This window comes from Marmota flaviventris, chromosome 5 (assembly GCF_047511675.1).
Source record: "Marmota flaviventris isolate mMarFla1 chromosome 5, mMarFla1.hap1, whole genome shotgun sequence".
Classification (NCBI taxonomy): domain Eukaryota; kingdom Metazoa; phylum Chordata; class Mammalia; order Rodentia; family Sciuridae; genus Marmota; species Marmota flaviventris.
The window spans coordinates 86,909,048-87,040,008 of NC_092502.1; the positions used below are offsets into that span (position 1 = coordinate 86,909,048).

Consider the following 130,961-nt stretch of genomic DNA (forward strand, 5'->3'; position numbering starts at 1 on the left):
GGGTGGTGGTAGAACTTTAGGAAGTGGGACCTAGTGGAAGGAAGTTAGGTCTCTGGGGGTGTGCCCTTGAAGGAAGTATTGGAACCTTGGCCCTTCTCTCTTTTACTTCCTGCTTGACATAAGATGAACCTCTTCTATGAGCTCCTGCCATCATGTACTGCCTCACCACAGGCCCATACGGCCAAGAGACCGTGAACTGAAACCTTTGAAACCATGAGCCCAAACAAACGTGTCCTCCTTTAAGCTGTTTCTCTTAGATATATCTGTCAGTGAAAAAAAGCACAGACCCTGAGCAGCTACCCCCTACTCCAAGTTCTGAGACAAACTGCCTCAAGTTTCTGGAGTTCATTAGAATCTCATCCAAATCTAGCTGATCCTTGCATGAAAATCCAAACTTCATGTCTCTTCCTTTGCCCAACACAAGAAGTCCCGCTCCCCAATGTTTCCCATGCTCAGGGCCATCCCTGAATAGATGAGCTTCATATCTCACACTGCCCAACTTATCCAACTCACAGTTTAGTTTTTCCTGTACAAAGATGGTTTCTGCCATGGGATCTGCCCCTAAGATCCCATGATCACATGTGGCAGTAATTCTGACTTGCTCGGTGCTTTTTTCCTTGGAACTGGAGTTCTACTTGCTACTTTCTCCAGGATCTGAGATTATGATATGAATAATTGAGTCTTCTGAATATGAGTGGCCGACACACATGATTTCCACTTAGACACCTGATAATCTATCCCATTTCTGACTGTGTATCCCTAGAACTGTGCTTCTGACTATATAGTTTCTTTGATCTTTGCCTCAGTTTCCCCTCTTCCTCCTTTTGTGTGGCTCTGCAGGACTGTCCTCTACCCCTACCTCTCCAAGTCTCAAGTCACATCCTGGTTCCATCCTTTTCTACTCCAGCTACATTTTCTATTCCTGGAAACAACCCACAATGCCTTACAATGAAGAAAACCCAAACTATGGTTTTTATGTTGTATGAACAATAACAAAAAGAAGGCACCAAGCATTCGTTTTACCTCTTTTACTGTCTGTGAAGTGATACTCTTTTATTTCATGGTTCTCCCGACTAAGTACTGTTCGAAAGTGCCTAGAACACATCCTATAGGTTTTTGATATTTTTATAGCCATATGCATTATTTTCCTTTCTTCTAGATTTTTCCAATTTAGCTGTTGCATCTCCATGGCTAACCTGTTATGCACAGACTGAGAAAAATCAGGTGCTTAGTAAAGAATTGTAAGAGATATTTGTAAGATCTGCTGGTCTTCATTTGGTTTCCAGCTAAATGTTCCATCCATAAGCACAGTAAATGTTCACTCATCCTCTGAAGTTCTCAAAGATAGCAATGTGGGCGAAGCCATTTGTGAACTAAAACAATGTTAAAGCCATTAGGCAGGAAAGCCTAGTATCGGAAACTCCCAGCAGCAACACTGCTGGTTTGAGTATGCCTTGTTCATGTTTCTTTCTACCCAGCTCCATCACAAGTTCAGCATAGCATCAGGGATGGAGCCACAAGCCTCTCGAAGATGAGTGTGGCTTGCCAAAATGCCAATCAACCTGTTTACTTCAAGACCCCTGCATACCAAGAAGCAACCACCAACCAAGACTACCAAGACTCCTCCCACTGAAACCTTATCCCTGCTTTTGATATATTCCCCCTTAAATAATCAGAGCCTTTGTTCAGTTGTTCAATTCCAGCTCCCATCAGGACTGTAAGACCATCTGGCACTCCCTTTCTATCTAATTTCTGGCTCTGTCTGTATTTCTTACTAATTATTCCAGAACTTTTTTATTTCTCAGGCGGCTCATACCTCTTTAGCCAGAACCTACCCTGGTGGGGTGCTGGTCACCCCACAATGGCAAAGTTCATTAGTTCTTATGCTATACATAGAAAACTGCTGTAGAATAATAAAGAAATGATCCATAAGAACCAGAATGCTGCAAAAAGATTTTTTTAAAAAAGCACTAGATTTTGTTTCATAAAATCAAAAGAATGAGATTCTAGTTCTTGTCTTACTTCTGGCATGCCTTGGGAAAAATTTACCCTCTTTGGGTCTTTTTTCTCTTTTATAAAATAGGGAGAAGTCTATCACAAAGGTCACTTTGAAAGTAAAAACTTCTAGGATTATGAGAATCATATCACTAAAGAAAGCACTTTGGAGTAATAATTACAACAGTAGCTGCCCTACGTATAGCACTCATGCCCAGGGAATTCTGCCAAGTGTCCTTAACAGCAGACCTGTGAGCCTGGTACTTCATAGTTAAGGAAGGAGAATTAGGCAAGCAGCTTCAACCCCGACACCCCACCATCCATCTTGGAGCTTCTCCCTCAGGACTTCCTGGCCACATTCTCCAGAGTGAAGTTTTCCAAGATGCTTCAACTGAAAGTGATACTTGAGAGCCCTGTGGCTGACAAAATCACTCCCACAGCTCTCACAATTATAGGATTTCAGAGCCCACATCATTGCTCAATAAAATATTGAAGTTAGATCCTTTTGTTGACAAAAACAAATAGCATCAGCCCTTCAGGGAACATCTAGTCCCTTACAGTTAATTAAAATTAAAATAAATCATTTCTAGTTTGTTAATTTATGCTACATCACATGAATGTTTGCTAAGAAATTTCTGCCTCACTAAAATCAAATACAACTAAAATCAAATATCGATTTACAATGTGGGTGCATAAACATTGTAGAGACTGGAAAAATCCTTAAAAAGCAAATTTGTGTGTAGGTAGGTGTGTATATATTTTTCTAAAAAGTTTTAAATGCATCAATGTCTCTAGAGATGTTAATAATGGCTGATTTAGATATTACCTCTACTGAGGGAACCCTGGGTAAGACATTGTTTCTCCACTTTTTACCACCCAGTGAATTCCTGTATTTGAGAAAATTATCATGAGTGATGATTTCTACATATCTTTTGAATGTCTCTAGAATTTTTTTAAAAAAAGTAAAGTAGTTAAAGAAAAGAAGAAAAGCATAAGTTTTTACCAAGAGACACAGTCTGAAAGAGCTAAGTCTGATCTCCAGTTGGCTGTATTTGAAACTGTTTATTTTTTTTTGTTACCAAGTAACTTTCCTTAGTATTTGCAGCCGCTTGTTGAAGCTTAGAACTCCTTCCTCAGAACTAAGAATTATGGGATTTGTAGTTACCAGTTTTGTAGCTAGCAACTAGATCCAACTTTTCTAACTACATTAACAGATACACTTGTGTATTAATTTTTCATTTGCATCTGAAAGAAAGTACCACACATTTCAGAGGCTTAAACACACAGAATCATCTTATGTTCCTGTTGGTCAGACACATGACATGTGTATCACTGAGGTAGAATCAAGGCCTTTTGGTGAATCCTTTCTGTAGGTTATGGGTAGGTATCACGGGGTGGCCAGCATCCCACCAGGGTAGTTTCCTGCTCAGAAAGTTGTGAGCCACCTGAGAAAAAGAAAATCTGAAATATTTAGTGAAGAAATTAGAGACAGAGGCAGAAATTAGGTTCAAAGAGGAGCACCTGATAGTTTCTTCAGTCCATACAGGAGCTGGAACGGAGCGACTATAAAATGGCTATGGTCCCTTATTAAGGGAGAATACATCAAAGGCAAAGATACAGTTTCAGCAGGTGGAGTCTTGCTTCATGATGTCCTGCAGTCAACAGGTTGACTAGCATCTTGGCAAGCCACACTCATCTCTGAGAGGCTGTGTGGCTATGTGGCTCCAGCAGGTCACCCCATCTCGGGTGCTGAGTGGAACCTGCAGCAGAGCTAGGTAGGATGTCACATGTACTGGGCAGTTAAACCAGCAGGAGTGCCATTGGGAGTTCCCAAATACCAGATTTTCCTACCCAGTGGCTTCCATGCTCATTGGGTTCACACACATTTCACGGATGGCTCTGGACAGATAGGACCCACTTCCTTACTTTTCTCAGCTTCTAGACATGGTCTGCATTTCTTGGCTGGTGCCTACTTCCTCCCTACTTCCTGGTAAAGGTAAGAGGACTCTACTTTTAATGATTCTTATGATTATGTTTGTTGGGGTAAACACTGATCAGTGCCTGAGAAAGTTTGCCATGACTTAAGAAGGACTCTGAAGAATGTGATAATGAAGGAACTGTTGAGGGGAAGCTGGCCACTCCTTTATTGCCTACGTTCAGGTGAGAATCAAAGCAGTGGTTGTAAAGTAAAAGAATTTACTTGTAAAACATCTGAAGAAATCCATCTGCACAGTGGTTACATGACCTAGCCTGCACCCCTTCCCACTGCACGTAGGTGCAGTGTGGCCTTCCAGTGTATTCCAGTCTGTTGGCACCAAGGAGTGTGTAAGTAATAACATGTCCAAAACCTCCCATTGACTCCTCAGTTCTTTCCTTGGGACTGGAAAATAAAACAATATTCTTGGGCATTTGCAAACTTGGGGCTGAACAACATTGGACCCAACTGGAAGATTCTGGATAATCTCCCCTTTTGGAGGTCAGTGGATTAACCACTTTAATTCTATTTGCAAACTTAATTTTCCTTTGCCATTTCAGGTAACAAGTTCATGGGTTCCAGGATTAGGATGTGGACATCTTTGGGGTACCAGTGTTTTGTCTACCACACTGTAGTTCTAACCTCTGATTAGAAATAGAAATGGGGAAGGTGTGTGTGTAGCTCAGAGGTAGAGCACTTGCCTGGTACTCATGAAACTGTGGGGGTTCACTCTCCAGAAACACACACACACACGAAATGCAACTGAAGTTGTAGCTTAGTGATAGAGTGCATACTTAGCATGTGTGAGACCCCATGTTCAAGCCCCAACTCTGGAAAAAAAAAAGAAATGAATCCCAAATGTATCTATATAAAGTGGGGAAAAAAGACAAACTGTTTTTGCTTACTGTAAACATGTCTGTGCTCAATTGATTTTTGAACTTTTTGTCAGATAAATTTAGAGACATTAGATGATCTTCTATTGAGGGGACACACTTTTAATTTGAGGTATGGTACAGAGGTTTCCAACTATGTGTCCTTTTACACTTTGAAAAAATGAAATCAATTTAGTGGGTTGTAAGCATTTTAAAAACCAAGTAGAATAACTCTAGAGAATATTGAACATAGGGAGGGTAAACAATTTGGGAAAGATTTGTTACAGTGTGTGTGTGTATGTGTGTGCATACTGAATCTCAAGGTAAAATGCATGTTTAAAAATCAGGATTACACTAATTATTTTATCTTCACATTAGTCAACATTATTTCCTTATCTTTTTTCTTTCTTTCTTCTCTTTGCCCATTCTCTACTTCCATTCGTCCTTTGTCCCCCAACAGGTTACCATTAAATGTGTTTAATGTCCTATCATTATTCTTATGTGTGTGTTAGTAGAAAATGTGTCTTACTTTGTGGACATGTTTTATAATCTACACAAAGTTATGCAAATTAAAGATAATATCTATACACCTGCTCTATTCCATTTCTGCAGAGTAATCTGTGGTGCCATTTATTTGCCATTTAAACTTTGCCTTTCTCTGAGACAAGGATAAAAAAAAATGTTTGAAAGTCACTGATCTAGTGGGTACGTCCAGGATTCTTTGGAGAACTTGTGGAGCAACATAGGAAACTTTCTTTACTCAAAACTGTCTACATAATTTTCTTGTACCTAGCCATTTAGACTTGTGTACATCACCCTTTTCAAACTGCCCTATAGGAGGATGCAGTTGAATAGATATATGCCACAAGTAAGAGAGTCCTTTATACACTGATTCAAAAAGTTGTAGAATTTTTAAGCAGAAACTTTCTCCTACTGTGCCTTATATCATCTTAATAGACAAGCTTCTTCTTCTTCTTTTTAGGAATGGTTTGATTATAATGAATAGAGAATTCATTTTCATTAAGTGAAAAATGAAATTTATTGGAAGAATTTCAGGTATCTTAGAAAAGTCCAAGAGTGAGAAGTATACCCAAGCCTCAAAACCATCTCATCCCTACCAAATTGGCAGGTACAGGGGAATGCTCAATAAGCTTTGGTCCAATAAATAGATGAATGGGTGTATAGAAGAAGGAACAGAAAGACATCAAGAATCAAGGTAGATACTCTCACCAATTCTTTGCTTAGCCCCATAATCTTACAAAACTCTGCTTGCATGTGCCTGCTTTCTTTGTCTATTTCTGCACAGATGTGTGGCTGCTATACACTGGTGCTTTTTTTAGAATGAGCAACCATTCAGTTTGCCTGGGACTGAGGGATTCCTGGGACATAAGACTTTCAATGGTAATACTAGGAAAGTCTCAGGCAAACCCAAATTGTTTTGAAAACAAACCCTCTAGCATAATCTCAGAGGGCTCCTTACAAATTAGTGTACAAACTCAGCCCTAACAGCCCTTTTGAATTAATGCACTGAGTCCTTCTGTGGTCTTGAAGTTGGAAGAACCTGAGGGCATCAGCTCAAACTGTGGTTTGTTTTCCCTGCACTGGGTTTTCATCCTTGGTCCAATCAACTTTGGCTGAAACACAGTGAAGGAATGGGCAGGCATGTTACCCATCCACAATTCTATATGCCAAGTTCTCTTAAGAGAGGAGTGTTGAAGCATTTTTGGCTACTTGTAGTTTATAGACCTGACTGAGCACATCATGCAGGAGTTCCCAGCAAAAGTGGTCTGTCCAGGATCAGAAGGGTGAAGGGATGAGGAGAATGATGGGATTGTTGAGTTTTCAGAATGAGATTTTTTTTCTCTATTCCTTCTTCCACCTTCTTTTGTTTCCTCTCATTACTGATCTACCTTTCAACTGTATTTGAGGACAATGTACAACAAGATTTCATATTATTTTAATGTGGGAGTAGTGCATGTACACTTTGAAGGTACCCAAGACTGTTTTGGGGAAACCCTGAGTTGAAAATTATGTTCTTATCAATATTAAACTTTTTTTTTACTATATTGACATTTTCTCTGATAGTATAAAAGCAATGGTGGATAAAACTGTTAGTACCCTAGAATGAATTAAGACAGTAGTGACTAAACTATACTGGTAGTTATTTCATTCTTCAAAAGTGTGTGGTAGCAGTAGAAAAACAACAAATGGGTGTGGTTTGATTATAATGAATAGAAAATTCATTTTCATTAAGTGAAAAATGAAATTTATTGGAATTTTATATTAACATATTTAATATAAATAATATTTAATATAAAAATTTATATTAACTCTCCATACCATTTTCAGATTTTCTTGTAAATTAAAAATTATTTTTTAAAAATAGTTTATTTAAAGAGGACATAATATCATTTTAATTGAAGAATGTCTTTGATGACACAGCAAAAATTGTCAATCTCATCCAGTCTTAACCCTTGAGTACTGTTATGGTTTGGATATGAGGTGTCACTTCAAAGCTCCTATTAAAGTAAAACCACTCAGAGGTGTAATGATTAAATTATCATAGCCCTAACCTCATTAATGGGCTGAACCATTTGATGGATTAATATTTGAAAGGATTGTACTGGATGGTAACTGTAGGCAGGTGGGGCATGGGTGAGACAGACTATTATGGTGGAATGGTATAACAGAGGGAATTTACTCAACTCATGGCACCCAGAAAGAAAAGAGAGAGAGAAGGAGGAACTGGGAAAAGATATAATCTTCAAAGGCACCCCAATGACCCACCTCTTTCACCCTCTAAGTTGTTTTTGTGGGGTATTTTAGTCACAGCAATGAAAATCTAATAATCAAGTATAGATCTTTCCAATATTTTGCATGGTGAACTGGAAAGTACCCACAGGTATTTCTCTTCCTTCCTGAAACAGATGGTTATTTGAAGGCGCTGCGCCCCTCCCCTGATTCAGGCAACGGCAAGGCCCTACTGAGGTGGATGGCGCAAGGCGTCCATCCTCTGGAGGAGCACAGTATGTTTCTGGGAATGGGCTGATTTCTTGATAATGTATAATGAAATGAGTAGCTATTTGGAGGATCTTTATAACTTTGAGCCAAAGTTTTCCAAATTACCACCACATGATGTTTTCAAAATGATTCATAGGTGTGTTAGTCAGTTTTTCATCACTGTGACCAGAATACCTGATAAGAACAGCATAAAGGTGGAAAAGTTTATTTGGACTCATGATTTCACAGGTATTAGTCCACAATGATCTGGTTCCATTGCTTTGGTCTGAGCTTAGTTCTAGCCCCCTGGCTCTTGTCAGCCAAGAACCAGAAAGAGAGAGAAAAGAAGGAGCCAGGGGAATTCCCAAGGCCACACCCCCAATGACTTGCTTCCTTCAGCTACACCCCACCTTCCTACGGTTACCACCCAGTAGTCCATTCAAATTATTAATCCATCAAATTGGTTTGATGAGGATGAGGATACAGTTCTCCCAATTCAATAATTTCCTCAAAGCCCCACCTCTGAACCTTGCCACACTAGGGACTATGATTTCAACATATGAATTTTTAAAGGAACATTCCAGATCCAAACTATGAGTAAAATAATCCATTTAAGGCACAAGATACACTAATAATTTTTAAACTGACAGAGGACAGAAAATTCACTAATAGGGTTTCAGATTGCACATTGCAACTAGCCTTGCAAAAATGACCACTTGTAGAGTTCTTATGATGTAAGTGGAATATCAACAATTATCTGAAAAGGTTATTAAAATGCTTCTCCTTCATCCAATTACATATCTGTGGGATGCTGGGTTTTCTTTATATGCTTCATCCAAAAATACATATGATGACAGATTGAATGAAATAGCAGATCTGAAAATTCAGATCCCTTCTTTTAAGCCAGACATTGAAAGAGATTTGCAAAAATGTAAAACAATGGGGTTTTGTTTTTTGTGTTTTGGAAAACATAGTTATTTGTTACAAAATATAATTTATAGTTATTATGCCAACAGTTTCTCCTGCTATAAAATAAGTTACTAATTTAATATTTTAAAAATTCTTTGTTTTTATTTCAAATAGGGTTAACATTAGCTATAATCTTAATATATTTCTCTTTCTTTCCATATTGTCCTGGATATATCCTTCAATACAATGTCAAATAGATGAATAGATGTAGTAAAGGTGAAAATCATTGTCTTTTACCATTTTTAGGGGGGAAGTTTTCAGTCTTATACCAATAACTGAATTTTTCACAGGTACTCTTTATGAAGTTAAGGAAGCTCCCTTCTATTAGATTGTTGTGTGTTTCATTTTTACCATGAAAATGTGTTGGTTTTGTCAAACACTTTGTCAACATCTAGTGAGATGATGTGTCATTTTAATATATATATTTTTAATATTTTGACTTATTTATTTTTATGTGGTGCTGAGAATCGAACCTAGTGCCTCACATGTGCGAGGCAAGTGCTCTACCACTGAGCCACAACCCCAGCCCCAATGTTGTCATTTTTTATCTTTCATTATGTTGATATGATGTATTCCATTAAATGATTTTTATACGTAATTCAACCTTGAATGTGATTGATTCAGTTTACTAGTGTTCTGTTTGCATCTGTATTTATTAAGGATACTATCTGTAGTTTTCTTTTGTTGGGATTTATTTTTCTAGTCTAGGTGTCAGGGTTGTATTAGTCTCATAATATTTGTATCTCTAACCCACATAAATGAAATCTTACTGAGGTCCTCCATAATGGAAGAGGATAAAGAGATCCTGAGAACAAAAAGTTTGAGAACTGCTATTCTGATGTAATCACATTTTGTTTAACATTTTTATTGAGATAAATCCACACATGAATAAAATATATAATTCAATGGAAGAATTAGTGCTAATTTTTTAAACATTTGTTAAAATTAACAGGTGATGGGGGTGGGGCTCAGTGGAAGCATACTTGCCTGGCATGTGTGAGACACTGGGTTTGATTCTCAGCACCACATATAAATAAATAAATAAATAAATATCCATCAACAACTAATAAAAATATTTTTTAAAATCACAGATGGTTTCCTATCTGGTCATGAGCTTTTGGGTTTTCTTTGTGGAAAGTTTTTTGATCAATAACTCAATGTCTTTACTTGCTATAAGTTATTATAGGTGTATTCAGATGTTCAGTTTTAATTGATAGATTCCTAGGAATCCTTTTTTTTTTTTTCCTATCCATCTCATCTATTATTGGATCTTTTGGTACACAATTGTTCATAGTATTTCCTCACCATCTTTTTTATTCTCTTAGAAGAGTTGTAGTGTTCCTTTCATTCCTGATTTTAGTAAGTTAAGTCAACTCTGTTTTGTTTTTGTTTTTTTTTAAATTTTCTGGATTAGCCTTACTAATCCATTGGTGGGTTGTTTAGTTTCCATGGATTTCCCAAATTTCCTTCTGTTATTTATCTAGAATTCTATTCTAGTGGGATCAGAAAACATACTTTGTATGATCTCAATCCTAAATTTATTAGATTTGTTTTATGGCCTACTGTTTTAGTGAGCTTTCTTGTCACTGTGACCAAAAGACTTGACAATAACAGCATAGGGGAGGAAAAATTTATTGGGGCTCATGGTTTCAGAGTTCTCAGTCCATTGATGGCCAACTCTATAGCTCTGAGCTTGAGGTTAGGCAGAAGGGAGTGGAGGAGGAAAGTTCAGTTCAGGACATGGCACAAGGAAGCAAAGAAACCTGCATTCACCAGAGACAATATAAACCTCAAAGTTATGCCCCCAGTGACTTCCTTCTTCCAGTCACACCCTACAGTTAATGTCCAGTTAATCCATACCATTGAATTAATGCTCTGATTAGGTTGAGGCTCTCGTGATCCAATCATTTCACCTCTGAATTTTCTTGCATTATTTTACACATGAGCTTTTGGTGGACACCTAATATCTAAACCATAATACCTCATATATACTTTCTCCTGAATAATGTTCTATGTGCACTTGAGAAGAATTTATATTCTGCTATTGTTGAGTGGAGCATTCTATAGATATCTTTTAGGTCAGGTTGGTTTATACTATTTTCAAGTCCTCTATTATCATGCTAATCTGTTTAGTTTTTCCAATCACCATTAAAAGGTGTTTTGAGGGAGGGGGTATTCTTTTTTTTTTTTTTTTTTTTTATTGTTGGCTGTTCAAAACATTACATAGTTCTTGATATATCATATTTCACAATTTGATTCAAGTGGGTTATGAGCTCCCATTTTTACCCCATATACAGATTGCAGAATCACATCAGTTACACATCCATTGATTTACATATTGCCATACTAGTGTCTGTTGTATTCTGCTGTCTTTCCTATCCTCTACTATCCCCCCTCCCCTCCCCTCCCCTCCCCTCCCCTCTTCTCTCTCTGCCCCTTGAGGGAGGGGGTATTCTTAAATTTCTAGCTATTGTTATTGAATTGTCTATTTCTCTGTCAAGTATATTGGGTTTTGTTTCATAAATTAGTGGGCTCTGTTCTTAAATGTATATTATTTATAATTTGGGGTGAGTTGACCTTTTATAAAAAATGCTCTTTGTATCAGTAACAAAATTTGCCTTTAAGTTTATTTTATCGACAAAATACAGCACCTCTTCATGTTCAAAACACTAGAAAAACTAGGGATAACAACAGCATATCTCAACATCATAAAAGCTATCTATACTAAGCCCCAGGCCAACATCATTCTCAATGGAGAAAAATTAAAAATATTCCCTCTAAAAACTGAAACAAGAAAAGGATGCCCTCTTTAACCATTTCTATTTAATATAGTTCTTGAAACACTGGCTGGAGCAATTAGACAGATAAAAGAAATTGAACAAATACAGATATGTAAAGAAGAACTCAAATTAGCACTATTTGCCAATTATACAATTCTATACTTAGAAGACCCCAAAAAATTCCACCAGAAAACTTCTAGAACTAATAAATGAATTCAGCAAAGTCGCAGGTTATAAAATTAACACCCATAAATCAAAAGCATTTGTGCATATCAATGACAAATCCTCTGAAAGGAAAATGAGGAAAACTACCCCATTTATAATAGCCTCAAAAAAAAAAAAAAAAAAAAAAAAACCTTGGGAATCAACCTAACAAAAGAGGTGAAAGACCTCTACAATGAAAACTACAGAACACTAAAGAAAGAAATTAAAGAAGACCTTAGAAGATGGAAAAATCTACCTTGTTCTTGGAATAGGCAGAATTAATATTGTCAAAATGACTATACTACCAAAAGCACTATACAGATTTAATGCAATTCCAATCAAAATCCCAATGACGTTCCTCATTGAAATAGTAGAAGTAGTCATGAAATCCATCTGGAAAAATAAGAAACCCAGAATAGCTAAAGCAATCCTTAGCAAGAAAAGTAAATCAGGTGGCATCACTATACCAGACCTTAAACTATACTACAGAGCAATAGTAACAAAAACAGCATGGTATTAGCACCAAAATAGACTGGTAGACCAATGGAATAGAACCAGAGACTAACCCACATAATTACAGTTACCTTATATTATACAAAGGCCCCAAAAACGTACATTGGAGAAAAGATAGCTTCTTCAACAAATAGTGCTGGGAAAACTGGAAATGTACATGTAACAAAATAAAACTAAACCCCTATCTCTCACCATGCACAAAACTCAACTCAAAGTGGATCAAGGACCTAGGAATTAAACCAGAGACACTGTTTCTATTAGAAGAAAAAGTAGTCCCAAATCTCCATCAAGTCGGATTAGGCCCCAGCTTCCTTAATAAGGCTCCTGTAGCACAAGAATTAAAATCAAGAATTAATAAATGGGATGGATTCAAACTAAAAAGCTTCTTCTCAGCAAAAGAAACAATGAGTGAGATGAATAGAAAGCCTACAATTTAGAAACAAATTTTTACCTCACGCACATCAGATCAAGCACTAATCTCTAAGATATATGAAGAATTCAAAAATCTTAACACCAAAAAAAAAAAACAAATAACTCAATCAATAAATGGGACAAGGATCTGAACAGATACTTCTCAGGAGAAGATATACAATCAATCAACAAATATATGAAAAAATGTTCAACATCTATAGCAATTAGAGAAATGTAAATCAAAACTCCTCTAAGATTTCATCTCACTCCAGTCAGAATGGTAGCTATTATGAATACAAATGACAATAAATGTTGATGAGGATGTGGGGGAAAAGGTACACTCATACATTGCTGGTGGGACTGCAAATTGGTGCAACCAATATGGAAAGCAGTGTGGACATTCCTTGGAAAACTGGGAATGGAACCACCATTTGACCCAGTTATCCCACTCCTCAGTCTATACCCAAAAGGCTTAAAAAGAGAATACTATAGGGACACAGCCACGTCAATGTTTATAGAAGCACAATTCACAATAGCTAAATTGCGGAACCAACCTACATGCCCTTTAGTAGATGAATGGATAAAGAAAATGTGGTATATATACACAATGAAATGTTACTCAGCAATAAAAGAGAATAAAATCATGATTTTTCAGGTAAATGGATGGAGTTGGAGAATATAACGCTAAGTGAAGTTAATCAATCACAAAAAAACAAATGCTGAATGTTTTCTCTGATTTAAGGATGCTGATTCACATGTGGTTGCGGGGGGCATGGAAGGATTAGATAAACTCTAGATAGGACAAAGGGCAAAGGGGAGAGAGAAAAAGGGAAAGGGCATGGGGTAGGAAAAACGGTAGGATGAGATGGACATCATTACCCTAAGTACGTGTATGAAGAGATGAATGGTGTGACTCTACTTTGTGTACAACCGGAGATATGAAAAATTGTGCTCTATATGTGTAATATGAATTGTAATGCATTCTGCTGTCATATATAACAATTTTTTAAAAAAAAGATAGTTCTTACTTTTTTCCAGATTTCTTCTGCCTTTTTGTGAATGAGTAAATTTTCAGAGGTCCTTTATCTGCTATTTTTCACTGACAGCTCTCTGTAATTACACCCTGAACATTTTCTATAGTAAATCTGGAAGATGGTAATTTTTTAATTTGTTGTGGGTTTTTCCTTTTCCCTATATTATGAAAGCAGCACACGTTAGCTATAAAAAGTTCAAATAATATGAATCATTTAAAGACAAAACATGTGTGTTTCCTCAACACGCTGCCTCAATGATTCCACCCAATAAATTATTGATCACCTAGTACATACAGGTTGAGATGGGAAAGATATTGATTTGATACCTTGTATACATTCATTAGGTTCTGCCAGTATTTGCTCACCTGAGAAATTTCTCCTGGCAGATAGATGGGTGAACCAGATTATAACTACCACATTTATGGAAACAGTTCTATAAAACCCAGTGGTCAGAGATGAAGTTCAAATATAAGGCCTAGTGAATGAAATAAATAGGACCAAAGTTGAAACAGGAAGTGAATTTTATCACTTAGTGCAATTTTAGAAGTAGAGTCACATTTCCAGAAACAAGGATATTTTCCCATTCTTGTCTGCATTTTGTGTTGTATTCAGAATTGCTCTGGCCATGTGAGTAATATTGATTATTGAAAAGCAAAGATCTTTACTTATGATCTGTAATGACTGAAGAAGGAGCTGCATCATGTAAAACACGACATGGCTGAACTTCCTAAACATCTCTTTTAAGGGTTCTTTTTCTCCTCACTTCAGCATTTGCTTACATATCTGTCTCTATTTTTTCCCCACTTTCTTGGCAGTCTCCCCCACCACAATTTGTCTCTCTTGCTACTCTCCCACACCCACTCACTGATATACCCTTCTCCCAGTCACTGCTGACCTGCACGAAGCAAGTGAAGCACTTCAGCAATGTTTTTTGCTCTCCCAGAAGGGTTTGCAAAGGTGAAACATTAGTGTACAGGGAACATCCACAAACTTGGTATTCTAAGTCATGAAGAACCTCTTAAAACAACATAACCTGAACAATCCCTTGAGGAAACTGGAGCTACAAAGAAAAAAAAAAGGAAAGAAAAAATACACAAAGGACATTTGCCAAACTGTCCTTATCCCCCAAAGCCAGTGATTAATATTCTTAAATATCCATTCTTCTTATTAGGCTACTCTAGGCTGAATGCATCTTCCACAGTTTTCTGCCAATTATTTGCAAACCGGTCCACTAAGAAGTAAACGAAGCTGCAGTTCTCTTTGTACACTGGAGTAAATGCCACTTGGTCTCACTTTTTAAGGCAAATCAACAGTCTCTATTTCAGCCTTGATATGGGTTGAGCATGCTTATGAGCTATGTTGAGATCACCATTTCCAAGTAAGGGGTTTTTGGTCACTCCTGGTGAGCAGTGGGCAAGGACAAAGCCACCAGAGTCCCTCCCTTCCCACCCCAGTCCAGCTCAGCTGAAGCTGCATCCCAAACACATTCTGAAAGATGTGAGCAGATTGCTTTTAATTCAAAACAAGGACCTTGGAGAGGTCAATGATCAGGATTCCGGCTTTTATTACAAGCAAGGAAAAACTAGCACTCTTTCTGCCTCCCCACAAGGACCCTTGTCTCACTAATCCCAAGGAAGATTCCTTGCCTGCAGAGACCTATCCTGACACACACAGTGTGTTCAAGTTGTCATTAACACTATGCTTAATGTACACTACTCAGTTTCAAAATCTTCACTATGTTTTATGTTTTTGTAATAGCAACCCTCACATTCAGGTACCAAAATTTATACTAGCAACCTATTTCTGTTTAATAAATTACTCCAAAATTTGTTGATGTAAAGAGTAAACATTTATTATCTAATAGTTTCTGTGGATCAAGAAGCTAGGAGCACTTTTGTTGAGTATTTCTCCTCACAACCTCTCATGAGACTGCAGTCAAGGTGTCAGATGGACTGTAATCACCTCATATTTTAAGTAGGGTAGGATTCACTTCCAAGCTTATTCTCACAATCTTGGCATGCTTTTAAAGATCTGCTGCTAAGAAGAGTAATGTGGAGTGCCTTTTAACATGCCAGCTGCTGTGTGACATGCTGACTGGTTTCTCCCAAATTGAGCAGCCCAAGACAGCAAGACACAGTGCCAAGGACAAAGGTCACAGTGTCTTTATGATCTAATATCAGAAGTAACATCTCCTTACTTCTGACATTTTTTCTTTATTAGAAGCAAGTTAATATGTCTAGCCCATACTTAAAGGGTATGGAGGAGTACATAAAGGCTTGGATACCAGCACACAGGGGTCACAGGTTGTGGAAGCAAAAATGTATGGAGGAGTGGGGTGCAGAGCATCTTCACGGCTGCAATACCTCAAAATTTGTGTGCATATATGTATATATTTATATATAAAATGGTTTACAATTGTATATAATATTGAGTTAAACATTGTATATAATCCCAGTTTTACAAAAAGTTCTTTATACTTTGTGTGTTAAAGGGGAAACCACAGACCTTAAATTGATGGAACTTTATCTCAATGTGTCTTTTAAAATCTAGCATATCATTATCAGATATAGTTAAATTGACCTTTTTTTCTTACTTCTAGCTTTTGCTTTGTATATGTATGCACTTTAAAAAAGGGGTCCACTACTTAAAACATGATGATCTTGTTAAAATGGTTTTCTTGTTGAATTTCTAATATAGGAATTTCTATACGATTTGACTTGTGCTTTCTTGTTGCCATTTCTTTTTCTAATACATCTTCCCAATCTTATGTTTAAGCATGAGAGAGTTTTTTAAATTAAAATATTTTTATTTGTTCTAATTAGTTATGATAGTAGAATGCATTTTGACACATTATATATAAATGGAGTATAACTTTTCATTCTTCTGGTTGTACATGATGTAGAGTTACACAGGTCAAGTAATCATTTATGCATATAGGGTAATAATGTCTGATTCATTCTACTATCATTCCCTCTCCCTATCCTGCTCCCTATTCCCCCTCCCTTCCCTGCACTCACCTCTGTCTAATCCAGAGTATTTCTATTCTTCCCTAGCCCCACGCCCTTATTGTGAATTATCATTTGCATATGAGAGAAAACATAAAACTAACTTTCTTTAGTATCCTTTCACCATGAACATATTTCTCAGGATTCCTTCAATTTCATCCAAATTCTTCTGGTCTGGGGTTGCTTCCATGAGGGCTGTGTGGACTCTAGGCCATCTCAGTACAGGTAGGTATTTCTGGGGTTTTTGGTCACTCCTGGTGAGCAGTGGGCAAGGACAAAGCCACCAGAGTCCCTCCCTCCCCACCCCAGTCCAGCCCAGCTGAAGCTGCATCCCAAACACATTCTGAAAGATGTGAGCAGATTGCTTTTAATTCAAAACAAGGACCTTGGAGAGGTCAATGATCAGGATTTCGGCTTTGATTACAGAGACTGGAGGGCAGTAGTTGAAATAACTGAGATGAATGTCTATCATCTAGAAGCCAAGCTGACAAACAGTGCATTTCCTGTATGGCACATTTAATTGATTATGCTGTGGCGTTCACCCGTAGGCTTTTAACTACAGATGGCTACAGACTTTACTTTTACTGAATCGTATGTCAAGGCTTCCGGCTTTACAGATCTACCCTGAAACTTTCCTTATTCTTGCTTAGACACACACAGGGACTCAGACAAGAAAGCACTCTTACAACTCAGGTTGGAGCAAGTCAGGCTCATTTATTGCTAATTAGAATTTAGGGAAACCTCAAGTGAAATTGAAACAGGCAATTAACTTTCTACCTCTTGTCCTTTACTCGAAACACTCTTAGGAATGAATCTGTGTGGTTACTTAGCACAGGTCAAAAGCCCCTCTGGTTTCTAGTCAGCAACACAGGACATTATATGTAGCATGTAATCCTTATCTGCAGAGAGGCCTCCACTTCTCACATTCCACCCCATATCCAAATGAGCAGAGAGAGCCATTCCCACTGGCTGGAGAATGAGTGTTCCCCAAACCTATTCTACCCAGTTATGCTGTTATTGGGGTAGGCTGCCTCTGCTCCCTGTGAACCCAAATGCCCTCCACTACCACCTACCATGTAGGCAGTACTTTTAATACCCAGGTGGCATTTTCCTAGGGCCAACTGCTCACATTACAGCCAAGCCATGTGCACCCACCTACCAAGTGGCTTAGTGGGTAGGTAGATCACAATAGTTATTGGATAAATGATCCATGAAGGATATTTTACAAGTATACTCTGGCTTCTCCTTTCTGCCCACTCAATTTATGGATGTTTTCTCCCACCCAAAGTCAGGATGTGCCAATTTTCATGTTAGCATGGAAAAGCATAGGAAGAAAAATCTGCTTGCCAATCTAAAGAGGTAGATGAAATTTTTTTTTATGAGAACAATGTGTTAGTTTGATGTAAATAATTGATAAGCTGCTTGCAATTAAGGGTGAGACTTCGAGAAATATATCCAAATAGAAAAAGGCCACAAACTGGTCTTCTAAATTGTGGGGCTACCAGCAAACTGTAAGCCCTTAGTTTTGTTCTGATATACTTCACCATGAGCATTTGGATGTAGATGAACAGGGACAGAGAAATTTTAAGGTCAGGAGAATGTCTAAGTATAGGAGTGAAGAGTAAACAAGGCCTGGGTATGTTTGTGTGCATATGTGCAGGAGTGTGTGTATGTGTGTATGTGATGGGTAAGTAAAAAGATCCCTCATAAATGCCCAGGTACAGGGGAAGCTCTGGAGAAGAGAAATACTGAGTGGAGATGAAGCTCATGTGGCATGAGAGGGTTACTTCCCCCTCAGGATCCCCAATAGAGATAATGTCTTGGGGGAACCCATGCTGTTCAGTCATACTTTGGCTTTAGTCATTTTGTGGGAAAGATTCTTGAGAAGGTGCTAAGATCTGAACAAGGAAGAAAAGAGACTTTAGACCCATACACGACAGAGAAGCATCTTAAGACATTCAAAAAAAAATATCAAATAAGTGAAATTATTGATTTTAAAATTCTGTAATACTGTCTCTTTTCTCTTAACTGTGAACTTTGTTGAAGGTCCTGACCTTCTGGTAACAAAAGGGGATCTGTTGAAAGGACAGCAATATGCATCCATGATCTAGGAGTCTGTGGCCAAGGATCCAAAGTCCATCTCAGTCTGAGTGCAAACTACTTTAGGATGGTTCATTTTATTTTCTACCTGTAGTCAGTGAAGATAGTACTTCCATCTGACTCATCAAACATTTATCACTTGTCACTTCAGTAATGGAAACCACCCTCTCCCTCCCGTCTCCCCTTTGGTGGTGAGAGAGTCTATTTGAAACTCCTGACATTAGTACCTTCCACCTTAGACAGACGACTTCAGTGGAATATAATTCATTTAAATGTACCTCAAATGTACCTCTTTTAGCCCTAGACAGTTAGGATTGCAAGTTGGAGGCCAGCCTTTACAACTTTGGAAGACCCTGTCTCAAGATAAAATTAAAAAGGGCTGGGAAGGTAGCTTGATGGGAGCACAATTTGGTTGAGTGCTTTTTTAGCATGTGCAAGGCTCTGAGTTGTCCCTCTTAAAACACACACACACACACACACACACACAAGAGCAACTCTATTGAGATCATCACCATGTGTAAATGTTAAATGCTGGAGAGTTTAATTTAGCTATACATTCAACATTAAAGTAATGAAATATCTCTTTCAAATTCTAATTCTCTATTACAAGGAAACAGAATTTGTTAAGCAATTGCACATCAATTGTCTCAAAGGTGATGCGTACAAACGGTTTTTAACCTAAACACACATACAAATTTAACATACTATGTTATTATGTGGGATTTTAGGTAAGGTGTAATATTTGGTGCCGTTATTTCAAGAATGACAAAGCTAGAGCAGGTCATGTAAAAGGTTCCTTCCAGTACTAGTTATCAGAGATCCTAAACCATTTGGCCAATATCTCTGCACCACACCATCTAAGGCATAATTTACATACAATGTTTTCTAGCTAGAATTGAACTTGGGTATGCCTGATTCTTTTGCATATTTGAGGCAAATAAATTGAAAGAAGTAAAGAATATTTGAGCTACTGTGAAGTACCACATACCTAGCTCATGTTTTTTAACTGCAAAGTAGATATTATTACCCACACTAGATTAGTTAACAAAATCTAAATTTTATTTTGTACTTACTGACATTACCAAAATTCACCAACAGTTAGGATTTTATTTCAGTTATAAAACCAATATGCCTGCATGCTTGTTCTATTATACCACAATGGCACTCAAACAAAATCTTGGCAAATTTAAGGCTTAAGTGTATAAACAGCAGATTAGACTATTTATGTAATTTACTAAATGGAAATTTATATAACCTTATTCAATTTTTTAAAATCCATTTCTGTTTGTGACTCAAGGCATTAACATCCATATAACTCAGAAAGCAGCAGACAATTTGAACAATAGTAGTTGATATCTAGTATATCTGTGCCAGATACTGTGCTAGGAAAGTTACAGGTATTTTATTGAACACTAACAATCCTGCAGTATAGGATACTGTAGGTAGGCAGTATCCTAATTTTACAAGTGGATAAAACTAAGGTTAATAGGAATTAACAATTCTCTCTTAAGTGAAAAATAATTGAACCTGAAATCAGTTCCCATCCTGATTGATTCCAGTCTATGCTCCATAGCCTTTCAAGTGTTTTAATTTCTTGAAATCCTTACTTTTGTTTTCATGTGAAATATTTCAATAATTTTTCAGAAATTGAAAATTGCAGGGGCCTTTGAGACAAAGAAAATAAAGACATAAATAGCCACACTAAATCCATGGGGCATCCAGTGTGCAATCCTCCATGTAGCACCCCAGGATCTATTAAACAGGATTTACAGAGGAGAGCAACAGTATCAGAAAACACTGAAAGAAAGGACTTTCAATTTTCCAACTTTGGCTTATACATAATGGAAACTTAGTAAACCATATACTGACATCCCTCAATAGTATCTATTGTGCAGATATGACCTCTTGTATGTCTCCAAATTTCCTTTCAAATTCTTGACTTCTGGTGCTTCCAGTTCAAATTGACAACTCTGTTATATTACTGTATTATTACATCATGTTCTTTTATGAATGGGAAAACCAGATTGAGATCATTGTATGTATAAATAAAGGTCTTGAATATAATGAAGCTTAGTTAAGAACAGAATTACATTACTTAGTTTTTGTCACTATGAATGAAATACCTGACAAGAAAAATTTAGAGGAGGAAAAGTTTATTTTGAGTTCATGGTTTCAGAGGTTCAGTCCATGATCACCAACTTCATTGCTCTGGGCCTGTGGTAAGGTGAGGAAGAATATCATGTCAGAAGTAGGTTGTGGAGAACTGCTCAGCTTATGGCAGCCAGGAATCAAAGAGAGTGAGGGAGTAGGTACAAATATAATCCCTAAGGGCATTCCCCAAGTAACCTACTTTCTCAAACTATACCCTACTTATCTATAGTTACCACCTAGTATAGTAGTTCTTTCAAATTATTAACACATCAAATGGATTAATCCACTGATGAGGTTACAGCTCTAATAATTAAATCCTTTCAACTTTGAACATTGACACTTTGGATAACCCATGAATTTTTGGGAAGTACCTCATATCTAAACCATAATAGAAATCACAATAGTCCCCAAAGTGCATTTAGACTCAAATAGACTTTGACTAGTAGACTAGATGTCATCTATGAAGAAAAAGAAAAGTATATTAGCACAAGATATTGAAAACTTATCATAAATCATTAGCTGTAGAGGATAAGTGTAATTAATAACTTAGAAGTATGTGTTTGCTCTGATAATAAAACACATCTTTACAGCATATAAATCTACTGTTGAATTTGCACACATGTTTTAGTAAACACTGTTTGGGGAAGGAAGTCCTCATAATAAGAATTGAAAGAAAGCAAAAAGACACAGCCAAATGAAATTCTTCTGTACTATAAGTTCTAAAAATAGTTTAGAAAAATAGGAAAAGGTATATTACTCTCCATCCGAAGACTATTGGAGTAAAAATATTTTATACACTTATAATGGGTTTTAGTTCCATGGCTTATGGTTGATGTGAATAAAAATTTTAAGCAGAATTTTTTTATCAAAATCTTTGCAATTCCTGCGATTGGGATTGTGACTCAGTGGTAGAGCACTTGCCTAGCAAATGTGAGGCACTAGGTTTGATCCTCAGCACCACATAAAAATAAATACACATGGATGTATAACCAATGTGTTTCTGCAATCTGTATATGTGGAAAAATGACAATTCATACCCTATTTGAATCAGATGTATAATATGTCAAGATCATTGTATTGTCTTGAACAACTAATAAATTAAAAAAAAGAAAAAAATAAGTAAAATTGTGTCCATCTACAACTAAAAAATTTAAAAAAAAATTTTTGCAATTTCTAAGAGTGTGTTGCCTATATATAAGTAATAATCACGATAAGAAATTCAAAAAGGGCATAGAATCAAGCTTTTATACTCCAGAAATTGGGCTTTGGGTATGAGAATTAAGAGTCTTACTCAATTTGCCCTCAAATGACCAACTTTAAGTCCTCATAATTACTGGAAAGAACATTGGTTCCAGTCTCCTTTTTTGGAAGCTTGAGAAATTATCAATTCTCTCTCAAGATTACTCACGGGGATAAATCTTGTGGTCCTGAACATAACTGTGGCAGTGTCATTCCAAACAGGCTGCACATTCACACCTCAGTTACCTATAAGTCAAAGTGGGTCCCACCTTCAGACTAAGCTAGCAGTGTTCCTTGGATTCACCACCATAGTAAGTTACCTATCTCATACTGACCTAGGTATGTATATTACTGTAACCAATTACTCCTTGAGAAATCTGAGTGTTCAAGAATTTCTTCATTCCAAAAAGAAGTAACTGCTGGATAGAGCTCCTCTTACTGAGTCCCTTGTCCCATATATCCATTGAAAGTTTTAACACCCACTCCAGGAAACATTTCGCAATGTGTAGAGGAGGTGTTTTTTGGTTGTCACACAGGGGGAAGGGGAGGGGAGGAGTTCCTTTTGGCATCTAGTGACTTCTGGTTGCAACTGACAATAGAGGCTGAGGTTGCTGTTAAACATCCTATGATGCAAAGGACAGTGACCCATAGCAAAGAATTATCCAGCCCCAAATGTCAATAGTGTGGGTTTGAGAAACCTTGAGTTAAAATATAGTAAGAATACTTGGGTACTGGTTAGGTAGAAAGCAAATCAGGAAAGACAATGTATATAGAAGCTACCCTGGTAGAGTAGGGCATAATCTCCAGATTATGAAATCTTAGAAGAACTATTGCTTTATGGAGGTATCTTTCGTAATCTGAAGAGTCCACACAATATATGTATTTAAATATTTTTATTTTCATTTCCCAAAGGAAAAAAAATAAGCAACAGTGTTTGCAGTTACATGCCTTTCAATCAGTGCTGGTCATATGCAAAACAAGTTATGAGAAGTATAAAGAAAAATAAACCTTTTCCCTTTAGAGGTGAAGCAACACAATTTGCATATATAATATTATATATATATACACATATATATGTATATATATATATGTATATATATATATATACACACACTATTTTCAAAATCTTCCACAAAAGACATATTATAGTACAAATTTAGATTTTTCACCAACAAGCTCAGACTGAAGGAATTGAAGATCTCTATAGGTGTTTAAATACAAAAATGTAATACTATTACAATTTTCCAAGTAATTACTTTTCAAAGTATTTGAAAAAGCCTAATCTTCACAGCAACATGGAACACTTGGCTTTAATCAAGACAGCTGTAAGACTAAGGTTTGTCTCAATGTGAGTTTGCTGATTAATGAAAATGCTCCAATTATGCTGTAATTCTCATTTTATATACACATACACAAACAAGTATATTATTGTACTGGTGGTTTACACAGTCCAACTTCTGGAGCATTTCATTCAGCTAAGCCATGACCTTTTACTTCCTTTGAAGTACTTCAAATTAAAAACCGTTCAGAAATATCACTAATGACTACCATGACTAACTGCAAAAAGGTGCCCATTTCTCTTTTATTTATGATCAAAGTTAAGTGTGTCATGAATAAACTCTTATTTTTCCTACAGCAGCAGGTATAAGTAACAGCAATGTATAAGCTAATTTTTCAACACTAAAACCTGAGAGTTTGATATGGTAAATAATATGTCCTTCCAACTTTTCTAGGAATCCTATCACTCAATGTTTTTAAAATAATGATATGGCAAATCTTAAGCACGAAACAGCATCATTACAAAGGTGGAAACCAAACAAATAATTGTAATATGCTGCAGTGAGAAGGAGGTTTACACATGCATTTTCTGTGATGCAGACAAATGTGCAGTCATAACATGTGGCAAATGAAAACACAATGTGAAATATGATATAAGAAGGCTAAAAGCAAACATACAGGCCTGGGTGCATGAATTGCATAAAAAAAAAAAGAACAAAGCTAATGAGGCAACACTGGCTTAAATTTCTAAGCACAACTGAAGATAATCTAACAGTGCAGACACTGAAGACAAAAGAGAAAAAAAGAGCAGGGATGATCCAGCCTAAGGAGAACTGAGGAAAGAGATAAGCCACACAAAAGAGTTCTGGGTAGAAAAGGGCGAACTTGCCCTGCCACATGTGGATGTTGAAAGATGGGAAGGGCTTGTCCCCAAAACTTATTTTGGATTAGTTTTTGGGCCCATGTTGTCATTCACCAAAGCAATGGAAATTACTCAAAATATTCATTCCAACAGTCAAAAATAATTCCTACTGGGTTTGAAAGAATATGTTACTGATCTATAAAGGATTTATGTAGATAAATCAAAATTCCAGGCCTTAAAAGTAACCTACTCTTAGGGTCTTCAATTGGCTTACCTGCTTCAACAGCTTGCCAATTACTGAATGATGAATCAGCAGTGAAGATTAAACACACCTCTACTTAGTACTATTCTCTGCCTTTCTGGAATGTACAAAAGTACAGGTTCCTTTTCACCATTTCACTCAGTGTAAATCAACACAAGAAATGCTGGATCTGATAAGTTTTTGCTACTCAACCATATCCAAGTGTCCTTTCTCATTTTATTTGCTGCATGCATATTGGCATTAGTTACACCACCACACTGCTACACCTTCAAGCCATATGGCAAGGACTTAGTGAGCCTTTATTTTTGTTAGGTACATTCAGAGCCTTGCAAGCGACCAAGTATAAAAGGGAAATAATGGGGGGAAAGGAAACAAATTATATATGTGTGTGTGTGTGTGTGTGTATGTTTGTGTGTGTGTGTATTTATATCCTTAAAGGTATGTAGCTTTAAGAATAAAGACAAATAACCATAAAACAACTATACTAACTACCACTAAATGAGGAAATATGTGGGAAAGGTAGAAGTGCTCTGTTATCTTATGAAACTCAATTTTCATTAGGTTCTTACACAGCCATACAAAGGTCTAAATAAAAAAATAAAACAACACAGAAATGAAAACATATCTATTCTTAGTAAGACTATCCCTCTACCAAAACTTCCTCTAAAACAAACAACTGAGTAGACAGCACACAAGTATCCTACTCACTATAGCCTGTGCGGGCAGTAAGGGGAAGGGGAGAATGGGAGGCTGTCATACACTGATCCTCGATTTTCATTAGGCACCTGTGTATCTATCTATGCAAAGGACAAGGAGCCTGACTGATAACAGAAATACATATATATATTTTTAAAAAGTATATACCCCATCCCTTTTCCACAACCCACCCAAAAAACCCTCCCCATAAAAAAGCAAACCCAAGTTATAAAAGTATTGCCCCTCAGGCAACAAGGGAAAGGGAGCAGAGGAGAGTTATCATACATCTGGACCTCCATGTTTCATTATGAATCTACAAGTCCCAGTAAAGGTCTGGGTACAGTGTGAAATAACACACAGAATTCAGTAAATATTTATATATATTAAAAATATATGTACAACCAGACCCCCCCAACAAAGAAAACAAATATCTATTCTACCACTGCCCACCAGGCAATGAAGGATGGGGTATGTGGGATATTTTTCATAGAGTCAATCTCAATGTTCATTAAGTATCTAAATAGTCATGCAAAGGGTAAGATTCAAAAAGGTGAAAAAATATTTACATATTAAAAATATACACATTTAGCCTTTTTTCTTAATAAGCTCATTCCCCATTAAAAACCTCAAAACAAAACATACACACACACACACACACACACACACACACCAAAACAAGCCCTACAGTACTTAGATACTACTACCTGTACACACAGGTGATAAGGAAAGAGAAGGAAGATACATCATACCTCTGGGTCTGAGTCTCTCATTATATTTGATACCTACAAGTCCAAACAAAACACTAGATTGGAAGTGAAAAAAATTAAAACTAGCAGACTTTTATATACATTAAAATATACATCTATATCTATATATCTATATATAAACTCATAAAATTCCCAGCCCTGCCAAAACAAAAACAAACAAAAAACCCCAAACCAAAAACAAAACACAACTAAACAACTACTCTACTAGTCATTGCCCATATAGGCAATAAGGGAAGGGGAGAAGGGATAATTTTTCATAGAATGAACCTCAATTTTCTTTATGTACCTAAATATCCATAGAAAGGTCTAGGTACAAAATGCATAACATAAAAAAGGAGCAAAAACATTTATATACAGATATAAAAGTACATTCCCCATCCTTCTGGGGTGTGGAGTAAAAAAAAAAAAAAAATCTACAACTCTACAACTATTGCCCACAGAGGCAATAAGGAAAGGGGAAAAGAGGAAATTTTCATACATCCGGACCTCCATGTCTCATTAGATACCTATAAGTCCACACAAAGGACCTGGCACAAAATAAAAAAACACAATACAGTAACAAAAACCACAGACATGTTTTATAGTATATATCCTGTCCTTAGTCCCCATTCATCCCTAAAAACTTAAAATACTTTAGAATTATTGTCCACACAAATAAAAAGGAAAAAGGAGAAGAGGAGAGAATCTGTGGTGCACTAGGAACCTCACATGTCCAAGTTGAAGGACTGTGAGTCAGTAAAATACTGCAAAAAAGAAGTAAAAATAGGCACATACATTTAAAAAGTATATGCTTCTACAGAAGCCTTGCAACTAACTGCCTATACTACCAGGCATTGCCCACACAGATAATACAATGAAAGAGAAGAGCAGATTTGTCATAGAAAGATCCTCAACTTTCTTCACAAAGAACAAGATAGGAAATGAAAAAATAATAAAAAAGCAGCAAAAGCATTTATATACATGTTTAAAGTATATACTCTTACCTTAAAACCACTTTCACTCCTCTAGCATAAAAACCTTCAAAAAACTCAAAACTGTTTTAAAAAGTATTGCCCAAACAGGCAGTAAGGGAAAGGGAGAAGAGGAGATTGTTATACATCTGGAACTCCATGGTTCATTAGGTAGCTTCCGGTCTGGTTACCCAATGAATTAATACAAGATAACAGTAAGAACACATATATACACTAAGTGCACTTCCCCTTTCCCCTACCCTCCAAATACCTCACTCCACAACTACTCTAGCTGCTGCCCAACAGGCATAAGAGGTGGAGAGAAGAGGCAACTGATACACATCTGGACCTCCATGTTTCACTAGGTCTTTTCATGTCCTTGAGGAGGACACAGTACAAAATGAATTAGTAATACCTTGTAGTAGCAAGCACATTTATATACACTGAGTGCAAATCCCATTCACAGCAAACACAACAAACTACTCTATTAGCTACTGCCTAACAAGACAAAAAGGAAAAGGGAAAGCAAGAGATTTATTATATTCTAAAGCTCAATTTTTAAGCATATATGCAACCATGCAAAGACCTATAAAACAAAGCATAAAAAGTAGCATAATGTTTATATACACTTGAAAGAACAATAGTCCCTAAGACTAGATCCAAGCAACAGCCAATATGACCACTCTGCTATTATCCATGCAGGCAATAAGAGAGGTAAATGGGACAATTCCATACTTGTGGACCTCCACAGTTTATTGACGTGCCCATGAAAAAGAAAAATGAAGTGCAAAATGAAACAACACAAAATAGCAGCAAAAACATTTGTACTCATTTTTTTTGGGGGGGGGGGAGTTACTCGGGATTGAACCCAGAGGTGCTCTAACACTGAGCTAGACTCCCAGTTCTTTTTAATTTTTATTTTGAGACAGGGTTTCACTAAGTTACTCAGGATCACCTGAACTTGCAAGCCACCTGCCTTTGCCTCCTAAATTGCTGGGATTGCAAGCGTGTGCCACTGTACCTAGTTCATTTGTTCATACTTTTAAAAGAAGCTACTCTGCATTCCTTCCAGCACTACCATCTCCTTTCAGAAAAAGAAACCAAATACTTACTCTGCAGCTATTGTTACAAAGGTAATATGGGAAGGGGAGAGAGAGATTCATAGGACAGTATTTCATTTTTCATCAAGACAAAATATTTAAGATGAAAGATATAAAAACAGAAAAACACATATGTACATTTAAAAAGTATATATATCTTCCCAAACCATGTAAAAAAATCAATTATTCTACTAGCTATTGCCATGCAGGCAAATGGGAAAGGGAGATGAGGGGATTCATCATCCTTTTTTGGACCTCCACTTTTCACTTGGTACTTACTTGCCAATGAAGAGAACAAAGCACAAAATAAAAGAATGCAGAACTAAGCAAAAAATATACCTTAGTTTTAAAAAATACAAATGGGGGTTAGGGGGGGAAAAAGCTTTTTTTTTTTTTTTTTAAAAAAAGAGATAATTCCAATAAAAACAAAAGTAATAAAGGCAAAGGTGAGAAGAGCTCCATCATACCTATGACCCCAATTCTTAGGCCTATGTAACAAAATCCAGGTCTAATTTTGCCACTCAGTCCAGGAACTGCTGTCCATGGTGATGATACATCTGAGATGGATTGTACCTTCCCTGTCGCCCCATGAAACACAAGGGAGTCATGTAAATGCTCAGCAGCCTAATTTCAAATTTTGGTTCCAATGCTTTAGTTTGCATAGACTCTTAAAATCCTGTTCAGTAACAGGCTACCAGTATTCTAAACAACTTAGCACTTAATATGACTTCTTACTTCCCAATATTCAGAAAGGATTCTAATTGGTGCCCAAAAATACTGATGCAGCTTGATTTGCTCTCTATACCCAGGACTCTTCTGAGAGCATTTTTATTCCTACAGTAACAGTGGCTAAAGTCCCATAAAATTAAAACATATAGCAAAAAAAAAAAAGTTAAATAGAGCCTGATATAGTAATTTTGTGAACACTGAAACAAGAACAAATACAATTTCATTTAAAGAAACTTAAAAAAAAAAGATGGAGGAAGGCATAAGCTTATGATGGAAGCTGCCAGTACTTGCAGTATAATGTCTAATCCCTTCATAACAACAGAACAATCTGAACTCCTCCAATTTCTTTTTTCTGAACCTTTCAGGTCTCCAAGGTACATGTTTTCCTTCTACAATTCTAGATTTCCAATTCTGTCTTTCCTAATGATTTAGTAGCATGTGCCTTTTTATAGTATATTCAAGTAGATCGTCTCTCTTCAATGAACTGAATACTCATTTCAACAAGTACTCAATTATGTCAGATAGCTGTGTGCTTATGTGAAGGCATATTACGACTTCTGTGCTTCTGCGTTCCAAGAAATACAATGCATAACATAAAACTGGGGGGAAGGGATCAGAAAACTACCAATATAATTAATAACTATAAGTTATACCTCTCATTTAACCTTGTATTCCTGACTTAATTCCCATATAAATGGGTTAGCATAACATTAAAAATTATGGAATTCCATGGGAAAAATAGAGATGAGGACTACTAACATGACAAAAAAACTGAGGTGAGGGCTACAAATAAAATTGCAGATAGTATGGATCCAGTATCATGGGAATGAACATCTTTGGGTATAGGGAGAGTAATGGATCATGAGTTACCTCTTTTTCAGCCCATGTTTTGGTAAGGTTTTACTTACAACAACACGCTACCACCTGTACCCCACATACAGTCACAGAAAAAAATTATATCAATTAAATACAAGATTTGCCAAATGCAGAGTTAACATGTATTTTAGGAGCAATGTGAAGATGGGGAGATAAAACTGAAGAATCTTAACTGATTTCAAGAAGTAGCAAACTTTAAACTCTGTATCAAATTGGAACTTAGTAATATAAGATGGTAAAATGCCAGTAACAAAAAATTCCCTAAAAGATTAGTATTTTTTCCTTCACTCTGAAAGTACAAAAACATACTACCTTTAAATATCAAGTAAATTATCGTTCATTTACCAAAGCACAGGGGAATAAAGATCTACAATCATCTCAGTTTCAATAAGACATCTTCAGATGATTCTGTGATTCTCATAATATTTTCAAAAACAAATCAATGTTTAGAAAAGACTAAACTGAGAAAGACACACTAGGATTAAAGCAGGCTATCTTTTAGCTTGCCAGCCTTTTAAATTTTGTTATATAAAAATATTTTCATAAAATAAAATATAACTTTGTACACAACCCCACATTTCCTAACTTCATATCTGCTGAATAAAAAAAGGTGACCTTTCCCAATGTCTGTGTGGAGTGTTTTAAGTGCTCACAAACAAGTCATTCCCCTTTTTATGTACATATATGCTGTTTTCAAAGAAAATATAAAGTTCTCAAGAGTTATTATGAAGAAAACTTTTCTACTAAGAATCAAGGAAACATAACAATCTACTTATAAGTCTGCATAGCTCAAAAAGTTCAAGTACAGTATTTCTCCTTCAGGAGTAAAATGCCATATAATTTTGGATTTCTTTCTTTCATTCTGTCTTTCCTTGGCCATTCCATTTAATGTTAGTTTGGCCATAATAAAAGAAGAATATGATTTTTTTTTCAACCAAAGTATAGTACTGTTTTTAATAGTGGAAAAAATTCAAAGCCCACCATATTAAGCATGAATTTGATTTATTCCTATCCCACATTCTCTTTGTTTCTTTAAGGTACTATGGTGAACTTCAAATAAAATTTTTTAATTTCTCAAAGGCCCTATTTTAAAATATGCTTCTAATATGCCACTGTATCATATAAAATGAAAATCCACACATGGGTGTGATTTAGAGAGAAAGCATCTATGATCTGTGAGGTCAAAAGACAACTTAAGCAAATTGCATTCTTAGTACTAGAGATACAAGTCACAATGAAAAACACCAGTGCTAACAGATTGTTTGTCACAAACACAGAAATATTTATCTAAAACAAATATTTAACTGAAAAAAAGGCCTATCTAGGACAGGAGAGATGACAGTGTATAGATTTTGGGGATTATTGGCATTCATGAAAAAAATAATTATAATTAACTCTAACTCAGTTTGGAACATTTTCCTATGGTAACACTATATAGATGAAACAAAAAGTATTAAATATTTGGAAAATTTAACCTTTTGTCCTGGTTATTTATCTGTTCAATAACAACAAAAATTTTTAAAAAATTCTGTAGCACCCAGCTATTGTGCAGGAAAAAAAATATAATAGAGATATTATTTAAACTTTTTTCAGAAAATAAAGGATTACTCAAAACCCTAAAATCAAAAGTAGATCTGCACACAAATCAGTTCTCTGCAGCTGCATGTGTCACCATCTTCATTATCATACCCTTCAAGGCCAGCTCTGAGCCACCTTTCAATAGCATTTGAAAACAAGAAGCAACAAAGGGCTGCCAAACCAGCAGCATGCAAAGACGGTGGGTCTTACAGCAGACCTTTCCTTGTTTCACTGGCTCAATAACTTCCTGGACACTGAGAAATAGGATAGAATTCCAAAAATGATTTTTTCCCCATATATCTTCAAGGTAGAAAAATTACTTATTGTTTTTGTAGATGGTTGGCATACAGATGAATATAATTTTGTAATAAATAACTACATACTGCCTAAAGACATTTCAGAAAAGACAGTTGGGCCCTGAGCTAACTAGAACTTTTAACAGTGCAAACAACTCTGCCACAGTCTTGGCTTCACCTTGGCTTTGGCAGAAGCAACAGAGCCCAAATTCACAAGCTCTCTAAATGGGTGACAAAACGAGGTGCAGTTGTGCATGCTACAGCCACCAAGACAGATTTTTGAGATTCTTCTCCATCCATTGGATATTCAACTGAATGACTTCCAAGGCCTCCTGGACACAACGAAGCCGAAAGGTTGTCTCCGACTGATTTTCAAAGAATGCCTGGACCTGTAAGTTCCACATAGAAGAATTGTAAAGGAAAAGGACAAGCAATCTGACCATCCTTTAAAAATGAGCTTTAACTTATCAATGGCTCTGCTGATTCCTTGCAAGCAGTAGAAAGAAGTGCTTTAACATTGAAGGTATCTACATGGAGTTCTCAACCAAGCATGGTGATATCTGAAGTGGTTTTAAAAATGAATTTCCTTTACTCCCACAAGAATGAATTTTTCTAACTTAAAATATATATTAAAAAATGTTCAAGAAACAATGAGTGTTACCTAAAGTTTAAATTCACCTTTTGAATGGAATTTCTCAAAGTAATTTTATTACCACTGAAATTATTTGTATCAGAAAGAAAAGGGAATAGTGTTGAGGATGGATTCAGAATGCTTTCTCCTTGCCATACATCCAAACCTCTACAGGTAATCTCATTACAGCATCATTAACACTGATGAAGGGAGACACAGAAAAGGGATGAGAATTAGCATGAAAAGATACCATTTCACTTATACCAGGCAAACTAAGGGGAAAAGCTACATAGGCTCCCCATTAGCATTTTATACAACCAACCTCAAACAAATGTGCCTTCGTTGAAAACAGGTGAGTAGATCCAGCAACAATACTTTGTATGGTATAGGACCCAAGATGGAACCTGAAGAAACACAAACATAAGAGAGAAAAATGAGGCAGCTACACGTAAGCAAAGCACTGCTTCTGAGTGCAAAGGACTTGTTTTAATGCAACAGGCAAGGTGAAGCCTCTTGGGAACTGCACCTTAGGGTCAAGGATAGGCTACATATGCTTGCTGCCAGGGGGAAAGGAAGGTAGGCAGATTACGCCAGGAGAGTTTGGGATAGCCCTGTGAATTTTAATCCATTTGATCTTTTCAAAGATCATACACACACACACACACACACACACACACACAGAGAGAGAGAGAGAGAGAGAGAGAGAGAGAGAGAGAGAGAGAAATGTCAATGTTTTAAAAGAGAGAAAGAAGGAAAGAAACCTGCATGTGTTATCTGGCTAGGTGTGAGTTCTCATAATGCCTTGGCAATGGAGAGGAATTTTAAACACACCAAATAAATTGTTATTCTGAAACAGTCTGTGGCCATGCTGGTCTAAGTGATTGGTGTCATGCATGGCTGGCTTTGATTAGTACTTGAATGGAATACCCTGTTAAATGACTCTAGCTACAGAATTATGTTTATAAATGTGAATATTTCTGGGTGTTTTTTTTTTCTAAATAGAGTCTGAGAACACTAACAGTCATTCTCTGAGAAACTTACTTCTGTACAAGCTTATTCCAGTTCTCCTTGACAAAATCCCATGCCAATAAGTGTCCAGGAAAATGTCGGCCCACTGTTCTAATGATAAATGACAACTTTTGTGTTCGGATGATATCTCCATCAAGGCTACTTTTCATTAACCTGAAGAGCAAAACAGATTTAATCTCCAAAATAACCATTCATGAAGACATGGTGGCTCCACTGAAATTAGTATTGGTTTCCTAAGTAAAGGTGGATAGCAAATCAAGGGAAATAAATATTGGATTAGTCGAAGAGTGAAAGCTTGCCATTTTTAAAACATAAAGGATGAACTCAACATAGGCATTTACATATACTGTCACATAATAATTTTTGATATATGAAGGATATTTAGGGAATATATTCTGTTAGAATTTATTACAGTTCTTGAGACTGGTACTTCTTTCCAGCAAAAAACATTTTTTTATTTGAATAGGCAGATAAATACTTTAATTACTTTTAAAAATTGGGTTGTTTAAATGATTTGACAATGAAGGTACATTTCATTATATACTAATTAGTAGGTAGCATTTATTGATTTTGTGTACTAGATAATGCTGTAAGTCTTCCACACAACAGTGCTATGAAGTAGGCATTTATTATCCATCTCCATTATAGTTGAAGAAACTTAAGGTTATATAATTGCCCCATGATTTATAACTGACAAATACTGAAGCCTAGCATTTGGAATGTATGTGGTTCTTAGATAGTATACTATACGGTTTACTGAGAGTAAGGAAAACACACCCTCCCAAAAGAATGTGGCACTATTTTTTAGGGCAAAAAAACCTCAACGTCCAACAAGATGTGGCAGGTTAAATAAATTATAATACAGCCATACTTATGAATACCATGTATCCATAAAAACAAATAAAAGTAGGCTTTATGAACTCAATAATTGATTACTAATCAAAAAGAAAACATTGAATATAGGATAAATCTATGTTAAAAATGTGATTAAAGTTGGGCACGCTGGTGCATACTTATAATTCCAGTGACTTGTAAGACTAAGGCAGGATTGCAAGTTGAGGCCAGCCTCAGCAACTTAGCAAGATCAAAATAAAAAATCAAAAGGCTATGGATCTAGCTCAATGGTAAAGCACCCCTGGGTTCAATTCCCAGTACTTAAAAAATGTGGCTAAATATGCATGCATGTCTGAATGCATATGCAGGATGAGCATCATCAGAGTGCTTCTCTTGCAGAATTTTTCATATGACAAATGCTCAAGCTGTAGGCCACAACTGCTACTATTAACAGAGAGAATGGAAAATAAGAATTAATGTGAAGGGTCATGAGAAAGACTTCCATTTTAGTTCATCTTCTAGGTATGATTTGAACACCTTATAATGGGAGTTGCACATGTGGTGAACCAGGAAATAAAGTTTTCTCTATCTGCTTAGGTCAAAGGCTGGCCACTGCTCTAAATAAAATGCCTATTTGCAGTGTCTTGTATAGAAAGTGAGCACATGCTAAGGGCATCTCTGTGACACCATTAGGATTTATCTCAATGAAATTACATAAGAGAAGAAAGGAGACCCAGGAGCCTCCTTCTATCCTTCTTGTATGGCTTTCAGCTTCTGTGTCCCCATGCTCCAGATACCTTCTCACTTCTCTTGATTCGAGCTCCTCTACCCTGCCATTGTGTGTTCCTCCTATCAGGAGGCCTCCTTACAGCCCTTCTTTCACCCATGTGAAATTCCCATTCGCAAGTCTTCATCAGCTGGATGTTAAAAAGAAGTCTGACGAATAAATTAACATGAAGGTAGAACTTCTAAGTTTTTAAACATTACCTTTTTCTATTTTAATTTTTTTTGTTGTTGTTGTAGATGGACAGAATACTTTTATTTTATTCATTTATTTTTATGTGGCACTGCTGAGGATTGAACCCAGTGCCTCACATGTGCTAGGCAAGGGCTCTGCCACTGAGCTAAAGCCCCACCCTACATTATCTTTTTCTGAAGTGTCTGCATTTTTAAAATGACAGTTTGAACAGAGAAATGCCTTGGCCCAAAAGAATGAGGTACTAACTGTGTAGTTTAAAACATGCCAAAGGGAAGAGACATTTTTGAGGAGGGTAGAAGGTTGTGATCCTAACATTTCCAACCTCTGAATAAAGCATATTTTGCCTGTCTGTAAAGGTTCAATCACCAAGATGAAGCCCAGCACCTGCAGAATTTTGTCATACTGCCCAAGTCAGGTCTGGCTTATGACAAAAAGGAAGAGGGAGATCTCAAAGAAAATGAACTTCCATCTGAGGAGCAAAGTGTTTTTTTTATCTTTTGGTTTCTTTATATCAAATATTTCTTGACTAGCTTCATACCAGTGAAGTTTCCATACATCCTCTGAGCTGGCAAGAGCTTCAAGTATTTTGTTTTTCTCTGCTTCAGAGCCTATAGATTTGTACTTGCTTAAGAGGAATAACCAGCCTTCCTCAGTTTTTGCTCCAGCTTTGAACACAGTAGTCATGACATCAGTAGGCAGGCTGTAAGAGAGATGATCAAACATAAGAAAAATAAGAAAGCATTCTGAATACAAAGACAAGGACATGGTATTGAGTGGCAGTGATGTGTTGTGGGGCAGGGTAGGCAATAATCACAAAAGTCTTAACTATACAATTTAGAGTTAAGAAAAAGGATAATTCAGTGATTTCTGCTTTCCTATGAGTAGGACTCTGAAGAACACCAGTTCACAGTGCAATTTAATACAGTAATTATTCACCGAGCACTATTAAGAATCAGGCAGGCAACTGGAGAGAGGATGAGAAATAGTCCCTTGTCCTCCAGGAACTCATGGCTATCTCAAAGTGTACAGCAATAATAACATGTAGCAAGTTTCATGGTATAAATTCAGAAGTGGGTACAAAGGGCAGGATATAAGAAGAAGAGAGGATGAAACACAGTCTGGTTTCTTCAAGATCTCTGAAATGGGCAAAACTTGAAGAGTTATTCGAATCCTCTACTCCCAACTTCCTATCTGATACTTGAATCTTTTCTCCAAAATGCCCAAGAAAGAGCCTGGAGACAATCGATCATCACCCAAAGTGTTGCTACTAACTGCTCACTCTACCTGCCATGTTTTGTTTCTAAATTAAAGGAGACTTTTTTTGTCATCACACACCCATAAGAATGGCTGCTATCAAATGAAAAAAAATAGGGACTGGGACTGTAGTTTAGTGGTAGAATGTTTGCCTAGCATGTGTGAGGCTGTGGGTTCAATTTCTAGTACTGCAATAGCTTTCTTTTTTTAATCAGAAAATAACATTGGCAATGATATGGAAAAACTGGAACATTTATGTAATTTTGGTGGGAATGTAAAATGGTACAACATAGCAGTTCCTCAAAAAATATTAAAAATAGAATTTTTATGATCCAGCATTACTACTTCTGGATATATATCAAAATGAATTCAAAGCAAGGGCTCCAAGAGATTTGTGCCTATGTTCATGGCAGTATTACTCACAATGGTTAAAAAGGTGGAAGCAATCCAAAGGTTTATCCATGAATAAATGGATAAACAAATGCATTAGTGCATATAGTAAAATATTACTTGCCCTCAATAAAGGAAGGAATCTCTGACACATGGTACAACACATGTGAACCTTGAAGACATTATGCTAAATAAAAAAGGATAGATGCTGTATGGTTTCACTTATATCACATATCTGTTGTAGTCAAACTTACAGAAGCAGAAAGCAGAAAAGTGATTTCCAGGGGTTTTAGGGAGGAGGGGGTGGAGAATTGTTTAATGGGTATAAAGTTTCAGTTTTGTAAGAGGAGAAAAGTTCTGGAATTTGGAGCACTACAATGTGAGTATACCTAACACTATTCAACTGTACTCTAATGAAAGGTTAAGATGGTAAATGTTATGTGTATTTGACCCAAATTTTTAAAAATGTCTTGTCTGAGAACATAGGTGCATAGAGCTCTTCTACATTAACATGCAGTTTTATAACATTTACGACCCAGGTTAAGAAGATTTGTTTTCAGTGTATTATGTGAGGTAAAGGGAATTCACTTGAGTGGACATACACTTCACCTTTGAGTTCCATTGGATGCCATCCAATCATTAAAGAGCTTCATGGCTTCAGTGCTACAATTCTCCAGGCTATGGGTGCAAGCAAATTCTAGCAAGACTGATCGAAGCTCTCGCATAGATGGGGGGCCCTCATCAGTCCAAGTTTGTTGTTGAATTTGGTGTTGAAGCAATTTAAATACTCTGGTCTAGAGAGACAAAATGGATTATAAAGGAGTAATAATAATTAGAATAACCAGTAGAATCAGAACAATCACATCTTTCCCCAACATTTATTCAATTAGGGAGGAAAAAGGGCAGATATTTCTCATTAGATATCAAATGACATATGAATCCCATGTAAAGCTGGAATGAAATCCACTAAATAACAAAGCCTGTACATAAGGTTGCTACAAGGGGGGATTTTAGTGATAAACTCAGAAAGAAATAATGGCATCTGTGCAGTATCCTGTGTATACTCAGCTAGAAGTTACTTTCTTGCCAAAAATTATCACCTATAACTTGCTGATGAAAGGAACTTGAAATTTCCTGAACTAATGCTTTAGAATCATAAGCTCATAAAGCAAAGAGAGAAAAATGCACTTCTTTACTGATGACTAATGTTTAAATGTTTTTAAATTCAATATTAAAGGTATATTTAACATATGAACTAGTCTAATACTATAGCAAATTAATATAACCATACTAACAAGAAAATGAATGCTATATGGAAGAATAATTATTTATAGTATTCCCACAATTTTTTATGTAAAAAAATTTCACATCTATCAGAAGTGTGCAAGTATAATACAGTGAAAATCCATAAGCTGTTCATCTAGATTTACCAGTTTTTAACACTCTTTCATTTGTTTTATATGTGTGTAAAAACACATACATGCTTGTTTTTTTTCTGGTTTTAGCTGAACCATATGAGAATAAGTTACAGACATGATGTTTCATTTGTAAATACTATAGCATGCAACTCCCAGAAATAAGGATATTCTCCTATTTAACCAAAATGCCTTATCGCACTTAAGAAAACAGACAATTATTTAATAATATCTACTATACTATCCAGTCCATTGTTATAATCACACTTTGGAATAGGAAGTCACTGTAAAATATATATTTTTTATATTTAGGAGTCACCAAATTTTTCATCTCTCTCTACAATAAAAGCATAAAACTATCTAGAGTATTTTCATATTGTGAAGTATTTTTATGTTGGAAACTGTTGTGCATGGGGGCAGGGTGAAGACACAGGATTAAAAAACACTGCCTAGGACAGAAAAGGCCCAGTGGCCCAGGGCGGGACAGAGCTTCCAATCACTCCTGCAAGGTAGGCGGGCCTGCGACCCACTGGCAGAAGAGGAGCAGCCGCCTGCTGAGAGGCTGAGCCGCCCCCTCCCCCTGCACTGGCATAGTAGACGGAACTGGGACCAATCACAGAGCAGGCCCAGCGGCCTGCTGAGGGGCAGAGCCGCCCCCCACCCCCCTCGCCTGCCAGGTAGGGGAAGGGTGACCACCGACAGAAAAGGCCCAGTGGCCCGCGGCGGGACAGAGCTTCCAATCACTCCTGCAAGGTAGGCGGGCCTGCGACCCACTGGCAGAAGAGGAGCAGCCGCCTGCTGAGAGGCTGAGCCGCCCCCTCCCCCTGCGCCGGCATAGTAGAGGGAACTGGGACCAAACACAGAGCGGGCCCAGCGGCCTGCTGAGGGGCAGAGCCGCCCCCCACCCCCCTCGCCTGCCAGGTAGGGGAAGGGTGACCACAGACAGAAAAGGCCCAGTGGCCCGCGGCGGGACAGAGCTTCCAATCACTCCTGCAAGGTAGGCGGGGCTGCGACCCACCGGCAGAAGAGGAGCAGCCGCCTGCTGAGAGGCTGAGCCGCCCCCTCCCCCCCGCGCCTGCAAGGTAATCGGAACTGAGACCACCATCAGAACAGGTCAGACCTGCAACCGAGAGACAGAACAGGCCCAGTGGCCTGAGGAAGGGTAGAGCCGCCCCCCCCCCACGCCTGCAAAGTAGGCGGACCTGCGACCCACTGGCAGTACAGCCCCAGAGGCCTGCAGAGGGGCAGTGCCGCTGCCTGCGCCTGCAAAGTAGGCAGAACGGCGACCACCGACAGAACAAGCCTAGCGGCCCGCAGAGGGACAGAGCCGCCGCCCGCGCCTGCAAGGACGACGGACCTGCTACCGACTGGCAGAGCAGGCCCAGCGGCCTGCCAGCGTGGTAGGCACATTGCCCCAATTGGCGGAGGGGCAGAGCCGCCGCCCGTGCCTGCGAGGGAGACTTTGCAACTATACAAGACCAATATAAATATATAGGGGGAAAATTCAATAGCACAACAGTTTCACCAAGAAGAAAGGAACGCGAACAGTATGAAGAGACAAGGAAAGAAAGGACCACAAGCATTGCAGGTCAACTCAACTTTAGAAGAGGTAATAGATGCAGCTGATGGAATGTCAGATAAAGAATTCAGGATATACATGCTTCAGATGATCTGGAGTCTCAAGGAAGACATCAGACAGCAAAATCAGACAATGAAAGATCACTTCAACAATGAATTACATAAACAAATACAAGAAGCAAAAGATCAACTATACAGGGAAATAGAGGTTATAAAAAACAAACAAACAGAAATCCTAGAAATGCAGGAAGCAATAAGCCAACTTAAAAACTCAATTGAGAATACTACCAGCAGAGTAGAACACTTAGAAGACAGAACATCAGACAATGAAGATAAAGTATTTCAACTTGAAAAGAACATAGACAGCTCAGCAAGACTGTTAAGAAACCATGAGCAGAACATCCAAGAAATATGGGATAACATCAAGAGACCAAATTTAAGAGTCATTGGGATACAGGAAGGAACAGAGTTTCAAACCAAAGGAATGAGCAATCTATTCAATGAAATAATTCGAGAAAACTTCCCAGACTTGAAGAATGAGACAGAACCCCAAATCCTAGAAGCCTACAGGACGCCGAATGTGCAAAATCATAAGAGACCCACACCTAGACACATTATAATGAAGATGCCCAACATACAGAACAAGGAGAGAATTTTAAAAGCTACAAGAGAAAGGAAGCAGATCACATTTAGGGGTAAGCCAATCAGGATAACAGCTGATCTTTCAACACAGACTCTGAAAGCTAGAAGATCCTGGAATAACATATTTCAAACACTGAAAGAAAATGGGTTCCAACCAAGAATTGTGTTTCCAGCGAAATTAAGCTTCAGGATGGAAGATGAAATTAAAACCTTCCACGATAAACAAAAGTTAAAAGAATTTGCAGCTCTAAAACCATCTCTTCAAAACATCCTTGGCAAAACATTACAGGAAGAGGAAATGGAAAATAACAATGAAAACCAACAGTGGGAGGTAGGACACTAAAGGGGGGAAAATAATCAAAGTGGAAAACAAACCATGTTTAGTAACATAAATAAACAAATATGGCTGGAAGAACAACCCATATCTCAATAATAACCCTAAATGTTAATGGCTTAAACTCACCAATCAAGAGACACAGGCTAGTAGAATGGATCACAAAACAAGACCCAACAATATGCTGCCTACAGGAGACGCATTTGATAGGAAAAGACATACATAGGCTGAAGGTGAAAGGTTGGGAAAAATCATATCACTCATATGGACTTCGGAAACAAGCAGGAGTATCCATACTCATATCAAATAAAATAGATTTTAAGCCAAAGTTAATCAAAAGGGATAAAGAGGGACACTACATACTGCTCAAGGGAACCATACACCAACAAGACATAACAATCATAAATATATATGCCCCAAACAATGGTGCAGCTATGTTCATCAAACAAACTCTTCTCAAGTTCAAGAGTCTAATAGACCACCATACAATAATCATGGGAGACTTCAACACACCTCTCTCACCACTGGACAGATCTTCCAAACAAAAGTTGAATAAGGAAACTATAGAACTCAATAACACAATTAATAACCTAGATTTAATTGACATATATAGAATATACCACCCAACATCAAACAGTTACACTTTTTTCTCAGCAGCACATGGATCCTTCTCAAAAATAGATCATATATTATGTCACAGGGAAACTCTTAGACAATACAAAGGAGTAGAGATAATACCATGCATCCTATCTGATCATAATGGAATGGAACTGAAAATCAACGATAAAAGAAGGAAGGAAAAAGAATATATCACTTGGAGAATGAACAATAGGTTACTGAATGATCAATGGGTTATAGAAGACATCAAGGAGGAAATTAAAAAATTCTTAGAGATTAATGAAAACACAGACACAACATATCGGAATCTATGGGACACATTGAAAGCAGTTCTAAGAGGAAAATTCATTGCTTGGAGTTCATTCCTTAAAAAAAGAAAAAACCAACAAATAAATGATCTCATACTTCATCTCAAAATCCTAGAAAAAGAAGAGCAAAACAACAGCAAAAGAAGTAGAAGGCAAGAAATAATTAAAATCAGAGCTGAAATCAATGAAATCGAAACAAAAGAAACAATTGAAAAAATTGACAAAACTAAAAGTTGGTTCTTTGAAAAAATAAACAAAATCGACAGACCCTTAGCCATGCTAGCGAAGAGAAGAAGAGAGAGAACTCAAATCACTAACATACGGGATGAAAGAGGCAATATCACAACAGACACTTCAGAAATACAGAAGATAATCAAAAATTATTTTGAATCCTTATACTCCAATAAATTAGAAGATAGTGAAGGCATAGATAAATTTCTTAAGTCATATGATCTGCCCAGATTGAGTCAGGAGGATATAGACAACCTAAACAGACCAATATCAATTGAGGAAATAGAAGAAACCATCAAAAGACTACCAACTAAGAAAAGCCCAGGACCGGATGGGTATACAGCAGAGTTTTACAAAACCTTTAAAGAGGAACTAATACCAATACTTTTCAAGCTACTTCGGGAAATAGAAAAAGAGGGAGAACTTCCAAATTCATTCTACGAGGCCAACATCACCCTGATACCTAAACCAGACAAAGACACTTCAAAGAAAGAAAACTACAGACCAATATCTCTAATGAACCTAGATGCAAAAATCCTCAATAAAATTCTGGCCACTCGGATACAAAGGCACATCAAAAAAATTGTGCACCATGATCAAGTAGGATTCATCCCTGGGATGCAAGGCTGGTTCAATATAAGGAAATCAATAAATGTTATTCACCACATCAATAGACTTAAAAATAAGAACCATATGATCATCTCGATAGATGCGGAAAAAGCATTCGACAAAGTACAGCATCCCTTTATGTTCAAAACTCTAGAAAAACTAGGGATAACAGGAACATACCTCAATATTGTAAAAGCAATCTATGCTAAGCCTCAGGCTAGCATCATTCTGAATGGAGAAAAATTGAAGGCATTCCCTCTAAAATCTGGAACAAGACAGGGATGCCCTCTCTCACCACTTCTGTTCAACATAGTTCTCGAAACACTGGCCAGAGCAATTAGACAGACGAAAGAAATTAAAGGCATCAAAATAGGAAAAGAAGAACTTAAATTATCACTATTTGCAGATGACATGATTCTATACCTAGCAGACCCAAAAGGGTCTACAAAGAAACTATTAGAGCTAATAAATGAATTCAGCAAAGTGGCAGGATATAAAATCAACACGCATAAATCAAAGGCATTCCTGTATATCAGCGACAAATCCTCTGAAATGGAAATGAGGACAACCACTCCATTCACAATATCTTCAAAAAAAATAAAATACTTGGGAATCAACCTAACAAAAGAGGTGAAAGACTTATACAATGAAAACTACAGAACCCTAAAGAGAGAAATAGAAGAAGATCTTAGAAGATGGAAAAATATACCCTGTTCATGGATAGGCAGAACTAACATCATCAAAATGGCGATATTACCAAAAGTTCTCTATAGGTTTAATGCAATGCCAATCAAAATCCCAACGGCATTTCTTGTAGAAATAGAGAAAGCAATCATGAAATTCATATGGAAAAATAAAAGACCCAGAATAGCAAAAACAATGCTAAGCAGGAAGTGTGAATCAGGCGGTATAGCGATACCAGACTTCAAACTATATTACAGAGCAATAGTAACAAAAACAGCATGGTACTGGTACCAAAACAGGCGGGTGGACCAATGGTACAGAATAGAGGACACAGAAACCAATCCACAAAACTACAACTATCTTATATTTGATAAAGGGTCTAAAAGCATGCAATGGAGGAAGGATAGCATCTTCAACAAATGGTGCTGGGAAAACTGGAAATCCATATGCAACAAAATGAAACTGAATCCCTTTCTCTCGCCATGCACAAAAGTTAATTCAAAATGGATCAAGGAGCTTGATATCAAATCAGAGACGCGCCGTCTGATAGAAGAAAAAGTTGGCTACGATCTACAGTCGGTGGGGTCGGGCTCCAAATTCCTCAATAGGACACCCATAGCACAAAAGTTAATAACTAGAATCAACAAATGGGACTTATTCAAACTAAAAAGTTTTTTCTCAGCAAAAGAAACAATAAGAGAGGTAAATAGAGAGCCTACATCCTGGGAACAAATCTTTACTCCTCACACCTCAGATAGAGCCCTAACATCCAGAGTATACAAAGAGCTCAAAAAATTAGACAATAAGAGAACAAACAACCCAATCAACAAATGGGCCAAGGACCTGAACAGACACTTCTCAGAGGAGGACATACAGTCAATCAACAAGTACATGGAAAAATGCTCACCATCTCTAGCAGTCAGAGAAATGCAAATCAAAACCACCCTAAGATACCATCTCACTCCAGTTAGATTGGCAGCCATTATGAAGTCAAACAACAACAAGTGCTGGCGAGGATGTGGGGAAAAGGGTACACTTGTACATTGCTGGTGGGACTGCAAATTGGTGCAGCCAATTTGGAAAGCAGTATGGAGATTTCTTGGAAAGCTGGGAATGGAGCCACCATTTGACCCAGCTATTCCCCTTCTCGGTCTATTCCCTAAAGACCTAAAAAGAGCATGCTACAGGGACACTGCTACATCGATGTTCATAGCAGCACAATTCACAATAGCTAGACTGTGGAACCAACCTAGATGCCCTTCAATGGATGAATGGATAAAAAAAATGTGGCATTTATACACAATGGAGTATTACTCTGCATTAAAAAATGACAAAATCATAGAATTTACAGGGAAATGGATGGCATTAGAGCAGATTATGCTAAGTGAAGCTAGCCAATCCCTAAAAAACAAATGTCAAATGTCTTCTTTGATATAAGGAGAGTAGCTAAGAACAGAGTAGGGTCGAAGAGCATGAGAAGAAGATTAACATTAAACAGGGATGAGAGGTGGGAGGGAAAGGGAGAGAGAAGGGAAAATGCATGGAAATGGAAGGAGACCCTCAGAGGTATACAAAAGTACATACAAGAGGAAGTGAGGGGAAGGGGAAAAATAATACAAGGGGGACAAACGAATGTCAGTAAAGGGGGCAGAGAGAGAAGAGGGGAGGGGAGGGGAGGGGAGGGGAGGGGAGGGGGGATAGTAGAGGATAGGAAAGACAGCAGAATACAACAGACACTAGTATGGCAATATGTAAATCAATGGATGTGTAACTGATGTGATTCTGCAATCTGTATATGGGGTAAAAATGGGAGCTCATAACCCACTTGAATCAAATTGTGAAATATGATATATCAAGAACTATGTAATGTTTTGAACAGCCAACAATAAAAAAAAAAATAAATAAATAAATAAAAAAAATAAAAAACACTGCCTATGAAATACGCATTTATTAAATCCACTAGAAGAGAAAAATTCTAATATAAAAACGTTTACAAGATTTTTTTTTAAAGAGAAATTTTTTATGGCTATATAAAGAAGGATCAATGGAAAAAAACCTTACTGGTGCCCCTCTCCTTCAGGGATCTCAGGCAAGCAGATTCCCTTCACTGATGGTTTATCTTTTCCATCACCATCACTCTCATGTCTCAACTAATCAAGTGATGACCACATTATGACCACAGATGATCACATTCAAAAAAAATCTCTCAACCCAGAAATTTTAGTTCAAGTTCCTCACAAAGCATTATTTTATTCTTGTGTATCATTGTCAATACCCCAAATGAGTCTTATTTGGAGAGTTTTAAATTTGAGGCCATTTTTTTCAGCAGATCTTCTCTGAATAAGTCTCTTAATGGAGCTTAACAGGAGAATGGAAAAAAAGATTCTATGCAAGAAGGACTCAAAGTCTGTGATAATGTATCAACTTGCTTTGTTTGTTTAATAGCAATGAAATAGAAAACAGACACCTCATGGAATGTGTTAGTGCTAAAGCTTGGGAGTTATTGGGAGGACATGAAGTGGAAAAATATTTGCAATGCACACTGATAATGCAAGGAACATCAAAGCAAGACAGGATCCCCCTTGGACAATGCTGACTGCCTTGATATCAGCTGTCTACAACTGGCCTAACCTTTTCAAAAGAATCCTGAGAGCTCACTGTCCCAAGTGACTAAATAATAAAAGAAATTTAAAAGCTACTCAAACTGTCAAATAGAAACAAAGGAAGAATGTAAGGGAAAAAAAGTTATGTTTGAAATCCTACTTTAAAAAACTCAGTGGAGAAACATGGCAATGCTTATTGAGAGCTTATAATTACACAAAGGAGCTCAAGGAAAAAATGGCACTTCACATATTAGAAGCAAAGAAAACCTGACCCTTGAAGATGTTACACTACTGCAATTATGGGGTACAGTTTTATTAGTGTGTCTCTCTAGATTACATCATCAAGATGAATTCTTAAGAGTTTATTTTAATTATATTTCAAATTATAACTATTTTATTAAAAATAATTCTATTTTTAGAAAAATTCCATTATGAAATATGGACATTTATTAGCAATTCAGGTTATATTTTGAATTAATATTAATGAAGCAGGTACTTCAAATTACCTTTCCCTTTCAGAAATAAAGTGGAATCTGTTTTTCTATGGTTTATAAATTAATGTTTTGAAATTTTAGCTCATTAAAAAACAGAATCCAACCATATGATTTCATAAAGTAAAAATTGGAAGTGGGGAGAGGAAATAAGTTGTTGGGTTATATAAGAAACAAACAATGGATATGTAAAATAAAATACAACAACAATAACATAAAATGGTTTAAAAAATAAAAGACAGGGAAAGATGCTGGAACTTATGTTATATATTACATTTTGATTTATTGCCCTAATTTTACACTGATATGCCCAGAGAGTTCTTTCCTAGGTCAACTGAGTTTCTTAAAAGTGAAATGTCAGTTTTTATTGAAAAAGGTTTATCCCACCAATGCCTCATATGTAAGAGAATGACAGATTACTAAGTGATAAAACAGGAATATGGCTGGGATCAGACATTAACATCAGATGTGAACAATTTAACAAGATTCAAATGTGCCTCCACCACAACAGCACAGTATACATCACAATATGTGCCATATATCATGTATAGCCTACACAAAAATATCCTATATATATAATGCTTTGGTTAAAATGACAAAAATAATTAGACACTAATTTTAAACACTAATACTTTGAACTTTGGACTCAAGGAATTAGAAAGGTCTGCCATCTCAGTTCCTCACTACAGAGTTCATAGTTTGAGAGTTTTGATACTACCATAATGCCCTAAGATTAGAAAAAGAATTTCAAAAGATACAGGTTCTCTCTAATGATGAACTGAAGCCAACTTGGATTTTAGTTAACAACATGAAGACTTACAGCAGCAAAAGGGTCTGGGTTCCTAGAAACATATACTAAGCCTCCTGTCCTTGTCATCTGTCCATCAGTCCTTGGGATTCTACCCTGAAGTATGTTCATAATAAACACACACCTGCCCAGAAAATTGGAAATCATCCAGGATGAAGATACAGTAGAAAGAAGAGTTACTGAGTACCAATAGGAAAGAATTTCAAAGGTCCAGATCTGTGAATTGAGTTTAATATCTGTGTTCTCAGTATAGGGCAGCTTGAGGTAAATATAAGTGCTTCCTGAGATTAAGCCCTAAACAAATCTAATGGAGACAGTCAGGGAGAAAATGGCTTCTACCATGATGAAACGTAATTAGGTTTATGGCTTCAGAGTAGGCAGACATTCTTTATATTCAAAACTAATACTGTCCTTCAATAGTGGGGAAAAATGAATTAAATATATTAATCTTATTTGTTGCTACTTCCATTGAGTTAGTTTAACAGTGATCTCTCACACACATACATTCATGTTTGCTTTGAACCTGTGAATATAACTTTATTTGGAAATAGGGTCTTTGCAGATATCAAATTAAAACGAGGTCATACTGGGAAACAGTAGTTCTAATCAAATGGTGTTCTCAGAAGAAAAGGGAAATCTGGGACACAGAGACACAGGGAGAAGACCATGTTGACAGAGGCAGAGACTGGAGTGATTCATCTTACAAAGCCAAGGGATGCCAAAGATTGCTGGCAACCACCTAAAACTAAGAAAGAGACAAGAAACAGATTCTTCCTCAAAAGAAACAAGCCCTACCCTGCCCCCAAAAAACTTATTTTGGCTTTCTAGTTTCTAGAACTGTGAAAAAAATTATTTGTTGTTTTCAGACACTAAATTTATAATAATTTATTATGCAAACTAATATACTACCTCAGTTGGTACTGATATAATATGGCACTAATCACTTCCAAAGTAATTTCACAATTAAAAATACAGATATAAATGAAATATACTGGGAAAACCAGATAGGCACAATGAAGTAAAACTTGGTGTCTACTTCATACCATACACAAAAATCAATTCCAGAGCTATCCTAGTTTTAAATGTAAAAGGTTAAGTTCAGAAGTTAACACAATATCTTGGTGAAAGCAAAAAATTTTGTATGCTAAACTACATTAAAGTCTAAGAGTTTATAGTAATTATAAACATCATTAAGAGAGAAAAATAAGGTATTTCAAAATACACATAATCAACAAAAGATTCATATCTGCAATAGATAAAGAACTTTACAAATTAATAAGATAAAGACAGATAATTTAATAGGAAAATTAGCAAAAGAGTTGGGCAGTTTACAAAAGATAACATCCAACATTAAAATAGTAAATATATCAAAAGAAATTCATCTTCACTAGTCATCAGGAAAATGCAAATTAAAACCAAAATTGCAACACTGGTAAATAACCCCCAACTGCTTAAAAGAAAAATAATTTATTATGAATACTAACAATGGCAGATCTAGAATTTGTATACACTGCTGATGGGAATGTAAATTGGTACAACTATGAAAAAGTACTAATTGCTGTACTACAGTACAGCATTAACTATGCACATGTTATGAGTCAGTGATTCCATTTCCAGACACATACCCCATAGAAATGCATATAAATATTCTCCATAAACACAAGAACACTCATAGTAGTGCTACCTGTGACAGCTCCATACTACAAACAACTCCATGTCTATCAACATTAGCCAAACTGGTTAATAAATGGCCAGTCTCTTTATATCCCACCACAGTAATCCTGTGTTAGATTTTACATTTGCTTTAGAGATTAGCAAGTTATCTCCATATCTCTTGGAAATGCACATAAAATCTGTAAAAAATTCTATTACTAATATTATACGTATAAAAGATATATTATAAATTGATGATCTCATTTTCAAGAAAACAACTAGATGTGGGTCTGTTACTTTAAATCTTAAATGTATAGTCGAAAATGTTTCAAACTATTTTTAGGTAAAATTTCAATTTTAAAAAGGAAAAAAAATGATAGCAAGAAAGAAGCTTTAATTTTTCAAACAAAAGGTATCCTGAAGAAATATTTCTGGAACACAAAATATAGGAACACAACACAGACAGTAGGCTTTGGAGTGAAAGTAATCTGGGATTGAATCTTGGCTCTATAGTTTACTAGGTAAGTGCCTGGGGAAGTTACTTAGTCTCCTCATTTATTTAATGGGGACAGAAATACCTATTTTGATAATGTGTGAGGATTACATAAAGTAATCTCCATTAAGCACTCAGAATGTACAGAATATAATAAGTACTCAGATGCTTTTGTTTCTGGTGTGCTTTATTCATTTATTCATCCAACATTACTGAGTGTCACCTGGGCCAGGTCTCGATCTAGGCACTAGTTTTTATTATTATTATTATTATTATTTTTAATGAGGGCTGCTAGCTGAAAGCCTAATGGAACAGAAAGTGATAAAAATCTTAACCATTCACTAAAGAGTCCTCAGAAATAATCTTAAAATCTCATGCACTAAAAATAGGGTGCCTTCTTTGGGGTCAGATTAGAAATGTGGGAGAGGGTGCTTTTCAAGCTTCTTCTGGCGCAAATGCCTTGTATTCCCATCCCCTCACTGAGAATCACCCATAAATGAAAGGATCATCATACAAAATGTGGAGTAGCACAATAATGGAGATGGGAGGAGACAGAGCATGGGAGGAATGGGGGAATTTTAGATAGCGCAAAAGGGAGGGAGAGGAAGGAAGGAGGCAGAGGAGTAGGAAAGACAATGGAATGAAATGAGCATTATTACCCAAAGTACATGTATGCAGACATGAATGGTGTGACTTTGTATATAACCAGAAACATGAAAATTGTGCTCTATATGTGTACTATGAATTGAAATGCATTCTGCTGTCAGGTATAACAAATTAGAATAAATAAATTTTAAAAAATCAGAGCAAAACAAACAACAAATAGTAAACAGCTTGCAATACCGACTCCTTTAGTGCTTGCCAACAGTGTCATCAGCCACTGGATGGCAACCAGCAGGACTCCTAACCAGGATTTTCTCAGCACAAACATAATGGCCTGGCAACTAGCAAATTAATGGGATATCTACTTTGAAAAGGGGCCTATTTCAAAAATTCACTGTGTAAAAAATAACTAGGATTCAAATAGAGACATTTTCTTTTTATATGACCCCACACTGAGACGAGTGTCAAAAGTCTGCATTTGGATAATCAAACAAATGTACCTTACAACAAAACTTTTATTATCTCTTCATGGTAAGCAATTACATTTTGATTCAAAGTAAAAAATTCAAAATCAAGAAAGTGAAGAAAATGGAATTTAGTTGGTTGCTTTTTTAGTCCAATACTGGCTGAACAAACCCAAACCTGTAAATAACAACATTGAAGGCAGGCAATAAGGGAAATTGGCAGAAAGGCAGACTTACCACCAGTCTTGAGGCCAGATCCATTTGCCCCAGTTTCTCAAGAAGGTTATAGATAAGGCCAGTCTGGAACAGGGCTTCAGTGATGGGTGCAGTATAGCTCTCATTTCTAAGATAATCAATCAAATCAAAGGCCCTCTGAAGAGGCACCTTGCCTAGGCTAATGGATGAAAGAACAGGAAATGTAAATATACTGAAACACACAGAAAAATTCTATGAATGTTGGAGAGCTTTATGGCTAGATGGCTAGTCTCAAGGATCAGAAATTTAACCAGAGTAGCATCCTGTACAGTTAAAACTCAGTATTATTAACTTAATGTTCATGTGGCCAAAGGTTTAAAGATGCATTCTAAGACAAAGATATACAATATCTCATGTTTTATTCTACAAGTCACCTGTGAATTTCTTCTGATTCAGTAAAAGTATCCCAATGTCTTGGGTGAGAAAAGATGAACAACACTGATTTTATTTATTTACTAACTGTATTTAACAGAAGAAAGGGAATGGCACAGAGAGTATGTGAATCAGAAACAAAAACATTTTATTTGTTGTTTTGTGGAAATTTATCCACTGTGAATTTATGGTGAGCACATTTTAAACTTTAGCCACTTTATATAAAAATCATAGCAGTGATGGTTGAGATAATACAAGAAGGCCACTACATAAAAAATGAACCAAAATGAAGTTAAGAGTGGTCAAGTAGAATCCTATTGAATGTTCCTCATGCTTTTAGGCCAATTTATCAATCTAAACTGGTAATCTCTTCAAAGACTATCTTTATAATAGGCCACTGCCATTCTTGGCTATGGGATTGTATAATATATGAAGTGGTTGGAAGGCAAGCAGTCCACAGATAAGGAGACTCTCGCCATTAGAGGTGTCCATCAAGCCAACAGGTGGGCACTAAACATCACACTTAAATCCCACTGCTGATTAAAAAGAATTCTCTCTGTGAAACCAAAGGAAGTTTGAACTCTTACAGCAATTTATTCAGCAAAAATATGTATTCTGCTTGTTGGTATCTGCTCTTGAATTATTACTAAATTCTGTTGTATGTTTCTTAACTTTTCAATATGTTTTTTAGCTGATGTTCCAAAACCATTTTTCTTTTTCTTTTTTGGTGTTACTTGGGATTGAACACAAAGGCACTGTTACTGAACTACATCCCCAGACCCCACCCCACCCCCTGTTTTTTTTTTTTTTTTTTTTTTTGAGATAGGGTCTCACTAAGTTGCCAAAGCTATACTTGAAATAAACTTGAGATCAATCCTGCCTCAGCCTCCTGAGTCACTGGGTTTACAGGCGTATACCACCATGTCTGTTAGTAAACCATTTTTCTGAACTATTCTTTACCCTCAGTAATTCATCAAAACAAAAACTCAAAACAAGCATACTCTACCCTGCAAGTTCAAAGATGTTGTTGATGAGGTTGGCTCGGTCTTTGTCACTCAGAACATAAGGATTTATTTTCAACTGTTTGATTAGTGCTGCCCAGTCATCATCTGCATAATGTACAATATAATAGCCAGTCATGTTTGTATTGACTTTGACCCACTGTACTTGTTCTGTAAGATTGATGATATCTAAGACAGACCAAAAAAAGAGAGAGAGAGAGACAGTGAGAGAAACATTGAGAAGGAAATATAAGAAAAGAAAGTTAAATGGGCACTTTAATAGTTAATATAGCATATTTTTATTTTTAATCATTCTACTAAGAAAGTGAATGCCGGTCTTCTGGTGCAAGTATTTTCATGTTAACAAAGATTGCCACTCATTCACTTAAGGATTATTTATTCACTGGGCATTCCTGTTTCTAGGGTAGGCACTGGAGAGCAAATGGTGAACAGGCAGATATATCTTTGCTTTTATGATCTAATGTAGCCCAATAAGCACAATGTCACATAAGTGCCATCAATGGAGGAAGAAAATATGAAATTCAGTAAAAGCATGCAGAATGTTTCATCCTGTAGAAAAGTCTGGAGAGGTCTCTCAGAAGAAATGATGTCTAAGTTGTTATTCTTGTAAGTGATTTCAGATTATGTAGATGTTAGTCAAGTAACAAAGGTTCAGTAGGGACCCTATGTGTTCAAGGCCCAGAGAAAGTGTCCACAATGCCCCTGCAGTGAACTGGTCGTAGTTCATTACAGCTGGAGGAGAGAGGGAGAGAAAGGGAAAGTATGTGTACTGTGGGACAGCAAGGAAAAACAGAGAGATAAGTGCATGCACCACTCAGTCTTTTGTTAAGTTAGAGAGGAAGAACAACAAAGCCATTCAGAAAAGTCACATAATTCAAAGTTAGCGAAATAACATTAGGGAAGGCTTATAGTTTCATTAGGTACAAATAATAGAATAATAATAGAAAGCCATATGTGCTTTTTGGATCCCTACCATTTTTATAGCATACACACACACACACACACACACATATATATGCATATATATATATATACACACACATATCATACGTATATATGCATACATGCACATATACACACATATATACACACATACATGTCATATAATATATATATTACATACACACATATATATGTTGAGAGAATTGTTAAAAATTTCTAACCAATTTTTTCAACTGATATACAAATAATGAAAAGCTTAATTGATTACAAGATATATGTATGAATTTTAAAAAATCCTTAAAATTACTAAACAAGAATGTCCCTTAAAGTTGGCAACAAGGTTATGGTTTCAACATAATAGGGGTATGCTTTTAAGCATCTTGACATTTACTATTTATTAGCATATAAGCCCCATGGGTTTACTATTTTGTTCCCTGCTAATCTATCAATCCATAGAACAGTGTATCTAGCAGATGTTCAAAAACATCTTTGAAGTAATGAAAGAGTTAATAAAGATTATATCATGGCAAACAGTTTCCTATCATATGTAAATAAAGTTTGTAGATATTTGTGATACTATTTTTCCATTTTAAAGTAATCAACACTTTTGAGTTTTTTTTTTTTTTTTTAATTACAAGAGAAGAAAAGTAATCTAAATTCAGATAATGATAGCATTTTGGAGTGCATTGCCTGTCTAGCTTTTTCCCATGTATGCTTTAACTAACTACAATTTCATATAGTGGATTTATATGCATTTATATTTATGCTGCTTTTCACCTATCAGATCATCCCTCCATTTTCCATTGTTCTCATATGCACTGTTCAGAAGTGCATATGAAGATTCATAACATTCCACTTTAAGACCTACCACAGTTTAAACAATCTTCTATTTTGAAACATAGAGACTTTAAATTTTTTCATCATCTAATTTTTTAGTGAATTGTTTTTGTATATAAAAATGCTTGAGAATCCTTGTAAACTCAAGGATTATTTATTAGTATCTGAAGCTTTAGGGTTTGTCAACTTCAAAAGCATGAATTATTTAAGTTTATCAGATTCATTTAATATCTTTATTAATCCAACTCTATGAAAAAAGACATTCTGATCAAGTCTTAACAGGACATATCCGTTAATCTTTTTCTTTTTTTCATTAAAAAATTCCATACTCATTTCTGTTGTACTGCTGATATAGCAGCAGGTGGGAAAGATCAATTAGATTAAATCAGTTTATTTCTTTTCCAGGGCAGAATGCACTTCTAAGGAGTATTTGTAATGGCAACAGCAGCTGCTCCAAGTTGAAATCATTTTTAATAAACCTATGACTAATAAAATTAACTTTATCATGAGATAATCTAAAAAATATCAACATTCTCCAGATACCAAACAATCTCCTATAAAGCTTTTTCCAAGAGAAGACCTTAGGAGGAAGGGCTACAGAGCCCCAAATCTCCATTGCCCAAAAAAAGGGAGACAAAGATTGGCAATAGTTCTACTGGATGGACACAAAAATTATAAAATATTGAGTATCTTGGCTGATAAGCAACCTGCCCTGTTGTAAACCTAGCCAATTCCAGATGGTAGAGAGGAGAAACCCAGCTGGGAGTGTATTTGAAATTATTACTGTCATCAAGTTGACAGAACATAAACAATGCAGCCAATAGTATAGAGAGTTATCATTTAAAGCATCAACAAACTAGTCCCTTTTGGGTCTTCTGAATGATCTAGAATGGAGGACCTTAAAACCACAGGTATCAAAAGTAACAGCTCTGCATACAAGGAAGGGCAACTACATCCTGCAGTTCAAATATGGATGAGGCCATACTCATATGTTTTTAATTTATTATAATCATTAACAGATTAACAGTCCAAATTTCACAGTCCATTGAGTAGTAAAAAAGAGTAACTCAGATGGAAGAAACCCAGATGAAGTAATCTAACTGTGATTTTTAAAAAAGCCATTTTTTAAATGAACTATGAAAATCAACTACTGTTTTACAAAGAAACATTAAAGCACTGAAACAGTAAACATATTTTATTACAAATAGTTACAAAATTTCATATCTGATTTGCTTCTAGGGGCTAGCATAACACATGCAGTTGAACTACATCCCCTCTTGTTAATATATTCTTTAATACACCTTCCTTTCTTTTATTTTATTAGGAAAAGGGCAAGAGCAGAGAATGGCACATGATGAATATCTTCATTATATTCCTTTCTTTTTTTTTTTGGCAGCGGGGCGTGGGGTAGATTTACTGGGGATTGAACCCAGAGGTGCTTAACCACTGAGCCATATTCCCAGCCTTTTTTGTTTTATTTTGAGACAGGGTCTCACTAAACTGCTTAGGTCCTTGCTAAATTGATGAGGCAGGCTTTGTATGTGAGATACTCTTGCTTCAGCCTCCCAAGCTGTTGAGATTATAGGCGTGCGCCACCATGCCTAGTCATTATATTCCTTTTCTTCTCTTTTTCCAAGTGTCTTTCCATACGTCACATGTCTTTTAGTTTCACAAAAATATTTCTGGAACAATGATACACTTTCAGAAATGTGAATGTTTCCAGTTAGATTTAAAATAAATATCTCCTATAGTTAAAGAGGTTACATTTGAGTAAGATGTGGATAAAAGAAGGAAAGGAAGGGGGGAAAAAAAAGTGGAGAAAGAAACATTGGTTTAGTGTAATTTCTTTGACATGTAGCCTTGAAAAAATGGTCACATTTAGGTCTTCTTATGCACACAAATAACTGTCTAAAATTCATACATATGGGGAAAATTGACAAAGACATTGACCAAATATAAACTCCTATATATGACTGAACTAACTCACCAGCAACCTTGGAAATAGAATATCAGTTAATATACTATAGATTTAACAAATCAAAATAATAAGCTATAGTCAAGTCTTATAGCAGAGGCCTGAAGTCACCCTCTCTGAATAGGAAAAAAATGAAAATTCAATTAAAGTAAGTGTAATTCTCAGTATAGAAGTATAGAAATCAAGGAAATTCAACTGCCCTCAGCATCAAACATTTTTTGTAAGAAAAAAATTTTCAATGTGGGTTCTCAAAACCTGACTGGCAGAAATTAGAGCAGCAGCAGCAAGGGAAATAAGCAGTTGAGAAGAGGAAGTAATAGTCATATATGGGTCATATATAGGCCAAGTTCTGTCACTAGATTAAACCAACTATATTACATGGCATTTTGTATATTCCCCTTAAAGAATTTGAGATTATTTTCAAATAAAGGACAATAAAATATTTCATCATATTTTGAATATGTTTTCTATATTTTTATAGTTACTTCTGAAATTGAGTCATCTCATTACAGACCAACATTTATTCATTCGATAAATTTTTATTCGTCTACTGAGTGCTAAGTTTATAAGAGTGACTCATACAGCCATGATCCTTACCCTCAATGGGGGTAGATATCAAACATAGGAATAGACATTAAGTGAAACAGTACTTGTAGAACAAGTGGAGAAGTAAAGGATGTTATTAAAACACAAATAGGACATCTACCATGTCTTGGGGCAAGGGAGGTCCTCCCAGAGCAAGCAATGGCTGAGCTAAGATCTAAATAAAAGGAGATCCAGGAAGTAAGGAGGCAAGGTTACTTCTCAAGAAAAGTAAATAGCACATGCAAAGACCCAGAGATGAGAGGCAGTATGACGTGTTTTGAGTTTTTGAAAGAATTTTTGACCAGCAAAAGAAGAGAACAGCTGGGGTGGTGGCTCAGTGGTAGAGCGCCTGCCTAGCATGTATGAGGCACTGGGTTCAATTCTCAGCACTGCATATAAATAAATAAGAATAAAGAAGAGAACATCCAGTAAAGGCTAAGAAAGAGAAATCTAAAGCAGGAAACTGTGAGCTAATCTATGCAGTATGAATTTCAAAGAGTTAAACAAGCTCACATGTAAACTGACCTAAAATAAATAGACAAAAAGATTTTTCTTATTGACCAATTATTTCTAATACCATCAAAATTTTAATAAAATATCAGGAGGTTTGCTAAGTTTATCCTTATACGTTTATTTTAAATGTTGCAGCCATGTTTTGGCTGTGATGCTGGATAAAGGAAAAAAATTCATTTACTCTCTCTGTGGTCAGAGTGTCTTTCCAAGTATCACTTAAAGTTTATAGTTTTGTTTTACACCAGAGAAGGCAGCATTTTTTAAATCTTCTAGCCACACTAGATTAATCAAAATAGGGTGACATCACCAACTGTTCCTAGAGTTTAAACTGTTGTTGTTATTATAGTAACACTTCATTGCAGTTTTGTAATAAAACTGCAATAAAACTGGCACATTCATATATTTCAAGTGGCATTCAACTGTTATCCCACAGAAGAAGGACAATGTAGTCACATGTATTGAATTACAAGTGGTGACACAGTCTTCATTTTTGAGAAGAATTCCTAATAAGTTTATATAATGGAAAAAACTTAAAGAGCCAAAAATTTTATTGGGGAATTTATTTTAAAAAAAGGACAAATGATGAATCAGATGTTTAATAAGGGAAGGTTATGTCAATTATTGTATATATCTTTTTTAAGAAGGCATATGTACATAATGATTTCAACCAAGTGAAAAACTTATTTTAAAAATGACTAGAAATGCCAGGTGTGGTGGCACATGCCTGTAATCCCAGCAGCTTGGGAGGCTGAGGCAGGAGGATATGAGTTCAAAGTCAGCCTCAGCAAAAGGGAGGCACTAAGCAACTCAGTGAAACCCTATCTCTAAATACAAAATAGGGTGGGGATGTGGCCAATCCCCAGTACCAAAAAAAAAAGGAAAGAATCATGATAATAGTTATGATAGGATAACATTTGTTCTTCATTTCCTCAGTTTTTTGTGATACAGATACACTATGCTTAAAAGTTTACTTTTTGAAAAAGAACAGCAATGATAACAGCTTGCTTTTTTATAGTACATAATTCTTGCCAGGCAATATCATCATAACCCTATAAAGTAAGTATAATTACTATCTTTATTCTATAGTCAAGGGATTGAGATTTTAGAGAGGTTACATGATTCAATTAAAATCACACATGTAATAAATGATAGAGCCAAGTAGTGAACGAGACAATGTGGCTACAAAAAGCCATCTCCTTCATCCTAAGTACATTTGCATCCAAATTCAAAGAAGTTTTCCCTTTTTCATAAATTAAAAACATCATTACTGATTTCTACATAACCCTTATAGGATGGAAATTTTTAGGATACATGGTGTAGTTTATCACATTGGTTGTTAACAGATGGGCAGAAAACACATTTCAATTGCTTTTAATAGACTGCTTTGCTTGTAGGTCAACATGTACAAATTGAGCATTCCTTATCTGAAAAGCCTGGGACCAGAAATGTTTTATATTTGGAGTTTTGGCAGGGGTCGGTTGTTTGGTTTTTGAACTATTTGCCTAGATTTTACTGGGTGAGCATCCCTAATTCAGAAATCTGAAATGATTCAAAATCTGAAACATTTTGAATGTCATGTTAGATTAAAAGTTTTAAATTTTGGAACCTATATCACGTTCACATTTCATTATCTCCCTTCTCCTTGCTATGATAGTTTCCTGCTCCATTTTCTCCTTGCAAAAAAGGTATGTTACATCTGTAATACATATTATAATAATTATTTGCTCTAAATCTAGGTCATGAATCAGGCTTTATTATATTATATATATGAATCATCTAGGATTCTTGTTAAAATGCAATTGCTATATTCCATCCCTAGACAGTAGATAGTAGATAACACTTTAATAAACTACTCTGTTTCTATTACTTCTTATTTTGTAAATGTGAAATATTTATCCAGGAAATAAAAATAAAACATTTGCTATTTCTTGTCAAGACTGCCAGCAACATTCCCTGTGACTTTTTGTACCTTATTTCTTATAATTAAAGACCAATTCTGTGTGAACATAGAATCAATCTCATTTTAATCACATCTTGGATATATGATTCATAAAATAAATTGACAGGGTATATGCACTGGAAAGTGTAATGTCTGATTTGCTCTTTGGTCAGATTTTCTAAATTATGCTATTAGCAATTTCTTTTTTAGGAAGGTATTAGTTATATTCAAACCTGATTTCTTGTCCAGTAGTGATACTGATCGATATTTTGAATAATTTCTTCCATCAGTGACATAGGATATTGGAATATGCCACAGGTAACTGTAAAAAGAAGATATTGTAAGGTTATATCTCTTCCCAATATTTCACTTAGTTACACATGACTTCTTGGTTTGGGGATAGAAAGGAGAAATTTAAGCTATTCCCAGAGAAGGATAATCGTGTTAAGTTTCATTAGAATGTATGATCACAAAACATTTAAATATACTTCATTTGAGGGTACAAAAGACACAACACAGACACAAAGAGTATATACCTTGTATCTAAAGGCTGAATTTCAGGCTTCGTATTTAAAAAGAATCTCTCTTGCTGTATGAAAAGTTTTGTTCCTTTCCTTTTAACAGTCACTAAAGGAAACCCTTTCTGCAGGGTCCATGTTTTCATCATTTTCTTTACATCTAGTGTTTTGTTAGTAACCTACAAAAAAAAAAGAATAAGGTATTTTTACTTAAAGATAAAAAATTAGTTAAAATTTTTACAGTTTTATTTGTACCCTTGTCTCGTTCTCGAGCACATTCTATCAAGACAATATTTAATTTTAATGTAAAAAAGAAGAATTAACACTGCGTTGAGTTTACACATCTAATTTAGGTACACAAGAAAGTTCTAAAAGAAAAGAAACCTGGAACAGAACTGACTGAAAACTGAGGGTGTGAGAGAGGCACTGTGTCAAAAAGCAGCATGTGCTTTTAGTGCTTTTAATGAACTAACAGGTTTCATTAAGATAAAAAATTCCTAAATTCCTTAAAATTAAAATTCCTAAGAAAGTAGAAGTGCTCTTTTAGGTTACAATGCTAACATTTAGAAGATATGACTAATGATATGTATTCTAGAATGGAAAGAATTGCTGTTCAATTCTTGAATCAACTGAGGCTAAACTTTCTTCATTCTCCTATGCTCTGCTTCGTGTCAGCCAGGGAGCAGCAGCAGGAGCAGCAGTCGGTTCTCTTGACTAAGTCTCTTTAGAGAATACTGGTAAACTTTTTTGATGGTCACACATATAGTCTTTCCCAGAAAACACAAGAACTTATCTGAAAAATGTAGAATCTATTGTCAGATGTTTGCAGATCTCTAATGCCACTATCCCTAAGACTGGCATCAATGTTTAGGAAGCAATTTTTGAACAATTGTCTCTTCAAAGAAAAGGGCTGAATTTATGATTGAAATTATTTTTCTAGATTACATCTAGATTTGGATTGCTAGCAACGAAGTCACATGCAGATAAATTCATGTTATGCTACTATGCAAACCTTACCTCAATCACCATATGCCTATTTAAAGCACAAAAGGATAAAGTGATTCTTCCCAAATTCATTGTGATATTACTCTTATATTTCTAGTGGATCTGGCCTCCTTATTTATGGACTAGAGGGTGGTAAGGAAAGCAACATGCTTTGGAGTGTTTGAAGCAATACTGAAGTGAAGAGCCCAATGCATAATTTGATGTGGATGCTGGAAAAAGCTGAGTATAATGTTATGGACCAGGTTGAGATGGGTCTACACTATGGTCCAAAAGTTGGAGTCAGTGAGGAAGACGGAAATATTTTCTAAATGCCAAGAGATAAGATAATGGGTATTAAGTAAAAAACATGATTTTCAACTGAAATGCTACTATATAATTATAGAATTTGGAATCAAGTGTTAGGTAATAAGAACTGAAACCTTTCAAAAAGAATTCAGAGTAGGGAAGGAATATCTTTTGAGCAAAAACTTAACAGCTAGAAAACACCAGAATTCACATTGGGTAGCAGCAGAAAAAGCATATGGAAAGGAGCCAAAACAAGGGTTCTTAATCCAACATTCATAAAACTTTGAAAATGTGCAATGATTTGTGGTTTTCTTAGGAAATATGGCCAGAAATTTCATGCAATATTTCAGAGCATGAAGAACAACTGATCTAGATCAGAGTAAAAAACTAAAATGCTTGTCAATGTTGTACAGTCAACATACACTCATGCAGCAGGCTAGGTTCACGACTGCTTTAATGCATAACATCTACCTAACTACACTATATATTAGAATATTTGTAGGTAACAAAATCCAAAGAGTTAAACGATCCTAGGGCAGCATACAGTTTGTGGCAGTTAGCCTGTGACATATCATCTACTTAGAGGAATGTGGACTCAAAAGACAAAGAGATTACAGGGGACAATACAGAATGGTAAATGGGAGATTAAAAAAAGAAAAAGAAAAAAAAACTAGGAAAAGAGATTTTTTAAAAAATCAAATAACAAAGATATAGTAATATCCTTTAATATGGGACAATTTCCCTTTTCCTAACAAAGTAAGAATGGAGAATAAAGTATGGAAACCCACTTTTTTTTTTTCAACAATTAAGCACAGCACTTTCATTTCATGACTTTAAATTCACAAATATTTTATGCCAATTGTATAACTGATATACCATAGCTCTCTCTCTTAAATAATTATAAAATACTTTGCAACCACAGACTTATTTGCTTATGCGATAAAAATATAAACAGAAGAGCTCCTACTGTAAGAAGACAGAACTTAAATAAATTATTTGGGCCACTCACCTCATTAAAACTATCCCAGAGATCATCACTTTGAATGGATGCATAGCTATGATTATGCAGGTAAAGAATGATAGCATGTTGAAATACATCTTCACTAAGATAAGTTTTCAGCATCAACAAGAGGGAAGCTCCCTATTTTCAAAAACAAACAAAAAAGTGAGGAAAATGGAAGAAAACAATAGAATATTATAGGCAATAGAACCGAAAATCTAATATTCAAAACATTCTGAACATGTACTTTTACATGTTCAATGTACTTATACTATCTCATAGCTAGATGTGGATTATGTTCAAATGTCTTAAACTTATTTTAAGGAATTTGAAAAAGAATTAATGGAGTTACATATTCATGTGTACTATTTTTTCCATGAGCCATTCTACGTGGTCTATCAGCACACTTACTGTTTCAGTATTAGTGTTGAAATGCTCAGTTTTCATATTTTAATAGAAGAGCATGCTCAATTTTCTGTGGCATCCCTATGTCCATACCCAATTCTTGAAGTGCCAGCTCCATTTGTGAGCATATACTGCTACAGACACAATGAATCAGCAGAATTCCCAAAAGCCTGTCTTCTAGGTAGTGCATTACTTTCTAATTTTAGTATGCCATGTTGCTGAAGTAGCCAGAATCTCTCTTCTTCCTACAGAGTCACTTCAAATATGTACAGAGCAGCAAGCATACACTGATAATTCATAACCAGACATGCAACTATTAAGACCATACTATATTCACTCATGCACACGTCATCATTCTGGCTCCACCTCCTCTGTGAAGCCTTTCCTTATTTGAAATAGTAATCATTTCTGTCCATCTTCAATAGCAATTTATATTACTTTCTGCATTGGTTATATATTTATTTCCTCTTTTAAGCTGCACACCAGTTGGGGGAATAATTTAAAAAAAACTCAACTATAGTAATTAAAATAGAACCTCAATGCCCAGTAATAGGCACTAATATTTTTTGAATGACTTTCACTTCTGATAAAAATGTAACAGTATTAATTCATTAAGATTATCAGTACAGGGGCTGGGGCTGTAACTCAGTGGTAGAGTGCTTGACTAGCATGTGTGAGACACTGGGTTCAATCCTTAGCACCACATAAAAATAAACAAAAATAAATGCAATGCTGTCCAACAGCAAATAGAAACTAAAATAAAAGATTATCAGCACATATAAATTTAATGCCCTACATTTTATACCTATTATTTTTTCTATAAATTTAAGTACTCATTCTTGTTCCAAAACAATTCCCCTTTTGTCCTATATCACCACCTTTCCTCTCTGTACTGTAGCATTACCATTAACAAAATAAAAACTATTTAGCATTCCTAATTTTAAACAAATTTTAAAAATCCCCACCTTTCCTTAACTTCACGCTCTCTCCAGTTATCACTGCATTTCATGCCCCTTCTCTTTTTATAGTAAGACTCTTCAAAAATGTGGTCTGCATTTTCTTTTGAGCCCTCTGCTAGCCGTCACTTCACTGGCAGTGCTCTTATCAAGGTCACTATTAAACTCTCTGGTACCAAACCAAAGTCCATTCTCAGACTCACTTATCAACCCACTGGCAGTATTCCTTGAAAGTCTTTATGCACTTGGCCTTGTGATTTCACTCTTGACTTTCTCCCTATTCCCTGGCATCATACTTAGTCTACTTTGCTGGATCCTTCTCATCATCCCAGTGAGTAAATTTTGGTGTATATCCTGGCATTTTCTCTTTAAATCTCTTTTCTTCTCTACCTAATTTGCTTCTTAGTTGATCTTCTCAACTTCAGGGGTTTTAAATGATTCTGTAATTCACATATATACAACCATATTTCCTCTCTGAATCCCAGACTCATCAAACTGCCAGTTTGGTCCATTTGTATATCTAAGGTGCATCTCATACTGAAAAACTGAACTATTTTTTTTCCTTCTTTCACCAGTTCTACTCCTCCTGTGGTCTTCTCCACTTTAGCAAATGGCAAATACATTTTTTTTCCAGCTGTTTGGATAAAAACCTTGTTTTTAACTCTTCTCTTATATTCCACATCTAATCCATTAGCAAATTCTACTGGATCAACTTGTATAAATATTTCAAGTCCAACCATATCTCATCACCTTCCCTATTGCCACCTTAGTCCTACTACAACGACTTCCTAACTAGTGCTCCTGACTCCATGTGCTATTGAAGACTAGAGCAATCTTTTACAAATAAAATCTATCATGATTTTTCCTGGATCCTTTTATTTCACTTAGAATAAAACCAAGATTCTTGACATGGCCTCCTTTTAGACTCTACAATGATCTGATCTCTTATAATTCTTCTGATTTCACTTCTACTTTCCTTTCCTCTTCCTCTACTCCAGATATATTGGCTCCCTGCAGGTGCTTGAACATGGAAAGCAATCTCTCATCTCAAGCTATATGGGACTCCCCAAGACCAGTCCCAGGTTTGATGATGCACTAGGAGGACTCAGAAAACAAAGCTGACAGTCATACTCATGCTATAATTTATTACAGTAAAAGGTTACAAAGTAAAATCAGCTAAGGGAAAAGTTGCATGGGATAAAGTCAAGAGAAAACTAGGTTCAAACCTTCAGGAGTCCTCTCCCAGGGCAATCATACAGGATATATTTATTCCCTCCAGCAAGACAGGATAACATATGTGAAATATTTTCTACCAGGAATGCTCATTAGAGACTCAGCACCCAAGATACTATCTGTAGAGGTATCCTCTACCTGGCATATATCAAAATTCCAGACTCAAGGAAAGGCAAGAATGTTTAGCATAAACAACATTGTTGGTACAACTGAGGGCACAGCAGGCCACTCTTATCATGGAACGATAAAAACTTTTCCAAAATCCAGATTCCCAGATGCCAGCCAAGGGCCAGTCTTGCAAGCAGATTTTTCAAAAGATAGCAGTCTCATTCCTGCAACATTAACTCTTTTCTGTACACAAACTCTATACATTGGTTACTTCTGCTTGATACATTCTTCCCCTCAAAATTCCTCAAATAGTATACAAATATCACCTCTCAAGTGGTTTTCCCCAATTGTGGTATGTAGACCAACATTTGCTTTGTTACTCTCATTTCCTTACATGTTTTATTTCTGGTATCATAACACCTATTTATTCATTCATCTGTATAGTGTCTGTCTCGATCTTTGACCCCTGAAATGGAAGCTTCACAGAAGCTAGTCTAGCTTGCTTCCTGTGGTATCCCCAGTACCCAGAACAATAGCTGGTGTAAGGTTGATACTTGTAAAACTTGCTGCATAAATGAATCCTCATAAGATACCTCCATTAGTACCTGGGTTTGATGATTATAAGAACAAACAGAACATGTTTGTCAAACACATTCCCTACTGTCATTTACTTTTTCTTACACAAAATATTAATATTACTCAGTTTCCTGCTTTTCTCAATGATGGGAGATATTTGCCAGATTTTCAATTCTGAAACAAGTAGTTACCATATCAATAGAGGTTAAATATGCTGTGGAAACAACATGATCAGGAGATAATGAATTCTGGATTTGGAAGGAAGGTACTGGAGGCAGACAGAGCTCTGTCAATACATCCTAAAATAACTGCTCTGTTTAAGTTCTATATTAAAGGTAGTATGTTCTATACAACAACAGAACCACAAGTTTAAAATTTTTCCTTATTGAAAGTTCCAGAACAGGCTTTAAAAATTACTGCAGTAGGGCTGGGGATATAGCTCAGTTGGTAAAGTATTTGTCTCACCTGCACAAGGCCCTGGGTTCAATCCCCAGCATCACACACGCGCACGCACGCACATACACACACACACACACACACACACACACACATCACTGCAGTAGCTCTAACTGAAATACAGTAATTTCCCCTGTCCACAAGGGATACTTTCTAAGACCCACAGAGGATACCTGAAACCATAGATAGTACCAAACCTTGGGTATACTATGCCTTTTCCAATATATACATAACTATGATAAAGTTTAAATTATAAATTAGGCCTAGTAAGAGATTATCAGCAATAAAAACTAATAATAAAATGAACAATTAGGATAATGATAATATACTGTCAAATAAAACTTATGTGAATGTAATCTGTCAAAATGTCTTATTTTACAGATCTTAGCAACTTCAGCACATAATTTGTTTTCTTTCTATATTAAGTTAAGAAGGTTCATCTTTTCACTTAAAGGAAGCACTATGGTGTCTGTTTTGTATATGTGAATTGCCAGCACCACAACTCTTGTGCATGGGGCCACTATAAAGTAAAATAATGGTTACTTGAACATAAATACTATGATACTGTGTAGGTGATCTGATAACTAAGATGGGTATTATGTTACTAACAGGTAGCATACATAGTGTGAACACTCTGAACAAATGGATGATTCACACCAGGGCAAGGACAGCATGAGATTTTATCACATTACTCAGAATGGTGTGCAGTTTACAACTGACAAATTATTTATTTCTGGAATTTTCCTTTTAATATTTTTTCAAGCACCATTAACCACAGGTAACTGAAACCATGGAAAGTAAAACTGCAGATAAAGGGAGCCTATTATATATTTAATATGGCTAATGAAACTCCTGATTTTCTTGTTAGCAGTACTATAATTCTCACAGTCAGGCTTGGCCTTGGGAAACATTTTTTCTGCCTCCTTCTTTATCTGTATTAATCCGTCACAAAGTCCTTTAAGTACTTACCCCAACCCAGTTTTTCATGCCCATTGTTTTCTATCTACTCTTACTACCATACCTTATGTATCTTTTACATTACATGCCTAAACTTCAGCAGCAATATCCTGACTTAAGGGTGCAGCAATTTCCTGACTTAAGGGTTCCCTTCCCCTCACTTAAATCTACTTTATAAACTAAAACCAATTTAATTTTTCTAAATAGTAATTTTAATCAAGTAATTCTTCTGTTCAAAAATCTTCTGAAGCTTTCCACTACATACAGAAAAAACATCCGGACTCCTGATGGCATTCAGGAACTTCTGCAACTGGGCCTTGCTACCTTTCTCATCTTTCTGTACTCCACATGTGGCTTCCACTGCAGTCATATGTTATCTCTAAATAAGCATTTCTTGCCTGACAGTGGTCCCTCATTATTTCATTCTTGTCCTACCCTGTTTCTCCCATTCCTGTTAACCAGTATTGTTATTATTTAACTCATTTGAATTCCTATTTTCCTCCAAAGAATCTCTCTTCAGCATCCCAAGTAAAAAGTTTCTTTACCACTTCAGCATACATTATTTCTCTTCCTGGTCAACAAATACTCACCTCCTAAATTTTGAGTTTTTTGATTATATGAATTATATCTTAAGTTTTATGTATTTTATTCCCTATCTACTGCAGGAATTTATTTATTTATTTATTTATTGTTGTGCCAGGGATACTTAACCACTGAACCACATCCCCAGCCCTTTTCATTTTTTAATTTTGAAATAGGGTCTCACCAAGTTCCTTAGGGCCTCACTAAATTACTGAGGCTGGTTTTGAACTCTTGATTCACCTCCCTCAGCCTTCTGAGCTGCTGGGATTACAGGTGTACAGCATTGCATCCAGCTCTATTGCAGGAATTTATTAACTAATTAATTCAAGAGCCAAAATGAGGAGGTAAATAACATTCACCCCTGCCCTCAAAACAATGATGCTGATAGCTTCTTGATTTCTTTGTTCTCTTATAGTGATCCTAATGGGATTCCTAATTTTTTATCTTTTCTTCATCCATGAACCTAGAGCCTGTTTCTTTCTGATCCTGCATTATAATCTTCAATAGTTAAAATGTCTTTTTGCTTACTTGTTTTAGTAATCCTAACTTTAGAATATAACTCAATGCTGAGTAACACAACTCCAGGCTTACTTAGGTCCTTTTCTGAACATGTTCTACTTGCAGATCTGTAGCATAAATCAACTTTGAAGGATGTATTGCCACATAATCTTGGTAACTGCCTGGAGAACTAGTCACAGAACTTTAAAAATAGAGACAGATAAAGGAAACCTCATAAAAAGTTAAGACTAAAATTTCAATAGATACAAATGCTAAAAATTTAAACATTTAAAGTTTAGCAGGCTATCTGAAAATAATATTCACTTAATTTTTAAAATAATCTAAATCATGCAACTGGCTGACATTATGAAATTAACTTGAAGCCTACTGCCGTTGCTTTCTTTCTGCGTAGCAATACCTTAAAATAGGAAAGAGAATCAAACATCTCTTCAATTTGTTCTGAAGACTGAACAGATGATGATATTGGATGAGATGAATTCAACGAATCTTTCTTCATGGTTTTAAATCGAGCGTCTAAGAAATCTTCATACTAGTAAAAAATTAAACAGATTAGGATATCATGAATGTATCCAAGGCAAAGGTTAAGTACAGCAGTTATTGATATTATTGCTAATTATTAATAAAAGTCATGATGAAAAAACAATTGGCTATGCTAAATTTCAGAATATAAACTTTTGAAAATCCAGAAAGATTATGACCTCAATGCACATCCCTTAAATTTAAAAGTATAATTATAACCTAGTCACAAGAAAATCAGCATTTCCTAAACAGGAGAATACAGATTAGTTAAGAGCCCATTACTAAAGTAAACAAATGCCAAATGTGGGTATCCAAGATAAATATTCTAAAATGGCTAGAGTTAATTTTTAAAATAAAAATTGAAATTAAAAAAAAAACTTGGTCTTTAAGCTGGTTTCTCATAGATAGTACAGGATTTTTAACAAGACAATATACATTTCTCTTAATTAAGAACCAATTAAAGTAAAATATCTCTTAAACAGTAGGAACTCTTGATAGTTCAGCAGATGAGCTCCCAAAGAATACATATTAGGGGGTTTTCAAAATTCTGGGCACCACCAAGTGGTGAAACTATATATCTCATTGCTTAATTAAATAGGGTATACAAATTCGGAATGCCTTATTTAGTATTCTAGCTAAAAATTAATTCCTTTTATTTGAAATTTTTTAACAAGTCCTAAACAAAAACTTCAGATTAAAAGCTCAAAGAACACTTCTTGCTTTAAAACAGTCTTGGCTCATTTCTCCAGGAAGTTTAACAGAAAGTCACTGAATTTAAGGGTTGAAAAAAATATTTACACTTTTCCACTCATAGCTTGAATTATTTTGGCAAAATATGGCACATCATGGCTTAATGTTTTCAAATGTCCCTAAATTCAGAATATCTCCAGAGTCTAATAACAGTGACAACATTATTAGGTCTCTCTATCATGGAAGGATATTCCACATTTTTGGGAAATACAAAATATGGTCTGTACCATAACAGGACAAATTATCTGTATGAAGTTATATATTGCTATTATAAGAATGTATTCATGTAGTGACAACAGAGTGATATAATTACTACAAAATGTCTTAATTTTCTTCTCTCTTTATAGATGAGATAAAAAAAAATTTTTTGCTTTGCAAAAAAGGCTTTTCAACCTTATCTAAATCCCATCAAGCAGAAGAGCCATACCTGTTAAAAACAGAATGTAGGAAAGCAATTTAAAATATTCATTTTAATTACAAAAACATATAAACTTACATAATTTCAGTGAAACATATCAATAAAAGTGTAATTTTCATTGTCAAATTTCCAAAAAGGTATGGATATCATTAACAAGGATGAATTTTAGTATAGTTTTCTAGAAACATTTTCATTTCTCCAAATGCAAAGAAAACATAACTTGACTATTTTTCCTCCTAGCATTCCAAGTAAGACAAATATTATACTTACACTGGAGAGCTCTTTGAATACTTTTTCCAAAGAAAAATACTCCATGAAAGTGGCGAAACCTTCATTTAGCCATAGGTCATTCCACCACTGCATTGTTACCAGATTACCAAACCACTGTGGGAAAAACAAAGTCCCAACCAACATGATAATTACATTCTCAGGAATATTCAAAAAACTGGCTGAACTGTCATATTAACTGTCCATAACCAGATTAAGATATCTTAAAAATATACTGGTATTACAGTTCAAACAAACTATACTTGAATTAATCAGAGATTTGTAAAAGTTGTGTAAATTTCCTTTACAAGTAAAATAAAACTTTTAATATTTTACCTTAACTGAATGGGAAAAAAAGTAAGAAAGAGTACTAATATATTTATTAGTATATTCATCAATTTTAAAAACAGGCTATATAACATGCCAAATAGGGATATAAAAACTTTTTTGGCTACCTCATGGAAATGAGGTTTCCTAGATAATGAAACTGACTTTCTAATATTAAGTTAATAGTATTATTTTCCATTATATCTACAACCATGCAGGTTAACTAAGAAAGTTTCGTTCTATGTGAGAGCTTTTCCTATAGTCAGGGGGTCCATGCTTTAGGTTTCTCTCAATTGGCCAAGTCAGAGATAGCATTTGCATGATTCAAACCTGAATTCAAATAACATTCTTTAAGAAAGTTGCCATATATAAACAGATGAAATCGGGAACATCTTTAAATGTTTTCTTCTATGCAGTAATAAAAAGAAAGAAAAAAATAATGAGACTCCCCTAAAAAATGTATGTTAAAAATCTTTGAAATAAAAAGTGGTTGTAAGGTGTGCAATTTAGCTAAGGTAGCCTATGATTTATTTAAAATTAGCAGCAAAAATCAAGTTGCAAGATACTAAAACAAAACACTTTACAGAATTATAACAGAAAATTGTCTAAGACTTATGCTAAACCCTGTTTCACTGGAAGATGTTTTATAAGTCCTAAAGAAGAAATAAGAGAGAAATACTCCCCAAGTGACAATGGCTAGCCCTGGAAATAATAGATGTAGAAGAATCCACAAAGACACCTTTTATCTATGGCCCATTTATAACAGTGAATAAATGCTTCGTATTCCAGCTTGCCAAGAAGTCTTCACGAGGCTACCAAGTCCTACACAGATGTGTAGGTAGACAGTAAGCAGACCAATTCCTTTCCTGGTCTTCCTCCACAAGGGGCCCCTCATGACACCCTGAACCATACACAACCCTGGCAAGGACTTCACATCCAGAGCCAAGCAGAGACAAGGTATTGAGGAAGAGGGCATGTTGTATACTCACAAAATTTTCTTTCTTTTTCTCTGTGTCATATAAAGATGCCTTCACACTTTACTCAGAACCTCTCTCTCCTACATTAACACAGAACCCCATTCCAGTAGAAGAAGAAAAATTAAATCTAGTCCTAACAACTGTGGATTTAAGAGCTGTCAGAGAAAGTGCAATTTAGGGAACCCATCTACAAAAATTTACACTGAGAAGCTATAAATTGTTAGGGGAAAAGGGTCTCAAAGAGACAGTGACTTCAAGCCCAAATGCTACTACTTATTAGCCATGTGACTTTGGGCAAATCATTTATTTAAGCAGATTCTCAAGTTTCTTCATCTGTAAAATGAGATTATTACCAATCTTAAGGTATTAAAATGCTTTAAACATCCTATACAAACAAAAACATTTTCATTTGGAAATTAAATTTGTGCTAAAAAAGTGCCTTTTTATTATAAGAGAAGGTAATATTTTTTTAAAAAGCTGAATAATTAGTAACATCTACATGTACTCTAAAGCTCTAGTATACGAAGTAGACACAATTATAAGACGTAAGAGCACTGGTTGTTAATACCTGATGGGCCAGCTCATGAGCAATGATTTTAGTGACCAGTTTTCTATCTGTCACCGAAGAAGTATTATTGTCATACAGAAGAGTCTCTTCTCGGAAGGTTATCAAACCCCAATTTTCCATTGCTCCTGCTTCAAAATCAGGAATGGCCACCAAATCTAGAGATAACAGGGGAAAAAGTTATCAACTTTCCTCATATAAGGCACACCCCCTAATTAAAACAAAATATGTTATTCATTGGCTTATCATGGTGAAAACAGTGAGTTATTTTTATACTCCTTAGAAAGTGGAACCATCCTTATTCCTTTTTTTTTTTTTTGGTACAGGGATTGAATTCAGGGATACTCAACTACTGAGCCACATCCCCAGCCCTATTTTGTATTTTATTTAGAGACAGGGTCTCACTGAGTTGGCTCAGTGCCTCACCCTTGCTGAGGCTGACTCTGAACTCCTGATCCTCCTGCTTCAGACTCCGGAGCCACTGGGATTACAGGCATGCACCATCCTTATTCTTGCTCTCCATACTCCTTAACTAGTTGTCAGCTGAGAAAGATTTGACCTCCTTTCAGGTGACTCACTGTCCCTTACCAAAGGAAAAAAAATGCCTCCACAACCAATCAGCTTTCTAGAGCAAGAGGAACAAAATTCAGGGCCCATCCATATTGAGCTCTCTAGGAACAGCTCTACATTGAAGAGTACTAAAGTCCTCTTGCTCTCCTGATTTCCCATTATGCAGTTTTTGTTATTTGAATTACAAAATTTCTTGGAAGTCAGTCAAATTTCAGACTAAGCCCTTAAGCTAATCGCACTTACATAGTACCTTTGCGACAGCCCCATAACTTATAAGTGTTTTAAGCTCCAAGTTATTTTATTCATAGAATGTAAATAATTTAATAATTACAATTTTTAAAGCATTAACAATGTTTCTGGGCTTTTTTAAGTAACTTTAGTAAAAACTATCTCTAAAAAACATTTGCAATACAAATCTTTATTACAATTGCAGTAAAAATCAGAAGTGTGGTGATTCTTACCCAATTTTTTAAGTGGATATTGAATTTCAAAATAGTTTTGATAAAACTCAAGAAGCTTCACAGATGTTTCCAAGGCATGGTGAACTTGACCAATCTTTTCTGGCACAGTGTATATCGAAACCTAAAGGGAAACATTATATGTGATATAAGGAGAGATACAATTAAAATGCCACAATATTCAGGTGAGCACTGTCAGGACTGGCATACCTAAGAAATACACAGTTGTATGAGATATTTTAGGACAGAAACTCTTGCTTACAATTCTTTTAGTCCCCATAGAGTTTAGTAAGTTCCTTCCATATATACAACAATGTTCAAAAAATACCTTACTATTTCCTTTTCTTTTTGAAATTATCATAACATCCCAAGTAAATTAGGTTTGGTCATTTTATAGCAGTTTATAAGCACTTGCCCATTAAATTTTTTGATATTTGTCTTCTCCCATTACTTGCAGTTCTTTCTTTACTTACGAACTATTAAGAGCCTTAGATTTCAGTTTCATTTACATTCACATTATATGTATTTAACTTTTATCTTTTCAGCGCCTATCATAGAGACTGACATCTAGCAAGCACTAAATACAGAGGAGTCACATATTGCTAGTAGAGTTAACTCTCAAGTTTACATACAAAATAAAAATGGCAGATTTATTGAAATTATATTGTAGAAAACTGATTATAAATAAAAATATTCTCTTTCAAAAGTATGGCCACAATTTTTCTTTCAGTCTGGGACAACTTATTCTTTGCTTTTTTTCATTCGGGGCTTGTTTTTATGTCCCATTTTTTATATTTATATATAAATCATGTGAAACACATTTTGATGGCACACAGTAAGTGAAAACAACTAAGAGAATAACAGTTCATGTGTCTCATTGCCCATTCACTGCAGGACATGTAATAAGTGGGAAAGAAGACAGAATCACCTGTATTATTTAAATGGGTATTTTCTCTTTTATGGGTTAAATGCTAAGTTAAATACATACGATGTGACTGTAAATGAAACTGAAATCTGATGAAAGGGTTCATTTATTCCCATTTCCGGAATAAAATGATCATAAAAAGAAGGTACTTCGGTATTTTCTCTTCCTTTCTACTTCTTTTTCTTTTCCTTAAAAGAACATACCTAAGAGTTCTTACTAGAAACAAATCATCTAATCATTATAATTATTATCAAGCTTAATCTAAGAACAACAGAAGCAGTAAAAAATAAACAAAGGGGCCAGGGTTATGGCTCAGCAGTAGAGTGCTCACCTAGCACGTGTGAGGTTCTGGGTTTGATCCTCAACACTACATATAAATAAATAAAATAAAGATATTGTGTCCACCTATAACTAAAAACAAAATTTTAAAAATAAAATAAAAAATAAACAGAGCAATCTATCTTAGCAAAGAAAGTCTTGAATAGCATTCTTGCCTTTGTAAGAGAATTCTAAACATTGTTGAATGGGGGCTGAGGGTGTGGCTCTGTGGCAGAGAGAGGTTTAGCATGCCTGAGATTTAGTGTTGCTCCCCAACACATAAACCCCGACCCCCGCAAAAAATTGTTAAATGGAAATCAACTGACACTCAGGTCTCAAGACTTACAAGTTAAAACTTCTTGCCCAACATCTTACAAGGACCTTATGGGAGATTTCTAAAAACACAACTATAAATATTCTTGATCAGCTCCCAAAGAAAAGGATTGAGGAATAAAAGATTTGTTAGGTTCAATTTATCAGTTTTTTAAATTATTAAAAATGAACATTAGTTAACAAAAGCAAAAGCACAATCAAGTTTCAGCCCCACCCTCCACCAAAACAATACTATGGACTGCAAGTTGTATAGGGACAGAAAATATTAGAGGTTTCATACTAAATTTTCTGAAAAATGCTGACTTTCCCAAACAAATAACTGAACAACAAAAAAGCATACATTCCTAAAATAAACAAACAGAAATAGGTCCATTCAAAATGATTGATTAGATGGAAAAGAATAATATGAATTGTGCATAATGTCCCAGGCTGGTGGAAAGACACTTGAGGTAGAAATGTTTTTTGAGGAAATTTTGAACAGAGTCATATTTCTATGAATATTAAAATTCTAACCACATGGATAAAACAGTTGAAGATTCTTTTAAATGTGGACAGACACCACATGGGACTAATCATGATTAAGTTTTGCTTCTAGCAATTAGACCTGTGTACAATAAAAATGAAGGCAGGCAGTGCAGTGGCAAAAAACAAAACAAAACAAAAACCTCAAGACAAACAAATAAAACAGTACATTTACAACTGGCCTAGAATTTTACAGGTAATTCTGGCATTCTTAAAGGCAGGGAGAGATTTAAGGAATGAAGAATGAACAGAAATAACAAATATTCTTTTTCAAGCCTCTGACACAGTCTTTATTATTACAGGTCACATGTAATAATCTACAGTCAACCGTGACTTTTTAGTTGCTTGGTAAGATTCACATTAATAAGAAAATCCCTATTGCCTTAATCCTTGACCTTGTTAAATTGAACTCGTGTCAAATATTATAAAATAGAAGGCAGTCTAAAGATTACAACATTTTAGCATAACAAAAATCCTTTGCTACACTCCAAGTTTTGAATAGTTCTGGTCACTATGTCTACATTTGTTATTCATGTAATTTGGTATAAGACACAGCATAGCTATTGGATAGTAAAATTTTGACTATAACTTGATATGTCATCTCAGGTCAATCTAACCTCTATGATTTCCTCATCAGTCACATGGATCTAATGCTTCATCCTCAGTCAACATATAAAATTTAAAAAAAAAAAGTTTATAAACAAGTGCCCACAATTAACATACAGAATTATTCCACATGTTACATTCTTCCATATTTCCTAAAAAACAGAATAAATTAATAAAATTATTGTTTATTTGTATAATGTTAATTTTTTAAAAACACATTTACTACTGGGTAGCACTAAAAATGAGAATATTTATATCTCATGCAAAAGATTTTACATATGATAAAAATAAAATGTACACTATATATATTATATCTATAATAAATGGTTGTGTGTCTGTGTGTGTGTGTATGTGTGTGTGTAATATTAGAATTGTAAAAGGTGATGTTCAGAGGATTAGAATGTAGTCTTCTTAAGGGTTCAAAGTTATTAAAGTGTATAAGAGGGATTTTAATCCAGGAAGATTCCAGGGTTCATATTTAACCACCATGTTTCTTCCTATTCCAAGCAAAAGGAAAAAAAAATCCAACTTATACCTTATATTCTTCTCTCTCAATTTCTTTCTTTCTACACACACACACACACACACACAAATGAGGCATATATGTGTGTTATGAATAATTTATCTTGGCTGTATGGGAGAATTAATATTGGAGCAACTGGAAAGATAATTGAGCTTTGTAAGGGCAGCCTTGAATATCAGAATATCAGAATGATGAATTTGAATGTCATCCTACAGGTAGTAAGAAGCCAACATAGAAGATGAAAGATGAGGCAAGAATGGAAGTAGGGAAGGAGGGAGGGAAATGGGAGACTTTAAAAGAGCCCTTTATTCTTCTTTATTTATTTTATGTGAAAATATTCGCTTTATTAGGTCTCTGCTATAAAATTAGAGTATGAAAATATAATCAAATAATCATTTAAAAATGGGTATCAATGACAAAGAAAAACAGAATTACTTTACTAGAATGAATTTTGACAAAATGTAGATAAATCAGACCCTTAAAAATCTTACTCATTTTCTATGAATAAACTCAATCAGGATTTGCTTTTCTTCTTTCATTCTTTCTTTTTAAAATGTTTTTATTAGTGCATTATAGTTACACATAATAACACAGTTCATTTTGAAAAAATTGAATATGGAATATAACTTGTTTCACTTCAGACCCCAGTACTTCCTCTTTCCCTCTCCTCCTCAACTATTTATTTATAGTTCTTTTTAAATTAGAGCTTTATAGATATACATAAAGGTGAAATTCACTGTGGTATTTTCATAGATGTACATAGCATAGTTTGGTCAATTTCATTCTGCAGTTCCTCCCTTTTCCCATCTATCCTTCTCCCTTAGTCCCCTTCCTGTGCTCCACTGATCCCCCTTCTATTTTCATGAGATTTTCTACCCTTGCCTTTCCCCCCTTATTTTGGTTTAACTTCCACATGTGAGAGAAAACATTCAACCCTTGACTTTTGGGGTCTGGCTTATTTCACTTAGAATGATATTCTCCAGTTCCATCCATTTACCAGAAATGCCATAATCTCATTTATGGCTGTTGATGGTACCTGGGCTGGTTCCATAATTTGGTTACTGTGAATTGCACTGTTATAAACACTGATGTGCCTGTATCACTAAAATATGCTGATTTTAGACCTTATGAAGAAATACCAAGGAGTGGGATAACTGGGCCATATCCATTCCTAGTTTCTGGGGGACTCTCCATATTGCTTTCCAGAGTGGTTGTACTAATTTGCAGTTCCATCAACAATGTATGAGTGTATCTTTCCCGCCCCCCATCCTTGCCTGCATTTATTATTTTTTGTATTCTTAATGATTGCTATTATAACGAGTAGGAGGTGTTTTTTTGTTTTGTTTTTTGTTTTTATCTTGGGGCTGAGCCCCACTGACCAATAAATACCTGGATCCCAGGGTTTGTTTTTTTTAAAAAAAACAGCATCTGTCTAATCATTTCAATCTATGCAATATGGTAGCCACAGGAACACTACTATAATACTTGAAATGTGGCAAATAAAACTGAGAAAATGGATTTTAAATTTATTTAATTTACATCTAAATAATTATATAAGCCTAGTGACCACTATATTGTACAGTTCTAGAAACTTTAGTAATGATGTTTTACTAGATTTCTCTTATAAATGAAGAAACTTGAAAATTATTTACTTTCAGTTATTAAACCAATAGTAGAATTAATAATAAGTAAAACAATATTTGTGGTATAAAATGTCTGAGCATGATCTAAAAGCTTGCTTCTCTTCATAAGACCATCACAAGCAATCAATAAAACCAGAATTCCTCTTAACCCACTCTGAAACAGGCTTTCGGACAATTACCACATCAACATACCAGGGTTCCATTTACATCCTGACTCAGGTTCTTCATCTCTCCCACAATGAAAGCAACCAGGTAAGTACTCATCTTCATACTCTCACAAAACTCATCCTGAACAAGTCCATCTTCCATAAGGACTGATGACTTCTACAGGCAAAGAGAAAAGATGACAGTTCTGTAACTGCAGGAATGAATTACAATGACAAAGACACTGAGAAACTGAACATTCATATAGGAAATAAAAAGTGAAGATACTAGCATATTTTAATCTCAGCATGAGTTTCCAGACAGAGCATCGCCCTTAGTCTCAGTTTGTTCTACCATCCTTCGTAGTGAGAACATACTGAGTACAGCAAAATCCATGAATTTTTAGCTCCAAAATGGCTTTAAATAAATATAAGTAGTTGTTTCTCATCTTTAAAACTTCATTAAAACACAAATCTTTCTATACAACCTAGGAGGGTTCCACTTTACTGCTATGAATACATCCATAGAAGCAGAAACTACATCTGGGATATCCCTCGAATGATGTAAAAGGCTTTGTAGAGTGCCATGTTGAATACTCCTATGAAGACTTAGTGGGCTGGAAGATGATAAGTCACAAATCCTGCAACTGCAGGATTTCCCAACCATGATACTAAGCAAGTTGGCATCCACCTTTTACAGAAAAAGACTAAGGTGAGGAGTATGGCTCGAAGTGGAGCTGTTGGAGTACAGTCTTAGTTAAGTACAGACCATGTTGGCTGCTGCCTAGAGGGGTGGGCTCCATGACTTGCTGGGTATGGCTGCTCCTCCCCACTAGCCACATGGGTTCCAGGAGGCTTCTATCAGGCCGCACACAGTCCCTCAGGTGTCTGAGACAACCAATGACCTCATGGGTTCTATTTAGAACTACTCTAATTGATTTCACCCCGCTGCTTCAAGAAAGAGGCTCCTATTCTTGTTGTTGACCTCCAAATTACAAGGACGTCAATTTTTTCTTTACTAGTAAAATTATAAGAACAATTGTGATTAAATAAAATCAAATACACTGTTTTCAATAGCAAATTCACTGTCTCTGATCTTGTACTACTTCACACTATTAATACCAGCACAACTTCAGTACACTTTGCATTTCCTACACCTATTTTCTAGGTTCAGCAAATCTTTCTCTTTCAAGTGCTCCACAGGCTGACTTCCCAACTGATTCCAACTAATATCTATATTCAAACTTATTTAAGTATTTTAAGTAATTCAAGTGTGTTTAGAGAAAGAGAGCAAAAATTTTTCATTCAAGGAACACACAGTACCTTAGGCATATTTGATAAAGCAGTGTATTGCTCATCCCTTATGATCCTGATGATAAATGTGGCCTTAAACACTGGTTCATCAAAGCAAGGAAAAGCAGATCTTGCTGCCAGGGGTTCAAACTGAGTTGCTGCAAAGTACCTAAAAAAATGCAAATTCAATCCAAAAGTTATTGACCACCTACTATACAAAGGCATCCTGCCAAGTACTAGGGGTGTTAAGATAAATATGGTACAATCCAGTCCCTAAAGGACCCATAATCAACTAGGAGAGGCAGAGGTTTATACAATACACAGAAGCATATCAAGTTGTAAATCATGTCCTGGCAGTAAAAACAAAGCAATGGGACAAGGGGTAGGAAACAAATTCTGACTAGTGGCTAAAGACACTCTAAGGAAACTGGTACAAAGTCTGAAGAGGGCCTTAAAACATGGATATTTGAGCAGGCAGAAAATGGAAGAGAGTAGACTCAAGGAAGAATGGGCAGCACAAGGAAAGAGAGCAGGTATGTCCATGGACTAGGGCAGCTGCTGAGTGTAGTTAGAAATGAAGCCAGGAAGGTAGGCTGCAGCTGGCCATGGAGGTCTTGGACAGGTGTCTGATGGAAGATCAATATGAAGGGTTGTCATTAATTGCCACTAATCTTTTGTACAGACTTTGGCTTCACCAAACTAAACTTCAAGTTCACAGGTTACATCCTGATCAAGACTGAAAAATCTAGCTGTCCTGTAGTATTATGGTTTCCTTTACTCTCAGAGATGAATCAAAAATTTCCTCCCTCCCACACAGTAGCAACTATTAAGGCTATGACGCATATAAAGTCCTCAATTATAGGCTGGGAAGAAAGTATAAAAAGACACAGGGGGGGAAAATGCAGATTTCCAATTAGGTAGAGAAATAAAGCAAATCTCCATTTGGGAGATTATCCAAATGGCCATAAAACAATCAGGGCAAGTATGCCCCTGTGGTGCATTCCCAGGCCATAAGGCATATGTACAGCCACTGTGTAGCAACCTTTCTTGTTTGGGGTTTAGTTTTCACTGTCAGATGATAAGTAAAAAAGGAACAGTGTGGAAAGTGGAGTCTGAAGACCCAAACTCTACAATTTCCCAGCTATGTAACTTTGGGCAAATCAGTGACAGGATTCCCTTCCAAACACCCAAGGTATTTGAGAAAATTACATAAGACTAATCATAATAAAAACTATTTATATCCACAAAGTCCTATATTAATATTTATTAAAAATACTAGATCACCACAATTCTTCTTCCACACTTAAAATTACTGTATTTTTTTCTTGGTAAGTGTGTGCCCAAATGACTGTTTCTAATTGGGTAAGCTGCAAAAAAGATAGCAATCAACATATGTGAAACAATATAAACATATCAGCATTCTAACATTCCATTTCTTTACCCTGCCCCCAATGTTCTTACCTAGTTAACAGAAGGACCACAAGGGACCAGGGAATAAAGTTTTATGTTATCTCTACTACTATTTAGACAAGAGCCTACTTATAGATTAAAATTAAATCATAACACTCTAAGACAAATAAAACCTTAGATTACTATTAAAAGAGATGGAATAATAACTATCTCATACAAAAGTCTCTTTGAGAAAGCTGCTTCTTGATGATATTATAATCTGTTCTATATAGGCTGAATACTTTGAAGCACATTCTTTTATTGGTGACTATGTTTGCTTTCAGAAAGTTAGTTTCAGAGCTTCCTCAAGTAATGCTCAAGACAATTAACAAATTAGGTGGTGGTCAGATAAGAGAGTTCTAAGTATTAGGGATAACAATGTGCAAAGGAGGTGTATACTAGGGAAGCAATATATCACAGTGGCTAAGAATGTCCCTCTGTCATTCAAATGACATTGGTTTTTAGTTCCCACTCTGCCATCTGCTAGCCATAGATGTCAAATGAGTTGCTTTATGTGCCTCATTTTCTTCAGTTATACAATGAATATGTTAATATCTACTTCTTAGTGGGGTTGAAAGGATAAGAGGATAAGGGGATAATGCAACAGTTTCTGCACTTCAGCTCCCAGTAAATATTGGCTTTTATTTCATTGGATTTTCAGGAAAGTGCACACGAAGTTTAATATAGCAGGTAAGAGCTGTGAGGAAAACAAGGGCCAGAAATGAAAGGCCTTGAACTAAACCACTTTAGAAATGAGGAACTGCTGAAGGATTATAAGCCAAAGATCAGGATGGTCATCTAAACTTATAGAAACAAATACAGAAATATGAGTAAGCATAGGAACAAATCAACATCAGTATGAAAAAATGGGGGTTGTGGGGAAGATTATAGTAATATTACAGATCAGGAGATCTGTTAAGAGGATGCTTCAAGAGTTCAAGAAAAAGACTGAAGGATGAAGAAACGAACAAAAGAACTTCCATCTTAAATTTGTCTGCTAGTTCTTTTAGTATCATTTTGTCACCTAGAATCTTAAGTCTGTCATCAACAATTTCTGTTTAACTGCAAGGTTACTACTCACTGTCCCCTACTTAGAGCACACAGGTAGTTTCCTTACCACACATAGTGGCCATACATGGTGTTACATACGTGCTGATTTTCTAATCAAGGAATATATATCTTAATTACTTTATCTACTAGTTTAAATATTTTTTTCTAATTATACCTCAAAGAGAAGAAAGTATAAAAACTTTTCCAGTAGAACTAAGCATAATCAAAAGTGAAAGAAAAAGAAAAACTGCTCAGAATTATAAGTAAAATGTATAAATAATAAAATATTAAAAGGTATAAATAATCTTCTAAACTTGTACCTTTACCAAGATATCATGTAGGGCCTTCATTACTCTAACAGGTATGTTAATGAACCTACATTTTTATAATAGTGGTTTCAGAGCTTCCTCAAGTAATGCTCAAAACAATTAACAAATTAGGTGGTGGTCAGGTAAGAGAATTCTAAGCGCTAGGGATAACAATGTACAAAGGAGGTGTAAACTAGGGAAGCAATGTATCACAGTGGCTAATTTATTTTAAGACTTTAAAATACTATTTTAATACTGTATTTTTTAATTTTGAGAAACCTCCATTTTTCTAGCACGTTCTACATGGATTTGTTTATCATTGGATTTTCAGGAAAGTGCACTTGAAGTTCAATACAACCAGTCCATGGTAAGAGTCAATAGTCATACCCAAAATCACCTTACTCTGCTACACAACATTCATGCTTCCCATCATACAGTAATAGGCCCAAGGACTCTGAGGCAATGATCTAATCAGATGAGATGGTTAGGGGCTTGCACACTAAGTCATTCTTTTTATGTACATCCTATATTTCTTAGGGATGATGATGACTATAAAAAGGGGACTAAAATCAAGAACTCCAAACTGCCACTTCAATTATAAATTTTTGTTCAATGTCAAATATATGAATTGAAATGTAGCAACAGAATTGTCATTTATTTTAAAAGTATTATATATAAAGCTGTGAAAGTGGGCACGCCTATAGTCCCAGTGGCTTGGGAGTCTGGGACAGGAGGATTGCAAGTTCAAAGTCATCCTCAGCAAAAACAAGGTGCTAAACAACTCAGTAAGACCCTTTTCCTAAATAAAATACAAAACATGGCTGGGAATGTAGCTCAGTGGTCAAATGCCCCTGAGTTCAATCCCTGGTACCCTCCTCTCCCAAAAAAGTATTATATAGAAAGAAAAACTAAAATTACTTACTGAAGAGAAGTACAGATACTGCTTTGCCTGTTTCCTCATTTGAGAAGGATCAAAAAGTTTTCTTAAGATAGGTTCAAAATATTCATTTCTAACTATTTCTCATAATACATCAAGGAACATTAGCCAAATTGCCTACATCAGTAATTCATATACTGGTACACAAAGTAATAGAGAGAATGCTCCAATTGCATTGAGCAGATATGACAAAGACTTTGTGCACATAAGAGAACTGACATAACCATTTATGAATAACCTATATACAGTGTGAAATCTATCTTTTTGGAAATTCCAGCTATATGCTATGAATTAAAGGGAGAAATATATCATCCAAATAAGTAGCTGAATACTTTTATGTTTTGTCTCCTAAACTTTTAAAAAATTTCCATCAGAATCCAATAGTCAAACTAGAATTTTCTTTAAAAAGTAAACCAGTAAAGATAAGGGTACTAAAAATTGCATATATAAGCATACCATGCTTTGTGTCCTCTTTCTCCATCTGACTAAGCATGTCCTAAAAATTCTGCACATAGGTCTTAAAGAATAATCCATTTTCCTCTTTATTCTGCTTCCTATAGAGACTTCATAGGGTGATAGAAAATTAGAATCATAGAATAAGTAAACCAGTAAAAGCTGAAGATAACTTAAGGTTTATGATACAGAATATAACTGACAAAAACTTTATCCATCCCCTTCCATCAGCAAACTCCTACCCCGCACCCCACGATGATATATGCTCAAAGCTTTGCCAAAGAGTAATGGTATATTTTCCCAAACCACCATTCTATTGGGCACCTAACTTCTTAAATTAAAAAAAAAAAATTTCAGTTAATAGGTCTGTTGTGGAAAAGGGATCCATATTGCTGAAGTCATCATACAGCATAGAAAAGGCTACATACTTTTTCTCATTGCTTTCATCTGTATAGTTGACACCATAAAACCCATAATAAGAACTAGACATATTTGCCGAATATTCTATCTTCATGGTATAATTGTGTCCTGCTAGAAGGGCTTCAGGGGCAACAATGGCAATTTGCTCATGATATGGATATTCCAGGATTTCAACTTCTTTTTCTTGACTTGAAAGTGCTGACATTAAAGTCACTCTTGAAATATTATGACCTGTGCTATGAAGAATGATATTCCATGTGGTCTGAAGAGCCAGAACTGAAATTGTCACAGAACCCCTGAAAGTCATTGAGGTTAGGTTTGGGTGTAGGTGAAGTTCATAGCGCTGTGGCATAATGGCAGTGGGAAGCCTAATTTGTGCCCAAGGAAATAACTTCCCATTTGTTGCAACTGGCTGAATTAGTTCCATTGACTGATTTTTTTTATGGCAGCCTTCTTTGGTAAAGGTACATCTAGGCAGTAGGTAAATCACCATGATTACAGAGATAGCAACCACAATGACAAAAACACAGACCACCAAGGTCCTTGCAGAGGGTACTGAACAGGCCCCATCTGGACTCTGCCTATAGCCAGCTGCACTGTTCCGAAGGCCTGAGCTTCTGTTCATGAAGGACATGCCCAGTAGTTTTGCAGATGACTCATAATCCTCTTCATCCTCGTCCATCTCATGTTCTCCAAGACCTCGCACCAGCAGTCGGGAACCCCGGGGCTCATATTCCACCTCATCAGGCTCTAGAGGATGTAAACAAGGTTCTTTGGCTAAGTCCACCACATCTGGCTCTTCCTCAAACATGCTATTTTCAATCATATTCCTGGGGAGCTGAAGTCGATCTAAAAATCCAAACATAAGGACAGGCATAGAGTTAAGGAACAAAGTTTATAGTATGATGTTTTTTAGCAAAAACATATTTAATGTAAGATATTTTTAACTTACTAAGACTTATTTCTATTTCAGAGCTACTGAATTAAATAAGATGCTTGTGACCTCCTTGAGTCATTAATTAAAAACCCACACATAAATAAAACATTCCACAGTATAAAGCAAATAAATTAATAGGCTAAAATTAAAAAAATACAGCTGACATTACAGATTAATTTTCTTCATATATTCCTACCCAACAACCTGGGCCCCTGTTCCAGGCTTTAGAGTGGCTGCTTTGGCCTGCCTGGTTGTGTCTATCCCCACAGGGCCAGGAGTCAACAGGATCAAAGGGATGTACCCACCTACAGTCCATGCCCTTCTTCTGGGGTTTGAACCACCTTGACCCCAGAATTCCTGCCCCCAAAACCTTGAGTCTCCTTTCAAGGTCTTTGTTGCTCTCTTCCCTCCCTGAGTTTCATTCCTCCTGGGGAGTAACACAAACTGGTCACCCTATTTCTAGGCTCCAGTGGTGAACAGGATGGACTATTGTCCTCTGCCCCCCAGAAGAGGGCTATTCTTGTCCCATACCAAACTGAAAATAGCAAGTTATATGGAAAATTTCCATAAGCAAGAAGTAATAAAAATTATATGACAAAAATCTCTAAATATCAGATAAAACTACAAGTCAACCTGTTTTCCACACTTGTATAAACATTCAGAAGTACAAAATACTCCCATCTGCAATAGCCATACTACACCATGAGTATTAGTGAGTCTTGGGGTAGGAAAGTAGTGGAAGCTTTCAAAAACTACAAAGAACCATCTCTCCAATTTGCCAAGAATCACTGAGAAAAGTGATACCCTTCAAAAAGAAAAAGGGTAAATAATCATCATATATCAATACTTTTTAGGATTAGACCATTCACTGTACTTTATTCTAAATCATAAAATTTCAGCTTTTAAGAAGTTATCAAATTGAATCATCCTTTCCCTACAAAGCACTTACACATATCATTTCTAGGACTAACAACAATTATATGAAGTGGCAAGCATTCTATTTCAGACATGAGAAAACAGAGAACAGAAATGGGTTGATTTATTTTCATAGCTATATAGTGATTTAGTCATAATACTAATATTTGAGCCCAAGTTTAAAAATTATGATTTCAAATTTTATTATAATGCATCCTGCCACTCAATTCAATAAAAGGTGACAACTTAGTAACTAAACAAGGTCAACTCGTATTTAATGAAATGAAGTACTGATAAATATCAGGGTAAAATTTTGCTACTCAGAGCATGATATACAGACCAGCAGCAGCCACATCATATTTTACCTTATTAAGAAAAGCACATTCTCACATCCCCTCCCTGGATGTTGCCAGTACATGCTAACCTTCATGCATCTTTTTTTCTCTGCTCCTTCTGCCTAAATATTATTTCTCCTTGCTACCCCAGTTCATCTAGTGAACACCTATTATTGCATAACTCAGCTTACCTTGCTAGAATATAAATGAAGTTATTGTCTATTTTCCCTTTTTCTTTATTACCTTTCAAAAACAAATTTTCTTTTCCTTTTTACCTTATCCATTTCTGCTTTGGGGAGTATCACTGAGAGTGCCTTTTCTTATCTCTTCTCCATCATGAACTTTGTAAAGGAAATACTATTTTAAAGTTTTCTTTGAAAAAAATTTAATCATTTTCTAGCTGTGGATTTGTGCCATATCCTGTGAATGGTCTGAAAATGGAAGGGGGTTACAACACCCCGCTTTTGAGAATAAACTTCTAAGCTTCCAACAATTTTCAGCTTCTTATGACAAAGTTTATTTTGTTTGATAATTTAGTTGATTTGGGGCCATTTACTTAATTAATAGAGCAAATAACTGTTATACTTAAATCCTTTATTAAAAGTTTTTTAATGAACTCTTACTGTTTAGAAATGTTCTATGGTAGTTTTTTAGTACCTGGCACAGTGCTATAATTTAGCTGCTTATTTTGTTATTAAAAAAAGAGGTCTAGGAGCCCTTTAACTTTTTGCCTAATGTGTGACGATTATGCTCCCTTATGCATCTCTCTACGTGCTTTCTTCTGTATCAGAACTCAATTTGTCTCCTTTGTGAAGAGAGAAGTAAACAGGTGACTAGTGGTGGGAGGCAGAATGATTACAGAGAAATGATTCATTCTATGAGCATCATAAGTTCATTTTACTTTTTTTTCACTCTAATCATAAGAGACCAAGATTCACTTTACCAATTGGGTGTGAGTACACACCTATAGTCCTAGATACTCAGAAGCTGAGGTGGAAGGATCACTTGAGACTAGGAGTTCAACACCAGCTTGGGCAACATAGTGAGACTCCTTTAAAAAAAAAAAAAAAGAAAAGAGAAAGAAAGAAAAAGTTTACTTTCCCTTTTAAATTACCACTAAAGTTTACTTCAACCCCTTAAAATTTCTGTGGGAGACTTCTACTTCCAATATGACAGAGTAATTTTTTCTAGATTATTTTTTCTTTCATAAATATTAAACTAGACAAAATGATGCAACTGTTTCACATACTGTAGAAGGCAAAATAAAATGTGACTTCAGAGAGAAGGAAAAGGTGAGCCCACAATCACTCTGATTCTCTGCCTTCAGTCACTATGTAGCATGACAAGCTGAAGTCCAAGTACAGCACAGACAAGGGCACTGGGGAGAAGGAAGCTATGCAGAGAGGCCAGAGAGGTTTACAAGATTTCCTGAGAGTCCTCAGCCAAATGTAGGAGGAATACAAGTAAGTGGCTCCAATAAGGTTAAAATGATAAAGAAATACTGGAGGTCAAAGCAGTATAAGGAAACGTTGGCAGTCCAACTTAGCCAGAGGGAAAAGAACTCATTAACACCTTGGGCTTCACCTTGAAATGGCCCTCAACTTAGGAGCAAAAGTCACACCCTCACATAAAGCCTACTGTACACCAATATTATCAAAGCCTAAAAACCAAGCTCTAATGATATCCACATTGAAAGAAGAATCTGAGGATGACTCTTGTTAAGTGAAAGGGGCCTGAGAATTACCTTGGGCTTTCCACAGATCTGTCCTAACAAATTTTAAAACTAAACCTATAGAAGGTGATCAGACAGTAACAAAGTTGCTGACTAAAATAAAAACATATATGTGTGTGTGTGTGTGTGTGTGTGTGTGTGTGTGTGTGTGTTTAACACAGCATCTCTACAGTATATCATCAGTACAGTCCAATAAGTAATTTAAAAATTACTAGACATTCAGAGAAATAAGAAAATGTGGCTTGTAAGCAAAAAGATCTCATTAGAAATTAAGATGGCCCAAATATTACATTGAGCAAAATCATTAGCACAACTATTATGGCCCAAAGAATATTATATATTATATATTATATATAATATAAGTATATCTATATTATAAATATGGCCCGGGGTGGGGGGAACATTTTTAAAGAAGAATATGTGACTAGATAGGAATTGTCAGGAGAAGAATTGAGACTATAAAAAAAAAAAAAAAAAGAGGGCTGGGTCTGGTGGCACATGCCTGTAACTCCAGTGGCTTGGGAGGCTGAGGCAGGAGGATCACGAGTTCAAAGCCAGCCTCAGAAAAAGCAAGGCTCTAAGCAACTTTGTGAGATGCTGTCTCTAAATAAAATCCAAAAAAAAAATAGGGCTGGGGATATGGTTCAGTCGTTGAGTGTCCCTGAGTTCAATCATGGTATCCACGCACCGCCCCCCCAAAAAAAAAATAACAAGAGGAGACTAGGGATGTAGCTCAGTGGTAGAATACTTGCCAAGCATGCATGAAACCTGAGGTTCAATCCCCAGTAATTTAAAAAAAAAAAAAAGGTGGGGGATTAAAATTGTAGGAATGAATAGTTGAATAACTCAAATGAAAACAAACACACACACACACACACACTGAATGAACCTAACTGTAGGTGGAAGTATCACTGCAGACTAGAGATAGAAGGGGAAAAAAAATACTTCACGCATTTGACAGAGCATTAGAAATTACCAATTTGACAAACAAATGGTTAAAGAAAGAAAAATATGGCATCACATAGTTGTGAAACAATATCAGATAATCTAACATATATATAATGGGAGCCCCATAAATAGTTTGATGTTGAAAAAAAAATCTCTAAAAAATAGCTAAAAATTTCTAAGTTGAACTCATTTTGTCTCATCATCCCAGATGTAGAACATCTATAAAAACTTAAATTGAGCAACAAATAAAAAAATCTGGTAACTCTGAAATCATATCTGAATATTTATTATAGTCTTAGAATTGTAAACTTGGGATTCAAGGGTTAACAAAGAACACCATTTACCAGATCCAAAGGTTCAAAAACTCCAAAGAGAATAAATACAAACAAATTCATATCTAGGCATATCATGGTCAAACCGCTTAAGATCAAAGATAAAGAGAAAATCTTTAAAGAAGGCTGAAAACAATGCATACATACAAGAGTAAACAATATAAAGAACATTAACTTCTCCTCACCATAATGGGAGCCAAAAGATACAGAATGACATTTTTAAGGGGCTGGAAGAAAAATACCATCAACTGAGCATTTCAAATCAGTGAAACAGGATAGAATAAAGGTATTTTCAGATTAATTAGAGCTGACAGATTCATTTGAAGTTATCATAGCAGGATTTTTTTTTAAAGAGAGAGAGAGAGATTTTTAATATTCATTTTTTTAGTTTTTGGAGGACACAACATCTTTATTTGTATGTGGTGCTGAGGATCGAACCCGGGCTGCACGCATGCCAGGCGAGAGCGCTACCGCTTGAGCCACATCCCCAGCCCTAGAATAAAGGTATTTTCAGATTAATTAGAGCTGACAGATTCATTTGAAGTCATCATACACTACAAGGAATTATAAAGAAGGCTCCTCAGAATGAACACAGACGATAACAGATAGGAACACAGATTTCATGAAGGAAAGAAGAATACCAGAAATGATATATAAGTGTTAAAAGTAAGTGCATGTTTTGTATTCATCTTAAAAGACTATTTTTTAAAACTATATGCATAAAACCAAAAATAACATTGTAAATAGTTGATAAAATTTGGAAATAAAAAATACAAAAACAGGAACACAAAGAAGGGAGAAACTGAGTAAGAGAAATTATATTAAATCATATTTATAAATTGAAAAAGGGAAAAGACACATATTAAGTAAAAAGTAGGAGGTACAGAGCAGGAAGTAAGAAGGGTCAGACATAAAAAGTGAAGTGGTACAACAGACTACACAGAGACTTCAGTAAGTTAAGGATGTGTAGTACTAGCACTGGAGCAAACACTGAGAAAGCAATTTTAAAAAAAAAAAATGTATAGTTAAGATTCCAATTGAGAAAATAAAATGAACACTAAAAATACCAAGGAAGCAGGATAGGAGAAACAAACAAAAACAAAAGGAGCAAATGAAAACAGTGACAAAATGATAGACTTACACACAATCATATAAATAATTTCATTAATTAAAAATAGATTAAACATTCCAACTAAATGGCAGACATTGCCATACTGGGATAAAAAGCAAGAACCACTGTATACTATCTGGAAGAGACACAATTTTGTTTTTGTTGTTGTTGAAGTATTGGAGATTGAATCCAGGGCTTAAGTCATGCTAGGAAGAAGCTACATTCCCAGTTCAAGAGATGCATTTTAAGTTTGAAGACACAAAAAGTGTCTTTAAAAAGTAGAAGGAAGTTGTATAATGATAAAAGGAGAAATCCAACAAGATACAAATATGAAATATGTACATACCCAATGCCAATTTCAAAATTTGTAAAAAGGGGAAATGAAATTCAAGAGAAAAAACACAGTTGGAGAATTTGTAGCCTTCTCTTCGTAACTAATAGGACAAGTACACAACAAATACATAAGTCATGGAAGACATGGACTATACTATTAACCAATCTGATCTAATTGATATCTATAGAAACTTAAAGCAAACAATTATAAAACATATATACAGAACATTCACCATCATGGAATAAAACAAGATCTCAATAAACTTCAAAACACTACAGCATTATGATGATGATGATGTTGCTGTTGTTGTTTATATTAGTGGCAATGAAGGGATAAAACACAGCCTCATGCATGGTAAGCACGTGGTCTACTCTGTACGAGCTACATCCCTGGCCTCTAAAATGGTCTTTTGGAGAATTTGTTCTCCAACTACATCAGAAATTATTAAAAAAAATCAATTAGCATATTAGGCAAATAATCTCTATATCTGGAAAAAATTTTTAAAAACTTCTAAATAATCCATGAGCCAAGAAAAACCACAAGAAATTTAGAAAATATCTGAAATGAATAATTTAAAAAAATCATATTTTGAGATAAACTTATTGCTTAAAATGTTTATATTATTAATAGCTTTAAAATCAATCATATTAGTTTCCACCCTAAGAATATACAAAATAGCAAATAAAACCCAAGTAAAGAGAGGTTATAAAGAACAGAGCAAAAACCAATGAAATACAAAAGAGAGAACAATAAATTAAAGCAAAAACAAAATTCTGCTTGAATTATCAAGAGTACAAATAATAAATGCTGAAGAGGATGCGGAAAAAAAGAATACTTACACAGTTAGTAGGACTGTAATTACTACAATTATTATGGAAATCAGTATGGAGGTTCCTCAAAAAACTAGGAAGGGAACCACTATATGACTCAGGTATACCACTCCTCAGTATTTATCCTAAAGATTTAAAGTCATCCTACTACAGTGATACATGCTTACTCATGTTAATAGCAGCACAAGTCGCAATAGCCAAAACCAGTCTAGGTGTCCATCGATGGATTAATGGATAAAGAAAATGTACACACACACACACACATACACACACACACAATGGAGTTTTATTCAGCCATCAAGAAAAGTGAAATTATGTCATTTGCAGGAAATGGATGGAACTCGAGAACATTATGTTAAGTGAAATTAAGCCAAATTCACAAAGTTGAATTGGTCGCACATTTTCTCATATGTGAAAGCTAGAGAAGAAAAAGAAAAAGATCAGTAGAGGAAAGGGATGTCAGGGAGGGAGGAGAGAAGGGAAAGGGAAAACACTGAGGAATGATATTTGTCAAATTTTATAGTTATATTGTGTGCATGAATGCCTATGTAACAAGGAATTATAATTGTAATGCACCAATAAAAATATGAAAAAAAGGATGCACACAAAAATTAGCTATGTTAAAAAAATAAAAACAAGAAAAGCTAAAAAATGCTGCTTGAGGGCAGGAAGGCAGGGATTTTACCTCTAAATCTTTTTTTTTTTTTTTTAATTTTTTTTATTTTGAGACAGGGTCTCACTAAGTTGTTTAGGGCCTTACTAAATCACTGACTGAGGCTGACCTTAAACTTGGAATCCTCTTTCCTCACCCTCCTGTGGTCCTGGGATTATAGGCATGCACCACCATGCCCAATCTGCATCTAAATCATATAGTCTTAGAAACTGGTCTAAAATCCACATATATCATCCGGTGCTGGTGGATCTCAAAGACCAATTTTTCATTTCTTCACAAAAGGGTAGTTAGGTTAATTAAAAAGACCAATCAGAACTGGGTCATGAGATAGAGACAGAGATCTATTTTAACAGGCCCATCTTAAATCTTTCCATCTCTCAAGAATATCTCAGGAAAAAATTAGCTAGTGATAATATTAGTTATATTCCAGTTAAGAAAATATACACATTCTGACTTATGAGTTTGTGAAAAGGAAAGGGGAGGGCAATTTTTAAGCATCTTATTTTAAATTCTTACTTCATTTAAGTAACCACAACTCTGAGACTCATTTTGCAGAAATACAACCATCCTAGAGTAGTTTAGGTTAGAGTTATGCAAAATGAAATCTTCACAGCTGGCACCTTTGGTCTGAATCTCAGAGACCCAATGGTCAATCCTACATATAAACTAAATCAGTCCTTGGCTTTCAGCCATTCTTCCACAGACCTATAAAGTACATACAACCATGTACAGTGCCTGTCCTGCTTCTGACCCACAAGTAAGACCATCATCTTGGTTTCTCCTAAGCATGAATAGTTCCTGTTGTCACTTTATTTTTGTACCCTTTTTCTATTCTTTTTACTGCCTCATCCCTTAGGCCTCCTTTCCCCCCTTTTTTATTGATTGCACTAGTCCAGCATAATTTTTTTAAAAATCACAAGTTTCTTTCATCTTTTAAAAATCATTTCAACTATTATTGGAACAAATGTCTTACTCTGACCAATTCTCCTCCTGTCCCTAAAATAGTACAGCATAAAAATAAGATGTATAACTCTTCTCTTAAAAAAAAAAAAAAAGGTTAGAAGGACTGCAATAAAGAAATGCTTAAACATGTGCTCCCCCCAACCACCAAAAAAATTTTAAAAAATAACAGTAAGACTTCCACAGGTATTACTATAATCTATTTTTCCCCTCATGGTAACTAACTCCTTGGATTAATCGAGGAAAAGTCACTTGATTTATAGTAAATTTCACATTATCTAGTCATTATTCTAAAGTAATCCTGCCAACGTGGAAGATTATCAAATACAAGCTTGCTTTTTGCTAGCCACTGCACTCAGAGTTTTATTTATAATTGGACTGTGTAGTGTTAATTATGCTGGTCACCCTGCCAATGTTCCACAGAGGTTACAGGGAGAGATCAAAACAGTCATTCCAAAATTATGAGTCACCTCAATCTCTCTACACTATATACCACAAGCAGCCTCTCAAACCTGACCTTTAAGAGTTAGGATGAAAAACTGAGTTCAAAACTTGCACTATATTTACTTTTCTAAAATAATCAGTTCCTTAAACCCTGGTAACTTTTTGCCTATTAAAGAATTATAATTTGAGGAAAGAAGTTTAGAAAAATCTCAAGGCCTGGCTTACTCTGTAGAAAAGGGGATTTCTGCAAAAGTAAACTGCAATTACAAATTTTTCTTCATTCATGGTTACTTCCTCCAGGGAAAGGCTTTTCTCTTACTTATCTTGGTATTCCTGGGCCTAGCAGGGAAGAAGCCTAAAATAAATATTGAAATAAAAATAGCAGTAATCAGCACAACAAAATGAAGTATTAATTAATGGAAATTACTTTGTCCATGCAAAGGCTGAACCCAAGTTTACTGAAGCTTAAAGTAAGACAGAATTCATAGGTAAGCTACGAGGTTTTAACAAGGTCCTTCTAATACCTGCTATGGGGCTGGGTCTTAAATCTGTAGGGCCCAGGTTTACTTCAGTGATTATGGGCACAGAGTCACTGCATTTTACTGGATACAGATTCTTGAGACCACTCATTACATTTCCTCTTCTTTGTTCAAATTTGGCATCTAATTTAAATCAATTATGGCTCATAAAACATTAACAATAATAGAGAAAAACCTAGGGGTTTTAGTTGTGGCTCCACTGCCTTGTGTATTTTGGAACCCCAGTTTTCCATGATAAAATAGGGATAACTGCCCTCTTGCTTTTTGCTAGCCACTGCACTCAGAGTTGACCATACAGATCAAACAAGATGAGTCACAACACTTTTCAAACTATGAAGTACCACATTAATAGAGTTTATAGCTATTATACTAAATAAATGTAGAAGCCTCAAATTCATAATTAACACATCATTTACTTTTTAGCCAAGCATATTCATATTTCTTTTCAGGATCCATTAGCATAATTTTCCCCCTTCATACCTTTACTATAAAAGATGATGTTTAACTGTCATTGCAGCACATATTAATAGGTAATTTCATAAAAAATGAACGATCCAGAAACTTCATTTTTGTCTCAGGCCACATAAAAATCAAAGAATCAATGCTGTCCTCTTGATGCTTTTTTAAAGTCTGCCACAGAGTGTTCATGCAGGATCTCGGCCACTGTGCAACTTTAGATATTATCTGTTTTAGAGTTTAATGCAGATTTTTACACTTTAAGTTGTCTGACTTCAAAGACATTTCTCAAATGGCTGCTTTGATATAAAGATGCTAGAATCACTCCCAAGACATTCCTAGGGATTGGTTATCTGAAGTCATGCTCATTTGCCTCAAATGCATGTATACAATAAAACTCAGATATCTAAGAACAGCTGTAATTTTTAAGGAGGCAATTAAAATTTGCAAAATGTTCAACTTTTCTGGTTGAAATAATCTAAAAGGTAACATTACATAGATATCAAATATACTTTACCAAACTAAAACACTGAGTAATAAACTTTCCACCATATTCTATTTCCCTGCTGTACTATTATTTACGGAGTCTAATCACAGCTGCTATTATCTGTGCAGTTTCATAGTTCTATGAGTAAAAAATCAACATTTCAATGCTCAAGGGAAGCAAAGAAGCTGAACTACTTTCTTGTTTAGTTTTGTAGCTTAGAAGCACATTGCTTTAATCATCTATGAAGAAGATTACTTAAGACAAAAAGGAGAAATTATACTAAAGAATGACAATTACTGCAGAGCATATCAAAAATAAGAACTATAGGTACATGAAGAATCCTGTTGTGAAATGTTTCAAAGATATAGAATTTAATATAAAAGATTAAGGAAAGGAACAAATAAATGCCTGTAGTGTACTACAAATTTTAACTAGAAAACAGGAGTTAAAAAAAAATGAAGAAGTCATTTCTGTCAGAAAAGAAAGGAAATTATCTATTGCAACAAACAAGGCAGAAGTTCTTCTAACCTATGAACACTAAGCCAAACTCCAAATTAACCAACATTTTTACTCTCTCTGTGAGACATGTGGTAACAAGTAGCCATTGAATGCCTACAATTACAGGGCTACTGTCTAGAATCCAAGCACCTTTGGTCCCACCAAAGTAGTTATATTCCTATCAAGAATTACCAAGATTTAGCTGTTCTCAAACAAGTTTATGGTAGTAAAAATTATAATGGTACTTATAAAGTAAATACTGTATTAAGTGAAAATTTTTTCTATGAAAACTGAATTATACCTCAGAAAGACCCTACAAAGCTGAGATCCCAAAATAACACTGTTAGCAAATTAGACACAAGCAAGAGAAACTTAAGAGATGAGAAAGGAAGTGGGAAAAAGGTGGAATTCTAGGATTTTTGCACTCATTCTTTGAAGTTTTCAATCCACAACAAAACAAAAACAAAAACCTAGAAACTACAGGTGCATCATCATTAGAACATATCACATACAAGATGAAAGATGAACTTTAATCAGTGAACCCATATGTAAAATAAAAGCTAGTCAGTCGGATAATATTAGCAACTAAGTTTGCACATTTTAAATTATAAGTGAAATTCTAAAGGATCCTATTTTCTTTATGTTTTCCATTTTTAACTAGTTTTTAGAAATTTTTTAACATGATCTTGAATATAATGAACCTAGCCCTTAAAAGTTGCACTCACTGATTATTTTAAACCAAGAATTCTTAAAATCATGCCTCATGAATACATATCAAAGTTTAAAATACATTCCTCAACTAAGGAGGTGTACAAGAATAATTCAATCCAAGAGTAACTTCACAGAGTTACATAAGAATGTTTACAGAAGTATTTTTATATAGGAAAAAAATGGGAAATAATCTGTTAGTCCTTTTTTGTTTGTTTGTTTGTTTGTTACTATGAACACCTGAAGCTAGGTACTATATAGAAAAGAGATTTATTTAGCTCACAGTTTGGGAGCTTTCTGAAAGTTTAAATAACATAGCACCAGCTCTGGTGAGGGACTCCTCATGGCAGATGGCATTACAATAGCAGAAGCATATACAGGAAGAACAGATCACATTGTCAGACAGGAAGCCAGAAATGGAGATCAGGCTTTTTTTTTTTTTTTTAAATAAAACACTCTTTTGAGAACTAACTCAGAGTCCCACAAGAACTACGTTAACCCCACTCTATGGGCATCCTTGAACAATCTAAGGACCTTCCTCCCACCAGGCCCCACCTCTTAACAGTCTGTCACCTCCCACAATACTACACAGGGTGCTAAGCTTCCAACACATTAACTTTCGGGATACAAACCATATCCAAATCACAGCACAACTTAATTTTTTAATAATAGAGATGGGTATGCTCATATCTAATAAAATACTAAGTAGACAAAATTTACTTCTGCCTTAAACACAGAAAGATATTAAAAATATAGAGAATAACAGATTTTAGAATTTTAAATAAATACCCACTTGAATACAATGTAAATAAAAATTTTTAACAGTGGTTATTTCTGATAGGTAGAGTTGTGTATGTTGGGTGTTTTATTATCTATATATCCTTTTGATATGTAAAAATTGGAACGATCATGTTTTAATCTGCTAAAATCTAAAGCTAATAAATTAATGAAGAAACTACCAATACTATTGGACTTGGACAGTGAAATGAGGAAACCTGGATACCAGGACGAAATCCGCTATTATTCTCCCATGGGACAGACCTCCTATTAAGAAAAGAAGACTATATCTTCAACTGCTTAGTCTTTCTTGGCTTTGCTTTAATAAACAAAATAAAGTAGAAAAGGACATTGTAGAATTTCCAATCCTAGGTTTTAAGAGGCCTTGGAGCTTTCAATACTTCTTTTACTTCCTTGACAGCCCCATGAGAAGAAATCTAAGCTGGCCTCCTTATAGATGAGGAACCATATGGAAAGCCATCCTGTCAAACAGCCAGCACCAACTACCAGATATATGAGTGAAGCTATCTTAGACCATCCAGTCTCAAGTCCAGCTGTCAGGAGATGGCTGCCATAAAAATGACCTCAGGCAAAAACAGTCAAAGAAACACTCAGCTAAGCCCAATCCAAATTGTTGATCTAGGAATCACAAGCAAATAAAAGGGCTGTTGACTTAAGCTATATCATGTTGTAATGTGCTATGCAGCAATAAATGATCTCTTTATTCCTTTTTTCACACAATATCACTCTTAATGTTTTGGTGAGTTATTTATTTAGATGTGCTGGGGACACATATGCTCTACCACTGAACTACTACTACTCCTTCAGCCCCTGAACTATTCTTATACACTATTTGTCCCCTAAGACAAAAGTGAAATCACACTGTGTATAATAACTAGTTCTACAATTCTGTGGTATCTTTAAAATGGGAACACATGCAGGGACTTCAGACTTCAATTCAGAAAGATAAGGAGAGAATGAAACACTTGGTATAAGGACACTTTTCATTCTTTATACAAACCCCCTATGTGCATCTGTGAGCTTTTTCTCCTAAGCACAAGGGCTTTGAAACACATGATTTAACAATTTGTTACTCCCTTGTCAATGGATGTGAAGAAGTGTTGCCTGAACCCTTGCATAGGAGCAGTCTTGATACTGAAAAAAGTAAATCCAACATCATCATCACCATCACCACCAACAATGATGAAGATAAACAGCAATATTCACTAAGGGCTTTAGCACATACTAACACTGGGCTAAACAACAGAGAGGTAGCACAGAGGAGTCTTTAAGAATATCCCTGGAACTTCTAATTCTATTATATTTTACAGATAAAACAATTACCATTTGTTAGATTTCCTTTTTACATTTTAAAAATTTTAACGTCTCTACAGGAAGATAGAAGTGAAACAGTAAGTTCAACCCATAGAACTGCTCAGCTAAGTTTACTTCTATCTAAATACTGCTTGATGATTTTGAAAACAACCACTTTCCCAGACTCACAGGAAATGGTTAAGCAACCTCTGAGAAGTCATTTGTTTTTGTACCACAATTTTTTTAAAGTGAGTTATTTTCAAATAATAATATATCTCAAAATCGCCCAAGCATTCATGAACTGAAGGACGTCTATGTGGTGCTACAAGTTACTGCTCTACTTTGGATTTTTTATTTCTATAAAAAGAGAAATGGGACTCATTTTTTAAATAATTTTTTACATTTTATAAGAAAATAAATTCTCAAGACTTTAAAACAAATCAGAAATATAAAAATCACCACAGAGAACAAACAAACTGAGCAATAAAGTTCTAAACAACAAAGTTCCATAGTGATCTCAGACAAAACAGAGCCTGGAAAATCACAGAGAAAATCATGGGGAAAGGATTTTTAGAGAAATTTCTCATGTACTGTAGTTGATTTTTTTTGACAAAAATCTATTTGCTGTTTTTTGTTGTTGTTGTTGTTGTTTTGTTTTTCCCCTTTAGCACTAGCTGATTCCTGGTACACTAAAATGAGATAAGATAAAAGACTATAATTTTTAATATAAAGTTTTCTGCCTCAGTGATAAAATTCTACTTTCTAACTTTTTTAATTTGTTTTTTATTACAGATATTTCTGACACATTTTACTGTTTTTCTGTCTCTTACAAACAATAGTCTGAACATATGGTCATCATTAAGGAAAAATCAATGACTACACTGTCACTTGTTGGGATTTAGTTTAGTGTCCTGGCTGAAAGGGTAGGTAATGACACTTCCTAACCCCAACCCTATAACTTGACCAATTTGCCAAAAATGTATTTTAATTAAAAACTTAAATTTGATAGTAAATAATATTGCATGCATTTTATTTTGCTTTTTTAGTTTAGATTTATTCATTGGATGGAATTTCACTGCAGTTGTTTATTTTTCAGGGGATTTGTAAGTTCAAGTGAAAGCCAGTTCTGATTATGATTCACAGTATCAAATAGTAAACAATTTCTTCTACTTACAAATATTTATTTGATATAGCCAATTTTATAATCTGGGAATTAAAAGATAAATTTAAAAAGAAGTAGGATGGATTAAAATGTGTTTAAATACACTTGAGTTATCATCCTTGATACTAGAAGCATACTTATAATTTTAAATAGACAATAAATTCTCAAAAATTCTTTTATTTTCTCAGGTTCAGAAAATCCCCCCAAACTCAACTTTGGTAAAATGTGGAGAGTTAGCTAAAAAGAGTTACAACTTTAACTAAACCATATTTAAAAAATCTAAAGCTAAAACCATATTAAAACTATTATATCTATTATTTGAATCTTCAAATGTTGTTTTAAAATCATTTTGTTGGGTCTGGTGGTAGAGTACTGGTCTAGTATGCAGATTTCTGGGTTCAATCTCTCACACACAAAATCATCTTGTCTAATATAAACAAATGGCTACAAAACTTTAGCAGAAGTTAAAAAATACTAGCAGAAGATTAAATTAGGTAAATGTGATTTACATGGCTATTTTGGTTAACTGACCAAGGATATTTTTGCAGTATCATGAACCACACCCAAATAATCTCACTCCCATCTCTTTTTGAATTCTACCCACAGAACACCTCAACAAACACAGAGAACATTACAGTAGCTGAAAGTTAATTATAGAGAAAAACAAAATTGATCTTATAGAAACTTTCTGGGTCCAATGAAATCACAATGGTCCTTGAAAGTGGAAGAAGGAAGCAAAATAGAGTGAAGTAATGTCAAAAGGACTTGACTTGCCTTTACCAGCTTCAAAGATGAGAAAGGGGCAAGGAGCCAAGGAATGTGGGTGAAGGAAATGGATGCTACCCAAAGTCTTCAGAAGAGAAGACAACCCTAGAAATCCCTTGATTTTAGACTAGTAAGATTCCTGTCAGGTATATGACCTACAAAACTGTAAAATAATAAATTTGAGTTGTTTAAATTTGTGATAATTTGTTACTGTGGCAATGGAAGTCTAATAAACGAGTACTCACAGCATACCCATCATTCATGACTAGCCAGCTCCCCTCCAGCACTGCAGGTTAGTTAGAAGTTTGCCCAGACCAAGCTGTGACATTTCCAGTTATGCGTGGTATAGCTATTAGGTAATTCAACTAATTTATAAAACAGAGGAAGAAAGCCTTTCTGAGATGATCAGCTGAAATCTTTGGAAAAACTGAATAAAACCAAGCTAACTAAAACTCGTTGAATTAGGTGTAAGACTAGGGAAAAAAATGAATGTGTAGAGAAGTTTTGCACTCAGTTTACTTTGCAGGTGTCTAGATTTTCACTTCACCTTATGATGGACTGTAGAGACAAATTTGGGGATGACTGTCTGCTTTAATTTTGTTCTCTTTCCTTTCTTTGTTTTGCCTTGAAGACAAGCTACAGTAAGAATCAGTTGTATGACAGTCAGGTAAAACTGGGAGTTCCAAATTTTCTTCCTTCTATAAAGGAAGAAAAAAAAAAATAGTCCTTTCAGGCTGTAGAGTTTGGAGGGAATGCCAGAGGGGAAAGAATGGGAAAGAGGATCTCCTAAATCTGTTTACAAATCTACAAAAAATTACAGAAAAGCCACTGAGCTACACATGTACATGAGTGATCAACACCAATATAGGAAAGTATATTAGTTTCTATTGCTGGTGGAACAAACTACCACAAACTTGGGGGCTTAAAACAACATACATTTATTTAATATACAGTTCTGGAGATCAAAAGTCCAAAATGAGTCTCACTAGGCCAAAATCAATATGTCAACGGTTCTAAGATTCTTTAGAAGCTCTAGGGCAGAATCCATTTCCTTGTCTTTTTCAGCTTCTAGAAACTACATTCCTTGGCTTGGGTCCCTCTTCCATCTTCAAAATCAGCTATGGCCTGTTGAGTCTTTCTTAACAGTGACACTATTTGGTATCTGTCCACCACTTTTAAAAACCTGTATAACTACATTGGACCCATGTGGATATCGTGAATAATCTCTATTTTAATGTTAGCTGATTAGTAACTATATCTTAATCACAACCTCACAACCTTAACTCCCCTATACAAAATAACCTAAAATATTTCCAGGCTCCAGGAATTAGGATGAGAACATCTTTGGGGGTCATTGTTCTGCCTATCACATAAATGCTAAAAGACGTGAAACAAGATTAGAATTGCTGTCCACAGAGGGAAAAACAGAACTCAAGTTCTGAACTCAAGCAGGTTGACTGCCTGCTAAAACAACATTCTTCAGAGGATTAAAACAGAAACTATAAATATGACATACACAATGTCTAGAATACAATCCAAAATTACTTCACATACAAACTATTTCACTACTATTTTGATTAGACAACAGATAAAGGAACTTTCAAATAGTTTAAAGATGTATTATAATAGTACACTGAGATAAAGAATAACAGTAAAATAAATGAGAATAAAATTCTCAGCAAAAAAAATGGAAAATTTTAAACTGAAAAATGTAAAAAAGAATTATTGAACAGCTTCAAAATAATGGTGATGGCAAAAAAAGTCAATAAATGTAAAGATTAACAGACATTATTCAATTTGAAGATCATCTAGAAAAAGAAAGATTGAGGAAAAATTGAATGTCAGGGATGTGTGGGATAATATCAAAAAGACTAATATTTATGTAGCTGGAGTTTCACAGTGACAAAGAAAAATTTATTATATGAAGAAACAATGACCCCAACTTTAAAAAAAATGGTGAAAGACATATAAATTTAGATATTCAAGAAACACAATGAAACTAAAAAAAAGGAAACCAAACCAAGACATAAATAATCAAACCAAGCCCAAAGTATACCTAAAACATAAGCTAGATGGGAAAAACAAAACAAAACAAAAACAATAACACATTGGATTACACAGAGGGAAGGAATGAGGGATGGGAATAGGAAAGACAGTAGAATAAATCGGGCCTCACTTTCCTATGTTCATATATGAATACATGACCAGTGTAACCCCACATCATGTACAACCACAAGAATGGGAAGTTATACTTGATGTATATATAACATGTCAAAATACATTCTATTGTCATGTATAATTTAAAAAGAACAAAAAAACTGAAAAATTCAAACAGTATAACAAATTCAAATTACCATGAATTTCTTAATAGAAAACTATGATGACTTGGAAACAATGGAGCAATATCTTCAGTGTTTTTATATAAAAAGAACTATCATATATTTTTTACTATCTCTGTATAAATGTGGATCTGGAATATGAAGAATTCTTACCACTCAATAAGACAACAAATAATTCAATTAAAGTAAAGAACAAAAGATTTGAATAGCCATTTCATAAAAGACTAATGGCCAAGCACAGTAGCACATTCCAACTGTAATCCCAGCAGCTGGGCAAGGAGAGGGTGCTGAGGCAGGAGGATGGAAAGTTCAAAGCCAGCCTCAGCAACTTAGCAAGGCCCTAAGCAACTCAGTGAGATCTTGTCTCTAAGTAAAATACAAAAAAGGGTTGGGGATGTGGGTCAGTGTTTGAGTAGTCCTGAGTTCAATCCCTAATGCCAAAAAACAAACAAACAAAATCATGAAAAGATAATAGCAATAGTTGTGAGGAAAATGCATATTAAAACCACACTGAAATACTACTACACAACCATTAGATTACCCAAAATTAAAAGATTAACCATATCAAATTACATGCATATACTGCTAGTAAAAATATGAAATGGTTTGAAAGTTTGACAGTTTCTTAAAAAGTTAAAACATACAGCCACCAGATGACCCAACCAAACAATTCCCAGGTATTTCCCAAGAGAAACAAAACAAATGTCCATTGTCTAGAGTGTTCACAGAAGCTTTATTTATAATAGCCCAAAGCAAAACAAATGTCCATCAAGAGGTAAACAAATAAACTACTATGTTTTTAGAGTAGAATACTATTCAGTGCTTTAAAAAAAAAAAAAAAAAACTATTTGCTGAGTAAGAAAAAAAAGGACAAAATTATTTAATTTACATAAAATCCACATAATTTCATTTATATACAACTCAAGAAAGTACAAAATCATCTATATTCACAGAAAGCAGACCAGTGATTATGAAAGAATGGGCGATAAAGGAAAATCTGGGATTGTAAAGTCTTCCTTTTTGTTTTGCCTTTAACTCTAAGTTTAGAAAATACACCACCCCAAGATTCAGGAATATACAATATTGCAGTACTGTGATTTTAATTATACAAATAAACCTGAGAGGATTATTCATTTGAACAAATATCACACTTTCACATGTCAGACTTCAAGCTTTCATTCCACAATTATTTCAATCTCCTCATACAAAGGAACTGCACAAGTTCTTATGATTAAAAGTATTAATGACACATAAAAAAACTAGCAGAGTGAAAGACTAATATCCTATCATGTTAATAGGTATTTTAAGGTATTTTGAAGGAATATGGAAGTATTGAACCACCTTTTCTAGAGCTCTAGTTCAGTCAGGGAAACCTATGTGCATTTGCTGGAACATACATGTTTACATGTGATAATTTTGCCCTATGTCTTATTTGGCGGAAAAGGGGAAGAAAGACAATTTTAGGATTATTAATGATAACTTAAACTTTGAACTTCACAGCTTCAGTGATCTTTCTTGTACCATATCATAACACAATACTAAATTCTACAGCGAACTTACGACCACTGACAACCCTGCTATGTTCAAGTTAACCTAAGATATGCTCTAGCAACAATTTTATTTATTCTGCAATGTGTCCAGTAGTCAAAGGCTTGACATATACTTTAACTTATTTGGTGTTCACTCCTCAAACTCAAGGATAAAGTAAACATAAAGTCATAAACACAAGTTAGAAACTGCTGCAGGTTCAGAATCAGAAATAATTTTTGCATTATGCCATGCAAGTATTTTTATATTAATTTCTGATAATACATCTGGATTATAAAATAAAACATGAATAGTTTATACAAACTAAGACATAGTTCTAGTTTGCTTCTTAAAGTTTTTATTTTAGTTGAAAAGGAAAATACCAAAAAATGATCGGGCAAGAGAACACTTTCAGACCAACAGCCAAGACATATGAAAGTCCTGGAAATGAAAGAACCACACATTTCTATATATGGAGACATATTATTTAACCACATATAATGTCCCATAAAAGGGAAGCCAATGCAGTGAGTGAATGTTCCTCTCCATCTCATTTTATTCTATGGGATAAACTGGATCTGAAATGGCCTTATGTATGTGTATGGTGTGAGAGAGAGACATGGAGGGTGGCAGTAGTTGCTGGAAACTACTAATTAGTAGTTTGGATTTAAGGAAGTCATAGGTGATAATTAAACTCCTGTATAGATTTTCTCAAGAAAAATTATAGAATAAAATCACCTCTAATAATTTTGTGAGGAGACCTGTCTGTGTGTATACCTTATCAGCATTTCACTCTGACAAAATGCCAATCAGGAATGTGAGAATTTAACCCTCCAGGAGAACACCTAGATGAAAATCAGTGTGTGGCTCAGTGTAGTACCCTCCTTTCCTCACTGCCAGCCAAATGGAAATCATATTATAGCAAGCTAATTACAGATGAACTGTCTGTTCCATAAATAATTAAACTCCACAGGCTGGTCCCACATGACCTGCTTAGGCCCAGGGTCAAAGCTTGGGAACATACCTCAAGCTTAGTAATTTATGGTCCCAAAGAGCCCAGAAAAAAAAAAAAAAAAAGGGTTAATTCTAGTTCTCTTAAAAGCCTAGATCATTCTATGGTAGAGCAGGAATGGGACAAAGAACTCTGTACCATCCTGTATCCTTAGTTAAGAACAAGTTCGGAAAAAAAAAAAAAAAATTGAACTTAGCTATATAAGTTTTTATTTCATTAAAATTAAGACAAGTCCAGAAATCACTAAACAACTAAGAAGCTAAATGATATATCTCTAGGATGTGCGAGTTGGAGGTCTGGTCATGTGGTTTGAAAAGGAGCAGCTTGTTGAAAATCTTTTGTATAAACAGAAATAGGGATAAAAATCCTTTTAAAAAAAGACAATTAACTAAAAGAAACATGTGTCCTTTCCACTTTAGAACACCCAAGTTTAAAATAAATGATTTTGAAATCCTTGAATAAGCAAGACATCTGATAACATGTCAGGTATGCCTGGCCAGAGCATTTCTGCCTCAGGATGTACATCTATCCTGAGAAACTTGTCACCCATTCCAACAGCCCCACTTCCTACCTGTTATGGACTTCTAGATTTTCTTCCCCAGTAGATTTAATACTTAGAGAAGTAGTTCCCGAGATGTGGTATGGGTACCCTTAGAAATCCTGATGCCCTCTTAGGGAGTCTTCCAAGTTAAAAATATTTTCAGAATAATAACATCTTATTTTAAATTTTCATTCCTTTATCTTATGAGCATATGGCAGCATTTCCCCAGCTACATGATAAGGTGATATACATACACTGAATGCAGAAGAAAATCTGAAAATGCAATTGTCTTCTAATAAGCCAAACATTTGCAACAACATAAAATAATATTTCCCACTTGTCTTTTTGTTTTGGAAAACTTTTTTTAATGTAAATTTTTTAATTTCTATATGACAACAGAATGCATTATAATACTTATTACATATATAGAGCACAATTTTTCATAAAAATGTTATTTATGTAAACATATAAAAGGTTTTTTATTGTTTTTACATAAATTTAAATTTTTTCTCAGTGTTGGTTTCTAACAATAATAATCTAAAGCTGTAACATATAAATAAAATCTCTTAGGGGTTCACAATAATTAAGAATATAAAAGGGATTGAGAAGTACAACTCTACCTTCAAAGGTAAAGAAAAACTCCTAAACACCTCAGACATCTTTATTTGAGCATGTCAGTCTCATTGTACTGCTTGAAAAAATATATAGAGCAAATACACAAAGTAAAGAAAATAAATATAGAAGGTCTGGATCACTCCCTGACAGTACTTAAATGAGACAAGAGGTTTGGTGTAATCCTGAAAACCTGGGTCCAGAAAAAAAAAAAATGACCATATTCTTCAAGCATCTCCCAGCACAAATACCAATAACAGGTTCCTATAGAGAAATATTCACCTTTACCCTCAAATTTCCAGAAACAAATTGTCCAAAAATGAAGGGACTTGTTATAGACTGAATTGTGTCCCCTCTTCCAATTCATTTTTTGAAGCCCCCCAAAGTCAACTCTGAATGTGACTCTTAGTTGGAGAGAGAATCCTTCAAGGGTAAATGAGATCATAAGAGGAGTGCCCAAAGCCATAGAACTTGTAGTCTCAAAGAAGTGGAAGGAACACCAAAGCTCACTGTTTCCACACATGCAGAGAAAGTGCCATGTGAGGACACAGCAAGAAGGCATCTTTAGCAAGAGAGAACCCTCACCAGAAACTTACCATGCTGGCACCTTGTTCATTACAGCAGCCAAAGTAGACCAATACAATACTCCCTATAGTATTCTATATAATGGCCTCATAAATAGGATGAGTAAGGAGGGATGGAAGGTATGCAAAAATTTTTAAGGGAGAAGGGAATAGTGAATCAATGTCTTCCCAGTACCATATAGCATAATTTGTGTCATGGAGCCACTAAGGCAATGTTTAAGCTTTGTTCTTCTTGAAACATCATTTTATTTTTATATTTTTATCCTCCAACATCAAGACATTCTTTTTTCCCCCCTCCTCTTTATGGTCAGGCTAAAATTCATGTTTTCATATTTTAGTTCTTAGGCAACTAACCAGTCACACTAATTATTCTTTTATGTCACTAATAGAGAGCCCTGCCTTTCCCTGGCCTTGCCCAATGGACAGCCAAATCATATCTTCACCTCCTTTACTCTTTTCATAAGGACACATGAAAGGATGTGTTGACCAATTCATGTCTGCTTGTGAACTCTGTAGAATATGAGAAAATTCCTTTTGAAAAGCTAAATCCAATTGGTTTGGAACTGCTTTTGTGGTTTTCCAATATAGGGAAAAGTACTCCAATATAGGTCACCCAGAAGGCCCTGCAACACGGTAAGAAGAGAAACTGATTTAACATAAGTCTCAGATTCATAACAGCTCTCCAGGTATAAAGTAAGCATCAAATAAGAAAGACAGAAAAAGGAAAATGTTGGGTCACTCTTCAATTTTAATTTTCAAAATTCTTCAGAATAAGAGCTTCTCTCCAACTATATCATCATCTTTTTTCTCTAACAGAAACATTGTCTTATTTAGCACTGTCTTCTCTGTACAAAGCATAGGCTTTGAAATAAAGTACTCAATAAATGCAAGGAAGTTGAATAAACACTGAATAGAAGTGTTCCAAAAACATGATTTGGAATTACTATATTTGCTATACAAAAGTTCACAGAAAAAGGAAAAAGGCATTAAATTTGATCGTTCTTGGAAAAGGGAATGAAAGAAAACCCTCCAAATTAGGAGTACAACCAAAAAAGAACCATTATTTTTGAGTTGTTTGAAGTATTATTACTCTTGAATGACATTCATTGAGTATTTAATACTATTAAACATTATGTTAGATGCTACCTACATAGAAAACAGAATTGTGTTTTTATCTCCTATAATTAATTAATGGCTCCTGGGAGAACAAGAACAAACGTTCTTTATATGGAGCCCAAAAAATATATGGAGTCCTAATAAGTGGTACCTCTGCTTTAGTAACATACATTTATCCTTCTTTAAACATCCCTGGGCAGAAATATAGATTCCAGCTTATTCCTGTGGGAAAATATAATCGCTATCCTTAGATTTCCCAGGATCAACTGTGGTCCAAGGTAAGGAATACTTCTATTCTGTTCTCATAAAATCCACCCATATAGTTACTAAACAATTATTTTTTACATCCTTCTCCTTGCTTTTGGTCAAAATACTAGATTTTGTGTTTCATATGTTAAAATATTATCATTTGTGGGGGGCTGGGGAGAAATGATTGAGAGACTCATGGAAGGGTGGAGGTAGGGAGGTAAGTTGCCACAATTCATAATAGATTCTCAGAGCCAAAAACTACAGCCAAGTTACAATCATTAAGAAAAAAACAATAAAGAGGGCGTCACAGTAACCAGCAAAAATACAAATTCATTAGTAAAACCAGTTCCTGTGAAGAAATATAACAACACAGATTTGAACTTCAGCACACACTGTGTTATGGGTACGTTTATTTGCATTCCTGATGCCTGTGAAAACAGCCTTGTTACCAGTTAAAGAAATGCCTTTATTTTTATACCTTCATGTGAACACTAACCCTTTTGGTCTATTTCAACTCCTCCTAACAGATAAATTACATTTAATACCTGATCTAAGATTAAAACAAGTTCTACTTCTGTAAATAATGAGGTGTTATATATTACATTTGCTTGCAAAGGCCAGAAAAACTTACCTAGGCCAAAATTAAACTGGATATGGGAATGAAGGATTCTTCTATCCTCAGGCAACACTTTTTTGAAAGTGTCCCACATTTATGATTGTTAGTAAATACAAAATGGAAAGAGTCCTCCTATATGTCCTCAAACCTTTAATCAAGAATTAGGATACAAGCATGAACAACCACAAGAATGGGAAGTTATACTCCATGTATATAACATATAATACATTCTACTATCATGCATAACCAAAAGGAACAAATTTTTTAAAAATTAGGATACAATAAATACCATTTGTTCCCAAATGTTCAAAATCTCACCATGTGTGGCTGGAACATGCCTACACTACCATGTACCTTAACCACTACTAATATCAGAAAAAACATTGAGCTGCTATGTATATTTTAGTTTTTTAACTAAAGATATGAAAACATCCTATGATATCCTTAAGAAAAAATCATAGAGTTAGTGAGTGAAGAGCCATGATTTAAATGCAGCAGTCTGAATTGTTCTTTGTCATTATGCTATACCATGCAATAGTCTGGTGAAATAGGTAGATTCATGGATAAATGTCCAAGATGAAAAAAGAAAAGTACAAAATCAAATATATCTGAGGGAAGAACTGTGGGATGGGACCTGTAATTCTTAGCTTGACAGGTTTCAAAAAGAGTATACTAACTTGTGAGTTCATTTTAAAAAAAAAAATAGCTCTGCCAGAATGTAAGCTTCTCAAGGGCAGGGGTCCTGTTGCATTCATATTTTTACTCCATATTTAAGAACAGAGTTTGAAACAATTTAGTATACAATAAAGGTACATATTCTATTTGGAAGGGCATAATTTAAATACTACCATATTTCTAAAAATAAAAATGGGCACAAGTAAAAAAAAAATCAAATGTTTGTAAAAGGAGGCAGTTTAAAACAGTATTGAAACTGGGTGCCATGGGTGGTGCACTCCCATGATCCCAGCAGTTTGGGAGAATCCCATGTTCAAAGCCAGCCTCGGCAATTTACTGAGGCCCTAAGCAACTTTGTGGGACCCTGTCTTAAAATTAAAGAAGAAGGGGGGCAAAAGAGCTGGAGATGTGGCTCACTGATTGAGCACCCCTGGGTTTAATCTCCAGTAAAAAAAAAAAAAAAAATTAAAGAAAACCTGTACTAAAATTTCCACTCTATGCTTCTTCCCTGATCCCAGTTCCCAACATTGCCTCCAAAGCAAGAAAAGTTAATTGAGGTCTGTTTTCCAAGACAAGACAAAATAAGCAACAAGAACAAACTATTATTCTACAAGACAAAAATAAGCAATGAAGAACAAACAATTAACATGATGCAAAAAGGAAGAAATCTGATAAGAAAAAAATGGAAAGTTTTAAAAAGAAAAAAATTAATTAAATTTGAACTCTATTATTCTTTGGTTTCATTAAAGTAGAATTAAGCCCAAGCATACATCTTCTAAAAATTGTTATATTTATATATATATATTACAAAAAAATTAGAAAAAAGTATACATATATGCATAATCTATAATGGGATTAATATGGAATTAAGAGAAAATTTTAAAATTTGCTATACTACATCACTGAATTATTGCTGAATAGACATTCAAAAACATCGGCAATGCCACAAAAGGACAAAAGTATTGCCAATGCCACAGAGGAAGGACTTCTACTTAAAATTATGGCTAGGACATCTCCAACAACCATTAAGTTAATCAATGGATGTGTAACTGATGTGATTCTGCAATCTGTGTACGGGGTAAAAATGGGAGTTCATAACCCACTTGAATCAAAGTGTGAAATATGATATATCAAGAACTATGTAATGTTTTGAACAACCAACAATAAAAATTAAAAAAAAAAAGTTACCAAGTATAACATGGTATCCCATAGACTAAAAAAACACAGCAATGTGTACCGCAGTGAATACTTCTGAAAGTATCACATCGCTTTTTTTTTTGCGGTGGGGGGGGAGGCGTTGGGGATTGAACCCAGGGGAACTTTATCTTTTAGCTACATCCCCAGCCCTATTAAGTCTGTATTTTGAGTTAGTATCTGATTAGTTTGCTCAGGGCCTCGCTAAATTGCTGAGGCTTGGAACTTGTGTCCCCCTTCATCAGCCTCCTGAATCACTGGGATTACAGGCGTAAGCCACCATGCCCAGTTTGTTTTATTTATCATTATGATAATGATAAAAATCCACGTAAAGATATGCCACTTAATTAACTTAAGAGACAGCCAATATTCTTGCTAAGAAATATCAAATTAGTTTTAATTTTCTTTTTCTAGGCTAAATTATTTATGTTGTTTATATCAAACCTGTCCCCCAAACAAATTAACAATCTTAATCTTGTAAAATAATTTTAAATCCTTCTTCTTAATATAGGTATAACAGTCCTTAATAATCCTCAGGGCACATCCTAAAAAGTAACTGAACTGTCAGTGACAACATAAATATGCTCATTAATCTCATAGGTGAATCTGCAAATACCTTTGTAAAAATCTAAAGGTAAAAGGCTTATTTCTAATTCCATCAACTGGATATAGTTTCAAAGAACATCTGAACCTATCATAATTCCTTATTTAAAATGAAAATATGGCATTAGAAATAATGAATATCTGTGAATTCTTTAGCAGAAAATAAGGATCACCGAATAGGATCACTACAAAGGAAATCTATAAGAACTCTTTAATGTATATACAGAAAGTTGATCTGTTAGAAAATATCTCAGTTGTTGAGTACATTTTCCAAACCTGATCTCAGATGGATTTGAACAAAGAATTATTTTACTGATAATTCTCTGAAAAACTTTTTAATCTGACTCATCAAATCAATAAGCCAAGGTGTGTGTGTGTGTGTGTGTGTGTGTGGCATACTTAAACCTCTATAGCAATAACTTTCCCATCAATTTGCAACTGAGGATCAGTTTTCTAATCGTTAACCCATTTTTTAAAAACTAATGATGACTACTCAAAAGGCTTGGATTGTGACCACATTTATATATTTTTTCTTTTTCTTTTTTTTTTTTTTTTTAGTTATAGTTGGACACAATTCCTTTATTTTATTTTTACGTGGTGCTGAGGATCGAACCCAGTGCCAGGCAAGCACTGTACCACTGAGTCACAACCCCATCCTATCTTTTCATACCAAGAATCATCTTCATTTAATTCTGTGCCCAAGAAAAAGCTTTTATGCATGCATTCGTCAATTCTTTATATCAATACTACTTCCCAAATTAATTAAAACATAACTGTGCTCCACTACAATGAACACCTGAACTTGAACAAAGCTAAATCATGCTTTAAAGTGTGCTTACTTATATTTAACTCAACATATTATACGATATTATCAAAGTATAGTCAAAGTATATCAAACTGAGTCAAATTAGACCCTCCTCTTCACATTCAGTTTTTTTCCTGTGACCTTCCTTCAACCAGAAATTACCAAGTCTCTCAAGCCGGTACTAACATAGAAGAGAAGTTGTTGCTTTCTATCCAGGCATGCGGGCACATGCTTGAAATCCCAGCTACTCAGGAGGCTGAGACAGGAGAATTACAAGTCTGAGGGCAGCCTCAGCAATTTAGGGAAACACTGTCTTAAAATAAAAAAACAAAAAGTGGTATAGCACCCATGGCTTCAATCCCTGGGAAAACAAACAGATACACACACTACACTACACTACACTACACTACATTACACTACATTATAATACATATATCTGTATATATATATACACACATATATATACACACACACATATATATACACATACACACACACACACACACATACACACACACAGCAGATGTAGTGAGGAATAGGGATATGACTCAGTGGTAGAGAGCCTCTGGGTTCAATTCCCTACCAGTACCATACACAAAAAGAAAGCAATATATTTCTTATTCCCACTGACTAGCACCCAATATTTTATGCTCAGCTTGAGTTGTGTTTTTAATCTAGTAACCTAATCTAGACACTGAAAGGACAATATCAGCAGCCCCAAGGACTGATGCACTTAGCGTCAAAGATCAGATAGATATAAGGGCATGTAAACCCAAACTTGGGATCTCTAAGTTTGGGTATACCAGTTGCTCTCACTGAGACTCCAGACTGTAACAGCCTTTTTTACTTACCCATGGATGGAAGCCCTTTTGACAACTAAAAGTGGACAAGTAGTACACTATTTCTCTCTTCAAGTCATACCACCAATATCAACTTTAAAAAGACCTTTTGTATCCTTAGCTCTCCCCAACCACTCCCATTAATCTTTATGCATTTTTCCTCTAAAGAACAATTTTAGAATAATATAATGCTGTTCTAGTGATGAATATTCTGACAGTTGTTTTAAATCTTACAAAGTAAGAGTTTCGGATGTAAGAAACACCATAGCTCAAAGCCTCCTCCTCCACCAGAAATCTCCTCTATGACACTAAATGATACCTGAGGCAGTTGTCTGGGAAACCGCACTGCAGAGCCCTGGCCATCATTTGCTGCAAAATGAAGGAAGAAACTCAACACACAGAGGAATCCTTTTCTCATTGTACTCCCCATTCTTCTGTTCCCTTCCACTAAAGAAGCTTTCCACACAGAAACACCAAGAAGACTTTTGTTACTTTCTTCATCCCATATCATTGGCTTAGCCTCCCCCTGTAGCACTGTGGAGCTGAAAAAGACTTGGGGTCCTCCAATCTAGAGAAGTCCAGACAGCAGACTCAAGTTTTGTTTCTGTGACAACATTCTTGAAATAAATGGAATGTCCAGGAGGACCTTCACTAAGCAATACACACAAGAAGGAAAAGAACTTCAAAGGGTCTCCCTACAATTAAACTTCATTTTCCATTGTTTTTTGAAACTCTCTTAGAAACCTGAATTTTATTTAGCAAATAACTGGGTTTCCTCCTAGTTTAGATGCTAAGGTGGGAATAAACAAAAAACAAACAAACAAACAAACAAAAAAACCTGGTTCATTGTTCAGCCATAAACACCAGCAAAAAAGACAGCAAAACCAGGCAATAAAAACAGTGAGCAACTACCACCAGGGTGGGAAAATGTGGATGGGTCTATAGTCCTCTTTGTACTTTTTCTCCTTTGAAATCAAATATAAAATATTTAGGAAAGTAACTTATAAGTAACCTATTATTTTTCTGATTAGTATAGCAAGAAAGCAGTATGATTAAATTCCTGGCAAATGTTTTCTCTTCTGCCAGGGCATCCAAATGCCAGTCTTAACTTATCCATCCCCATACTCCTCAATTTTGTTTGATCCAACCAGACCCACCTACCTCTCCTCTTCTATCCTTGACTATCTTTCAACCCTATACAACAGTGCCTTTGCTCTCCATTGCAGGATCATTTTTAAACCAAAGACTTGCAAGGCTTAAGGCATGACCATTTTAAAACTCTTTGACCAGCAGCTTCCTCCTTTACTCCCAAATCTCTACATTCTTTTCATCTTTATCACAGCTTCTGCTCTCAAATACCAATTTTTCCCAAAGATATCTGAAGGATTTGAACTCTTAAAGGTGCTTCTAGGACAACCACAAATGGATTACAACAATAGATTAGGTTTTAAGGGACTCCTTAACACCATTCTGTGGGCTCAGGAATCTTAATGTTAGCTTTCTGTTCAGAAACACTAGGACAATGAGCAGCAGCCTTCTCTACAAAAGCTACTAGATATAAAAGCAGCTATATCATGAAAAGGGGTTCCAAAAACTTCACCACTTCCAATCTGGGTTTCCCGTGAACATTCAGAAAAGGTACATATATCTAGGGATTTTTTAAAAAGGAAAAAAAAGACTTTTTCTGGCTGCTCCCATGGTATTATAGCCAAACAGCATGAGCTCAACTCCTAGCTTTCAAGACATGAGATAACTGACAGAACATGACTGCACTATCACCTCAATTGCCAAAAACCACAGACCTAATCTAGCTCTATCCGGAATTCTGAGGTGATGTTGGTTAAATTCTTCCATATTTCAATTACTAATGTTTTCACAGAAAGGGTCACAACATTGCTAAAAGAATATTAATTTCCATGGTCTGGGGTTGTGGCTCAGTGGTAGAGCCCTTGCCTAGCACGTGTGAGGCACTGGATTCCTCAGCACCAAATTAAATAAACAAAATGAAGTTATTTTTTAAAAAAGAATATTAGTTCCCTAATAAGAATATTACACTAAGTCAGTAGAAATAGAAACTTATTGATAACAAATATTATATAAACAGGTTATAAAAAGACAATTCTACATCTCTTCCATCACTAGAACACTATCTTGGACAAAGCCTCTTTTTTTTTTTACTTCTACATTTCCATATTTTTATTATGGCATGAAAAATAAAACTAGGTTCTCTCAGTTCATTTCTCTTAGGTAGCACTGTCTAATGACAGATTTGCATTTTAGTTTGGGGCTTTTTATTGTTGTTATCATTTTGGGGGTTTTGCTGCCTAGCAGAAAATGTACTTGTAAGTGAGCATTCAAAGATGGTGTCTGTCTGACTAACCAGGAAATCACCTCTGTTTATTTTCCATATGATAATTTCTTTATACTATTCTTTCTAGTTCTGAATCTTTCAGAGTGAGTTCTCAAAGACCACCTATAGAAAAATGAGAATTACTGGTTACAACCATTTCTAAAATATGCTGTTTTTTATCTTGTCTCAAGACACTCTTGGAAATGTGTTAAGTAATAACAAAGACTGTTTCTACCACTACTTTCTAATTAAAAGTTGCACTGATTTCTAATTCAGCCTTAAACTGTTAATGATGCTAATCCTCAATTACTGTAGTCTAATTTTCCACAAATGAAATAAAAAAAAACTTAGAAAGATAAAAACAGTTTAACCTATATTCTATCACACAGAGAAACTATGAGCTTTTATTTCATTAGGGTTTTCTTTCAATTCAATAATTTGTAGTAGAATGTTATATACCTATACACACACACACACACACACATATATATACTCACACATACATATATGTATACATATGAAGCTACAATTTTATATTGCTTTATAACCCACAAATACCTAATTTATTGCCAAGACTTTCCATTTTAGAAATGAAAAATACTTTCAACTGGATACCAATCTGAAAATGTAAACAAAAACAACTTTTTAAATAAGAAAATATATAATTGTATACCAAGCTATAGCAATATGATCATTATGGCAGTTATTTTCCTATGAAAAAAAATAAAGCTGTTTAAATTGTTTTTTTCAATTCTGGTTCTTCAAATACCAATGCTTTTCCAACCTCTAAATTTACTTCAGATCACACTACAAACTACGAAGTAGTAACAAAATGTCTCCTATATAAGAGCAAGAAATTTATTCATCAACATGTTTCCAAATCTTGTGAACACTTCTAGTATCCTAAAAATAAAGTTGCTGATATCTAGGCCCAACCTCTGAACTTGTCAATCAGATTCAGAAGGTAAACCTTGGCTTTAGCATTTCTTAATATGAATTTAAGTTAGTCTGAAATATGCCAACCCTGCATGCAAATGAGGACAAAGATAGACACCAAATAATTACTTCTCTTTATTTAGTAGTATCATTTTTCTGTCCAAAAAGGGAGGAAAAAAAAAACCTACATAGTTGCCATAGAATTTTTGGTTGTAGTGAATAAATCACTACTTCCTAAAAGTTTCACCTCTACCTGCCTAATAGACACAAGAGTTATTGTGAAACCAATCTTAAATCTCTCTCCCCATAAAACAATCACCAGAGATCCAAAGGCAAATTAGATATCCGTATTCAGCTTAACAGTCAGCAGTCCCTCTCCAAGGGTAAAGCCAAAAATATCTTCTGGACCAAATGGGAATTCCTGACCCTAAGGTCTATCCTTATAAGTTCTTTCTGGAAACATGCATGTTATATGGGTTGTAGCAGCATGTTACCTGGACATGTTAACAACATAGGATATTCATCAAATGAACTCATCATCAACAGGTAGAGAGCAGAACCCAAGAAAATGGGCCACATCAGCAGCAACTTTTGTCTGTGTGTGTGTGGTGCTGGGGAGAGCAGCAACTTTTGACAGGAAATGGAGGAATGACAGAAATCCCTACTGGATAGACAAATCTTAAAGGCCAGAATGTCTAAATTCACTTCCTTTACAAATTTATAGGTCAGGAGGTAGAACCACTGACAAGATTTTAACTGAAAGATATGTGGTCCTGAACCACTGAAGCTGTTCTAAAGTTTCCACACCTCTTTGTCTAAATATGGACATATGAGAAAACATAAGTGGTAAAGATTTTATTAAATGAGGATGAACGTGTAACAAAAGCCAATACCAAGCTTGATAAATCCTTCAATAATAAATTCTAATAGTTATTCTGCAACAAAACACCCAGACAGATGATAAAATTATATGTGCATATTTTCTGCATTCAAAAGAATTAAGTACAAAGATAAGCATATTTACCATTATGTCATGTCATGTTAGAAGATATTAGAAAATTCTACAGCAAATCTTCCAAAGTTTTGAATTAAATCTACCTAAAACCTGAAAAGTACCTCAAACTGCCAGCATATAATTTCTTGCTGTACTTTCTATATTACTTGCTAAAGGATGCTCATTCAAGTTCCAAGTAGTGAAACTACAGTAACTAAAATGATACATTGTCAATCTGTCTCCAGCATCAACTCTGAAAATACGGATAATAGACAGGAAAGGATTAGAAATCCAATTTTCTACATGAAAATTTAAGTATTGCTTTTTTGTTGTTGTTATTGTTCTCTGGGATTTTGCCACTATCCTTCCAATTGTGACAATTTGTAATTATTCACAACTAGAGTAAGATATTCTGAGGGGAGAAGATTAATTTTAAGACTTAAAAATGTATTTTAATCCTGTAAATAAATGTTCAGCAAAACAATTCGCATTAGTCTTGATCAAATAAGTGATTTAGTCTTGTGATTTTTTTTAATTAGATGAAATGTCACATTTAAAATCCTATAAACATGGAAGATACAATTATTCCTAGGATAAAAAATAGGCCTTTGAAATACTCACAATGACTTAATAACCTGTATTCATACATATTTTACACTCAAATACTAGATGGTCTCTGGTTCCTTTCAGCTCATATCTTCCTTAACTCTACCAGATTATTCTTAGAACCTTAGCACTTACAGGTAGAACCTGAATATGAAAGAAAATTCACAATTAAAGTTATCCTCATTAAGCCTAATTAAACAGTGCAGACAGAAAGATGGCAGTAGAATAAAGCAGTCTGAATTTGGGATAAGGAGAATATAATTAACAGTTCTTCATCCCATGAATGAAGCAAAGTATACAAGTCTGGCTGGAGTTTGGGATATAGTGGACAATATCTGTCTTTTGGGTGAACTAACTCAACAAGGTATAGACTTTTGTATCCTATTAATGCGATACTCTATCTGAAGTAACCAATCATCCCGCAGGAAAACACGTGTCACCTAGAGTGAATCCCCTAATTTTAGTATGTAGTCTCCCTTATTAGCAGTTTTCTTACTTTCTATCCTAAAGGGAAATCCATAAGCTTAAATGCTGCAGGTATCTCACTCCTGTATTTTGACTCCAGCCCTTCAGGTCCAAACAAAAGCTATTAAGTAGGGTGGGATTTATTCTCTCCATTCGGTAAAAGTTTGTGGCTGTTTTCAGGATATAGGCTCCCGCTTTAACACCTGCCATAAATTGTGATATTACCGTGACAGATCCTTCATATTCAAAGAGTTCTTGATTGAAATACTGATAATATCAGGAGTCAGTGAAAGGAAACGTGATGGCCCTGCAGAGTGCACCAGAAATAAACAGGAGAGTGGCAATGCTGGCAGCACTTCGGAGGCTCACGGCGGGGCGAGGAAATCATCCCGTAAGTTTCCCTTCCTTCCACGAAATTACCCTGCCATGCCCCGCATCCCCACCCCACCCTACTACAAGAAGTCAGTCCCGCAACTCGCTGTAGGACAAGGGGACAGCTCCTCACCCACCGGCAGAAGTTGGGTTTGGCGGCAGCCACAGTTTAATCCTTCCTGCTGGAGAGTCGAGGCTGACACCGCCTTCTACGGGGGCAAAGCCAGGATGCCAACTTTCCCGCGGCCCCCTCCTCTGCGCACTAGCCCAAACTTTGTGGTTCGGCGGTGTAAAGTAGCGCTGGGTCGTGGCCGCACCTCGAGCAGGCATTAGTGCTGACCTTCACGCCAGCCCCCAGTGGCCAAACCCGCCGCCCGAGCCTCCAGCAGGCTGCCTCCGGACCCCCTTCCACCGCCCCCCAGCCCTCGTGGGAAACCCGGACGACGGTAGCCCGGCCCCGCGTGTCACTACAGTCTACGACCCACGGAGGCCCCGAGAGACCGGGTTTCGAGGTCCACTCACCATTGGTGAAGGGCTCCATTTTCCCCCCGCTGCGGCTCCTTATAGCCGGAGCTCCCGAGCTTCCTACTCCGAGAGCTGAAGCGGCCCTGTTGACTGAGCATGCCCAGCGCGGCCTTGAGGGTTGCCGGGGAGGTGCCGCTTGGGGCGGCGCCGCTCCGCCGTTCCGGGTTTTCGCTTCGGCTGCAGAAAGAGCCAGGGAGGCCGGAGCCCAAAGCTTCAGCTCAACCCTCGGACGGCTTCAGGGAGAGGCGGGGAAAGAGCGGCAGGGGCGGGGCCAGCGCGAGCCCCGCCCCGCCCCTTCTAGAAGTGCAAGCGGCCGCAGCGTTCCCTAACCGCGAAGCTAGTTCACTTCTTCAGCCAACGTGGAGGCCTTTCAGTTCCTGGGCGCCGCTAGGCCGGCTCTGAGCCAGAAAAGCACCGCCCCGCCCTTGTGGAGCGGACATTCCAAAGACAGACAATAAACAAACGCAGAAGACACGGGAGAGTAAAATCAGTGCCCCACTGCGCATTCAGTCAGGATGATGTGATGGAGAGGGAGTGGGTCGTTCATTCAGTTGGCTTGGTGATGTGAGGCCTCGCTGAGGACGTGCCACTGAAGTCGAGATCTGAAGGCAGAGCAGGATCCTGAGGAGGAAAAGTCACTCTTTGGACCGCGAAACGTCGGTTTCCAGGGAGACTGGCCCCAGGCAAATCGCTTAGAGGCCAAAGGAGCGTGTGATGTGGGTCTTTTCCGCAGGGCTGCCCGCCGATTGCAGAGTTGTCCCAGAGTTGAATCTCGCTGGCTAGGAGACCGAAGTGAGGGCGGGGACGCCCACGGACCCCACAGCGCTCGGGGTCGCGTCCACGGGCTGGCGGCTCTAGGCGCGGCCTCAAGATGCGGGCGGATCAAAAAACCCGGCGCCGGATCTCCCGGCCGGGCCCCAGGCCCCGCAGGTTGTGGGCAGAGGCTCGCCTGATCTCAGCTCTAAATCAACACCTGCGGTTCCCTGGGGCGCTGTCTCTGGGGCCTTGGGCCAGGCCCTGCGGCGCTAGGCCGAAGACGCTCTCCTGGTCTCTCCTGTCCCCCAACCCTCGCGCCATTGTCTCCAGCCCCGAGTCTCCATTGTTTCCAATGCCAAATCCCGGCAGCTCTGGTGAGCCTTCGAGACAGAATCCTCGGTGGACCCGTGAACCCCGGGGAAACTCTTCTCCGCCCTCTTCCTCATCCCTCTCTCCGAGTGCGCATAGCCTCCACCCTCGCGGCAAAGGCCTACCCCCTCCCAAGGCGCAGCCACCGCTTGTTTCCCTCCTCCCCTCCCGCAGCTCTGGCCCCTGCAGCGACTTGGCTCCGGATGCACCTCACTGCGCCTGCCAACTGTCACACAGTCCTCTGAGGCTGTCAACAGCAGGGCGTCGGGTGCAAACAAGCCTAGGCGAGGGCAAACAGGGACGGAGGGCCAGAATGTTTTTCGACCAACACCAGAATTAGAAATTGGGTTCAGAGAAATGAAATCGAAGTGCAATATCGTATTTTAAAATGTCAATTGTATTACACCTTTTACTTCCCACCCCGCTTTAAAACTTCAAATGAATACCAATTTTAATTAGAATAAAAGTGAAACTCCTTACCTAACTCTAGGACCTTATCAATACATGCTCACCATGCTTTGGCTACAGAGGCCTCCTAGCTCCTGAAAGTGCCAAGTTCCATATGACATTGTTAACCATTCATTTTGCATATCCGTTGCAAAAGAACTAGTTGTTCCTTCTTGGTATTTTGTCTGCTGGTTTCTTCTTTTCCCTTAGGTCTCAGCTCAGATATCACTTCTGCAAAGAATGCTGGTCTGACCACACATCTGAAACAGCTACAGTCTGCTCTATAAAGATTTGGCCTTACTTCTTTACAGCATTCAATTCTGTCAAAACCATGGTTTTGGTTCTTCGTTTAATTATTATCAATCTTCCTCTTGAGAATGCAAAAATTTTGAGGACAGAGTGATTGCCCTTTTTAAGGTTATATCCTGATGCCTAGATAAGTATAAGATGAATAATTACTGAATGAATGAGTGAATGGATACAGTGATATTTAGAGCTATAATTCACAGCCAATGTTAAAAAACAGTGTATCTATATTGAATATTTCTAATTAATGTGTTTGTGTTCAATATAGAGAAAATGCCTCCATTACATGACATTTTAGAGCTACTCTCTTCCTACTGTGTGAAAGATAATAGCCCTTAGGGTGGACTCTGTAAGGGCACTTCACAACCAAAAATAAAAAGTGAACCACAAGGGTTAGTGTGTCAATGTTCAGATATTACACAGTATAAGCAAAGTTGGATTTTTTTAAAAATGATTCTTTGCATTACTTAGTGAAGAGACTCTTCTCTATATTTTAGGTCATGTCATGTTCCTCTGGAGTTATTTTTGCAGCCATTGCACTTAGTATCAGAGATATTTAAAACTCCATAGCTTGTTAAACCACCTCACCTCATCTCACCTCACCCCACCTCACCCCACCTCACCCTTCAGCTACAGTCTATCATGCTTTTAAGTGTGAAACATGTGGTCTTGTGTTTTGTTTTAAATACTTCAACTCTGCAAACTTGTGGTAAAAATGTTTCCCCACTGCACTAGCAAATATAGGTGGATCAAGATATCTTAGTGTGATTTTACAGAAGCAAACAATTTCTTTGCCCCTCACGCTTCCCGTTCTTACATACATAAAAAGACATTGAGGACTCTTTAAAAGACTTAGGATCTAGTGGGAAAAAAGTAAACAAAATAATATGCTTCAGCATCCTAGCCACCCTCAAAGAATAATAATGAATTTTGTCATGTTGTGTGCTGTTTTAAATTTAATTTCATAAAATCTTTCTGAGGAAAAAAAGTATTACAATTTCACTACTGAAACCCATTTTACGTTTCTATCTTTAACCCCTCCCATCCTCCCTGACAGCACTTACTCTTTAGTTTAAGAATTCTTAACACTTCAAAATATTATGAAGTTACTACTCTTTATCAAAGAAGCTAGTGTGACATTATCTACTACATATATTTACCATTTTTAGAATTATTCCTGTGTGCCATTTAATGTTTGAATTATAAAATATAAGAAAAAAACATGGGTTCTCCTGAATAATAAACAACATTTGTTTATTTTTTTTAAAAAAAAGAATATAAATTAATATAGTCATATGGAAAAACAATATAGAGCCTCCTCAAAACATTAATATGTATCTACCTTATGATCTGGCTATCTCATTTTGGATTATATATACAAAGGAAACAGCATATAAAAAGAGACTTCCATGACCATTTTTATTGCTGCATTATTCGCAATACCTAAGGTATAAAATCAACCTAGATGCCCTTTAATAGATGAACAAATAAAGAAAATGTGATATGTACACACAATTATTTAGCCACTAAAAAGAACAGTCTCCTATCATTTGCAGCAAAATGGGTAGAAATAGAGCACAATATGTTAAATGGAATAAGTCAGACATAGAAGGACAATTACTGTACGCTTTCTGTCATATGTCAGTGCTTTAAAAAGTCAATCTGAATATATAATAGTGATTACTAGAGGCTGGATAGGGATGGGGTGAGGGGGAAGTGGAATAATGGAAACCAAGACATATTAGGTAGAAGTAAGTTCTAGTGTTCTACAGCACAGTGGGGTTACTGTAGTTCAAAAACATATATTTTATGAATAACTTGGAGAGAAGAGTTCAAAGTCTTCAAACAAAATAATAATAATAAGATGGAAACATTAATTACCCTGACTTGATCAGAACACTTGTAAATGTATATTGAAATCTCCTGCTGTACCTTATAAATATGCATAATTATTATGTGGTAATCAAAAATTTTTTAAAAATTTACAGAGACAGAAATGCTAACTACCCTGATTTGATCATTGAATATTATATACATGTATCAAATCATCACACTGTACCCCATAAATATGTGCAATTAAAATAATAATTTTTAAATACCCTGACATTTAAATTTTTCAGCTGAAATTAAAATATTTATATTCCATTTAAATTAATAAAAACATAATTTTAAAATAATTAAGCTTAACAACAGATGAATATAGGATTTTTTAAATCAAAATAAAAGCATTTTGTCTGCCATAGTTCTAAGATTTGTACCTGCATAGATGTGTTTACATAGATCCATAAAACGTGAGGCTTATATCAGCCTCATATTTTACAGATGATGGAACTGCAGTCTAGAAAGGGTAGAGGACTTACTCGCAGCCCAGGGGAAGACACAAGCTGGAACTCGGGCCATCTGTGCTCTAAAAATATTGCTATGAAGTTTGCTGTTGCCTCCTTATATCTAGAAGGAATTTGGGACCAATGGCAATGTAAATAGATATGAATTTTAAAAAAATGAAGCAAACTTAAGACTACAAGAAGGCTATTCCATTATTATATTGATAGTCCATATCTCATCTGGATTTGTACTATTAAGTAGTCTAATTGTTTTGAAATAAGCCAATTAACAATACATTAATTCAGTACACACATTTGAAAATGTTATTCGTTCAGCACTTTTCAGTAAATGGAGGACACTACCCGATGCCAAAACAAGAATGACCACCACAATGTTTCCAGTCACTCTAACGAACGAAGGAGTCAATATCTCATTACTCCTGTAACCCATTTGCAGCACACATACTCTGCATTAATTAGAGATATTTGAAGTTATGTCAAACTAAGAAATGTTGAGAGCACAAAAAAAAAAAAAGAATAATTATCCAACGATGTTCTTGTGGAGTTCTAACATCAGCAAAGCAATGCAGCTAAGTAAAGGAAAAGGTTATTGTTAGAAAGGAATAGTTATATACTAGCTTATATGCTTTGTACTAGAAAAACCAAAGCTCTGAACCAAACTAGTTTAAACAACAAGGACATTTATCATTTCACATAAAAAGTCCAGAGGGGCTGGGGTTGTTGGTCAGTAGTAGAGCACTTGCCTAGCATGTGTGAGGCACTGGGTTCAATCCTCAGCACCACATAAAAAATAAATAAAGTTATTGTGTCCATCTACAACTAAAAAATTAAATTAAAATTTTAAAAGCCCAGATACAAGACAAACTTCAGTTGTAACTTCCCAACCTCATGAAGAAATCAACTTCTCACTCCAGCCAGCAATCCTTTGTATAAGTAATTTTCCAAAAGACTAACTACCATATAGCCCAAAAGGTGACTGCAGTGGGGAAGGAATTTTTCTCTTTTGTGTTTCTTTCTTAAGAACAAGAAAACTTTTCTCAAATATCACCCATTAGAATTCTCCTTAGGTCTCATATGCTAAAACTGTGTTTTGTACATATCTAAACCAAATACTGGGAATAAAAAGGTTACCATGACTAGTTTCTTAGACAAAGTTCTTGTGAAATGCTGACTTTAGTCATCTCTCTTGTCTCATAGGAGAAGAAGGAAGAATTTGAATAAGATTGCTTTTCTTACTCAAAAGGGAAAAGGGAAGTTCGAAAGGAAAAAGGAATGTTCACTAGGGTTTGTGGACACTGACATATTTTAATACTATTTTGATAATTTTTAAAAATCCTATGATACTTACATAGTGAAAAATAAAGAGCCCATTAAATCCAATGTATATTTCATGTAATTGGGCAACATAACTAAGATTAAAAACCAAGAAATGGTAAATTATTAAACCATGAATTTTGATCTGATATAGCTGCTAAAATTGAAAAATAAATCTAACTTTTGCATTAGACATCTCTGTTAGTTTGCTATGACTACCATAAAAACTACTGCAATTTGAGTAACAATGGAAATTTATGGTCTCATAATTCTGGAGGATAGAAATCCAAGATGAAGGTGTTAGCAGGTCCAGGCTCCCTCTGAAGGCACTAAAGAAAGATCTGTTCCAGGCGCTCTCTCTCCCCCAGGTTCTGGTAGTTTCTTGGCATTCTCCCTGTGTTCATATCTATGTACAAATTTCTCCTCATAAGGACACAAGTCAGATTAGAGGCCCATGCTTTGGATCCAACACTACCTTAAATAATTAATCTGAAACAACCCTGTTACCAAATAAGGTCACATTCTGAGATAATGAGAATTATGAATTTAATTTACAAATTGTAGGAGGATACTACTCAACTCACAACAATATCCTTGTAACAGAAATAAGATTGGGGATAAGTACCAACATAGAATCAATCAATTAAAAAATATGGAAAAAAAAACCAGAATAACATGAAGAAGTGAGAAGAAGCTGGGGGCAATGAAGCATGCCTACAATCCCAGTCACCAGGGAGATGGAGGTGGGAAGATGTGAAATCCAGGCCAGGGTCACCCTGGACAACATAGGGATAGCCCATCAAAAAATAAAAAATAAAAAAAGGAAGAGACAGCCCATGGAACGGGAGAAGATATTTTGAAATTATATACTACACAAAATACTTGTTTTTAAAATATATTTAAAAGCTTTCATAGCTCCATAATAAAAGTAATACAATTAAAAGGAGGCAAAGGTCTAAATATCATTTATTTAAAGAAGATATACAAATGGCCAATAAGTACATGAAAGGATGTGCAGTATCTGGTAAGTTTGAATATGTCCACCAAGGCTTCACGTGCTAAAAGCTTGCCCTCTACGCCCCATATGGTGGTATTGAAGTGGTGGAATTTTTAAGCCAAGTGGATGGTAATAAGGTCATAGTGGATCAAGCCTCATGAATGAATGAATGCAGTCTCACTAGAGTGGGTCTAGTCTCTTATGACTGGATTATTTCCCATATGAGCGAATTATAAAAAGAGTGAGACTAGCCCCTTCCCAGTCTGGCTTCCTGTCTTGCCATATTACCTCTTTCTTCCATTTGCATGCTGCTGAATTCCCTTTCCACTTCTCTGCTGTGTTGTGACACAGCCAGATGCCAGCACCATGCTCTTTGAATTCTTTAGCCACCAGAATCATGAGCTAAGTAAATCTCTTTTAAGTTACTCACCCTCTGGTATTTGCAACACAAAACAGACTAAAATTCTATCATTCACCATCAAAGAAATGCAAATAAAAACTTCCCTGACCTAATGTTTACCTCCACTTGAGCTAGAATCAGAGAGCCTGAGAATAGTAAAAGTCGATAAAAATGCAGAGAAATTGGAAGCATCCAACACAGCTAGCTAGAATGTAAAATGGTGCCATTTTTTTGGAAAACAGTCTGGCAGTTCCTCAGAAAGTTAGACAGAGTTACCATATGATCCAGCAATTCCACTCCTAGGTATATACCCTACATAATTGAAAACACATGTGTACTCAAAACTTGTACTGGAATATTCATAGCAGCACTAGTCATAATAGCCAAAAAGTATAAACAACACAAATATTAATCAATTGGTGAATAAAATAATGGGAAAATAAAATGTAGAATATCTATATAAGGAAATATTATTTAGCAATGAACTGTAACAAAGTCCTCAAACATGCCACATTATGTTCCGTGAAAGAAGCCAGTTACAGAAGACTGTACATTGTATTATTCCATTTATATGAAATGTCTATAGTAGGTAATAGGTAAATCTACAGAGATAAAAAGTAAATTAGTGGTTCTCTCTTCAGTCTGCTAATAAGTACAGGCTTTCTTGTTGGGATGATAAAAAAGTGTTCAGATAGTCACACTCAACTGTGACTATCCTAAGAAACACTGATTTGTAAACTTTAAATGTGTTATTTATATGACAAGTAAATTATATCTCAATAAAAGACTTGAGATTATGATTTTAAAATAACCAATAATCATTCTTGATTTAAATGAAATAGTAATGTAAATTGCATGCTCTTTCAGCATTGTACAAGCAAATTTGCTTGCTTTGCAGCTAGCTGTTACCATTTTTAAAAGTACAGCTTTGTTCAATTCAACATTGACCTTTTTACAAACAGAGAATTGTAGAAAGTCCTGCATGCACAAATATATCATCTCCATCTTTTTCTAATAGATATATAAGCCTATTAGAAATGCTTAAAATAAGTCTTCACTCTGAAAGTTATAGTCAAACTTTCGTGACCATTAGAATCTCTCAGGAACCTTGTTAACAAAGCAGATTCCTAGTCCTTGTTGTACTGAATTCTGATTCAATAGATCTAACATATGGCCTAAGACATTTTTACCTAGTACTGCTGGGTACTATAGCATAGGTAACAATTAACCCTATACTGTAGGAGGCCTATGGTACAAGGGGTGCAGTCCAGGACTAAAGTGGATAGCTGGCCTCTGGAGGTGGACTCATAAGGGTCAAAATCTGCCTCTGCTGCTTCCTACCTCCATGATTGAGGCAAATTTTTTAACCTCTCTGGACTTCATTTTCTCCTTTGTAAACTGAGAGCAAACCCAATTTATAGGGCAAATGTTAGGATCAGATGAATTAACATACCTAAGTATGCTTAGAACAGAGACTGGCACAGAGTCAGCTCTAAAGATGTGATTGCTATTATTATTAAGTGTGAATTATGAGATTTTTAATACTGTGTAGATTACGTGAAAAAGGTTTAGATTCATAAAATATAGTAAAGTATACAACATATAGTGTGATAGAAAACAGTCTATAATGCTAATATATTTTAAAGAAATAATTAAAAATAGTGATGTCCTGAGAAATCAAAGTTTTCAGCGCTGGGTTGGCATCTAAGCCGTGCAACAGAAGGGGCCTAGCTAGGCTGAAGAGTGACAGGGATGATGGGACCTGCTACAGTCATGAAAATGAATGATTGGCCCCCTTCTGTAAAAGTCAGGAGATATAAAAGATATTTTGGGAAATTATTTCTAACTGGAAATCTTGAATGACTTTTTCTTTCTAGAGACTTGTTTTTAGTCCTGGAGATTCTGATTTAGTTTTCCTTTGTGGTATGGTGAAATGGCACCTAAGGTTTCTTCCTGTAATATGCATTCTTCAAATTTTTGTTTGTTTTTAGCATGAGAAAGTCCTGTAATATTTATACAGAAAATAACTCTTCACTATGATTCTTGGCCGACTCTCAGCTGACTCAGGTGTTTTTCTGAAGGCTGCCAACACGGGCTGTCAGTCACTCAGCAATATTTATGGAGGGCCTGTGGTGTGCAGAGCACCAAAAAGAACTAAAAATGAAAGAGGAGCTAAAACTTTGCTTTTAAAGCACTTACACACCATTGGGCTAAGCAGGACAAGCATAGAGGATTCATACATAATGCATGATACCGACACAGATGTGTACAATCATGTACTAGAAGGATGAGCTAAGAAAAATTGCTGAGTAGGCTTGTCTCTGAGTTCTAGGTTTCGTTTGCTAATTTTCTTCCTTACTGCCAGACACTTGTTTATAGCCAAGGAATACTTATCAACTTGGTATCTATACATATAAATATACTTGAGTAAGTGACAGATACTGCCCTCCAAACCCTCCTATCATCCAGTGCTTCTCAGGCTATTTTCTTCATTACAGAATCCATTCTTCAATTCCTTTTCTCATGTTCAGAGTCCTTTTCTAAGCAATTGTAAATAATTAAGTATAAATATTTTTTAAAGCCACAGTTAAAATTTGACTAATGAGAGATACAATTCAGTACTTTACCTTTTTAGTCACCCAAAGGAAGAAATCTGTAGTAGTGAAATTGTAAAAGGAAGGTGACTGGTTAAGGGGAAATATATTTTAATGAAAATCCATGAGTTTTCCTTTAGTGGACTGCCCCTTTTAGGATTAGATTTACAAGGCCAATGCTGTTGGTGCTCTTTCTTTCCAGATCCTCAGTGAAAGAAGCCAATGGTTGGTATGTTATCCTTAGTCTTCAAATACAAATAATTGGGCTTTCTAGAGGCATTGTTATCTGACACTAGAAGAATAATGTACTTTCCCTACTTGGTAATGACTATTCAATAAGATAGAATTATTTTTTAAAACTATGGTTTGATACTAGTGTCCATAGACAAGGCAACACTTCGAAAAAGAATATACAGACACAAATCTTTAAATGTTATCAAACCTCTTTTTATTAACAACAGCTTATGCATCGTTGTCTAAGTAATCCCTAACTCCATTCCTGAATATGAGTTAAATTGCCCAGAACCAGAACATAGCATCTCACCACTGTGGACTCTGTCTGGTTCATACAGATTGTGCATGATTATTTCATATCAGATCTTTTCCTTCATCTTTGGTCTCTCTGTTTACACCTATCCAGTTAAATAAAAGCCCTGTTTTTTTTTTTTTTTTTTTCAAAGATTCCTAGTTTTTGCTTATGGAGGTACAAATAAAAAGAAGATAAAGTTATATGCCAGCAACCTTATGCCATGGAAAAATTATTTCCCTTTAAGAAAAAGTTCCCACAACCCATCCTAGCCTCTGTGCATTTTCAGTTTTAAAAAATGTCCTATCTATCCTCATCCCAGCTCCAACTCAAAGTATTAGAAATGAGTTAGAATTTCCAGATTCCGTGTATTAGACAACAGTGTTTAAAAATGGGTACAGTTTTAAAACTAAGAAATAATGCCCTTTATTTAAGTCTTTTTTGCCTACTTAAAAATGAGGTTTATAATTTTAGCAGAGATAGTGCTTGGATGACTGAAGAGATGATATTCCAAGTAGTATTAATATGGAAATTCCTCACAGTGGTATAAAATCATTATAGTAAATACCTAAGGATGGGAATTATTGAGTCATGCACTGAGAATAGAAAACCAGTTTTCCAATCTGGGAGCATGGTAGAAGATTAGGACTTTTGAGGATAGGAGAATAAATTAGCAAAAGATCTTGAACTTACGATTAGGAAGTAAAGTTTGCAGAAGTGAATGAGAAATAAAAATATTTTTCTATATTTTTAGCTAACTCTGCATTTCTTAGCCATTCTAGCCATTTCTCCCTATGAATATTAGAAAACTTCCTGATTTATATCCTGCACAAACGATTGGTATTATTTGCCTTTTTTAAAAGTACTTTTTAGTTGTCAATGGATATTTTATTTTATTTATTTATTTATATGCAATGCCAAGGATCAAACACAGGGCTTCACATATGCCAGGCAAGCGCTGTACCACTGAGACACAACCCCAGCCCAGATGATCTGTTTTTATTTCCAATTTCCTAAGTGTGATATGGTGTTAAGCATCCCACACCCTTATTTGTGAGAAATCAATTTACATCCTAAGGAGCGTCAGATGTAAAATTGATAAAATTTGAGTATTGAAAACCAAATGATTATAGTTTCTGGGAATGCATTAAACTAGGCACCTTGATTGATCTTCCTGATAAAAATTAATAGAAATGTAAAATGAAATTATTTAAAATTTGTTTTAATTCACTGATAACCAAGAATATTAGTAAGGAATATTCATGCACCAAAATGTAACTGGAGGCAGAAACCCTAGGGGTAAGCCAAACACCAAGGCCAGTTTTCATCTGCAGACATCGGAAGCTTTGGTTTTTATGCCTTCAAGAATGCTGAGGGCCAATGTCAAATCCCAGGGCCTACCCAAGCTGGGATGCATAACAGAAAATAAAATCCAGGTACAGTATTGTCTGTTTACAAAAGACTCATCTAAAACTAAGGATAAATAATGATTTGAAAAAACAAGTGTGAGGGCTATATAAGTGTCAGGGAACACAGTATTTCACAATAAATAGTAGTACTACTGGGGATAGGAGATTGACATCTGGTACTGACAAAGACAGAAAGTAGGGAAAAGAGGAAAGTGTTTTGTTCTCCCTCTTGGGAAAACAATTCATTAAAATCTTTCTAAATATAAGATTATATAAAATACACACATGCTTTGACCCAGCAAAGCCTTTTTTTTTTTTTTCATGATTTGTTTTCCCTTTCTTCTGCAAGATTCAGATAGGAGATTTTTGATCAGATTAAGTATCAGGAAGCAGACAGCCCAGCCTCTATATTCAAGAAGGATTAGTTACAGGACCCCTAAGTTTATGAAAATTTGCAAATGTTGAAATTCTACATATAAAATGTATGTATACATTCTCTCATATACTTTAAAATCATCTCTAGATTACTTATAATACCTAATATAGTGTAAATACAACATAACTAGTTGTTATGCCATGTTGCTTAGGGAATAAGGACGAGGGAAAAAAGTTTGGACATGTTCAGTACAGACACAATTTTTTTTCTCTGAATATTTTTGATTCTCAGTGGAATGTAGAGCCTACAGATATGGACAGCCAAGTGTATATGATCAGTGTAAAGTTTATAAATGTTAACGTTGTAATCCATTACATGCTAAAATGAAAAAAAACAATGATGCATGGTCAAGTGGAAGAAGAAAGCTCAATAATGAATGCAAGTAAGGGGAAATTGCAGAGTAAATATGTGATCATTTTAACCAATCTTGTTTGGTAGAAAATTTGTGTTCAGTTGGAAAACTAGCTTCTAGGAATATCCAGAATCATCCCTTCCAGTTTAGAGTAGAATTAAACACAAAACAAAAAAATAAACAACCAAAAGCTCCTCATGAACTTCTCTCAAAAAGTCAGAATCCCTTATAGTACTTTCTGGCCAGACCTGCTTTGGAACCTCAAAGAGGCTCAATGGCATAGCAGAAATAAAAAGCAGATGTGCATGATGTAGAACAAGAAATTCTTATCATGATATCAAGACAGTCTTGAGGGATAATGTACCCACTTGCCCACACACAAAGAT

The 130,961-nt window shown here is 35.6% G+C and overlaps 1 protein-coding gene across 1 annotated transcript; it reads right to left on the reverse strand.

Annotated features, from left to right (window-relative positions):
• Nucleotides 1-23,126: 23,126 nt before the first annotated feature.
• On the reverse strand, nucleotides 23,127-119,583 carry Lnpep (leucyl and cystinyl aminopeptidase). Its single transcript, XM_027927598.2, has 18 exons — nucleotides 118,322-119,583; nucleotides 83,116-83,956; nucleotides 78,521-78,659; nucleotides 77,247-77,378; nucleotides 72,188-72,308; nucleotides 71,160-71,314; nucleotides 69,291-69,404; nucleotides 67,731-67,862; nucleotides 61,551-61,682; nucleotides 59,270-59,430; nucleotides 58,967-59,055; nucleotides 51,927-52,110; nucleotides 50,531-50,687; nucleotides 37,369-37,553; nucleotides 35,654-35,815; nucleotides 33,315-33,455; nucleotides 32,596-32,677; nucleotides 23,127-32,031 (listed from the first exon to the last, which is right to left on the reverse strand). Exons 1-18 carry the CDS (start codon nucleotides 118,338-118,340, stop codon nucleotides 31,900-31,902), a joined length of 3,078 nt encoding a protein of 1,025 aa, XP_027783399.2. The 5' UTR covers nucleotides 118,341-119,583; the 3' UTR covers nucleotides 23,127-31,899.
• Between the last annotated feature and the right edge of the window lie 11,378 nt (nucleotides 119,584-130,961).

Excerpts from the sequence above, each read along its gene's own strand:
- Lnpep (XM_027927598.2), bottom strand. Across the intron at positions 61,683-67,730 it reads ATTCTCTTTCCTATTTTAAG|GGAGCTTCCCTCTTGTTGAT; the intron begins GTATTGCTACGC and ends TTTTGAAAATAG. Across the intron at positions 52,111-58,966 it reads ACTACTGGACAAGAAATCAG|ATATCATCAATCTTACAGAA; the intron begins GTTTGAATATAA and ends GGTCTGTCTTAG.